The sequence below is a fragment of the Serinus canaria genome, chromosome 2 (genome assembly GCF_022539315.1).
Source record: "Serinus canaria isolate serCan28SL12 chromosome 2, serCan2020, whole genome shotgun sequence".
Lineage (NCBI taxonomy): Eukaryota > Metazoa > Chordata > Aves > Passeriformes > Fringillidae > Serinus > Serinus canaria.
In genome coordinates, this window is record NC_066315.1 from 104,594,909 (window position 1) to 104,718,483 (window position 123,575).

At 40.1% G+C, this 123,575-nt stretch overlaps 1 protein-coding gene across 4 annotated transcripts; it reads left to right on the plus strand.

Moving 5' to 3' along the window:
* The first annotated feature begins 2,923 nt into the window (after positions 1-2,923).
* Positions 2,924-80,889, plus strand: MIB1 (MIB E3 ubiquitin protein ligase 1). 4 transcript variants are annotated; one of them, XR_007776804.1, is made up of 21 exons: positions 2,924-3,425; positions 12,837-13,008; positions 15,649-15,778; positions 17,569-17,673; positions 24,867-24,933; positions 25,725-25,929; positions 27,371-27,554; positions 27,900-28,044; positions 29,181-29,314; positions 30,288-30,395; positions 34,156-34,353; positions 36,773-36,924; positions 54,941-55,073; positions 55,453-55,539; positions 58,038-58,199; positions 62,908-63,089; positions 64,309-64,501; positions 66,739-66,817; positions 68,441-68,554; positions 68,717-68,903; positions 69,671-69,771. XR_007776804.1 is itself a non-coding variant. In XM_009102477.4 (21 exons), exons 1-21 carry the CDS (start codon positions 3,197-3,199, stop codon positions 74,528-74,530), a joined length of 3,021 nt encoding a protein of 1,006 aa, XP_009100725.1. In that variant the 5' UTR covers positions 2,924-3,196; the 3' UTR covers positions 74,531-80,889. The 4 variants fall into 4 exon arrangements, 3 of the variants coding, with proteins under 3 accessions (XP_009100725.1, XP_018764841.1, XP_018764845.1); XM_009102477.4 differs by lacking the exon at positions 68,717-68,903 and adding an exon at positions 74,390-80,889; XM_018909296.3 differs by lacking the exon at positions 68,717-68,903 and adding an exon at positions 74,390-80,889 and having other exon boundaries at positions 68,441-68,527.
* The last annotated feature ends 42,686 nt before the right edge of the window (positions 80,890-123,575 follow it).

A 123,575-nucleotide genomic window follows, 5' to 3' on the forward strand; every position in this document is an offset into this window, starting at 1 on the left:
AATATGTTAATTGGACCCAACTTCCTAGGGAATTTCTATCTTGTGTATACTTTTGCTTGTTTTATTTCTTATCTTAGTTCAGCTTCTTTTCAAAACTTGAATCTCTCTTCTTCCTCTTGCTATTACATTCTGATTCTTCTATCTACACTCTTCTGTGAGTCTCCAATAGTCTTCTCAGAATTAGAATCTTACTCAGAATTAGATTCTCTTGCTTATTATTCTAGCACTAATGCTGCTGTATATTCTTGTGGCTGATACCAGAAAAATATCAAGATAGGACCACTAACTGTCCAACACAACTTGAAAATCTTTACCCAAAACTATATCCTTTTTCTATGCCCTGATGTCACTTTTTAAATCTCCATCTGAAAACAGTATTTACTGCTTATTTTGAAGGCTAATTGAAATGAAGTATTTAAGAGCTAAACATATTTTTTTTCTTTACTAGTTGGTGAAACAGGTTCTCAGAATATGGAATATAAAATTTGATTCAAAGAGATAATACAATAAAATATTTGGGACTCTGGAGAACCGAATCATGTAGCCAAAGACAATTTTGCACCTTTTACAATTTTGTGGCCATATAGGAGTAGAAATGACAGGAGATTAGAGTACAAAAATTAGTCATGTACTCAGTGGCACGTGAATGCATCAGCCAGTCTATCCAGCCTTTTTTTTCTATCACTCAAACAAAAGTAGTACAAGGCTCTGCATTTTGAGCTGGGAAAGAACTCCCTGTCAGCTATTAAGGGAGCAGTCTCATTCAGTCCAATAGATACTGGGTTCCAGTTGTTACTTATGTTCTTTTGTGTCTAAGACACCTCTGAAATGATCCAGGCATCCTTAGGGATTCTGGTTTTTGCAAGTAAATCATCTGGTAGAAAAAGCAGGTGAGTAGGAGGAAAGGCACGGGTTATTGTGATAGACAGAGGATGAGTCGTCAGAAGGATACTTGGGAGAGAAGAAGCTCCTGGATAATATCTACCCACATGCATTGCTGCTGAACTGCAGCAGCAGCAGATTCTCTTAAGGTCTGTAATTTAGAATATAGCCTTTGGGGAAAAAATAATGTAAGGGATGAGCTTCTCAGATTCTCTCCAGGAGAACTAATTCTGATCTCAGACTTTATTAGTTATTTCTGGCATACCTTTCCTGATTACAAAAAGCCTTTTTAATCTAACTGTACCAGAGAGTAATAGAAAAACATGCTCTGAGTTATCCTTAGGCATATGTGAAATTTATACTTACAAATACATTTATATTTTTCCACAACTATCAAAGCACGAAAAAGTAGAATGAGGCAGATGGGCAAATTTTTTGCAAAAGAGCCCAGCTAGATCCTTTGATACATCAAAAAACCTCCAGAATTTCTGAGAAATCCTGCCATGTACCAATGTAATAAGCTAGTACAAGCTGTGGGTAGCTTTTGTTCAAGGAGAAGCATCTGCCATAAAACCCACACTGCCTGGCAACTGTGTGGTATCTGCTGGACTTCAAGTTTTCCACTGCAGGAGCAGAAATCAGACACTGCTTGGGATTACCTATTGTCAGGACACATCATCATGTTTGAGGTAACATTCTTTAGCCTTAGCAGGGGTTGAGAAGGAACAAATTATGTGAGGAATGTGGTGGCCTGGTGGTTACATGTTCATATTATTCTGCTGTGTTACACTTTTTGTAAAAAACTACACAAAAGAAGTCAAGAGATGACCTCATAGACTCTTCTAACTGTATTAAGAACCACAAAGGTGGAAAAAGAACAGAAGCAGTAAAAATATCCACAACATAAGGGAGTTGGGCTGCCTTTTTTCAGCCATATCCCATTTGACTAAGAAATAGTTTTCTTTTGTCTGTTTCAGACTTGTCTGTCCTTTAGGATAGATGCTTTTAAAAAGACGACATAAGAAAAAGGAGAGACGAAAGCAATGGAGGACCATTTTTGAAATGAAGAATCATATTCTATAAAACATTAGCAAGGTTGTGTGGAGTTAAAGGAAATCCTCGAGTGTCATGAGAGTGCTTACAAAGAGGGTCGTTTATGAAGAATTGCATTGCAGGTATTGGCTCAAAGTTTGAGCCGGTACATCCCCTGTGAAGAATCCTCCGAGGTGGAAAGGTAGAGGTACTGATTCCTCCCTTTGGCAGACTGGAGCACCTGAACACCAGCTTAAAATGCTCCTGGGTACAAAAGTCTGGCCCCACCAACCTCACCTCGGTAGTACACAAGCCTCACATCCACAGTTTGAAAAGAAAATGGGACGTGAGGACACAAAAGTAAATCTGAAATGAGAAAACCAGTACACAGGTTTAGAATCATAGAATTGTAGATTCATAAAATGCCCCATCCTTGGAAGGTTTCAAAGTTGCGTTGTATGGGGATTGGTTTGAGCAACCTGGTGTAATGGAAGGTGCCCCTGCCCATGGCAGGGGGTTGGAACCAGATGATCATCAAAGACCTTTCCAACCCAAAACATTCAATAATTCTATGGTTTACCTAAGGTAGATCGCTCATGACTTAGTTGATACAATTGAATTGATAATCCCTCTGCCACTGAAGCATAGGCGATAGGAGCACCTTGTGGATGAAGGAGGCGGGCGGTTCGGTCACCGCATCATCACCTCAGGGCCGGGCGGGGCGGCGCCACAGCCCTCAGGGGCAGGACGCCGCGATTCCAGAAGGAATGGCCGGGCTGGGGACCTGGCGAAGCCCGGGAAGAACAGCTCCGGCTGGCTCCTCTGCTCCCGGCCCTTCCCTCGGGCACAGCGCCGGGGCCGGGCCGCGGCAGGGCAGGGCAGGGCGAGCGCGGCAGTGCCTGCCGCGGCTCCGCAGGGGGCGCTCGAGCGACGCGCCCGCCGCGGCTGCGGCGCATGCGCACCGCGGCGGGGCGAGGGCGGGCGCGCCTGTCTCCCTGGAGCCGGCGCAGTCGCGGCCGCAGGTCCCGGATGTAGCGGCGGGAGCGGGGCTGGCCGTGGCAGCGGGCGGGGGACGCCGCTGGGGCCGGGGAATGGGCGCGTAGGGAGTGAGGAAGGAAGGGAGCGAGGGAACGAGCGAGCGAGCGAGCAAGCAAGCAAGCAAGGAGAAGAGCCGGACGGAGATTCCCGCCCGGCGCCCGAGGTAGCCGCCCCCATCGGGGTCCCCCTCCGCCGCCTGCGGGCTGCGCGCCCCTTCCATCCGCCCCAGGGCTCCGCCGCCGGGATGAGCAGCTCGCGGAACAACCGGGTGATGGTGGAAGGAGTCGGGGCCAGGGTGGTCCGCGGCCCTGACTGGAAGTGGGGGAAGCAGGATGGCGGCGAGGGCCATGTGGGCACCGTGCGCAGCTTCGAGAGCCCCGAGGAGGTGGTCGTGGTGTGGGACAACGGTACCGCCGCCAACTACCGCTGCTCCGGGGCCTACGACCTCCGCATCCTCGACAGCGCGCCCACCGGTGAGCGGGGAGGGAATAGAGGCACCTCCACCCCCACGGTGCTGGGTCCGGGGGGCAGCACCCCGGGGTGCTGGGGGTCCCGTCCTGGGGAGCGGATCACGCCCGTCCTTCCCCTTTTAGAGGTGCGCCTTTGCCTTGGATTTGGGTGGGGGGAGCCGGGCACCCTCCTCCTCCCACTCCCTGGGCGTGGGTGTCTGTCTGTGCGCGTCCGTGTGTCTCTGTGTGTATGTGTGTGTGTGTGTACACGCAAACTTGGGCCAAATCTACAGCGCGGGGCCGCGGGGACAGAAGTTGTCCCAGGTGAAAAATGCATATTTTATGATTGGCTTTTCGCAAATATTAAAACGAATTTTATATGTGTTGAGTTAGAAAGTAATGCTGTATTCATTCTCTTAAGTAGTGTGTTAAATATAGTTTTAGGCTATAAAAAAAAAGTTAAAATAGGAACTATGCTTTGTAGGATACTTTTTTTTTAAAGAAAGGACTTGCAGCGAGATAGCAGCCACAGGACACTTAAATCTTTCAGAGAAAAAGAATTTATTGCCCTCTTATCAGAAAAAACGAACTTCTTCCCGCCTCGAAGGCGCTTTAGGATTCAGAAGAAGAAGTTGACGATGACCAGACAGAATCCTGTATTTGAATGAAGTTTATGCATCATGTATGAAGTGTATGAATATGCAACGGGCTATTGTTTTTAGAGTTAATGCTTTGTGGAGGGGTGTCCCTTTTCGGGCTTGTGCTGCACAGAAAAGGGTACCCGGACGTCTGTAACTCTTTGTTTCTATTGTCTCATATTGTCCTAATTCAAATTGTCCAAATTATGGTTCCTTTAATTGTATTACTATTTTTATAGCCATTTTATTACTATTAAATTTTTTAAATTTTAAAAACAAGTGATTAGCGTTTTTCGCATCTCGGGACCGCTAAATTGGCGTAGACAAAGCAAAAGTGATCTACCACAGACAACAGGCTCCTGTTGTGCTGGGGAGAGGGTGGTACATCAAGGTATAGGTTTGCTTTCACGCCCCGATCCCCACTTCTTGAATTTATATTTCGGAGCAGTTTTGTAAAATACTGGCAGTCATCCTTGAATCAAGCATAGGGATAATTGCTGAAGAGATGTGTACTACCTTTTTTGTAAATGTTATACTAAGTGGTTGAAATACTGTTTTTTTGTGCCTGTAATCTGCACATTGCTTTTTATCTGTATTGCCAGGGCTGCTGTAAAATAGTAAAGGTAGTGGGAGGAAAAGAAGTGCATGAGTTCATTCTTTTAATTACTTAGCCGCTTGATATTTATGCTTTAAATCCTGTCATTTTGGACAATGGAATTTGATCTGCACTGACATTATGCGGCAGTGTTAGTGTTGCAAACACTGCAGGGAAATGTTCATTTTAGCACCTGTTTTTACAGTGAAAACTCACGGAGAAAAATATAGATATGTTAAGTTTGATCAGAAATATCGTGAGATGACTTTTGGGCCAGTCAGGATTGCCTCAGTAATGAGGTGTTTGCACTGATTTGTTGAGGCGCTTGAGCTGTATTCTTTTGTTATATGTCTTTCATTTAGAATGTGATGGAGAGACCATCTTTGTGCCAGCTATGTGTAGTGTGACAGCAAGGAAAATTATAGCAGTACTTAAAGCTAAAAGAGTTTTGAGGAGACAGAATCATGGAATTCACTCTAACTATTTACGAAAAACTTTGCTAAGGAAAGAACCCCAAATATTGCATGGTTACCTTTTGAGATGGATTTAATTTTTCAGTGACTTGGTATCTTCCTCTCAGCTAGCATGATGATGATGATGGTTTTTTTGAAAATCCTTTTGCAATGGACTTCGAAACAAGAAAGAGGAGTCTTTCAAGTTGCCAGTCCTTGTCTTGCAGATGTTTATGCTTAGAAACTTTTACCTGTGTTTGATGTCCTGTAGAAACCAGTAGGACTGCTTCTGCTTAGAAGTGAAGCATATGCATAAATGTTGCATATGAGCCTCGAATGCTCATTGTTCAAGCCCTGCCTGACATATTTGCAAGCAGATGGTGTCCTCTTAACTGTATCTGGAAGCCTAGACTCAATGTTCAGTTTTAAAACTGTCATATTTTTATTTCCGTTTCTTGTTTTATTCCTTCTGATTTTAATTTCTGTTTATACTTTTGTATTAGAATTTTAAGTTGTTTCAGATAAAACTGTGTATGTTGTGTCACACACGTTGCTGTTGTCAGGCTTAGCAAAAAGGTATTTCTCTTCCTGAGGTTTCTGGCGAACATCATCCTCATCTTCATGGAACTATTGTGTGGAAGTACCCAGGATTGCTTTTTGCTAGAGGGAATTACTTTTGAGGTCTTTATTCCCTGGAGCTAGGAAGAGTAGAATTTTGTAAAGTAGTTGTAACGAAAGGACAAAGTTAATAGATTTAAGGTGCGTGCTGTCAGTTTGGACTGAAGTCCTCCGTTTACTGCTGATTCACTTTGTAGTCTTGTCTAAGTCACTTCCCTTCTTCACCTTTTGGTAATGATTTGTTTTATCTCCATGGTGGTGACTGTCCATTGTTTAAAGTGACTGACTTTGGATGATAGTTTGATACTTCTCTAGGGACATTAATGTAATTTGGATTAGGTAACAGAAATTTCTTGTGGTAGTATTAATGATGATGTTGAGCAAGGAAATGTTATAAAGCATGGGGTGGCTTTTTGTTTGGTGATACTTAGTGGAGTGTGTGTGTCATGGCTCTTAAGAGTTTAAAATGAAAAAAAAATCTCTAGTTCATGAATTTACAGTCACAGTATAAGTCTATAGGGAAAATAAATATAAAAGTAAAATAGTAAAAATAAAAATTGGTTATTGCTGGGAGTTCTTTTTATTATGTATTCAAAACTAGTCTTGGTTGTAAGTTCTTAGAAGTGGTGCTTGCAGCCGGAGTTGCTGCTTTAGGTTTGAGGCCTGTGCAGCCAGGAACAGTAGTGGTGCATCAGGAACTTAAAGTGTTATAAAAGTAATGTTTGGAGGTCATTCTAAAAAAGGCAAGTTGAGTTTGATTAATTTATGTGCGTATATATGTGTGCGCCAGAACTATGCTTCATAGATGTAAAAGATAAACTGTTCTTGTCTTTCAGTGGTTGTAGGCTATTACCAGGATTGTGACACTATGTTAACATCTTAGAAAACTTTCATAGCCTTAGTGCTAAGATACTAGGATAGTCTTCTTAAAATAAAAACTCATTTACGTGAAGAATGTCTTATAAATTCTTTGCTCCAGATATAGTCATCTGGGTCATGAGGGACTTGTGATACGAAGTTTGGGGTTGTTTTGGTTATGTCTACCTGGCTTGCCATATTAGCTGCCCTGTCCTGTGGTCATATTTACATTGCCCACATTGCTTTACGTGGGTCAGAGCACTTGAGAGGGATTGGTAAACCAAGGATTTGGAAAGAATCAAAATTTCACATGGAAGTAAAACTTCAGGTAGGTCCTGCTGCTGGCTCCTCAATTGAGAAAGTGGTCAGATGTGAAACGTCAGCAGTGCAGTGTGGTTGTTCAGTTACTTGCAGATAAATCCTGTTTTTTCTATGAAGTAGACTTTTGCCAGGATCTACAAGTCTTGAGTGTCCCTCTTTTGTTAGTGGTCTGGAAAAGAATCTGGAGTTGTTTTCTGAGTTGCTGAAGAGAGGCAAGAAAGTTATAAATCCAAGCTTTTTATTTAGAAAGTAAGGCAGTCTTTTACCTGAGCTAAAGGCCAGACAAGTAGCACGTTTCTAGAAAGCACATCTGGCTATGTTCACATAATAGCCATGAGCAATACAGAAACTTTTTCTGTTTATTCTCTTAATGAAGATTTGCTTTCTATAGAGCAGAATTCATTTGTCATTCATTTACTTTTTTTATACAGTTGGTTCAAAGTAACAATATTATTTTCCTGCTGAAAGAATTTACCAGATTGTGTTTGAATAAAGGGAGGTGGCGGAGGGGCTGGAGTCAGGAAATGGAAATCTTGATACAGAATTATCCCCCAGCTGGAGTGTGCGTCAGTGCAGTGTGAAAAGCATAATGTGCTGTCATCTGGTAATACTGAAAATCTGAGTGCTATCTGCAGGAGATGAGTGGCTTTCTGTATTGTATTCATAGGTTTTTGTACCTGAAAAGGGGCATAATTGATCACGAAGTCAAACATGTCAAAACATTTTAAAAGACAGAGCACCCATGATTTATCCTGCATATTTGTTTATTTGTTTTTGCTTTTAGGATATCAAATGTAATTTTCAGCAAGTTGTCTTTGTCAAGATTTTTTTAGTGACTACTTGTAAATATCTACAGGAGCCCCCAAAAATTAAAAAAAATAATAGCTTTCTGAGTAGTGGTACTTGGGAGGCCTGTTTTTTTAAATAAACGTGTTCTTTGTTCTCCCTGCCCTTCCCCCATGTCTCCTACACGATAATCCTCTCCCTTCCTGTGTATCTTGTGATTCCCTTACAAGATAGGACACATGGTTTAGCAAGTCTGGCATTTTGTATCTGTAATATATTGGTCAGCTGGCTACTTCCAGATGGTGTATTTAGTAGAAGAGTTATTTTTGTGGGAACACTCATTGGAGTTTTCATGCAGTTTTTCAGAGTCTAACTGGTTATCTCTAAGAATTTTTTGTTTTCAATTTACCTGAAGTCTGGCTGTAATGTAAAAATGGTCTGGGGTGAAGGAATAGGAAAAACAAAACATTGTTACTGCTTTTTATATTGGGCTGTATATAAATCAAATTTTTAAGTTGTTTATGGTATCCCTTACCTGATGGTAGTATTGTCATTATGGTATGAAGGGATTTTAGTTCATTACAGTTCTGTAGAGAGTAAAGACTCTATTGGAAACCAGATTTTGTTTGTTCTGAGAAGTGGAATCACTACTGGTGTCTTCTGTTTAACAGTGAGTGAATGTGGATGCCCCTTGTACATCTGATTTTACTGTTAAAATCCTTTTATTGGACGGCTGTATATTGCCATCTAATTATTTTCAGTACAAAAAACCAATTTGTAACAAATTCAAATAGCAATTTGAGCAACACCACTTTTGTTTCTTTTCACAGCTGTAAGAGTGAGCATGGGTTTCAAAAACTTGTGAAGGGCTGTAAAATTGATGTATAAATGAGTGGTGACAGAGGAATGGAGGGCTAGGTAATCCTGGGAGGATTTGGGAAGAGATGAAAAAAGTGAAAATAAGGTGTGGCATTAAGGTAGAAAACTAATATGAAAGTAGAATAGTAAAAAGCATTAATGACAAGTGGACACCAGAAATATTGGATTTTATGGTGTACCTAAGGTGAAGGGACATAGGGAAAAGTGGTTATTTGAAGGTAACTAGGTATGGTAAAAGAAACCCTTCTCATTTCCTGGTTTGTTTTGGTTTTTAAAGTATATACGACACAAAACCTGTTTCACTTTGAAATAACCTTGTTCTAGAAAATTTTGAAGAATATTTAGAAGTTTAATTTTTTCATTATCTCTTTTTAGAGAGCCAGAGTGCCCTTTTGGTGCACAGCTCGTCAGCTGTTGGCTGCTGTTTGAATTTTGAAGTTTTTATGGCACTTCATTTTATTCCAGTAGTTTAATGAAGGCTTTCTTTCCTAATATAAACTTTGTAACATTTGTGTTTCTCAAGCTTTCTTAAACAGCCTTGAAGAGGGGAAGAGTTTATGTGGCAGATTTTGCTTTTGGATTTTAGTCAGGATTTTACTTTTGCTCCAGAGCCTACGCTTGATGTAGTCTCCTGGTTGTTCTTACGTTCTGTGCTTTGTTTTACATCACGGATGGCTTGGGAGTGCATGAACTGCTTTTGCTTTTTGAAATACGTTATCCCAGTGCTGATGAGCCTTCAGTCCTCTGGGGTAGAACCAGGCTATTCAGAAACTCTGGACATAATGTCTCCTTCCTGCCCCCTGAGTATCTGTAGTGCCACTGTCAGGTAGGTCCTCAGTGCTGAGTTTTGGTGTGTGGATGGTTAACCAGCAGATGGACACCTCAGTGATGCAGGTTGTCCTCGTGCCACCCATGGAGGGCCACAGTGGAGCAGGGTCCCTCAATGCAGCACATGCTCAAAGAGTGCATCCCTGAAGGAATAAAGCTTGTGGAGAGGACCCATGATGAGGCAAGAAAAAAGTTGTTATGGACTGACCCTGTGTTCCCCATTTGTTCCAAAAGGGTTGGCAAGCACTGGAACAGGCTGCCCAGAGGAGTCGTTGAATAACCATCTCTGCAAGTATGTAGAAGATGTGTAGGCATGGTGTTTACGGATGGGGTTTAGTGGTGATCTTGGTGGTATTAATGGCTGGACTCGATGGTCTTCAGGGCTTTTTCCAACCAAAAAGATAATGTGAGTTTAATCTACCCTGGGAAGAAGCTGGGAGATAGGAGTTTGGAATGAAGGAATGCAGTTGTCTCTGCAAAGACAGTGAAGTAGAGGGAGAAGGTGTTTTAGTTTTTGTTTTCCTCACCTTCTTCTTTTTTTTTAAGTTAGCTATAAATTTTCCCCAAGTCAAATCTCTGTTTTGCCTGTGATGGCGATTGGTAAATAATTTCACTTTTAGCTTCATCTAAGCTGTTTCATTTTGTTTTCACTCTTTGTCCTGTTAAGGAGGTAGAGTGAGAGACTGGTTGGGTGGACACCTGACAGCCAGGCAAAATCAGCCTACTACCCTTGTGTACCTACCTATAATACCTAGTTGAACTTAAATTTTTTAAATCTTCTTTAACGCATATTATTGATCTAAATAATTTTGTTTGTATTATGACCATGAATAAGAGTTCAGTATCACATTATATGATCAGTAGTAGTTCCTTGTTTTACCTTTTTTTTTAGCAGATAAAGTTCAAGGTCTCTTAGTCCACTGTCACCAGAAGCATACAAATCTGCTTCTTCCTCCAGATCTCTGGTGCAGTGGTTAGACATTCTGTAACAGGATTACTTGCCTTCTCCTGCCCTGCAGTTCTTTGTTTCTTATGGCAGTAGTGTTGTGCAGCACCTCAAGAATGGGATTGGGAAACCAGTTCAGCTGAATATTTTTCCTCCTGGCTGTTTTCCAGCCTGGTATGTTTCTTGATGCAGTTTGCATCCCAGCTCTGCAAAAACCTTTTGCTCACGTAATGGAAAGAATGGAGCTGCATGGTCAGGTGAGGAATGCACCAAAGTGAGTGTTGCTGCTGGAACCATATGTCAGGGAATGGATGAAGAAAGGCAATATCTATCTATGGTGTTTAAGGATCTTTGAGATACAGAAATGTCCCTTTAGATTAGACACTTCAAGAACAGACATGCACTGTTCTTTTTTTAAGTCCCAGACACTGTGGTCAGTAAAATTACTTGAGTCAAATATCTTTGTACAGTTTTTTTCTTGATCTTTCCTAAAGAAGTTTTGCTGAGTTTTGCATAGCTATTTTTGCCTCACTGTCAAGAAGTTTAGTTTTTATTTAAGTTTACAGTGAGATGACCTATTCTGTATCACATGATTCCTGATTATACCTCTCTTTTGCCATTTTCCCTGCTGTTTGGTCATGCTGAAGAATCCTACAGCACCCAATTCCTTAGTCCTTTCACATCAAGAATAAATGTATTTCTTGGCCAAATGCCTTCCCAAAAGTTCAGCAGGCATTAAAAAAGAATATAATCAAGAGATGCGTAACTTCTGTTTCTATGTGAAATACAAATGTAGCAATCAGTTAGAAATAACACCAAAACAAATCTACCTCTCAACCCCAAGCACTGTAACTAGTTAGTCTTTTTAAACAAGGTGATAAAAACACTAACAAGATATCTCGGTGCTTTTAGTGCATCCTCTCTCGAAGACTTCAGCTTTGAAACCAAAAGAATAGTGAAATGCTTCAGTACAATCCCTAGAGCAAGTGGGACATTCAAGTGAAGGGCTGCAAATGTGTTTCAAAGAGTCTTAAGAGTGTCTGGTACAGGACGAGAATGAGGGATCTGATGATGCTTAGTCCGGAGAAGAGAAGGCTCAGGGAGATCTTAAGAGTGTATATAAATACCTGATGAATGTTGTTAAGACGATGGAGCCAGGCTCTTTGCAGTGGTGTCACTTGACAAGGCAAGAGACAATGGGCACAAATTGAAATACAGGAATTTGCACTGAAACAGAAGAAACATGTTTTTCTAGGGATGGTTGCATATGCTGCGTTGTGGAGTCTGTTCTTGGTGGTGCTCAAAACCTTGACTGGATATGGTCCCGGGCAGCCAGCTCTAGTTTGCTTTGCTTTGAGCAGTGGTTGTTGGAAGAGACAATTTTCAAATGTTACTTCCAACCTCAGCTATTACATGTTTCTGTGAAATGATCAAACAAGAAGGCATTTCCTTCAGCTTTGCCTTTCCAACTGTTGATTTTTCTTTGCTACAGATGGCTCAGCTGTTGGGTGTAAATGACTAATAGCTTTATAGTGAATTTGGCATTCATTTCTGAAAGCATCTCTTCTGGAGGGGACAAAATCCATTCTTTTTCCTCAATTTCAAATTGATCTGGGATTTTTTTAAGGGGAAGTGATTGGGAAATTTCTGTGTTACTCTAGCTTCTTAATGCTCATTTCTGTCTAGTGCTACAGATTGAATGCTAGTGCTTCTCTCTTCTCTTGCTCAATTTTTTCCAAATGGCAGAATTTTTATTTTTTTAATAAACTTGTGGCTGTTCACTGTATTTAGAATGGGTGGATGGAAACTCTGTGACGGATCATTTTCACGCTGCTGTAGCTTGGCAGGGCTGTAAAGGCTAAAGTCTTGGCAGAGCTCATGCTGGTGGGTTATATCTGGTCTGTCTCTGGCACATTCTTTTAAGAAACAAAACCAGAATAACAGTAAAATGCTTCAAAAATGGTAACAGATTTTCATGAAGCTGTTGGCATCTATCCAAGAGAGTTTAATTTTTTTTCCTGTATAAAAAAGAATAGAGACAAGTGCTTAAACTTTCCAGTGTACAAAGTGTGTAAGTCAAAGCAATAATTTTTAGGCTGCCACACACAGTAGCCTTTGTGATATGACGTGTGTTGATAGCTGTACTCCAGACATAAAATTATAGATTGCCCTGTGTATTTTGATAAACCCATTTCTGACTCTTTAACTTGTAGTTAAAAGTTTTCTCATTCTCTTTGTCTCCTTTGTATAGATGGAAGGAAGCAGACATAGCCTTCTCAGCTTTTTAAGCAGAGAGAAGATAGGATATTTCAGGAACAGACTGCCAAACGGAGATACGAGGCAAAGTCCACTATCTTTTCCCCTCAGTGATACAGGCTGATAGGGTACAAGCAGCAGCCTTTCTTTATTGTTAAATTTCTGGTATATGGTTTCAAGTTATAATGATGTGCAACAGAAGTCTGTGTAGTGATGGAGCAAAGTTTTTAGTTTTTTTCTTTTGTTTTCCTGCCACAGGTATCAAACATGATGGGACTATGTGTGATACTTGTCGACAGCAGCCTATCATTGGCATCCGATGGAAATGTGCTGAATGCACAAATTATGACTTGTGCACAGTTTGTTATCATGGGGACAAGCATCACTTGAGGCATCGTTTTTACAGAATTACCACACCGGGAAGTGAAAGGTAAAACTTGTGAAATGAAGTAGAAACAGGTATTTGTGGTTAACTTTGAAACTGAACGTTTGGTTACTGAAATTTGGATTAGGTAAGAGAGTGGCTTGAGGTTCGATTCTGTTTCTGGGAGACAGATAGCTAGGATAAGTCTTTGGATCTTGGAAAACATGGAAATTTTAGAAAGAACAGAGTACAGAAAAAAGTTAGAATATGATTATTCAGTTTTGTTCAATCTCTGTGAGGCTTTCCTAGCTTTTGTGTCTTATATAGCAGCTTTAAAACAAAGGCAATTACCATTATACTGTGTGTAATCACAAAAAGATTGATCAATGAATTCTGAATGTGAAGGTTTAATTAGGTTCGGTAATGGTGCGGACAGACTGAGGGAAAATACCCTCCTTGAAGGTTATGGAAAACAGAATGATCTGGGAATAAATCCTTGGACTCCAGCTGCTTAAACTGCTCACTACAGGAAGCAGAGAAAAGATGCTGTGAAGGGTTGTTCTACTCTTGCCTCGCTTTTCATGTTCTTAAGCATCTATTATCATCTCTCAGTGGAGAACTCTGAACAAAATTGCATTTAGTGTGTCCTTGTTTAGGTGTTCTTGACTTTAAATAACTTGTCTCAGTCCAAAGCCCCTCTTTGTCATGATTTATCTACCAGTTAAGTGAGAACAGTGATATTTGCCTGCTGCTAAATACTTGGAGAGCTATGGAAAAACACTGTGTAAAGGCTACACACTGGTGTCACCTCTGTGATATTTTCTGAATGGTCTTTCATTAAATCATGAAAAGCTTTTTTTTTTTAGATATGGTACTCATTTGAATGTGACATGTATAAGACAACATTTATATCTTCTTCTTGGAGAAGTTAGATTTACAAGTATGCTGTAAATTAGTGATGTGCTTTAATCAGATATTTTACAGTTAAGGGAAGTGGCTGGAGCACATAGCCTGAGGTCTCAAATTATGTCTTACAGGGTCTGTGTTTACATTCTCAAGTATGCTTAAAGGTTTTAACTGTGGCTCAGATACCTAAGTCAGTGGCTTAATCAAAACATAAGAACTTTTTGTTAGTTGCTTTTTTGTTTGTTTTTAGAGACTCACACCAGTAGTTTTAGATACCAAATGGGTGTCATAAACTTACTCTTAATTGCAATGTTGAGTGCAGAACAAGACTTAAAAGTTGGACTTCGAGATGCTGTCTTAATGTAGTTAAAGGGGAATGGGTGACAAAATACATCTGTTTTCTATTTTTTGAAGTCTTGTTGCTTTTGAGAATGCTTGCCAGACTTTTTTTCTTTCTTAAGGTGAGGTTTCCTTTGTAGTTTTAAGAGGTTGGTTATGGTGAATACAGTACAAGTTTTAGTTATAGTTTTGAAGATAGATTGTACACTGTGTAAAATATTGCTGGATTTTTTTTTCATCTTGTCACTTTCTTCCTTTCTTTGTTTATTTTCACTGAGCTCTTATCTAGAAAGAAGCTTCTTCTGCCAAGGAGCTGTTTCTATTGGATCAAGCTTAGCTGAGGAAAAAATTATGGAAGTTAACTATTTTAGGGAGGAGAAAAGGGCAAAAGAGTGCTATTGAATTTGAGGGATGTCTCACTGGAAAAATGGCAAGAGACATGTAAGAACGTTTGATGAAGGGAAGCATAAGCTCTTACTATTTTATTTTCAGGTCTGGGATATTGTATGGGTGGAATAATAAAGTAATGTATGTAGGTTTTTGTCTGTTTTGTAGGGTCCAGAACTTCTTAAGAAGCTTCTCTAAACAAGATTACTTTGTGTTTTTGATAACTTTTATTTTTCTTAGGAAAAAAAAGGCCAATATTTTCACGCGGTCTTTGCATTGGTTGTAACAGTTGAACTTTTTCCTTGTGTGCCATCTGCTGGATGTTAAAAATTAGCAGGATGCTGAGGAATTTCCTGAAGTGGTCAGGAAACATTCCAAATGTCAGCTGAAAAATTCTTTTGTCTGGCAACATGTCCCTGGCATGAAGTAAGAAGCCTTGTTACAAGAAAATTGGTAGCTTTTGAGATTATTATTTCTATTATTTTTAGTTAAATAATTGTGAACCTTTCTGTTAAGGCTTATCTACTTCAGTCCTGTTGAAGTCAGAAGGAAAAGAAGAGGTTTGCCTTAAAAAAACTGCATAATATGACTCAAAAAATGGATGCTACTATATTGACTTAAATTTGCTAAGAGATGCTATAAAAAATGTAGAAAAATTGAGAGAGGAGGGAAAAGAGATGCTCTTAATAGCATAAATCTGAATAAAAGTGACTGAGCAGTTGTGGGACAGAAGTATTGGCTTAGAGTGCATCTAAGAGAAACAAAAATGGGTTTATATGGCTCTGCTTGTCCTTTAATGATTTTAATACTATAAGTACAGATCTATATGCAAGCATTTACAAGATGAATGCTGGTAGTAGGAAGTCTGGAGAAAAATTGTTAGAATTAAAAACTGATTATAAACATTCTATAAATCAAATTTTGGAAGTTTATGGGTTTTTGTGATTCATGCACTGAAATCTGCACTTCTGGGTTATTTTTGTTTTCAGCTGCTCTCCTTCCCATCCCCAAAGATTTGTTTTGGACTTTGTTTATTATGTTGACATTTGTGGGTTCTTCTTTTAATAACTTCAGGGTATTGTTGGAGTCTCGACGTAAATCAAAGAAAATTACAGCAAGAGGAATCTTTGCAGGTGCCAGGGTGGTGCGAGGAGTTGACTGGCAATGGGAAGATCAAGATGGTGGCAATGGGCGTAGAGGAAAGGTAAAAATAAAACTAGTTTAAATAAGAAGCTGCGCCTCTTTTTGCTCATGTAATGGCCTCCGTGGCCTTTTTAATTGTAGAGCAAAAATATAATCATGAAAGCTCGTATTTTAGTTGTCTGGGCACTTTTTAATCTTGTTTTGTAATACTTAAACATTTTAAAAGAGGAGAGTGTGAACAGCATAGCCAGTTCTTTTACATTTTAATTTGCAGTTTTTACAATATCAGCACAGAAATTTTTTAATTCTTAATTTTTTGTCATTGTTGTCTGTTTAAGATTGATTTGTAGCAACATTAAGATCTTGAGCATAAATCAGCATGACTAGAGAGCTGGTATAAAAACAGCTGTCAAGAGTAGCCCTTTCTAGTCATCAGTGCATTCTGTAATCTTACTGCTGGTGGGCAAGCACATTTGTGTATCTCTTGCTCTTTGTTTTCAGTGCTGGCACCCTAGGGTTTTGTTTTTCACATAATGATTATGGGGATTTCTCCGCTTTAAAAAGCTTAGCAAGTTTTGGGTGGGGGTATTATGTTACTGGCTTAGGACAGTTTAGGATTGCTTTTTATGCAGTGCTATAGTAAAAATATTTGTATTTATTGAAAATTGTATGGAATAATAAGTTACTAATCATAACATTAGTATATTTTACTTTTACAACTTCCATTTACCTTGAGAACTGATGAAGGTTTGTTTTACGTATGAACTTACAACAGGCAGTGTAAAATACACTATGACTTTTATCACCAAATTTGAGAATTGGATGCCCTTCTATCTTGGCGACCTGGTGGTTTTTATTGAATTTATTTTTAATACACATTTAAAGGAAACAGCATTTAAAGGAAAGTGAAAAGCTCCTGACTATGATATTTAGCCTATTTTATATTCTTGTTTAGCTTATTTTATATCCTAGGCATTTATTGAAGCCTTAGGACTTTTGGGGATTTAATTTTGAATTTTACTGAAAGGAAATAGTGAGTCTAAATGTCTTAAAACAAGAGATATTTAAGTGCAGCTTTTTTTCATGTCAATTATTTACCCCTTCCCATGTCAAAATACATTGAAATCTCTGAAACTTTGCAAAGTAGGAGTCTTACCCTGCACAGTCTGCTTTTTGTACTAAATTTGTATTAGATTGTTTACCTGTACATCTGAAAATATATATAAATGCATATAAATGTTTTTAAATGTGGAAAGGTAGGTCGTAGCTAGCAGAAACATTGTTTAAATAAATATAAGAGTGAAATCTGTAAACTGGTTTTTTTTTCCTGTTTTTTAAATAATGGAAGTGTTTTCAGAATTTGGTGCATGGCCTCCTGATTTCAGGAATGTCAGGGAAAGACATTTTCACTCTCCTTTTGTACTGTTGTTAAACATACTGGCACTTGAAATAAAACTGTCTCTTAACATAATGCACAGCCACCAGGCTAATGCAAGTTAAACCAGACATATTGAAGCAATTAGAATAGTTTTCATCCTGTTTCTCTTAAATGCTGCTTCTGGTAAGAACACACCAAGGCAGTTCAGATTTTGTTCTCTGCTTGTGTAGTTAGATAATCTCCAAATATACAAAAGAAAAATAGGCCTACAAAGTATACATTCAGACTGCTGTCTTAACACACCCAGGGAACACTTGCATCAAGCAGAAAACAGCTTCAGAACAAATTTTATCAGGTTTGGTAAAACTACAATATCAGTAATTATTTTGAAGAGATGAGTAAATTTTCAAGTTCAAATTGTGCTTCTGAGTCTTTGCTCTAGAAACCATTTTCTTATTTTCACAACTGAATAGGTGACTGAAATCCAAGATTGGAGCGCGTCAAGTCCACATAGCGCAGCATATGTTCTTTGGGACAATGGTGCTAAAAACCTTTACAGAGTTGGATTTGAGGGCATGGTAAGTATAAAGGAACACAAAGGGTAAAATGCATGGTGGGGGAAGGGCAGTAAGAATAACTTGTGCTTTATGGTCCTGCTTTTGTAATATGCTTTGTCAGTTTGCATGCTGGTAGTCAGGTCACTGTGAATCCAGCTGTAAGGGTCATGCATATGTATTAGTAAGGAAGTCTGTTCTGGGAATTTATTAAATGTGGATAACTACAAGTTAAGAACTGCTTTCTGCCACGGTAAATATTTGTATCACACACATTTGTCTTTCTGTGCTACTGTTGTGTTTAGATTAAAATTCAGAAAAGAACGGCAAGCATAGTTAATAACTTTTTTTAAAACCCTGTTTTTCAACTCCTGAACTCTTCAGTTGACTTCAAACTTTGGTGTGATCACTGCAAGATTTGCAATTTTTAAGTTACTGTCAATACTTGGAATGCTTTTGAGAGCAATTTTAGTTTTACAAATGGAAAGGTGTTGAATTAAATTACAACCTTAATTTGCTTTAGCGCTAAATTTTTCTTTTTCCTTTTGAAGCTTCTCCAGCCATGTTTTAAGCTTTAGAGAGAAAATGGGTCAGACTCTAGCCTAAGTGCCTTCTGTTGCTGGGTTTTCTTATCCTAATGTGGGTCAAGGAAAGGTTACTTTGATTATCAGCTGCTTAAAACATCTTAATTAGCATTTTCTCTGCATGATTTTTGTTTGATTGTGAAGGGGAAAACCATGTTAATTTAACATTGAAGTGTCATCTTGTCAGATGTGTAACAGTAATAAAATGTTAAACAATTACCAGTTACTTTTTGAATGTAAACTATTTGACCTTACAGCCTCAATTACAGCTAATTTTTATACTTAAAATGAAAACAAATACCACTTTTGCGGTAAATGTATATTTTAGTGTTATATTTAAAAAGAGTAAAGTAATTTAGTGTAGGTCAGCTCTTCTGATGCATTAAGATTCTAGGGGTAAAATATGAGTCAATATTAAATTACGTGCTTCATGGTGTCCCCCAGTTCTAAAGAAAATTCTTTATATACTGGCAAAAATGAATGTATGTTGTATTTTGTAGTATAACATTAAATCAATGTTTGGTGTCTTCTCTCTTGTGATATGTGGAAAGGTAATGGTTACAAAATCTAGATCGAATGAGATACAGATCAACTGATTTTTTTGTTGTTGTAGTTGTTATGACTTCAGTTGCTATGTTAAAATTTTTGGACTACATAATAAAAGTGCTGTGGAATCATTGAGGATTCCTTCTGGTCTCATGAAAAAATTACGTTTGAGATAAGTTACATTCTGCTTTGAAATAGTTATTCCCTTAGTAAAAAAAAAGTTATTGTTTTTAAATCAACTACACTGTTTCCCAACTCTTGCCACCTTTGAAAATGTTAAATATTTCTAGAAAACTCCATTAAGTACTACTGCAGCTGTAAATTTGGAGGGGTGACAGTGGCCCTTCACACAAGTTTTGTAGAAATAGAATTATTTGGTTAATTAAAAAAAAAAAAAGCCTGTTAAACTGTGTGTGAGACTATTATGTAGATGTTGTTTTTAGGATAATAGAGAAAAAAATACGTACATGTGGATGTACAGAAAGAATAATTGGAGGCTGTATAAGTAGTGCTTACCTGATTGTAATCCATTCCTACGCTACTTTTATCTTTGGCGTTTTCAAAAAATGCAATTTTCACTTCAGACAGAATGGATTCTTGAATATCTATGAGAGTCATTTGAATGTAATGCTTAATTTTATAACTGATTAATAATTTGTTAAGTGTACAATTCATTATTATTGTTTACTACTATTTATGTGCCGTTATGTAAAGCTGAGACTGTCAGAAAGTTCACATAAAGTTGGGGCAAACTTGTTTTGGTACTTGGAAATTGGTTTAAAACGTCCAGAGAATGTGGAATCAACAATACTCAAGAGTGTGTAGCCATGTAAATACAGCTGGGAAGAGACCCTGACTTGCAAATGGGTAACACTTGACTCATGCTAATGGAGCTGATTGAAGAAACACAGCTCATTATTGTAAGTCAGTGTTCTTGTTTGATAGCTTATAGGCTGCATCTGGTCCTCAAAATTAATCTATCTGGCCTGCCAGCTTTGGAGAGATGAAGTTTGGCTGGTGGGGCAGCAGGTGCTGACTGAAAACATGCATTTATTTCTGGTCAGATACTTGGAGGTTTTATTTGTGTTTGCTGTGTTTAAATATGAAGTGGCTGAGAAGTGCATCTTGCCTCTGGTTGTTTTTTTTTGGTTTTTTTTTTTGTAAAGTCTGACGTTTGAGTCTGGGAGTTTCTGTTGCCACAGGTCACAAATTCCCAAATTGAAGTTTGTATTTATGATGCTGTTAGGTCAGATAAAATGTTTGCTACATCCTCTGTAAGAATGAACTTATATGGTTCATTATGTTACTCACATTTCTTACCTATATGTATTCAGAGTCCTGAGGCAGACTGAGCTGTCAACCAAAAAACCTGCTTTGGGCAGTTTTTAATTTCTAAAAATGTGTGAACACATCCTTTTGCAAGAAAGAGACGTCATATGGAATTAAAAACTTAATGGGAAGATTGTGATTTTGTTTCTGGGACTTGTGGCTAGATTTTATTTCTTCATATCACGTGAGCTGAGGATGTAAAGCTGGTGTCTTCCCTTGGTTTTCAGTGGAAAATAGTTCCAGCTACAGGAGTGTCCTAAATCAATTTCATCATTTAGGAATCTGTTTCTTTCAGAATTTCTTTTCTCTGTACCACTTGCCTTTTTTTGCTGCAATTAGCCTCTCCTAGTTTCTTGTTTTGGAGGATTAAGCTTTCATCTGTGTAGCCTCTGAAAGAAGTATCTGTAGTTATCATCCATCATTGTCACAGTGATATGTCAGCCATCTCTGTTGGTGTGCTTTTTTCCACAAATTCCAAATAGTGAATGCACAAGGGAAGTTGAGATTGCCTGCCTCTAGGTGATTGATAATTAATGTCTGTTCATCTACTTTTATTTGGATTACCCATGAAGTTATTAATTGAAAATGCTCTAGAGGATTTTAAGAATTTCTTGTTACGGCTTCCTTTTTTTAAAATAAAAGCAAGGTAAATATCTTGGTATACTATTAGGCATTGTATGTGAGTGTCATAAAACATATGCCTTCCACTGTAGTTAAAACTGTCAGATCTGTAATGTCAGTCAAATCTCCAGTTCTCTGGTCATTTATCTTGTGCATTTATTTGCATTTGTCAGCAGACTTTGTTTTGCTTCTTTTTGATGTGGTCACATTTCTCCTGTAGTCTCAACCAAGTCAAGATTTTCATTTTTCTATGTTGCAAGGAAAAATATTTCCATTAAAGAGAAACGTATTTACTAATCATTTTCCAATTTTATTTATAGTATTAACTGACAAGGAAGACTGTCTTCCTTAAAAACAAAAAAAAAAAAAGTTGCACATGCAAAGCTTCTGTAAGTACCTATAATAAATAGTAAGGTTACTAACTATTTACCCAGTATTTGCCTGAGGTCTGGTTTCCTCTTTAAGAAACAGTTATTCCTTCTGTCTTCGCAGCTTTTTGTCATTTCAGTCACTTTCTCTACCATCTTCTACCTTCTCCATTTATTGCTCCACTTTTCCCAGCTTCTTGAAACTGAGAAGGATTTGAGTTCATGAAATTTGAAATACGGCATTTCTTATAAACCTTTAGCTAAAACATACGGATTGATCCAGTCTCTTGTTGCTTAATCTGATGACAAAGCAGCATGCACTGAACTTTTTCATTTGCCTCCAAAGGGCTGATTTAATTGTCAAAAGCTGTTGTGGGTTTAAAGACTTAAAGTGACCTTGACTGTGTGCATTCAGTGCTACCTTGAACAACTGCAGTTATGGCACTATTTCTGCCGGTCTATCTGTAAGATCAGTATTAATTTCTCCCCTGATATTTGCTGCTGATGTTAGATGCTGCATCAGTGCATCTGGATCAAACATTCCTCTTTTTCTCAGCAGCACAGCTTGTTTTCTTAGCAAGTCTGTAGATCCTTCCTCCCTGGTATTGATGGCATTCCATATTGATTGGAATAACTCAAAAGTTATTTTTCTAGTCAGCTGCTCCTTCGGCTTTGTTTTCCTCCTCAAGGTCGGGGATAATGGTGCTTTTACACCATCTGGCAGCACTGCTGACTTTGCTCTACATTTTCTCCTTCTCTGAAGGAGATGAAGATGAAATTGCTGCTGTTTATTTCCATTGGTATAATTGGATGTTATGTCAAAGTACATTTACTATGTTTCCTATTTGACTGGGCAAGTCATGATCTCTGTATAATGGAATCACATACTGCTGGAATGCAGATTTTTAGGAAGTTAAAATGTGGGTGTTTGAAGACCAAAGTTCTCTGTTGTAGGCAAAGACCATTATTACCCATTGCTCACATGCATCAACTGACCTGCAAGTTGTGCAGTGCAATGTCTGATTTGCATGCTTTTCCTTGAGTTCTGATTGATTGCCTGCTTAACTGGGCTTTCTATACCTAATTGTACACAAGTTCTACAGGATCTTTAGCTTATTTTTCTATTTCCTGAAAGAATCCTACTTGGGGTTTATCAAATGATTTCTCCATCAAGTAATTGTTGAAAAGCTGGTTTGTTCATCTCCACCATGTATTTACATTACACCCAGCCTCACAGTTGTTACTTCTTGTTCTGGTGATGTCACTGTGAGTCTAAAACTTGTATTCTAACATCCCTTGTTTTAGTACTTTACATTTTACACTTGCACACGTCTCCAAACAGTCTGCTATTTTGATTGATTTTGAAGTCTCAGGGTGACTCATAACTTTTAGAAGTCCCAGTGGGGTTCTCTGTAGTCCAAAGCTTGGTGCATACAGGCTCCATCCATGTGTGGTTTTGCTCCATGTGCACTAGGGGGGCCTCTTGCCATGCAGTCCTCAGAGCAGCGTGACCAGGAGCTTACCATCATTCCTGATTTTTTACTTAGGTTACTTGAGCAGGAGAAAGCTTGTTTTCCTTCTCTGAGAAGTATAACAGCCAAGTGCTAGAAGGAAAATTGTAGTTGCTTACCCAGCTTTTGTGGCACTGAAATACAACTAACTACAGTTTTCTGCCTTAAAACTCCAGAATCTTGTTTGGGCTTGTTTATATTTGAAGTCATTTGCATGCCTTTATCATGTTGATAAAGTACTTTTCTTAGTAGTGCTGTTTGCCACATTGCCAAAGGCACTCTGCTTATATACAGTATCTGAGTTTGTTTTGTTCTACCTTAATATCTATCAGTGTCTTATCTTTCTGTGTGTTTTGAGTCCTCCATTATTTTGTTGAAGGCTTCTGGGAAAGAAGAAAAAAAAAAGCCACATTCCCTTGCTTTTCTGCTATAGTTAGATCAGACTCTTGTTTTATTCTTTAGCAATATAACATTGACTACATCATGTAAGAGAAAGGAAGACAGTTGTGAAGCTGAGATTGGACACCAATCTACCACTTAGTCTTTCAACCAAGTGTATCATTATATTCCATGAATAAACTGTGCAGGTCACAGTGCAGGCAGGGTAAAATACAAGTGCAGGTTTCTGAGTTTTGGTTTTTTGTTTTTTTTTTTCTATAAAATTTAGGGTACTGTAACAGGCTTCCTAGTAATGTCAGCTGCAAAATAGTAATTAGCCTTTTAATGAACGTTTTGTTTCTTCTGCTAGGTTTTAGCCGTCAGTCTGCTCAGTGCATTTACACTTGCTGTAACACAAACAGTCTTTCACCCTGATTTTGCCTGGCAGGGAGGAGAGCCTTTGGACTCTCCTGTGCTCTATTCTTAGTGTTCTGAAGAATGTGACAGGAGCTCTTGCATGTGTACCCCTCCTTGTCTCCTTCACAGACAGCTGGTTGTTGCCTGACACGGAGGGCTTGTATTCAGTGGGTGAGACGCAGTGCTCCCGGGCGCAGTCAGTCTCCCTCGTTCCGGGGAATGAATGAGTTTGCCATCTGGGATGGGCCGGCGGAGCCCCTTTGTCTGCGGCCGAGCTTAACCCAGCACCTGCCCACCGGGTGGCAGCATCCTGCCGCAGGCCTGCTGCTGCTGTGCTGAGCAGGCTTACTCTGCTTTCTCAGGGGATTTGAAGATCGGCTAAAATCTCATTGTTTTCCTCTGGCTGTCTTCATCATTTTTCCAAAGTGATGGTACATTCTTCGTAGATCAGGACATACACTGAATTTTGTATTGTTTCTGCTTACCAGTAACCAAGGGTGTTATTGTGCTCATCAGAGCCTTGATGATTTGGAAGAGTTCAGAGTTTTTGTTTTAATCCTTTTGCAGGAGGACAGTCTTGTCAGTAAATCCCAGGCAGGGGTAAAAGAATTGTTCAAGTATGTTTAGTTATGGTTAATTGTATCATTACCACCACCTGTCTCCTACTTCCTCCCCCATGCCATAGAATATTCTGACACATTTTGCAGTTTCTGATCTCCTTCCCAACTTATTTTGCACACAAAAGTGCCCTGTGTTTAGCGAGAATTGTTTCATAAGGAACAATGGCAGATGATAGCTGTTTGGAATTAAGTATTACACATAAAGAAAGGAGAATTATAGAAAATCCGATGGCTTTATGAGTAGGAGTTGGTTACCACACTTGAAGCTTCTCTTTCTCATAATATAAAACAGTTTTATGAAGGCTGAGCTTTAAAACTTTTCTCTTTAAAAAGAACGTGTTTAGCTCAGTGTAGTATTTTGTGGGCTTTTTTGAAGTAGTAGCCTTCTGCATATTCTTAATTAAGAAGTTTTCATTTTATAGAATCTGAGTGGCAAGTTTTCTTCCAAGTTAAACATGGATCTGTCAAAAAGTGTTGGGAAGAGTGGGCAGCACTGGCAGACCTTAAATGATGTTTCCTTGCTTGTGTTCACAGAATTATTTTTTAAAAGGAAAAATAACTAAATAGAACAATGCAAAGGTGCTTTGTGTTCATTCCTGTCTTTGAACTAAAAGTTTCTCATCCTTTATAGCCTCTTGTATTTATAAAGGTTATCAAAGTCTTGTTAATGTATCAGCCTTAACAATGTCAAGATTGGAAAGTATTTGACATGATGTGCATCGTGGGACATGTTTTTTGTATGCATAATTTTCAGCCTTTCTCAATTAAATATTTCAGTTCTAGTTTCACTGTCCTGGAGACTTGGGCACTGAGGACTAAAGTTTTCTCAATCTCTCTCCGTAGTCCGACCTGAAATGTGTTCAAGATGCAAAAGGAGGCTCTTTCTACAGAGACCATTGTCCTGTGTTAGGTAAGCTCAAGTAAATTCATGTTGATTTATGTTAGTTATACTCACTCTGGATTTCCCTTTCCTTTCTGAATGTCATCCAGAAGTACTGTCCTTACTAGTGAAATGTAAATAGTAACATTTCTATGTACTAATGATAAATTGTCATGCTTTTTTAAATTGTATTTGGTATCAGTGTGCCAGGAGGATGGCAAGGGAGCTTTTAAGTGTTAAGTTATAAATTGTGTTGTGTATCTTGCGCACTGTATTTCTAAAAAGCCAAACATAGGTGTTCATTCTTAGAGAACTGGCTTAAATACTAAGAGATATACTAAATCTAACTCCTTGCACAAAAGCACTGTTGTTTTATTGACACCAGAGCTTTTATGTGTCCAGATGTCTAACGCCATGTGATAGCTTGTAAGATCCTAGTTAGAGCCCATAGTGGAACTTGTCACAAGTATTTAGCATTTGCCAGTGTCACTGCTATTTGCCTTGAAAATTCAACAAGAAACACACAGTTCTGTTGCCAGAGGTTCCAAAGCTTTTTTTTACCTGTTGGCCACTATGGTTGCAGAGACATTGGTGTGGAGTCACCATCCCTGGAAATGTGGAAAACATGTTGATAGGGTACTCGGAACAGGGTTCAGTGGTAAACATGGTGGTGGTGCTTGGTTGGTGGTTGGACTTAAATCTCAAAGGTCTTTTCCAACCTTAACAATTCTACAAGTCTCAGAAATTAACTTCTCTTCTTTAAATTGCTTGGAAAATTAGTATGCTGATGTAAACCTTTTTTTTTTCTTACTCCCTTTCAGGTGAGCAAAATGGTAACAGAAACCCTGGTGGGCTGCAAATAGGTGACCTTGTAAACATTGACCTTGACTTGGAAATTGTGCAGTCTTTGCAGCATGGTCATGGAGGATGGACTGATGGCATGTTTGAAACTTTAACAACAACCGGAACGGTTTGTGGCATCGATGAGGACCATGACATTGTAGTACAATATCCAAGTGGCAACAGGTTTGTTCTATAGCCTTCATCACTGCTTCTCACAAACTTCCCTTGCCTTCAGTGATTGTGATTACTTGGTGCCAGAAGCTTTCTCTTCTCCTTTTGTGTCTGTTCAGATTTCCTTCTAGCTGAGTAATGAGGACTTCACTTTGAGGATGCTTTAGTGGGAAAAGGAATTTCGCTGTGCCTCTCACTTGTGAAAATTCATGTTCAAAATGAGAAATTACGTTCTAGACTATCTTATTTGTAAAATGCAGTGATTTAAGCAGTAGCTTCCTTTTTAATTAAAAACTGTCTATCCCATGGTTTCAAGAGGCAAGGTAGTAGCAATTCATTGTGGGTTTTCAGGAAAGTAGTTTAAGAGGACAGGTGACAAACTTCAGGGGGTATCTTGTCTTAACTAGAGACACCTTGGTGTGATCCATATCTAGCCTTTTATTATTCAAAGGAATGTTAGTTTATGTAAATACAGACCAAGAATAGGGGGTATTGGGGAAGCCAAAACTACTCCCTACAAGCAATTTAGGTTTGAACTTTGCCTAACTCCATCTATGTTAACAAGACTCAAACACAGCTGTACAGTGGGGTTTGAATCTAATATGGCCACATGGTTTTCTGTTCTCTTGCTCTCAAGTATTGGGCTTGTCTTTAAAAAGTCGCAGGTGAATGGAATATCATTTCAGTTGTATGTGGAGTTTAACCTGTTCAGTTTGTCCAGAAAGAATTAAGTGTACTGTTCATTTGAGATATCCCTCAAGATTCTGTTTGCTAATATTGCAAAGTAATGCAGAACAAAGCTGTTTTCCCAACTAAAGGGATGCACATGGCTTTTCTTCTGGCAATCATGTCAGCAGAGTCAGTGACAGGAGCTGCTCTGTCTTGTAGTCTCCTTCCTGATGAAACAGTGTAGTGCCTCTAAATCAGTAAAATTTAGACTACCAATAGGATAGTTTGATTGAAAATTGAGTATATCTGGGTTAATTGAAAAGTATTGTTATAACTTAATGTTGCATCTTTTGATCTAGGGGGGAAGGGCCAAAATTCTGTGTTCTTCTTATGTTGTTTCCTGACATTTCAATCCCTGTGAGACAACTTGGATCTGCTGCTTTTCAGTTATTTCCTATCCCTGTAAAGATAAAGTAACAGTATAGCTACTTTCAGGACTTCTATATTGCTGTCAGCTTGCTTCCCTTAGGCAGGATATTCCTTAATTGCCTTTACAAATGTATATCTCTGAAGCTTATGTTTGAAATTAATTAATGAGCCCCAATTAATGAATTAGTGAGGCAAGTTTATGAACAAAAAATGGATAACAGCAAATATAGTATCTATAGTATCCAGTTGCAGAAAGTTTGTAGGCATACAAGCAGAAAATTACCCAACAGATGATTTTTAAACATATGTTTCTCTTTGTGTGTTTAATATCTTCTTTAAATGGTTCATTGTTTAGGTGGACATTTAATCCAGCTGTTCTCACCAAGGCCAACGTTGTACGAAGTGGAGATGCTGCTCAAGGTGCAGAAGGAGGAACCTCTCAATTCCAAGTGGGAGACCTTGTTCAAGTATGTTACGACCTGGAGCGAATCAAGCTTCTCCAGAGAGGTCATGGAGAGTGGGCTGAGGCAATGCTTCCAGTGAGTAGCTGTGTGTTTGCATTCACAGAATGGTCAAGCTTGTGCAGTATTTCTAGTTACCTGTGCATTATTGGTATGTACCTGTATTATTGTATTGTACCTGTACAGTATTGGTAATGTTCCTGGAGGCTGCAGCAGTCCAAAAGGGATTTTCTTTTAAGTTTCTGTCAAACTCAGTGTAATACTTGGTCAGGTGCAGCAGTCTGCTTACCACATGAAGCCTATATAAAAGTAGTAGTGATTGTGCTGTTAAACAATGGACTTCATAAATTTTATGTAATATCAAAAATAAAATATTCAGAAATCTGAATGTTTCATTTGCATTTGATGTTTTCCTTAATTCAGACTTTAGGTAAAGTTGGTCGGGTTCAGCAGATCTATTCAGACAGTGACTTAAAGGTAGAGGTTTGTGGGACATCTTGGACCTATAATCCAGCAGCTGTCTCGAAGGTGGCATCAGCAGGATCTGCCATAAGTAATGCATCTGGTGGTAAGTTTGAAGAATAACTAGTAATATTGCCATATGTATGGCAAGTAATTGTGTTAATTAAAAAATTGTTATTACGTATTAATACATTGTTTGTATGCAAGGTTAATAATAGCCTTGGAGTTTGGGTAATTGAAGTTTTATGTGAGAAAGATAGGAAAAAAGCTTGCAGTCAATATGGAGATGTTATATTGACCAGGTGCTTCTGTTTGGTCACAGTGCAGGTGTGTCTTTGGAGATCCACTCTAAAGACTTCAAAATGGTTGGAAGGGACATCAGTTTGAAATGGGGACTCTGAGGCATGCAGAGAGTGTCACTGGCAGTAATAAGCAGCCTTCTTGTTTAATAGGTGGTTTAAGATAGCAGGCACAGGCAAGGGATCTGTTGCAGGTGGTTATTTATTATAACTCAGGATATTTATTTCTTTAAAATTTCTGTCTTAAAATTTAGTCAGATATCCTGTGACTAATTACAGTGGGATTTTTTGGTGTCTATGTAATCACACTTCAGTTTTGTTGAACATGCTGTCATTTATATAATAACAAGGCAGAAAGACTGTCCAGCATGTTTTGCGTTCTGTTGGCACTTTTCAATTGAAACTAGAATTTTTCCTTTTTTTAGTCACAGCTAGTTATTCTTTCCTCTTCACATATTTGCTTTAATGCCAAGAAAGCTTTCTACATAGTTTTCTAGATTTTTTCCTAAGGAGGCATAGATGCCATGAGTTTTCTCAATATAGAACCGAGTACAGTGGCCACAAAACTATCTAGAAGAGTAATACAACTTAGTGTTTCAAATCACAGAAGACAGGTTATACCTGATGTTAGAAAGTCTGTAATAGCAATACGTAAGTTCATGTTTTTACCTTGTCCCACCCTTTTGTATTTTGCAGAAGAAAAGCGATTTATGGTTCAACCATCTTTGTTTTGAAGTGTCTAATGTAGTAGTCTCCACTGTCTAAAGGGTACTAGGGTGCAGCTCTTATTTCAAACTCAGTCATTTTACAGCTGCTATTTTATGGTAGTTTGTGTATTACTATGTACATGGCCTTAGAAACAAAACAAATGTAGCTGGGTTTTTTTTCTGTTCTTGTGTAATTAGAAATGTAATCTTAGTTGTCCTTTGGTTAACAATTACAGAGAGATTGTCCCAGCTATTGAAAAAATTATTTGAAACCCAAGAGTCTGGAGATCTCAACGAAGAATTGGTTAAAGCTGCTGCCAATGGAGATGTTGCTAAAGTGGAAGACTTGCTAAAGAGGCCAGACGTAGATGTGAGTATTCTGTTTTGGGAGCATCTCTTTTGGGGGGCCTCTAGTACTGAAGGAAGTGCAGCTGTTCTGAATACTCCTTGCCAGTAGGTAGTGTGTCTTCTTAGTAAGACGGCTAGTTCCAGTATCTCTTCTTCCATTTGTTGTCCTGTGAAATTGTGTGGGCTGTGTGAACACAGAGCTTACATACTTTCTTGCTGGACAGATTTTGTAGTCTTTTGTCTGCCATGAATTAAGATACTTTTCAGCCTCTGGCTGCCAGGGTTGGTGCAGAGAACCAAATGTTCACAATTACTGAAGGGTCTTCAAATTCTTCTTCTTTCAAGGGGGATGGAAGGAGGGTAGATTTTTCAGGATGTTTTTGCTGTTGTTGTGAGTTTGTTTTGTTTTATTAAAACTCACAAGGTAGATCATCTAATCTGTTCTCTGTCAGATTTCTTTTACCAACTTGTCTACTACAGAAAAGTCTAAAAGAAAATACTTAGTAATTATAGGATTCCATTTATAGAACATATTTTAAAGTTACAGTCCTTCTCAGTACAGCAGTAGTAATGAACTTCTTTGGTTCTGAGCACTGATTTTTAACATAAGATTTTACAAAACATGGGTTTCTGTTCAGACTCTCTCCTGTTGTTGCCATAAATTTGGCAAGGAAGTTGTAGCATTGAGCAGAGGGCAGGTATCAATTTGAGACTTGTTCTCAAAAATCTTGCCTTTACAGGAGTCACCCAAAGATGAATGTTTTTAATTCAAGTATCAATAATGTTTGTTATAAATTTATTTCTTCTTCTTTCCTTCAGTCTAGCTAATATAGAAATTAAATACAGAAGCCCTAGGCGATCTATGTACGCTAAGAAGGCATCTTAAAATTGTTCATTTGATTCAGTGCTGTTGCTCTAAGTTTTCTACTGCTTAACAGCCTCACAGGTGTGTATGTGTATGTCTTGAAACTCACCTGCAAGTGTTGGCATTTCAGGTGAACGGGCAATGTGCTGGGCACACAGCTATGCAAGCTGCAAGCCAGAACGGCCATGTCGACATTTTGAAGTTGCTTCTGAAACAGAACGTGGATGTAGAAGCAGAGGTAACCTAAAAATTTCAAAATGTGCTTTGTGTGTCCTTAAACTTTGTTACATGCATAACAATACTTGCCTTCTTTTTAAATACTAGAATGTAAAACTGCTTTTATTACTGTGATTGTGATTCATACTCCTACTAAATTAGACTCCTACTAACAGTATTATAAAGGGTCAATATCTAATTCTTTAACGCTTCTTATTAAATGAAATATAACAACTAACATGATAGAGCTATGTAAGCCAGCATGCGATGAAGCCCCTTCTTTCTTTCCTTTGCTTTCATTTCAACAGTAGAATGCAATGGGAACTCTGCCTGTGGCATTGAGGGGAAAAAGATGTTTATAGATACTGCATCTCCAACTTCAGATGCTTGCCGTGCTTCTTATCTATACAAAGTACAGTTAGGAGAAATCTTTCAATTCTTAACTAAAACACGTTTAAGCAGAAGGTAATAGCAGTATCTTTGGGTAGAAACTGTCAACTCTGTGTCCAGTTTTTCAGTGCCTTTTTTTTTAAAACTCACTAAAAATGGAAGTTTAGGTTTAAACCTCTTGTTTAGGTTTTTTTAGAATAATTGTTCATGAGAATTATCAGCATACTGTGATATTTGCATTTTTAATTGATTTTTACTCAATTATTTGCACAGAATGCACTCTGATATTGCAACCATTTCTCGTTTTGCACAAGGCAAGAGGCATGAGAAGGATCTGTCAAATTTGATTTATTAAGAATAAAAACTGAAGACTGGTGGAATGCTGAGAAATTAATTGTGCATGAGGTTGTTTGCATAACAGAAAAATAATTTCACATGCTTGGGCATCTAGCATTATATTGTGTTTGATATACAGAAGTTAAAGAATATTAAAACATTAATGGGGCAGTGTAGTTCTTGGAATTAAAATTATTTTATATTTACAGACACACCATTAATTTATAAAGCTTTCATGCTGGTTTAGATTGATGCAATACATACTTGCTGTAGTCTGATTTCTGTGAAATAGCTTTACATTAGAAGAAGTACTTTCACTGCAGTACAAAGTAAATACTGGTCAAATTAGGCTACACTGCTTTTCATCTGTACTGTGATGTTCAGAGCTGCCATGTTAATCAAGTGGTGGACTGAAGGGAGGGTTAGAAGCATTAAAGAGGTAGGTAGAAGCACTACTTAAACAGTTTGAAGACAATACACCTGGTAATCTGCTAGCACAAGTATTGTGAAGAGTTTGATGTATGCTCAGGCTACAGAAGCACCATTGCACTAGCATAAAAAAATTGTCAGGGATTTTACTTGACTTTTAAAGCCATCTTCACATAAATTTGTTGCTGAAGTGAGGATGGTTTTCCCGCTTGATTATAATTGCCTTGGTTATTATAATATTAATACTTTTCATAATATTATTAGATTTATAGTTATATAGTCAAACTTTTTAAAGTACGCTGTTTATCAATATTTATATATATAATGTTTATAAACATAATTGTTTATAAAATGCAAAGGTCAGCAGAGCCATCCCATTAAGCTGAGAGCTAAAATAGTAGTAGTCCATTTACTTCACTGTTGTGGTCTGAGGCATGGAAGCAATGGATAAAAATCCTTACTTTCCCTGCTTTATAGCTAAGTTGGGTATTTTTACACTTAAAGTCATTACTTCAGACTATATACTTTCATGATGACATTTTCTGGGAATATTCTGATTGTTGTCTCCTTTGTTTTTCTCTGATGTCTTAATGTAGATAAAGTGGCCTCTGTTTAGTCAAGAACAGTTGGTTATTGGCATAACCAACTGTCAGAGAACAGTTGGTTATTGGCATAGCTCATAAACCCTGATGTAGATATTGCATAGTAAGAATCTGTAACCTTCTAGGCTGAAGGCATTAATGGTTGTCAGTTATTATATTAACAGTATTATATTATACTGTTGGCGTGTATAGAAATGTAGTGCTTTTTATATTTAGATTTATATCTAAATGTAAATGTAAGTCTTAAGGACAGATGATTTACTAGCTGCTAGCTTTTTTTTTAGATTAATTATTGCTATTGCGTAGGATTTAGTTTCTGAGATGATTTGTTTTGATGTTGAGCTAAAAAAAGGCCTGCATGATGCTGGACCTCTGCTCATTGAAGTAGGAATTCTGTACGTTAAGACTTAATAAAATCAGGCGTTGTGTCTCAGAATTGAAATATGGTAAAACTAAAACATTCAGTAATTATATGGGGTTTCATCCATAAATATCTTGGTGTACTTTTCAGAATGCTAATATGAAAAGACAAATTACCATGCCTCTGTGCTCTGTAAATACAAGTCTTGAGAGGTTTAGGACTACTGGCACACTCTTGCTAAAGTTTGCCTCATAATGATCCCTATAACCAGATGAAAAAAATAGAGAAGGTCCCCTTTCTGATCCTTTCCCCTTCCAACTGGCAAACTTAGGCTTGTTTTGACTGTTGGTTCATGTTAGATGAGCCTGAGAAGGAATCCTGGAATCTGAGAAGGCAATTTGGTAACGTGAGTTGATTTGGAAGGAATAAAAGTATCTTTTCAAAAAGCTGTTGAAGCTGCTATGTAGTGCCCTGACTATTTTGAAAACCATATCCATATTTTCAAAAAGATACATTTGATAATTAGGGGATAAGTCTTCTTCCACCTTTTTAAATGCTGTAACTAGTCTCATTGTGCAAGTACAGTTTGTGCTAAGAGCTATTAATTTTTGCATAGGTTTAAAATATTTTAGAAATGTGCAGTATATAATAAAAAATACTTAGAAGATGTTGCTGAAGAAGCAAATTGATGAGAAACCTAAGCTCACTCAGGAGAGGTAGTGAGCCCTTGATCAGTCATGATTTTATTTTACAATTTTCAGTGTTTCTCTGTTTATAAAATTGAAACATACAAATGTATGGTTACATTCAACTATGCAGAAATACTCAGCTAGAAACTAGCTTATGGAAGTTATTTCATCCTGTAAACTTCCATTTTACTTCTGTCTTTTGTATACTCTCATTAATGCTGAAATCACTTGATTGATATTTTAAAATGTTTCATGGTGTACAGTCAGCTTCTATGAATGTTAAAATAGCCTAAACTGACAAATTTGACTTTCACATTTTAATTCTCGATTTGTGTGAAACTGAAACAAACTGAATCAGAGTTTTAACGCTGTGAATCATCAACACAGAATCAGAACTTCTAGTTAATGTCAGCATCAGTCACAAATTTCTTTTAGGAAAGGTTTATTAAGTGAAAACCAAGACAGATAATAAATCCTAATAAATACTAACCTAATTACATGAAGAAGAAAATACTCATGTCTTGCACTATGATTTGGAATCCGTAACACTTCCCAGGTTACAGGAAGAACTACCCTGGAATATTAAGTGTAATACTGTTTGGGCATTGGATTTCATCTGTGAGGTTTTTGGTTCTTTTGTTTTGGATATTTTCTTGACAGTGGTTGTTTTGTAGTAGGAACCCAAATAAAGCCATTTGAGTTTGATGAACAAACCACAGAAATATTCAGGGCAATAGTTAAATATGCTGTAGAATATCATATGTTTTAGGGCATGTGTGTTTATATATGAAGTGATTCTTCATCCTCTGTTGCTGCAGTTTGAGCAATTTTTTAATTGGGTATTTTAATGGTGTCATGGTAGTCTCATTTTTCTCATGACATCAAATATGGACAGTTGTTACTTGCAGTAATGTTCTTGTTTAAATGCAAAGGAAATGTGAAACATACCAGGTAAAATGAATGTTTCCACTTTAGGACAAGGATGGAGACAGGGCTGTCCATCACGCAGCCTTCGGTGACGAGGGTGCTGTGATTGAGGTTTTGCACCGAGGCAGCGCGGATTTGAATGCTCGCAACAAGCGCAGGCAGACTCCGCTCCATATTGCTGTCAACAAAGGTCATCTGCAAGTTGTCAAGACTTTACTGGACTTTGGCTGCCATCCCAGTCTCCAGGTAAAGTAAATCTTAATAGAGAGTCACTTTTCAGCTACTGAATTGTGTGATTTGCTGCATGTAGGTGATAGAAAAATTATGGTAAATGGGATTGAAAGGAACAGAGATTGTAAAGTTCTCTGTCTCAACGTTTACCCCCACCATGTGATCAGCTGTAACAAAAATGCTGTTCAGTCTGTTTGTTTTCTTGATAGCTAGATTGGCACCTGGTTTATTCTATAGTTGATGCTAATTGGTATTTTCACAGTCTGTAGTTATTTCTAATTGTTAATTTTCCTTCCTGATTAATTATTCCTGTATCGAACCCACAACTCTGCTGCTTCTGCAAGCTACAGTTTAACAGGCCGACGAGACTGTGGAATGTTCTGTTAAAAGAAGCCTTTTATTTTTTCCCCAAAATAGATTTATCATTGATAGAACTATTTATTCCGATTGACTTTCAAATATTCAGCTTTTTATCTAGAAAGCGCTCATGTGTAGGATCTCAAGTACCATAATTTCATAGGGAATTTCATCTGAAATGAAGGTGATGGAAGCAGTAGCATGAGTGCAGTGTCCTGTTCAGAAGGTAGAGTGGAAATGTGCTATCACATAAGCAGGTATCCCACTGCTGAATGCAGCTGCATGAACTGCATTAGTAAAACAAATGAGAATGGGTAAGTTTGAAGAGATTGGCATCAGAAAAAGCTGTAGTGGCCTGGGCAAATCAAGATATGCAGTAACAAGACATTGCTTCCTTGCTTTGTCATGTCAATGATCGGATTTTTTTGGGGCTGTATATCCACATAAAAGAAGATGGGCAAAAACTTTTTTGAAATTAATGAGCATTGTGATTGTTTATCTCCTTCTACGTGACTCTTAAGGTACTGTCTTGATCTAGCTGAGGTTGAGCTGTTATATCCATCCAGATCCTGATTAGTGTTTGTTGAACAGTAGGTATAATAAGGAGTCTGATGTGCTGAGACCAGTGAAGGGTGATTGTGAGTCACATAGGAACTATGAGTAGCCAAAGTGGATTTGCCTGAGTCTAAATTACAGAATTTTGTTTCAGTTGAAAGAGTCAGTAGAATGGTGCAAGGATGCTCCATCTGGAAAATGTAATTGGCTATTGAAAAATATGAACTTTCAGATTCAGCATATGTGCTGAGGAACAGCAATGTGCAAATGCAAGTAGGTGATTGATTTTGTCAATGAAAGCGCAGGGGAGTTAAACTGAGGCATGACTGGAATTTAACTGGCCAGCACTCTACTACTGTGGCCACTTCACTCTGTAAACAGAAACATATCTTAGTTTGTAAATGGGAAATATGATCATTTAAACCAAATAAAAGCTACATTATTTAGTTCTGGCAAATTGGTTCACTCTGGTTCAAGTGCCATATTCTGGCACTTTTTGTTTGGCAGGTTTTGATTCTCACTGTAGAGATCTGTTTCCCTACTAGTGTATTGCTAAAATGTTCAGTTTCTCTGTTAGCTTGCAGTTGAGTCAGTGTTGGTGACAAGAGACTTCCTGACTTAGATGGTGCAAGAATTTTACTGGAAGCATAAATCTGGAGATTTTGCCAATGTAGCTGCAAATAAGCTTAAATGGATGTGTGTTTTCTTGCTGTTAGTCTAGGGCATTTCTCTTCAATCCAACCATTTGAGTCCTTGAATGAGTAATGTACAAAATGCTTCTAGGAGTAAAAAGTATTTTTTCCTTATTTGGGATACTTGAAAAATAAAACATTAGGCTAAAAGTATAAATTTTTTGCCTGTTCAATTGTGCTGTCAAATATTATCATGTACCTTGTGTAATATAGTCTTGTATTAGCCATAACAAGTTAAAAGCTTTATGGCATTGGCTTTTGCTTCATGGAAAATTATATGCTTTGGTTGAAACAACAGATATGCCTACTTTTAGTACCTGGACTGCATTTTATTTTGATTTGACTGTGCTTTAATTTCACACTGTCATCTTGGTATTGTCTTCTACATGGTTAATTGCTGGCTTAACTTAGCATTTATTACTCAAAATTCCATGCCTCCTTCCGCCTGTCTAGTCTTCCCTCTGTCACATTATTCTTTGTTGCTGTCCTCTTATTCATAAATTGCAATTTGGGCATCCAACTCCCTCTGGATGGGCAGCATAGAGACGTCATTATGTACCCCAGTGTCTTCAGTACTATGGGAGAACGAAGCATAGTTCTGGCAGTAGTGTGTCTGTACAATGGTGGAGCTCAGGACGGGGCTTGCCACTGAAGCATTTGCAAAACTGGAGCAAGATGAGAAGTAGCTTGCTCTGAACTCTGCAATATAGCAGCACTCAGGTCTGGAAGAGCTGTTTTGTGTTTATGCAGTCAGTTTTCCTAGTGATATTTTAACATCTTTTTTAATGTGGATGCATGCAAAAATTGATGTAAACTGTTTCTGGTTTTAGGATTCTGAAGGAGACACTCCACTTCACGATGCAATAAGTAAAAAGCGTGATGATATCCTTGCTGTACTCTTAGAAGCTGGAGCAGATGTTACTATCACCAACAACAATGGGTTTAATGCTCTTCATCATGCTGCACTAAGAGGAAACCCTAGGTACAGATTTCTTTTTAAAAAGATCATTTTTTATTGTATGTAAAAGGAAAGCAAGTACACGTGAGGGTAGAACTATGGTATTCTTTCAGAAGATCCTTAAATCTGCATGTAGTCGTATTTCTTAAATGTTGATGTTGCTTAGCTGTGCATCTTTCTAATGTTTGGAAGCCTTTACCTAGGGGTCTGCTCAGTTTAATGCTGGTATCCAGATAACTCCAAATTCCTGAGAAATTTCCTGTCATGGCTATAAAATTTTGCCAATAAAAGTATTGACAAATAAGTTAGTAAGATCTTGAAGATGAAATCATGACATAGGATAAAAATAGTAAATACTGCTATGTTTCCCTACTTGAGTATTGGAATTGTTAAAGAAATTTGAGGTTTTTAGAAATACTTATTTGTGGATAATTAATTATTAAGTAAGCCATAGAGTTCTAAAGCACTCAGGATTATTGCATTAGATTATATTTGTCAGTATTTGAAACAGTTAATTATATTTTCATAGAAGTATATCAAGAAGGAATTTTGTGTTTCAGCTTTTATATAGCATCTCAACTGAAAAAATTAATTTTAAAACATAGTTTGTTTTATACTAACTGCATTCTATATGTGTTCATTCAATTTTCAGTTAAGGTAGGTCTTGAAAAATCCGTCATAGATAGAACTTTAAAGAAAAGTTGTGTTGCTGATTCCGCATTACATTGTGGATAAATGGTATTTTTTGAAGCTGTCATGCCAACAAGACTTCAATAATACTTTATCCTGGAGTAGAGTATTTAGTATAGTTTACACAAAAGAAGAAATGTGCATGTTTCCTTGTTTACTACTAAATTCAGCTTTTCATTTGAGAGAAGTTGGAGAAATAAGGCTGTAAATTTGTATAAATTCCACCCATTATTAATATATGGGATTAAAATCTAGGTTAGTCTCTTAGAACATAGCTATCAAGGTTGATGGTTAAAAAGTAAACATAATTAATTTACTATGTTTGTGGAATCAAATAATTTCATGAGGTAATAGTTGTGGCTGCAAGTGTTGATAGGACAAATAAATGTTTACCATTTTCTACAGTACTCATAAAAGGTCTTTATGAGAACATGTCAAGGACCAAGTGAAGGGAGCTAATTTTTGGCATTCAGAAGGCAATTCTTCCAAGTCTTATTTGATAACTTCTTCCTCTAAAGTGAATTCTTCCTACTTATATCACAGCATTAGCCTGGAGCACTCTTTCCTGTCTCAGATACCCTGGTGGGGTATTTTTTATTTTTTTTTCTGCAATGCTTTTCCTCAGCTCTTGTGGTAGCTGGTTTGTGTGACCATAATCTTCAAGATGAGATGTAAGGAAAGTAAATGGGGGAAAAAAATGTTTTTCATAGGCATGTGCTGGAGATTTTTTCTGTGAGTGAATATTTTAGAAGTGACAGACCATTCATTTGATGGATGGATCCAAGCTGAAGTTCAGACTGGATCAGTTTGATGGTTGGTAGAATGTGAAGTGTAGTGCAGTTTTAACCAGAATCCTTCCTTCCTTACAGAAGTTTTTATTGGAAGTATTGGAAAATGTTTTCAGTATTAGTGATTTGAATGCTGTGTGGGTTCCTTCCATACAAGGGGTTTCACTAGTATCTAAAACAGATATTAAATATTCTTTTTTGGTTGCAGTTCCATTTGAGCACTGCTCAAGCATGCGGAAAAGGAATTTTGTCTCTATTGCAGGAGGAGTAGTTTCATCTAAAATATCTAATGCTAACAGCATTAGGTATTTTACCCATCAGCCTGGGAAGAAATAATTGAAAATGAAACCAAAAGAAATCTATTTTGATTTCTCCCCCTGGCCGAAAATTGTCATAATAGTTTCATTCATCTAGGAGTTGAGTTTTATATTCCTCAAGACTTCAGTGATGCTCCTTTGTTTCATTGCTGATTTTGTAATTCTGCCACTTGCCTGTTTCTGAATGAAACCAAAGTTTTTGTATTTACCACTTTCTTTTTCTAATCTGATACAGAACAACGGCTATTACTGATCTGTTTATTGCACTAAGCACAAGCTATTTAAAACACTGTTAAAAATAACCCCCTCATCTTTAGCTTGTTACTACTGTGGGTCACAGACAGTATGTAATAAGTTCTGCTGGAAACCTTACTTTAAGACCTATCTTTCTTCATCTAAGCTTCCCTGCTCCACCTAAACTGGAGTTTTTGTGGCTTCAGGAGGTGGTGCCTTATATTGATACAATGCATTAAATCCTCCTTATATTCAAATATATCTATATATTATATAATTTCTATATTATTTTATAAAAGTAAATGTATTCTTATGTGTATATAAAAGTGTATGCATTTGTGTGCATAGCTATAATTCTAAAAATTAAAAATGTGCGATGTATGTGAGAATTAATGAAGTTCACATGCACCATCCTTAGGATAATAAAATAAATGCATGTGTTAAGTGCATGAGTACCACAATAAATGGAGGTGGATTTCTGTAGTATTTTTTCTAGTTGATGTCAAATAGGTATTTGGAACCAATTTCATTTTCAGAGCAAAACTTCTTGTTTCATGAGCTCTGACCTTTATAAATAATAGGGAGATAAATGTCCCAAGAGGAAACCTACAGATAACATTCATAATCTGTAGGTTTCTGCTGAGAAAAACATTCCAAAGTTTTTCATTTTTTATATGAAAACAAATACATTCTATTATAAATGTTTGAATATTGGATAAATAATATAAGAAAGATAGCGATTTATGTCAAATACTGCTGAAATTTTCTCAGCACTTTATCTTCCATGGCAGTTTGGCTGTGTTTTCCACAAGTCAAGGTACAGTGTGTTTCAGAGAGCATCCTATTCTTAGTAGAATATTTCTCCTTTTCATGTTTTGCTTCTCTTTGTACCTTGTGAATAGGTACAGAAAGAACTTTTGGATTTTGTGCTGATGTATAATATTGAAATGTAGAATGAATGTTAGTTTATGCTGTAGGTAGCTTTAAACTTGTGCATGGGAGATAGAGCTAAAAAGAAATTTCAAATTAAGTATGAGGAAGTTAAACTTTTATTTAATACATGGTTTCTTGTTCGTGATTTTTAACTGAGTCAGTCATATTAAAAGTGCATTTATTTTGGACTTTTTTCAAAGTACTGTGCGCCTCAAAGCTTGGCAGACTTGGCCTCTTCCAGTGTTAATGAGATTTTTTTCAGACAGAAAAAAGGAGAGTAAAATTTGAAAATACTGTACAGATTGGTTATTTTTGCCATGTTATCATCTCTTGCTTATGTTTGATCTATTCGCATACCTGTGACTTCAGATTTTGAGCTGAAGACATGACTGTGAAGTGTAGGCGTATTTTATATCCGTTGCCCCAGTTAGTTTTAGATTTGCATTGTATCTTGTGAAGAGAGCTTTATTCACTCTGCAGCTAGCATCTTAAATAGAGGCTGCTCTTGGAGCTGACCTGACTTCACACACGTGTATGATTAGTTCTTTGGAGCAATAAATTCTGCTGGACTTCAAATCAAAAAATTAAAGTCCTGGAGTAAGAAACAGATTTTAGGTATTGCTCTCCAATAGCAAGAAGTATGTCATCTTTATGTTCCTAAACTGGCAAGCAGGAGATTGTGGTTTAAAATAGAATTGTAATTTTTCCCCATGGTTTTCTTATTATTTAGGAGATCTCAATTTTTTTTTTTTTTTTAGATTTGCAGATGGTTTGAACAGGTTGGCAGTGAAATTTCTAACTGTAGCAATTTAATTGAAAGGTGGGGTTTCGCACTTCTATGTAGGGTTAATGAGTGTCTTCAGGAAGTGTCTGCAGGACTCACGGGCTGTGTTGTCATGGTGGTCTCAGAGAGACAAGTTCTGGGGAAATTAGAGTGGTACAATTATTTTCTAAACCAGTCAAAGTGGTTTTTTGCTTTTATATTTGCAGTTCTGACAGTAAATGTAGGTTAAGCTTAGTTGAAGCTGAGTGCAAAGAGAGTCTGTTTTTAAAACCTCTTATTAAAGTATTATGTCAGAAAATGCTTTGGAAGAATACTTTTGTTCAAGTTGGTTCGGAGGATGAGTATAATCTCCATGAGCAGACCTATTATTAGGTGGCAGATTAGCCTGTAGCTGTTGAGGTCAGTAACAAATTTATTATCTTTAGGTAGTAAATAAAGTGCCCGACAGATACAAAATGGCAAATACAGTTCCTGCCCTGTGGAGTTTCCTTCCTTGTACAACATGAAAAAGGGGAGAGAGGTGCCCAGAAAGTAACCTGCCCTGTTCATGATTGTTTCTTTTTGGGTTTTAGGGTTTTTTTTGATAAGTTCTGCTAGAAATTGCACCAGCCTTGAGGAAGAATACAAGAGACAATAAATCATTGGGAAGTGTTTATTTCACTGCTTACCTATCTTCTTTATAAATGTTGTAAGAGATGATTTTTACTGCATGTGGACAAAATGTTAAACACCAGTAGCTATTTATTTACAAATACAAACTTGAAATTTTGGAATACAGAATTTGTTACACTCCTGGTTACCTTCCATCTTCAGGCTGCCTAGAAGTTGAGCTGGACTGAAGAGAGGACTACATAATTGCTCTGAGCAGGTTTCATGTCCAGTTTTAATAACTTGAGAAATCCTGTAGTGATCAATGCATAGCTACAGCTGGTTGAAGGGGACCAAATCCATTGAAGAGGTGATTTGGTTCCATTTTACCAGCTTTAGCAAAGCATTGGAGTGCAGGAAGCTTATAATTCAGTAACACATTTTAAAGCACGTGAGCAGTGCACAAAGAACACGCCGCTTTCTTCTGTGTTACACAATTTGTTTCTTGTCAATGCAAATTTTTAACTCTTTCCTAATTTGGAGATGGCACAATTAAAAGCTGTATACCAGAAAGGCCTGTACAGATTTGTTCTGTCCTTGAGTATTTCCTTGAAGATCTTTGGATGAGTCTCAAATCAAATCATAGTTACAGTTTAAACTTTTTCCTGTCTAGTGTAATCAAATTTTAGAATAGGTTAGAAACTGTAGTCTTAAAGTTTCCATCAGAAATAGATAGAGCTCCCTTACTCCTTTATGTTAAACTTTACTGGGGAAGAACGTTTCAGTTTCTTGTCACCCTCCTCCCCCCCTTCCCCTCATTCATTTTCTGGCAGGTTCCCTTTTGCAGCTGCTTTTATGCTGTAGTTGGTTAGCACAAATATAAATGCCAAGTGCTTTCAATTCCATTGCTATATCTCTGGTTAGTATTAACTTTTTAGGAATGATTATATAATATAGCAGAATAAATTTAATTTTTTACCTTGATAGCATATGTAAAAACATTTAATGCCAGAAAAAACAGCTTTTAAAGATTTATCTGGGGTTGCATCTGATTTCTTCTCAACTAAAGTCCTTAATACAAAATTGTGCGAGCTCACAAAGCTTTTTTTATGTCATACTGAATTCTTTCTGAGCTTTGACTGCAGTGGAAATTAGGGGACAACCTTAGTTCAAACCATTCCCTAGAAATGAGTATGTCAAGGATAGTCGATGTGTGTTTGTTGCATAGTCTGATGATGATGAGAAGATTTATGTAAATATATTTCCCAACACTATGTATCCTAATAGAAATGTAGCAGGTGTGTCACTTGGACTTAAGCATCAAGATGGCTATAAAATGAGTTTCTATTTTTACCAGTTATAGAGGAACTGTTTTACAGATACAGCTGCTCAAGTGCGCTTTTGGATGGCAATACAGTTTCATGTACTGGCCATATCGGGACAAAAAACGGCTGTGGAAAAAAAGCCGTGTAGCATTTGATAATGTCAGCATCTGCTATCCCTGTCAGTCACACAGTTGAAATGTTTGAGTTACAACTGTGTCAGCAGATGCCCAAAGTTCAACGTGTGCTCGGTTAAAATTGAACAGCTGATCTAAGTGATGGATGTGACATTTTAGAGTGACTGGGTATGTATTCTTAGAGATATGCTAACATGAACTAGCAGGAAGCTATGTCAACATATAATTTTAACTTTTGTATCACTCTGAACTGTCATTTTGTGTCAGAATAATATTGCAATGTTATACAAGGGAGAACACAGTATGATAAATTGTTACCAAAAACCTCTCGGATAAATTAAAGCTGTTAAAAAAATCTGTCCCATTTTATAGAAGAAGCTAAATCAATTGGTGCTGAACACAGGAACTCATCAGGAAAAGAAGAAAATGCTTAGCAATTAACCCCTCAGTGAAACTGCTAGTTATGCCAAATTGCTTCTGTGAGCATGATTGAGTTTAGTAGTCTTGCTTTATTCAGAAAAGCTACTGCAATTTGATTTGTTTCCCACTAAAAACCAGTTTTTAATTTAGATGTTAAAATACTGTAGCCTTCGTGTCAAAATATCTGCTTGTAAGAGAGCTTTAAAAAAAGTATTGAAACTTTGCTTTCTTAAGCAGGTAAGGTAATATTTCTGCTTGTATATATTTATTAATATGTAGTCTCAGGTGTTAATATCAGGCTGTGTATATTATTAGCTGTTTGAGAATTATGTGAGTATTTAAAAATAAGTTCTCCATCTAAAAATCGGATGTTGCCTTTGTTTATTTTCTTGTTTGTTTTGGTTAGCATTTTTTTCCTCACAGACATTTTAGTAAGCAAAGGGCTACAGTTAGAATCTTTGATCTGGGGCAAATGTGCCTATTTATCATGGATATATCCTATTTAATAACTGCTTTTAGAAGGCTGCTATCATGAATAAAATGGCTGGATTGATGAGTGGGGAGTTCTTTCCTCACGTTTTTCCCTTGTTCCTGGATTTGCTGTTGAATATCTTTACTTAGGGATGGTATGCATCAATGTATTTTATTAATATCAATTTTAGGACTTGAAACTGTTGCAGGACTATTTCTCATGTAGTTCTTCAAAAAAATTTTTTATGGCAATTTTTCTTAAATTTGGATTTAAAATAAATTCAGCTAATTTGAAAATACTATTTAAGATAATGTACCTTTTAGGCTGCAGTTGTAATTTGTGTTTTCATTTAGGAATCTGTCAATAGCTTTAATCCGCTGACTAGCGACTCTGGCCTAGAAATCTCTGTATTGTTACTTTCTGTGCATAAACCTGACACTGCACTTTGTATCGAAGAGCTCAGTGAGCATAATAAGTGCTGATTTGGAAAAAACTCTAACTTAAGTCTTATTAAATTGCAGAAGTTATACTCAATTATTTTGGCTGTCATTTTTTGTAGATCACACTATAATTTCTTAGCTGTTAATACTTGTCTCAGTTGCAACCTGTGGATTAAATGTTCTATGGTAGATGCAAATTTAAGTACTACCATCTGAAGTACACAGAACAGGCTGTGATTACTAGAACAGTGGCTTGTTTTTATGAGATGCATTTTGATAACTAGGCTTTTAAGTTTAGTTTAAGATCTGTGAAATGAGGAGTACGGGTAATGATGAATTTTGCAGCTATGCTGCATTCTTAATTGGTGCATTTCAAGGTTTCATTTCCAGCCTTGCTTTGAATTCTGTTTGCAACTAATATTCTGCTTATCAGCTGTTAACAATTCTTCCTACCCACTTTTATAGTCACTTAATTTAATGTTTTGTGATTTGTTACTAACAAGTATGAGTTATTTTGGCAATACCAGCTGACCCTTAGCAAGCCAATTTGTCACATGAATGTCATTCAAACAAGAGGGAAACCTGTTTCTTCCAGCAGCTGTTTAGTTTCCTCTTACTGGTCGTTCCTTGCCTGCCAAAAATACATACTTCTTTACATTCCATAGCATTGTATGTTCATATGGGTACATAAAGAAGTATGTGCTCTGAGCAGGTATACACAGAGTTGCTTGACTGCCTGTCAGATGAACCTAAGAAGTATTTTGCTGCTTTTTCTTGCTGTCATTAGGTAAAACTGGCTGACAGTTCTCTGGAAGGACAACAGTTCTGATAAACTGATGGTAGAAAATAAACTTACTATGCTAACTGAACTTTGCAATGCAATTTACCTGCACAGTGTCTTAAAGCTGGGCATAGTTCATTGGTTTGGGATGGCACTGATGTTAGAAGTGCTTTTCCATATTTTTGCCGCCTCTTGCTCTTCTAAGTGACCGTGTTTAAGTAGAGAGTCGAATTGCTGGTAGGTTTGTAATGTCTTTTCTTAGAATATGTAGTTGTAGTCCACTGTAAAAACTTCAGCTTCCTCCCAGGTCTTCTAGCAGATTTTCATGCTGGGGTACAGTTTGCATCTAGTGTCCTGAAGGGAAGCATAGACTGATATAAAATAGCAGTTATAAACTTATTTTTTCACCCCAAATCCCACTTCTATGCTTTTTGCATCCCATCCATTATTCTGCAAACTCTTTGCACGTTTATACTTATTTACACTGTATTTCAAAGTGATTTAAAAAACAAAACAAAACAAAAAATAAAGCAAAACAAACAAAAAACCCCCCAAAAATAGCCCAACCCAAACACAAAAGCACATGTCACCAGTGATCCTGCTTATCCTAAAGATGATGACATTGAATTAAGAAAACAACCTCTAACTGCTGTGACAGGATTTGGATTGTTAGGCCGAAGGTCACATGTGAAAGCTAATACCTATTCAACACTTCTGCAAGCAGCTTTTCTTGTTTTTTAAAACTGGCACTCACCTGCTTCAGTCAAAGTTTGTCCACCCTTGAAACATTTATGACAGCTAAAATAATTAACTAAAAAAATTAATCTAAACCAAATAAAAAACCTCATAGAATCAAAGCCCAAGTTTAACCCTGTTTTGTAAGATTTTTGTGCGACTTGGTTTGGAACAGTGGTTAAATATTTGATGTGCAGTACAGCTTTGACTTCTGAAGGACTGTCAGATATAGATTATGGTTGCTTATTATGTATTTCAGGAGTTGGTTTGGGTTCCAGTAAAGAGTAAGTTTTGTCTGTATAGCATTAAAATGTAAATTTGAAATAAGCTGAACAATTAGTAACTGTTATAGTTGTAAGGAAAGCTGAGAGCAGAGGAAGTAAGAATTTCTGCAGCTCATGACAAAAACCTAGTGCAGCTGATAGAGAGCAAATCAGAGTGTAGCAGTAGCTAGCACAGTAGTACAAGGAGAATCAGCAATGCAGCATTAGAATCACAGCAGTCACATTCTAGTTTTTAAGTAGGCTGTTTTCATGTACGTCTGATATAAAGCACCTTGAAAATTTTGCTGAGACCTATTTGAGAACTCAGCATTACACTACCACACTGTTTATTAGATTTTCTTTTTCAAGTTTGTGCATTTTTAGTTGTGCATAGGAAGATAAGAATATATTTCACTGAAATGAACAACCAGTTAATGGCATTGCAATTTACTAGTTTATCTTCTTTAAAAAGAATTCTGCCTACTAAGCAAGTTGGGATTTGGTTTTTTTGGTTTCTTCCTTTTTTTTTTTGCTATGAAATTTGGACTAACAGTTGTTTTCTTTCAACCTGCTCTTTACACTACAAATGCTTGGTACTTTAGCACACTCAAAATTAAGCTGTTCCCAGAGTAGAGGGATTAATACAACAATTAAAAAAACAGTCTAGTAAATAAGATATACATGCAGAAAGTCATAGGCATCCTTTAAACGTGCAGGTCTCCTGATGTTCTGTTACCTGTAAGCTTAGTATCATGCAGCATTTGCAGTTGGAAGAGAGGTAATGACCTAGAGACACATCAGCAGCAGCCATCTCATCCTGAGTGCTCTCACTCTATTCGCTGAATCAGCTCTTCGTTACATGGGAGGGGGAGGCAAGGGGGGGCGAATGTCGGTGCATACAGTACCTCACCACCTTAAATAGATAAAACTTAAAAGAAAAAAAAAAAAGGCATGAAGATGGATGCCTAATTGGCACCTTCTTCCTTTCTTTTGAATGCTAAAATATGGATGATGTTGTATAGAAATTATACCTTATGTCTGCTGGACTGAGAGTTAAGACTCCAAGGATAGATGCTAGGAAGCCAAGGGAAGGTGAACTTAGCCCACTGTCAGATGAAGATAATCACAGGCACAAAGAAAAATAAAAACCCAACAAAAGACCAAAACCAAGCCCCCAAAAGTTGGAGTTGCTTCCAAAAAAAAAAAAATTAGAAAAAAGCACCAAAAAAATAGCGATCGTCTCCCCCCTCCCCCGGCAAATATTGGTTTCTTCTAGTTCCTTAGATATTGCACTGCATCTTTTCTTGCTTGAGGTTATGTTTCCAGGCTTAACTGTAGGCAGGTCTGTGTTGAAGCTACTTTCCATCTTCAGAGGTCAAGTCTGCTCGCGAGGTCAGGGCTCCCGCACACACACTACAGAAGTCACCAACCGTATTTCCCACTTAGAGGGCACGAGCAAAACTGTTACGGCTTTATAGGCAGCTAAGCATTTGAAACATGCACTCCCAGGCAAACAGGCTCTCTTGTGCCTCTCTCTTCCCTGACCATATTTAGTCAACCATTGCAAAAAATAGTCTCTCAGCTGTCGATTGTCGATCCGGCAGCGAAGGGAGCCTCTATCCGGCTCTCTGCCTATTGATTGTGCAGCCTGCACTTCCACCGCCGCTTAGCCATTTGTCCCCAGGTTTTTTTAGCACTGCCAAATAAAGCTCTCTCTCATGTTTCCAGTTAGATTTCCCAGGTTTTCACTGAGCTTGCGCTGCTACTAGTAAACCCTGATGAGGTTGTCACTATACTTAGAAACGTTTGGGGCGGGGGGTGGGGGGGGGGGAGGAGTGGGAGAGGGAAAAAAAAAGGCAGCCCTGCTAGTAACAAGGCAGGGACTTCACGCAGATATAGAACAATAAATATCCTGCGCTGCCATGGCAGGTTGTGTAACCTGGTTTCTTGATCACTGAAAAATGCCGTGACTAACATGTCGATTAACCCAAGGTCTGAGCAGCCTCAGTGGAAGTTTTCAATTGCAAATCATACAGTTAGTTCATAAATAAGAAGTCAGTGCCCATTTGTAGCCCTGCATTTCCATATTCAAATCAAGTTAGAAATTATTTGAAAAAACTTTTATTAATAAATTAATATAATTCCATATATAATTCCATACAATTACATTTAATAATGCCATAGTATTTTGTTTGTAATGCTTATCCATAGAATTGCATCTAAAGAAAATAAATGCACATGTAATTAGGTGGTACTGTTCTTTAAAAAAACTGAATTATTTTGGAGGAAAAGAAAAAAGAAATCGAGGGAACAGCTCGTTGCATTAATCTTTCGTGTTTACAAAATTGTCTCATGGCAAGACTAATAACTGCACATTCAAAATATGAAGCGGGATTTTCATATTCACGGGGAGTATATGCAATTTTTTTTCTTTAAAAAAGAATAACTGAAATTTAGTATTCAAATACAACAGTCAGGAACCCAAATACTTCAAGACTTTCTCTGTATTTTGCAGACAAAATCTTTGCTTGGGAGCAAGAAGGATGAAAAAGGTGAAAATACCTCAATCTAAAATGAAACAAACTTGTTAAATCAAAATACCATTCAATTAATATAGATGTAATTAGTAGTTACAAAATTCAGTATGGTAGGGTAGAAAGTGAATTACAAAGTCCTGAGCAGACCAGTATCTTGGATTTATACTTCCTTTGCTGCTTCCTTTTGTGTTGATTTTATCCTGTGCTTGGTAACTGCTTACCCTGTAACTTCTGTTGCTTTCTGGCTAAAGTCACATTTATTCTTTTCTCTTTGTTTTCATAATTATTCACTGAAGACAAAGTGTTGGGCAATGCATTCTTGTGAATTCCATTTAAATGATCGTACCTCATTGTTTCTTTGGTTACATGTATAATGAAATTGATTTTTCAAAAGCAAGAGATGGTTGAAGATCTGAGAAGCAAAAAACAGACTGCCTACTTAAACTTTTACGAACTAGACCATTGGTCAGATACAAATTCTATCTGCAACTCTAAATTCAAGTGTACAGTGTGCTCAGTAGTACCAGTCTAAGGTAATAATCTCTTCCTGTTGCTTGTTCCTGAGAGACAGACTTCCTTCTTCATTCTTCCAGTGGTTCTCTCTGTACTGCACAGTGAGTATGCTGTGAATCAGATCAGGGAGCTGATTTGGCTTGAAGTTGTGTGCTGACGTGCACTTACGATCTTATGGTTGCCAAAAATAGCGCTGTCCTGCTCCTGTGTTACTTCTTGCACTATGTTGGTACAAATGTTTCTTTGGCTTCACAGTGAGCAGGCTTGGAGTACTATTCCATATGAGAAATAATCCAGCAGAAGAGGATGACCTTTCAGATGCTGTGTTGGGACCACTTTTTGTGGGAGCTTTTTTTGAGAAGAGGTGGTAGTCAACAGGATAAGAAAGGGATTTAGTAAAATGTGGTTTTTTCTTCTGTTATGTTGTAAAATGCATGTTGGACTACACAGTCTTGCAAGAAAACTTTGCCATGGAAGCTATCTTTAAATCTGAATTGTTCCTTCAACTATTTGAGGCTCTAACAGGAGGCAGGTGAATGGGTTTAGCTGAGCCAGGGTTAGGAGTCTGGAGAGGAATATGTGGAGGTGGAGGTGGTGTGTGTGTATGTGGAGAATACTTCAAGCCAGGATTACTGTAAAATACATTATGAAACCATGTCACACTGAGACAGTGGAAACTTGATTTGAGGGAGGAGAATGGCATGAAAGTAGAAAAACCTGTAATAGAAAGTGCAGTGAATCATTACAACCTCTGGTGATATGATTGCTGAGAAGTTTATGCTGATCTAAGACTTTGCTTCTGGAAAGGGCGGTCTGCCCTCCCTGCAGCTCTGGCTTTGTCATTCCCTTACTCCTATTGCTTCTAGTGTTCATGAAGTTGCGGGGTAGGTTGGATTATCTCATTGATCTGTCTGGAAGCAAACTTGCCAAATCAGGAGTCTGGCAGGTTGTTTCACTCGCTAGAAAATGATGTGTCTGTACAGCCAACATAATGCAGGAACTGAAGTGAAGGGAAAAAAGTGGGATTATGTCTTTCAGTAGCAATTTAAGTTAAATCTGCTTATGCAGATTGTGAAATAGCCTTTCTAATTTTTTCTGCCTAAGTATTTGTTTCTATAAAACCTTAACAAATGAACACTAAAAGGCCAAACAAATAAACCCACCCCACCACTATCCCACAAACCCTGAACCTTCTTCATTTACCTCATTCTGCAGTCAAATTGCAGTTGGTAGCAGTGAATCTTCTCTAGTTTTTGTTCATGTTTTTTTTTTTAAACAGGAATGTTTTTGCAGTTAAGACTGCTAAATCTGGAATTGTTTTTATACAATGATGTGTTGGCTTCATCTTGTTTACAAGTACTTTTGTCTTGTAGATTTTTCAAATAAATCTGTTATTGTATGTTGCATTCTCAAATAGTACTGATGAGCATCTGTAAAAATTCTATGAGCAAAGTACTGCGTAAAACCCAACATTTTATATGTAGGTTGATAATGAATAATACACCATATGCTAACTTTTTATCATAAGAATAATTTTATTTTGTATGCCTAATGTTGGCAACTGGTGTTGAAACAAGTGCTCTAGGTGGCTGAAAGTAAATTAGTGTATTGTTCAGATCTCTGACATATCTTATGTTGCAAGTACCCAGTTCATGCTGCTGAATTTCCATGGCAAGGGTTGGAATGAGATGATCTGTAAGGTCTCTTCTAACCCAAATGATTCTATGGTCCTATATATGTTAAGCTGTCGTTTCAGACTCTCTAAAAACCTGAATTAAAAAGAAAAAAAAGAAAGTATTACTTATGTAGCAAGATCAAATAAAGATGCATGCAACAGCAGCATTTGCTGCTACTCTTATACATCTCAAATTAAATGTAGCACCATATTAATGGATATTCCTTTGACCAAATCACTTGTAACCATTAGAGTCTGGGCTGTCATTTTATGGGGATGAGTTACTCTGGGCAGTATAAGGCAGTGTACCCCCAGCAGCTGTGTCTGGGGAAGCAGCAGACACCTCCACCTCAGCCCCCTATGCACACGTGAGCTTTCTCAGTCCTTTTTGACTGAGCACCTGTTTAGCTCCTAAAAAAGAAGCAGTAGTTTACTTATCCCTATTAAAGCTTTACAGATAACTCCCTCAACAATTCTCACTGGAGTTTTTATCTTCCTGTTCCATTAGAAATTTTGAGAAGTTGCAAATGGGCATCTGGGTAAAAAAGGCCCAAAATCTTTTTATGAGCTTTCTGCTAAGCTGAAAATACTGCAGACCAACAAATACCAAAGCTTGCCTGTTACAAATTTTTTTATTGGTGATGTTTTAGTAATAATGTACAAATAGCATAGTAATGACATAAGTTCAGTGTTTCAATTAATTTCATCAGTAATCTTTGCAGCTCCTCAGACAGCTATGTAATCTGTTACAGCTGAATACCCTGAAGATGATAGTTTGGAAAGTTTTCTTTAGATGTTTCATGATCAGGGTTACTAATAGATTTGCTGATTTCTTTATCTATGCAGTACAACTACAGTCAAAGCAATCTGTAGTTTGTTTAATGTATACAAGATAAAAACAAGTTTTCACATCTATGTTGTGGTCTTCAAAACAGAGCAATACAACCCAGCTTCTTCTGTAATACTTCGTGGGGAAGAGTGAATCATGAATTACTGTGTAATTGGCAACATTAATTCTCTAATGTGACTTTTTATGATGTATGCCTGTTTCAGTGAGTGCTGCTCTGAATGGTAGCCACTTAGCTGTCAAAATTTTGGCAGTAGCTCTAGAAAATCCTGTAAAAAATGAAAGAAACTACCTCTCATTTAATGTTAGGAGGAGGAGGCAGCCACTGAGCTGAATTTACCATTGTAGCATATTAATATCTTGCAGAATTTTAAGGTGTCATTCCATGAAACAGTCCTTCTAGCTGCTGTCCCATAATACAGGATGGTCTGAAAGAGAGATATAGTCTTTTGCTGAATAAAAAGAAACAACTGAGTAGTGGTTCCAGAGCCTTTGATGATTTGCTGTGAACATTAAGATAAAAATCTATTCCATACAGATGCCATTTGTTTGTTTTGGTGGTCCTTCTGTTTTTCCAGTAAGACCAATGCATCTCAAACACATTCAGAAATGTAGCAGGCATTTCATTTCTCTGAAAGCAGGATACCTCCAAATATTTTTCATTCAAACTTCAGATAAAAAATTTTTCTGCTGTAAGACAGCAAACTAACGATTTGAAAGAGAATCTGGTAAGGATAACACTCACACAAATATTAAGATGAGTGATTTTTCTTCACAGCATACAAAATGCTGAGTCAGTTGGTTTCTTTTTTTTGTTTCAAAGATGAGGTGTATTAAAGAAATGTGAGTTGTATTTCTGAAGTACGTTTACGTATTGAGGAATCTGCTGAAGTGTGTCAATGTACTTTACATTTTATTTATCTGTAGAATTGACAATTTTCTTATTCCTTACTGAAGGAAAGGTTATAAATATCATTGAGTTGGTTAGGACAGTTTCTTGTTTAGTGATGAGAGCTACTTTGGAGACATGATGGCTGTCATTAGTGTTGGTGCTCTTCCACAGCGTTCCTCAAGTTCTAGTTTCAGTTTTAAGAAAAATTTCTTGTTGGTTTTTTTTTGTTTGTTTGTTTTGTTAGGTTATTGTTGCCCCGCCTTTTCCTGATTGCTCACAGTCTGAGTGCTTCTGTCAGTCATAGGGAATTTCCAGGATTTTTTATTGTGTTTTTTAGACTATCCACGCCTGGCAGGTGAAGATAAAGAGCTTACATGACATGATGCCCTGTGGGAAGCCACTATAGAAGGCTTGTTGTGTTGTTGGTACTGTGTGCTTTGTATCAGCCCAGCATTCTGAAGAGCTGGTGTGATGGTGTGGCCAGATACTAAGCAAACCATAGTGCTCTAGATGTGTTCCCCTAAAGCAGCTAAACACAGTTCTGATGGTGCCAAGATTTGAAGATACGGCATCATTGCATTACAAAATAGACTGTGTTTATCAGGGCCACTGATACTGGTTAATTTTGCCTCATTTCATAAAGCTTTGGTAACTTGAGTTTTACTAAATTATATCATTAATTTTGAAAAATCCTGCATAAGTGAATCTCTCAAAGAATTAATGTTGCCATTGTTTGGTTTTTTTCTGAAGTATTTTAGTCTTTTCTTCCTAGCACGTGAGAGAGCTGTAGAAGGTGTTATGAATAGAAACTGAGCAATGGCTCACAATGAGCAATGTACAGTCTGTTAAGTGTTGTTGTCTTATATTGCTGTGTTATAAGTGATTTGGACTGTGAGGAAGTGAGAAGCAATCTGCCAGGAAAGTAAAAAATCCTAAGAGGCTGAGAATGGCTTCTGTCCACTCTAAGGGGGACAAACATCCAGAGCAGCCTGGCTACGGATGCTCCACATAGCAATTGGCTTCCTGTGGGTTTGTATGACCTTGAGGCTTGAAAATGCTGTTGGTTAGTTTAGACACACTGATTCTGGGGACAAAGAAGTGCCCCTTAATACGCCATTCTGGCAGCTGCAGCGTGAGTGTGAAACCAGAGGTTTGTGTTGTGCACTCAGTAGTAGGAGAACATGGAGATGCTTATTAAGCAGAATCTTTTATGGGAGCATCTGAGCAGAGTGTAGGAAGGAGTGCACTTCCTTACCAGTACAGTAGTCTACCTCACAGACTGCTCTGCTTTCAAGGAGGGCTTATTAGGGTGAGCTGTGCCCAGACACAACTTTTAGGGGTTTTAATAGGAAACTCATTGGTTTGTTCTAAAAGAAAGCTTAGGAGTGAATACCACTTCACCTTAGTATGGATGTTCAAGGCAGCCTATGATTGGAATGAAATGGGAGCTCAGTTATTACTTGACAGGGCAGTCATTCATACCTTATGAGGGTATTTTTAAGTAAAAGCTGAGAGATACAATTTATGAGGCTTTTTCTGTGGATTATTGAGATCCCACATTTTTGATACCAGAACTCTTGAAGAACTCTTTAATTTAGATACATTATCTGCCTTGCAAGGCACTGTGTGACTGAGTGGTTCCACTTGCATTAGCAAGGATTACTTGGATTTTAAAAGTTTGAGTTTTGTGGAGAAGCCCTGTTTCTCCTGTAGATATCATGTTCCTTCAACAGTAGGGAAACATCAGATGACAGAAGAGGTTTCTTGGCACAGGATTGTAGCAGTTTCTGGTTTTGTGTTGTCTTTAAGGAACTGTCATAAGGGAGCTACATATGCTGTTTATAAAGATAAGACAATAAGTGGTTTAAGTTTGGTAACTTATGTATTCCAAAAGCTAAGTGAAGACATGTAAGCTTAAGAAAACCGTATTTCTCAGAGAATACAAGACTGAGCAATCTGTTTATCTAGTGTTGTGTTGTTAATACCATTAACTGAAGGTTAACTTTGGACTTCATGGATTTTAGTGTGCTTTAATACTTATAGCAATCAAGTTGCTTTTTCCCACCCTACTCCCTGACTACCAGACACTGCCATGGTATGTTATAGTCAACCATTATATGTTAAGAAAATATCCCACTAGTTCTCATTTAACACTTTCAGCATGTATTTTGTCTGTGCTTAAGAGATCTTCCTCCATTTTCTTTCTCAGAAATTGAGTTTTAACTGTTACATGGTATCAGTTTATAAAGTGATGATTTTAAAGAAATCTAATGTAGTGGAACTTGGTCATTAAATACTTAAATACTTAAGTAATGGACGCTATAAAGATTTTGAGGGAGAAAATTCTTTTGTCTACACTTCAGAGTTTGTTTGAATGCTTCTTTAATGCAATTTTTACTGCTAGATAGCATTCTTCTAAAAAACACACCTGATCCTCACACTGTTCCGGGCATTGTATGGTTTGTTTGTGTGCTCTAATGAGAAGGAAGTGAACATGAAATTATTCTGCTTTGGAACTGTTGGTATAGCTTTTCACCCACTCTCTCTGTTTGAAAAAAGATTAAAATTATTTTAGCCACTACTACTTAGTTCTGAGAATTAATGTTGTTCTACTGTTGTCGTTCAGCATACGTTGGAGGGGTGTTTATGCCATCTCCACTTATTTTTTTCAGCGCAATGCGCGTGTTGTTGTCCAAGTTACCACGACCGTGGATTGTTGATGAGAAAAAAGATGATGGTTACACAGCCTTACATCTGGCAGCTCTTAATAATCATGTGGAAGTGGCTGAACTTTTGGTGCATCAGGTAGGACTTTTCTCAGGAGGATTTAAATGTCATGCTTTGGTTAACCATCTGATGTGAAAATAGTTGGCTGCTTTATGCCTGCAGTCGCAATGCAGAAGCAGTGGAGGAGGGAAGGACGTGTTGAGCTCTAAAGGTCAAATTTGCCTTTGAGATTGTTACAATAGCCTAATGGTGCAGAGGGACTGAAAAATTGGATACCTAGTTTCATTCAACAGATCAACATCTGTACAGTGAATAATTGAAGTATTTAATAATTTCTGTTCTCAAATCTCCTAACTAGGAATTGTATTCAGGGTCATAGTCAGTGTCCTAATGGACTGCCTTGCCTGTAGATGAGTTGCTGGGGTGTTAATGTTCTAATGTTTTGAATATCTTGCAGGGCAATGCTAACTTAGATATCCAGAATGTTAACCAGCAAACTGCTCTTCATCTTGCTGTTGAACGACAGCATACACAAATTGTTAGGGTAAGTATCTTATTTGCAGTAAGCCATATGGTTAATGGCATTTGACTAAAGCTGATGGTAGCTGTTAAAATATGAATACTTCATGAACATTCAAAAAATTATTTGACAACATATAGTCACTGCATGTTTGTTTGATTGGATTTTGTTTCATTCAGAAGCCTGCCAACTTGCACAGAAGGTCAGTCAGCAATATGAACTCCACTTGAAGCATGCTAAATTTTTGTACATGTGCATTATGGTTTCCTCTGTGTGGTTGCCAATTCCAGCATCCCTTCTTGTTTAGTAAGGAAGAATGTGTTCAGCTGTTACTTGTCTGAATCTTGTGGTGCTGTAACGGAATCTTCAAATAGCATTTCTCATGTCTCCTGCTGTATGAGTAATTGTTCTTGCTCATAGCTTTTGCAAATTGTAAGACAAAACATCTTTTATGACCATAACTCCTTTTCAGTCTCTTGACATTCCCTGCTCTTAGCTTGAGAGACCTATAAGCAGTGAACAGTAGTACCTTACTGGTGAAAGAATGCTATTCTGGTTTTCTGGCCTGTGTGCACTGTCATACAGCACCTTTGTGACTGTTTGCCTTGCTACTGTGGGCTTTTGAGGCTCAGAGAGAGCGCTCACTGCTCTCAGAGTGAATGCATCAATCTGGCCTTGGCCTTTGATGTAATTTTTTTCTTTATAGAGTCATCTTGTCCGGAAAACTGTCTCTAATTCAGGCCTTCACAGAATTGTTCCCCCTATGCAGACCTGCATTCTGTTAAGTGTTATTTAACCATAAGGTTTCTCCCTCTCTGAGGGCTGATGGGTGTGATCCCGTTACAGTGAAACATGTGATATGGCCCTATATCTGGAACTGCTTGCTACCAGAAGAATGGTTTCCTAGAGTCAGTGCCACTTGCATCCTGCAAGCTATTTGGCAGCTGTGTTTGGTGAACTCTTGTGCCCTTCTGGAATTCACAGAGTTACCTGAGAATACAATATTAATGTAGCAGATGAGCAGGAAGGTAGGCATGTGGAAGAACTAGCATGTGTGTTTCACTGACATGCTTATATCTGAGAATGTTTAAGTGAATGACCCTGTAGAGTATCCGTTTTTCAGAACTGGATTAACTTTAAGAAGTCCTAAAATAGCTCATGTAGCCATGCAAAGAACATGTTGGCTCCATATTCCAAAACTAATTCCTATTGGATACTTTCCAGGGCTGGGTTTGTACCCTTAGGCATTTGTGGAATAGTGGTCAAAGGTAGCATGGTTCTTTTAAAAGTCCTACTGACATGACAAAGGGCAGTGGTTTGTTTTGGGTTTTTTTAAATTATTTTTTTTAAACTTCTGCAAAGACTCTGAAATTCTGTGGTAGTCAAGGATTCCAGGAGAAACTCAAAGGAGTAAAGAGCTAGTGGCAGACACAAGATATGAACATGAGAAAAGAAATTGGTCCAGAGTAAATCCATTTAGAGTGTAAGAAGTTGAGACTAGACTATGTCAAGTATTAGCTGGTTTTCTTGGTTTCACTTGTGGAAGAGAAGGTTGGGTAAAATGATAAGCTGCAAATAATTGTAGGCAGATACTTTCTTGAAAATTAGGCTTTGAATTCCTTTTAGCCTGTTCTGAAGTTTGAGATTCTTTGGTTCTGAGAAACTGAAACTTCTTGCAAGCATGTGGGTTCCAAAGAGGGAGATCCCTCTTTGTATATTCCTGATTTTGGATTATGCCTTTTGTCTCTTCTGCTAATCCAAATTTTGCAGAGTAGCAGAAAAAACTCAAAAACTGAAGTTAAAACCTCGGCTGCTGCCTACAAGCTTCTGAATGGCAACAGTGATGGGGTTTAATTTTTAGGGGCAGTTGGTATTTTTTTGTCAGGATGTGTTGCTTTGTTTTGTTCAACAGTGTATTTAAGAAAGTTCTAGTGGGTTGAATTGTGGAAGGGCCGTATGCAAAGGCCATAGGAATAGGAGGGCCTGTGCAGCCTTGTGCTTGTTTTGTGTCATGTGAATAGGAACGGGTGTCTAAAATTAGCCTTAGAGACAAGTCTTACAGTTCATTGCTTTCCAAAGTGTTCTGAGAGAGTTTTTAATAGTGTCATTGGCTTTTATGTCTTCTCCTGAATTAGGGTTAACCAAAGTACATGCTTAACTACTTTGCTAATGCGAGGACACTGTAAATTAAGTTGTAAAGTTTAGTATGGTGTGAAAGTGATGATTTTTGAGGTCATTGAAACCTAATAGTAAAGAATATATACCTATCTCAAGTATTGTACATATTGCTGTAATAAATTACATTGTTTGTTGGCTGTCTTATAAGATTTAAAGTCTAAGGAAGTAGAAAGGATCCTCTTAAATTATGTCTTTTGTAGCATTCAGAGCACAGGCAAGCATTAGCCTTCTGCTGAAATAAGCTTGTTTTTTGAGACAGATAAATGCTTTGGTTGAGGGCTGAGCTCCAGGTAAGGAAAATAAATTTAAATTATTTCAATAATTTGCGTTCTCTCTCTTTTCAGCTCTTAGTCCGTGCAGGTGCTAAATTGGATATTCAGGATAAAGATGGGGATACTCCCTTGCATGAAGCCCTGAGACACCACACCCTGTCACAGCTCCGCCAACTCCAAGACATGCAAGATGTGGGCAAGGTAGATACTGCTTGGGAGCCATCAAAGAACACAGTAAATAAAACACATTTATTTATTCTTTTTTTCCCCTGTATATTTGTCGCTTTGTCTACTTCTGTACTGTTGGGCTGGGTTTTGGCAGCATAAATTTATGTAGACATTCTGCATTAAACTGCAGTGTAGGCAGAAATCATATTGTTCTGTGTGGCTTTCCACATGAAGTCATTACCTTTTTTGAAGAAAGAGGGTTATGTAGCTCAAAAATATTTATATGAATCTATCTTCTGTAGTGAACATGTATGGCTGCTAAAAAATCTAAGTAGCTTTTTTGGAAAGAGAATTCAACAGTACTACAGTACAGAATAAGACTGAAATAGTTTTCTGTGATGCAGTGTCTTGCATGTCTTTATAACTTTAGTTGCTTAGTTGCTTCTCTAACTTTCTGAAACTATGTGCTGTTAGAACAAGGCAATCTTAATTTTGTATGTTTATTGCAATGTATATTTTTGACAGAGTTCACTTCAGAAATTGTGCTGTAGTAAGGCATTAGTCAAAAAGCCTCCAGGTAATAAAAGTCAAAATGTTTTACTGAAAATATAAGCTCTCACACCCAAAAAGCTGTGTGAACCCCATACATAGTGGTGAAGTTTGTAGTTTACCTGAGAGACAAAGGAGAAATAAAATTATGGAGCAATTCAGATTGAGAAAAAGAAACAGTTTTTTTCCTTCAGATATTAAAGATGCAAAACATAATGGTGTATCAGAGCTGCTGAATCATTAGTTATTAGTAAAATGTTTTTTCTGATTTTAGCTCAGGGTTAAAATTAGAAATTTTTTTATTGTTGCTTGTGCATTTCTTTAAGAAAAAACAGATACATCAACTTTATGAAAAGTGTTTGTTCAAAACAATAATTCCACTGTACAAATTTTTTTTTCAAATTGGTTACTGAATCTCACTGATAAACACTGGAATAAGCCTTGAAAGAGATTTGAAATATGACTAACACGTGTAAGAAAATGTGTGTGTCCTTTTAAGTGAGACAAGAAGAGTGGTGACAGCTCAGTTGTTTCTGTGATCTGAAATGGACTTTATGAGAGCTGTCTAGAATACTTTGTGTTCATGTGTTTAACTGTGAAATGAATGAAAGGGAATTTTTTAAATCAGATTTGGCATTTCATAAATTGGTTTCTCTGCCCAGTCTTATTAATGACTTCCAGAATGAAACTGGAGTTGTGCATTGACTTGACTTTTGAGGATTTTAATAGAAGTGGGGTTTTTTCCCATCACCTTTTAAACTTCTCTTGGGGGGGGGGGGATTTTATATAATTCTTGGTTTAAAACAAAAGTGTAATTTTTTTACATTTCTATTGAAGTAATAAGACAAAGAGCAGGCAAAAGATATGAGAAACAAAAAAAAAATCCATCTTCATTGTGTCTCCAATCACTTAAAAATGTTTTAAAGTTTTAAAAAAATCATGATCAGCCAATACCTCCTCTCCTTTATTAGCGTGATCAAAGTACTGGTCATTTCTTTGCACTTTGTTCAGCTGCAGAGAAAATTTTTGCCAAAGTAACAAATTTGAGAGGTTTCAGTGGTGTGGAGAAGATAAGTTCTGGCAGAGAAGAGATGAAAACTTGCTTGTTTTTATTTTTTGTGAAATGTAAGAGATGAAATAAATATATCTGAAAACGCTTTAAGATGATCAGCAAATCAAATTATCTGAAAACGTTTTGTGAAAAACAGGAAATGAGAACGATACCTGTACCTATCTACCTTTATTTAAATGACAGTAAGGTAAAAATTCTATTAACTAGATTTACCATTAAACAGTTTTAAATATTAAGCTGCCCTTGGCCCAAAATTGAGTATCAACAAAGACAGAATTGAAGCAGTGAAAATATGTGCAGGCATCTGGACCTTTAAAGCTATCCAAGGACACATTGGTAATTTGTCTTGTGTGCAATTGCAAATACAGGTGGTGGATAATAGATGATAAATAGGATTAATAATTTTGCCTGGGAATCAGTAGGGTTTTCTTTTTGTAAGTGTGATGACTTAAATTGAGGGTTTGTTTTGAGAGATTTTTTTATTCTTCTTCATTAATTCCTTTAAAGGTTGGAAAACATGTCAGATTTCATTATGCTATGTGATAGCAACATATCTCTGCAAATATTTCGTTTTTAGAGCTTATTTTTGCTTGGCTAAATTTTAATTAATTTTGTACTGCTGTCTTGGAGATTCCAACCTACTGAGGCCTGTAGGGTGCCTCTTTGTAGCACATACATACATAATAGAAATAATTATTTCTATTTTTGTTTCAGTTGAATAAACTGAAAAGAAAAATCTCACTTGCAAGATTTTAGGGTATTTCATCCTTGATCAAGTTGGTTAGACAGCAACTCATTGAAATTATATGATTTGTTACTTTTTACTTTGACCACTTTTTAAAATATGAAACAATCTTTTTACTGATTATCATTCACTTAATTCATAAATGGAACTAAATTGAATGAATTCTTTGACATTTTTTTTTAGTAGTTCCTTCTGAATGCCAGTATTATGCCTGTTGGAGCAGGCTCCCCAGGGAAGTGGTCACAGCACCAAGCCTGCCAGAGTTCAAGAAGCTTTTGGATCTCAGGGGCCTGGTGTGAATCTTGGGGCTGTCCTGTGCAGGGACAGGAGCTTGATGATCCTTGTGAATTCCTTCCAACTCAGGATATTTTATGTTATACATAAAACAATTTTTATCAGATTTCTTCAGCTGATTTTTTGATAGACTGTTTAAAATACATGTAGTGAGCAATCTTGATAGTACACAAAACCCTACTTATTTTAGGTACCCTTCTGAAAAACATTTCTGTGCTCAAGTGCTATGAGCAGCAAACCCCATTTCTTTAAATAATTTTTGAGTTTTCCATCCAGCATATTGTGACTGTGCAGCTGGGAGGAGGAGAAATTTTCTGAAGTATAGTCTCCACCGCCACAAAAAAGTAATTTGAATTGCTTTATTACAAATGCACTGTTCTGGCCTAGAGTACTTTTTATCCTAAATAACTGTATTATTCCCAGGGTCATTTTGTGTAATTTATTTTAATATACAAGTGTCTTTAAGGTGTATTTCTGACTCTTAAAATGCTTTTAAGTGGTGCCACTGCCTAAATCCTAACTTATAAGAAAGAAACTAATGCAAAGTGTTTACTGCTTCAAAGTTACAATTACTTAGATGATACTTATACAGTTTTTGTGGATTGCACTGAGACTTTTCCCTCACTGGTGAATTGGCTGGGTGCATTTCAGGGCTAGCCCCCTCCAGAGGTATGCTGCAGCCTTTCTGGGCATTGAGATACAACGGAGAGTATTTTGTGCATGGGTTGTTTTGTGGTGTTCTCATTCTTTGTGCCTGAAAAGTTGGAGGCTTCCTGAGAAATGTCATAGGATGCAACATTGTTCTGGTGTTTTCAACTTGTACAGCATGCAGAGGCATTTTAGGACCTAGGCTTTTTGTGACTAATGTAGATGACTGGTCCACAATGACTCTGCCAATCTTGGAGCAAATCAGTTTCACTGGGTGTTGTGCTGCCTTGGCTGGATTACTAATACGGTCCAACATACCAGGACTGAAGCTGGGTCACATCTCTGCTTTGCTTCAGCCAGTGCTGCAATTGAAGTGTAGAAAAATGGTCTCGATTGATAAATGAAAATTTTCTATTATCTGAACACCACAAAACAATTTGTTTCCATTACTTACTGATTTTCCTGGTATAAAGCCTTTGGAGCTGTACTGTTCTTACCTAATCACAAGAAAGAAGCAGAAGGAGTATCTGAATTTATAAACCAACCTTTAAGAGTCTTGTAGCCTCAGTGACATATATTGATATAAGAACTTCTAATTAAAAAAAAAATATAGACTGAGGTTTAAAAAAATTCTTCCCTAAGCCACTGGGTTTCCTTGAGTTGGAGCTGCCCTAGCTTTGCCAAAGCTCTTCCTTTGAATACAGTGTAGTGTAGTTTGCTAAGGGATTCTTAGTGATGCCAGCAGTTCTGTAGTCTGTGTTATACTTAATGCATTTCATCTGATTGAGCTTTGATACAAAAAGATGTTGGGAGCCCAGAATGCTTTGGGGAATCCACTCCTTGCTGGGCTGTGGTAGTGAACCTTCTTAGTGTTTCTAGCTGACCCTGTGAAGCAGTTGCACAAGGATACAGTAACAGCTGTAAAAGGGCAGAGTAGCATTATGTGATTAGATAGGGACAGCGTGTGGGCTTTAATCCACCCAGGCTGAGAAAGACTGAAATTCAATTACTTTCTTAGGCAGGTACTTTTCTTACTGGACTAAAAGTAGATGTGCATTCATTTCTCTGCTCAACTGTGATTTCAGTCCAAGTGCAGTGGTAGCATTTTGTCTGAAGTGAGCAATTTGAGTATATACTGAAGTGTGTTCTGAATATACCCACTGGAACTTTGCCCTTTACAGTGCTTACATAGAAGGACAGCCACTTCACACGTGAGTATAGGTGTACAGGAGATGGAGTGCTTCAGTAGAACTATTCCTTGCTGAATTTTAGTTCCTTAAAGGAAAGCTGAATATAGCTGACTCAGAATGAAGCAATTGTTTTGATTTTAGTTCTAGAGATGCTTCCTTTGGCTTACACATTTACGTATCTATGTGTATGTGTGCATGTCAAGTAGCTTTCCTTTAGCCAGACGATTCTTAACTGTTTAGACAGTCTTTCTTGCTTACATATTTGTTTTCTTTCAGTTAATAATGGGACTTGGCACTCAAGGAGCAGAGAAGAAGAGTGCTGCATCTATTGCCTGCTTCCTGGCAGCCAACGGGGCTGACCTCGGCATTCGTAACAAGAAGGGTCAGTCCCCTCTTGATCTCTGCCCTGATCCAAGTCTCTGCAAAGCACTGGCTAAATGTCACAAAGAAAAAGTCAGGTTTGTATATTCATAAAATACTTAGTTTCCAAATGTCTGCTTTCCACAGATTAACTGACTTTTTTGAAATGTTGAACCTTTAATTAAAATATACAAATTTAGGGGTTTGGTGGGGTTTTTTGTGTGTGGGTTTTTGTTGGTTTTTTTTTTTTTTTTACTAATTTAGGTTTTTATGGTACACTGAATGCTATTCACAAATACATTAATTGAAACTTATCCAAGTCTTAGAGGACTTTCATGCATATTAGTATGGGAAAGGGGAGAATAGGAAGTTGACAATCTTCAGGAGGGGTATTGGTGGAACTTCACAAGGCAGTCGGGGGGGGAATTCCCTGGAAGAATAACTAAGCATTGCAAACAGGTTGGCCTGGAAAGTTGTGAAATCTCTGTCCATACAACTTTTAATCACTGAAATGGGCAAAGCCTGGTATAAACTGATACGAATTCACTGTTGTTGCTGCTTTGAGAAGGTCACCTGCTGAGTACCTGTTAATCTGAACAACTGTATGATTCTGTGAAAAGAGAACGAGGGAGTAGGTCTGATGTCTTTAGGAATCACAGTTTCAGTGAAATACCACGTTATCAGGTCCATGCAGTATCAGAGGATTCACCTTGTCCTAGTTACATTCCACCCGTTGCCGCAAATGATTCTCATCTTTAGTTCCTGTATGGAAATCAAAACTGAACTCTTAAAATGTGACCAAAAAAGGCTGTTTTTATTGATGTTGCCCTGGTAAAGAGTAAGGTGCTTATTTCCTTTCGGAGTCTGTGTGTGTCCGTCCGTGCGTCCCGGCCCCATCCCGTGGCGGGAGTTGGGCACGCGCGCCCTCTGCGGGCCAGCGCAGCGCGGAGCTCCAGCCCCGGGTCCGGCCCTGCCGGCCGTGGGGATGGATGGGCGAGGCCCGGGGTCTGCGTCTGCCCACCACAGGGCACGTCTCTGTTAGTAAAGCAAGCTCTTAAGACGAGAGGAAGGGACTTTTTACGTTCACAATACGATATCCTCACTTGTGTGTCCTGTTTCAGTACAATGTCTTATCCGAGTGTGTAACCTCGCACTGCAGTGTCAGCTGTACTTTTTGGAAAAGGCAGTTCAGATCACTGTGTGATTGTGCATTGATGCCTGAGTGCATAGGCCTATATAAGCAGCCAGTTGATGTACATTTTAAATTGAGTGGGTTTTTTTAATTATTAAAAGTTTGACTGCCAGGTTTCTTTGTAGTGGCCAGGTTGGTTCCCGAAGTCCGTCTATGATCAACAATGATTCTGAAACCTTAGAGGAATGCATGGTGTGTTCAGACATGAAGAGAGACACTCTGTTTGGCCCGTGTGGCCATATTGCCACGTGTTCTTTGTGCTCACCACGGGTGAAAAAATGCCTCATCTGTAAAGAGCAAGTTCAGTCTAGGACAAAGGTAAAAACCTCTGAAATGTACTGGTTCTCTTTTTTTTATAATGGAAAAGTAAAAAAAAAAAAGGTAAAAAAGAGGTCAAAGAAATATACATCTTCTTTTATGTGGTATTATGCCTTAACCACGCCTCACTGGATGGAATCAATTTTGCATCATAATGATATCTTGCTCTTTTCTGTTTGCCTGTCATACCTACCTCTCCCTGCCTTGCAATGTCTTCATTGTTCAGGTGCTAATAAAGTCACCTGAGAATGCTTTATTGAAATAGACTATTTCTTCCCTGTTATGCTATCTTTTTTTCATGTTAAGATAAATTGCTGCTTTTTCTGAAGTATAATTTCCCTCAGTAATATTGAGTTCTTCTATTCCTTAGGGCTGCTTGAAAGATGATTTGCCTGTAAACTGAGTTAATATGTGCTTTTTTCTGTAGTTAATAATTACTTTCAGCTTTCACCTTCTTTTTCTTTGGAAGCATGAGTTTCATTACACTTTTTCCTTCAGAGAATCAACCAGTCATGCCCTATTTTGGAGACCAAGGTTTCTCAAATGGTTACTCACAAGTAGTTTTGACTGTATGGGTACCTCCTCATTGCTTTTCTGTTTGAGTATTCTTTTATTCCTTGTAATCACCAAGTGTTGTCCTGGTTTTTTTTTAGCTGTTAAAAAAAGAAGTAATGTTCTGCACTTGGATTTATGTTTGGTTTTGGATTGGCTTTAGGGTTTTTTTGTTTGGTTGGTTTCTTTTTGGAAACCCAACTGGTTTTTTTTTTTGGTTTTTCTCTTTTACTTTTTCCAAACATATTTGATTAGTCTGCTTCTGTAGTATGTTGTTTTTTCCTCCATCTCAGAGTAAGTAAAAGAATTGTAAATACAAAGTTGCACTGTTTTTACTTCTCACTCTCTTATTCTTCTTATACTATTTGCTGTTCTGCATTGTGTATGTTCAAAAGCCAAATGTTAACATATTGGGAGCTCCTTTTCTCTAGATTTTCTTTGCAGTCAGTGAAAGGGTCTGCCACTGAGTGATATGGAGTAGCAGAGTGAGGGTTCTGCCCCTACTCATCCATCTAAAGAAGGTAGTCTGTGGAAATCAGCTTTCCCAGGTGAAAGCTAAGCTTTATGGATAGCCTTCCTTTGATTTCTTTTGCTGAATTAGTTTGAGAGATTGGAATATCTGGTCAATACTTCTCTTACACTTTTCTGTATAAAAACTTAGAGTAGTATCTGCAAGGCTAGGACATGAATGAATCAGGACAACAGTTCTATGAACTGCAACAGATGGTCCAGGCCAGTATGAATGGAATTGTATGTGATGTCTATGATCATACTGTATATACCCCATCCCTGGCAGTGTTCAAGGCCAGGTTAGATGGGGCCCTGAGTAACCTCATCTAGTGGAAGGTGTCCCTGCCCATGGCAGGGGTTAGAACTGCAGGATCTCTAAGGTCCTTTCCAACCCAAACCATTTGATGATTCCATTATATACACAGCTCTCATATAAAAGGACTTGAGAAACTCTAACCCAGAATATGAAAACATTTCTGTAAAAGTACCTTTCAAGTTAAATTTCATAGGATCATAGAATGTTGGAAGGGGCCTTTAAAATCAGTAATGTGACTGACATCTGATACTGTGCAATGAGCTGGGACATCTTCAACAAGATCAGGTTGCTCAGAGCCCTGTCCAGCTTGACCTTGAATGTTTCCAGGGATGGATCATCTACCACCACTCTGGGTAGCCTGTTCCAGTGTTTCATGACCCTTATCATAAAAAATTTCTTTCTTATACCAAATTGGCTTTCTTTTAGTATAAAACTATTACCCTCTCTACTACTGCAACAGGCCCAGCAAAAAAGTTTGTTCCCATCTTTCTTATAAGCTCCATTTGAGTACAGAAAGGCTGTAATAACATCTTCCTGGACACATTCTTCTCCAGCCTGATCAACCCTGATTTAAGTATCCTCAGTGGAATAAAGAAGGAGAAAAGAAAAAAGAAAAAGAAATACATGGTGTTCTAAATGCTTCTCTGTGCCTGTCGTTGTACTGAATGTGTAAATATTGCCAGCAAATACCTGTTCTTAGAAGTTACCTGTGTGATAACTCATTTAAAGTGCATTTTGAGATGCTCAATGAGTTCAAAACCCTACTAGATGGAGATTCTTGAGGCCCATGTGCCTTGCAAATTAATGTAGAGAGCAGGAGATGCACTTTGCTCACCTTTGTGTGTGTTGTTCTTTACAGATTGAAGAATGCGTAGTATGTTCAGACAAAAAGGCAGCAGTGCTCTTCCAGCCTTGTGGTCATATGTGTGCCTGTGAGAGTAAGTAACTTTACAAAACCTCTTTTGGAAGTAATTGTGAAACAGAATATTTTTAATCAGAGTGCTAAAAGCATTAGCAAGTGGGTGTTTGTGTGTGTGTGTGTGTGTGTGTTGAGTGTCTGACTCAACAGTGACAATTAGTAATCTGATTCCAGGTTCAATTTATTTGGTAGTCTGGTGTGATCATCAGAATTTTGACATTATTTGTCATGCTGGTAATAATTGGAGAACAGAGTGGAGATTTTCAAATATTTAGAAAGCATGTGCTCTTTCATCTGAAGTATTTACCTGTGAGTAGGCTTTCTCACATTATGGAAGCCTACTGTATATCATTAACACTTTGGTAGTAATTAGAATGAATTTTGTTGTTTTGTTACAGTTTTTGAAGGCATTCAGATATGCAAATTGTGTTTTAAAAAAATATTGTCAATAAATACTTAGTATGCTTCATTACTAATCTACAGATTTTCACAAGGGCTGTGTTTTGCCCCAGAATTCACATCATTTATCTTTGCAAAGAGCACCATTTATGGTTCATTTTGATTTATCTTGTGTAATGGTAAAATAGGTAGGCGAGCTCTGGAAATTTTTTGGTTTTGAGTAGAAGTGTATGAGAATACAGCTATCACCTTGTCTCCAGACATTTCAGGGTTTTGTTGAAGGGTCATTTCCCTAGAGAAGAACAGTCCTTATTGATGAGGATCTACACAAGAGGGAAGGTAATCGTTCCCATGAGTAAGTGCTTACTTGGACTTGCTAAAGAAGTCTGGTTTCTTCCTCTGTTCTGGCTGAGGCAGCTGACATCACACCACTGACTATAGTTAGCCTGATCTGGCTTCTTTCACTGTCCGCAGTTGAAAGATGATGAGAGAAGTTTTTTTGAATCGCTTCCCAGTAAAGAAGACAACAAAAAGATTGATTACTGTGGTGAAGGATTTCAGCAGCACAGTACACGTCACCAAGTCTAAGCTGTAACAAGGACAGCAGAAGGTTTAACAGTTGTAGATTATTTCTTTCCAGATTTTTTTCTGGCCATCTTGTTCAAGCAGGATGAGAGAGTCTTCAAGTTTGTGTATTTTGTAGGACCCACTCTCTTGATTAACAGCAACATTTTAGCATTTATGGGACAATAACTTGCCTTTAGTAGAAAAATTACAGCCCCCTTTCTAGGATTATATCAAAAGATGTAGGTTTACTCTTAAGGAGAAAGAGCTGCATCTCTTTGCCCCTGGAGCATTAGGACAGTGAGATAATTTGTTCTAAAGAAAAAGAGAGCCAGCTAGCCAGGACATTCTTGGAAGTTCTGGTCTCAAAAGTGTGATTTACCTATTAACTTCTGAAATTCTTGGATGGACTAGACATCCATCTGGAGAAAGAGGAACCTGTTCATTTGAAATATCTTAAAAGGAGATAGAGAATAGTTTTACTTTGAGCACCAAACAGGTCATTATTTAGGTGTGATTTGCATAAAATTATGTGAAGATAGACTCAAGTAGTTCTTCGTATTATAACATCTGTTAAGTCATTGCTGTATAGTTACTCTGAATAAACAAACTCATGGATAGGAAAAAAGAAAAACTAAGTGGAAAGATTCAGAGTTGATTTATTTCTCTGTTCCCTCAGATTGTGCAAGCTTGATGAAGAAATGTGTACAGTGTCGGGCAGTGGTTGAGCGAAGAGTGCCTTTCATAACGTGCTGCGGAGGGAAAGGTACAGAAGATACCAGTGATGATATTTGTGAGTGACTCCAGAGCCCATACTCTTTCACGTTCCTCCACCAACCTATTCTCATTCTCTTAAATGATCTAAATATTTCTCTCCTTTCTGAAGAAAAGTTTAATGAAAACAGTGCTAACCTAGGTATCCCTTTGCTGTTTGCACTACTTTCTGCATCGGTAGCAGCAAATGTGGTAACACCACCACCAGTCATTACACTGGAGAGTTGCTTCTGGCATTCGAAGTAGAATCCAAAACATGTGATGACTTGGCCACTTACTAATGCCCTAAGAAGTAAAAGCTGAAGATTTATTGTGATTGTGCAAGTGAGCAAATAATTTTTTTTTACCTCTGGTACTCTGAAGTAATGGTAAGTATTTTGTATCTAGGTACAAGCAACTTTCCTGGGAGAATAGTTTTACGTCTTCTCCTTTGACTAGTTTTTAAACTTCTTGTGACTTATTTGAGTAATTTCTGTGAGTTATTTGTATTTGCTCTGTGTGTGTATATTTCGTACACAGTATTTCAGTTGAGTTTATGAGAATTAGAATATTAGTTCATTCTTGTCATAATGTTTTGAAATAGATAAATATAAGAATAGTCATTAAAATTAGGTTTTCAGTACCCACACTGGAAATTCAAGACTTGACAATTTTTCTTTGATATAGTAATATTGCCTCCCAGATCAGTCAAATAGGGGAATATTAATCTGAGCTTGTTCAAATTTTGAACAAACTGCTTCTAAGACGCTTGGGCAATTTTGAACACCAAATAGAATCATCTCTGTAGATAAAAAAGTCATTTCAGTGTGAAGGAATTTGGCTTTTTTTTTTTTTAACATATGCAAAAAATATTTATGTCAGGAACTTCACTGACAAATAAAAATTCTGAGAACATTGAGGGACTACAAGCGTCATTATTATGGAAGTACTTGTCAAAGGAGTGTTGCTGCTAAACTCAAAGAAATTCTTTGTTGAGCTGCAATGAGGATGTAGTGAATTTAATTAGATTATCAAAGATGGTTTACTAACATTTTTTTCAGATATTTGAAAAATTTATGTGACACTAGAAATAATTATTCCTGGTTCATTAGATTGCTTCGTAATCACGTATTTTTATTTTCTTTTAATGTTACAGCAAGTGGAAACATTCCAGTTTTGCAGAAGGACAAAGACAACACTAATGTTAATGCAGATGTACAGAAGCTGCAGCAACAGTTGCAAGACATCAAGGAACAGGTAAAAGTGCTGGATAAAAGTTGTAAGAACCATTAAGTGCTGGAACCACTTGATTGAAAAAGGCAATGCATCCTTTATTATTTAAAGCAAAATGACATATTGAAGTGTCTCGGGTCTTAAACTGTAGATGGAAGACCAATATTTTTTGTGGGGTGTGACTTGTATATCCTCCATGTATGGGGTTAAAATAAAAAATTGAGTGGCCATGTTTGATAATTCATCCATTAGAGCACGTGTGTTGATGTGACTGAAAAAGGATGCTCTTCCCAGTCAGTACATTCTTTGACTGTTAAGCTGACCTGAATGTGTAGGTACAGCAGAAACTGTTTTCACAGAACAGTGATAAAAGTAGATCATCTTCATCATTCTGTATCCACCTTAATCTTGACTTGTCTGTTCATTAACTGCCTTGAAACAATAGCTGACAGTTATCTGTCTTATGAAGGGTATAGTGAACACACTCTTCAAAAAACTGTGTGGCTGCAAGGTTGAAACTTTGGAAATATTATACATGTAATTCAAATGTTAAGGTTTATTTTTGTAATTAGGTATAGTGTTTGCAGATCTTTCAGCAGTAAGGGATCTGGAGCATCTGACTACTGAATGAGGTTACTCTCTTAGAACCCTGATAATGTGACTTTTTGTTTCCGTGTGTATAACACAATTGGAAGAAACTTTCCACGGATACAGGAAACTGAGGTGTTCTAGCTTGCCTTTTCCTATAGTAGGCTTACAGCATTCCGTAATACTTCAGTGATGCAGCATCACATCTAGTCCTGGTAGTTGTTGGATTCAGCTGTTTATTTGCATGAAAGCCTGGGCTAGAACCTTTAGATTGCCAGTTTTAGGGCCTGTGTTTCAAAATGCCTTAAATTTGAGAGCTGAAATGCTCAGCTGAATGTCTGTGAGGAGCTTTTCCTTTCATATGGTGACTGGGCCAGCACTCCAGGAATAGAAGTTCAAAAGAGTAGTTTTTATCTGTAAAGAACATTCAGGATTGAAAATGGTAATTTGAAAATGCATGTCTGTCTTACCTGGAAACTTCAGATGTTACTGTCATCTCTGATGGCTTGCATCCACTATATAGCTTCTGCTTTACTTCTTAGCATTGAATGGAAAGAATAAGGTTATTCTTTTGGCTTTTGAAATAATAAATGCACAAGATGCTGGATGCATGCTTAAATCCAAGTAATGTGATACATTTTTTCAGGGTACTTTAGGAGTTATAGAAGATCAGAGTTCTGTTTAGGTATGCTGATATTCTTATGTATAGGCATGTGAAAAGAAAACTACTTTGTTACAGTTTTTCTTCTTGATTAGGTGTGATCTCAGGGTTTTTTGGTCAGTTTTCCTTAGGTGGTGTTTTATTCTCTCTGATTTTATCTAACCTTTGGGATTTTGCTAGCCAGCAGCTAGAATTGTTCAGTGCCTCTGACTAGAAGGAGATGGTTCTGGTTATTCTTTCTGTGTCTCTAGGCGTTAGACTCTTGTGTTTTCTTCAGTGTCTTTTGTGCTTACTTTTGATAGGGTGAGTTTTATCATACTTGTGAGTAGCAAGTCAGATTTGATTGAAATGGATCATCTCATCTTAAAATTTGTGCTTGAAGTTATGCACAGCATTCCAGTGTAATTGTGTATTCTTTTGATTCTTGCTGTAATAGTTCAGTCTTCGTGTTCAATTGATATTTTTCTACTTAAAATTAATTTGTTCTCTTTCAGCAGGTATAAGCCTTTGTTTCAAGTCATACCTTCAATGATAATCTAATATGTTAGTGCAGCAAGCTTTTAAAACAATTTCTGGTGCCAAGCAGAAGTGATGCTGATGTCAACAGAATCTCCCACATCTGATGACCACACCATTCTTCAGGGATTCCCTGAATGTGAACCCTTTTGACTGTAATTTCAATGCCTTCACTCCATTTCATACATAATCATCATCATCCATCTAATATCTTATGTATGTTCCTTCACCATACTTACATCACTTTTTTCTTCCTTAAAAAATAAATTTATTTTGTCACTGTGCACCTGTATATTGTTGTAAAAACTGGTTTTAGTAGTGAGGAATTTATACTTCAAGCGGTTTAAAACACCTTGTTAGTGAAAGAAAAATTATTTGAGTTGCAAACCCAGTTATACTTAAGGTGCACTGGGCACTTTCCCAGAGTACTTACCTGAAGAAGTAATTATCATATAAAACAGGCATTGTGCCTTTTTATACTATTTGTTTTCCTTCAAAAGATGGGAGTCAAATGTTGCTGGCAGATAAAAAATGGGATTTAATGCAGAGGATGTTCTAAAAAATAGTACAATAGTTACAGGTACTTACATTTCACTCCTTATTTTCTGCTGCCCAAAAGGGGCATAAGGCTTGCAGTGAACTTTCACTGTACAAGTATGTGTAAGATGGTGGTTAAATAAGGAGTTCTCCTTCAGAGTTGGATAAAACTCCGTTATCTGGGCTTATATCCCACTGGGAAACTGCTGAACTAATTGAGAAAAGCCTGTCAGAAGAGAATTGTGTAGCAAACAGGAAGCTTATTATTCTGCTAGCTGAGTCCTACTGTGTGAAGTAACTTAAGTGTTAAGATAGTATCATGTTAAGAAATTAAACGTATTTTATACACTGTGCTTCTGTTCTAAGCAGGAGAAATAGGGCAATCTTCTAATACTGCATATCTGTAAAATGAAAATGTTGGGATTTCTGTCCTTTACTGAATGAAAGAGTTCAAAGTAATGGTGTTTCAACAGATCTGATTTTTTTATTATTTCTGTGTCACATAATGGATGTTTTCATTTTTAAATGAAGATGTAGCATTTGAAGAGAAAGAGACCCTTGTAACTTCAGTAATTCTGATATTATATTTAGACACAAAAGCAAATAATTAGCCAAAACATACAATAAAGGCTACACACTAGGGATTTTCCCAAAGATAAGATGAGTGTTTGCTTTTTCAGTCCTTTGTGAAAGATCATCACACTAGCTCTGCCAAGTTACAGATGCTTGTCACACAGCTGTGTATTCATTGCATTGGAAAAAGCTGTTTCACTGATAAAAAGCTGTTTCACTTTCCTTAGGTCTGTGAGTTACTGCAGGAAGAATACTCTAAAGGTCCCGTTGATGTGTAGGATGCAAAGGTGATGACTTCGTGTGAATGGAAAAATGAGCAGGACTGATTGACAGACAATCTTCTGTAAATTTTTAGTTTGAGAATGTTTTGTTTCCACAGTACTGTGGAAATTCTGGCAAAGCTGGAGCACATTCCCCTTCAGTGATTGTTTAAAGTATAAAATGGCTTAAGGTTTCACCTGGAAGTTTTATTTTCTTGCTAGCCCATTATACTAGTATACCGAAGATTAAAATAGTGATTTGGCCAGATTCCATGCCAATTTAAACTCTTAAGCAAAATTTTGGCGAATTTTTTTGGTCTTCGGTTAATCTATCTACCCTAGGAAGTAATACCTCTTGATTTCATAGAAAATATGCTTTAGGGTTTTTCTGAATAAGTACGTTGGTATGGATTCTCTCTTATGCAATGAACAAATTCAAGTGAAGCCCAATGATGAATACAGAAGCAAGTCACAGGTGCAAGATGGTGATAAAATGAATTTGTATTTGAAATACAAGTCTTGTCAGTATTTCATGTTATGTATGAGATCAATATTTATAATTGTTAAATATTTGTAGTATGTCGAAGATAAGAGGACATCTTAGATTTGATTTGTTCTATAGAATGGTCTTAACAATTTTCATCTGTTGTAACATCTATTCATTTACTAACATTTGATAAACTGTTTTAAATGAATCCTAATATGGCTGCAGTATATTTATGGTGAAGGAACATGCCTTATGAAAACATTTCTGCACATGACACAAGGTGAAGGACATTGTTCCTTGATGGCTTGGTGCAAAATGAATTTTGCTGCTGAAGAACTTTGGGCATTGACCATCACTTCATGTTCAGCAATTAAAACTGATTTTAAAAGTTTGCTGTGCTGCTGTTATGAGTGAAGGTTACAGATTTACAAAACTGTTCTTCATTTGAAACTTGAGGTGTTCTTTTGGTTGAAAATCCAGATAACTTCCACAAAGTACTAAATTTTAGATATCGATTATGCAACATTTTTATTCCTTCTGCAAGTGTTGAGTGCTTGTGTTTACGGGTAAGTTTATGAACAGCTAGCTGGCCTGAGAAGAAATTTGTGAGTCATTTCCCAAGCATTGCATACATCAAGCTGTTTATGTTTTGTTCCCTGGAAGATTTCATGATATAAAGGAGAATCTTTCTGACGAGCGTTTTAATGTTGCAAAACTGCAACGTTTTATTGAAAATATGATGTCAGCCTACTACTTTTGCCTTAACTAAAGAAATGTATTTAGAATAAATCTACATAGTTGTTTGTGTCGTGATAGAGTAGAAAAAGCCCATCTATTGTAAGTCCATGCGGAATAAAAATGGGATTTAAAAAAACCCCACAATTTAGCTTAGTGGCTATGACAATTATCTGCTACTTAGGGTGACATATTGGTTTTTGAATTTCAGCAATTGAGATGTTGCACATTCAGTACTGTGTAACTACTACCACTGACTACGTGACCTGTCCAAATCTTTTGCAGACGATGTGTCCTGTGTGTTTGGACCGCCTGAAGAACATGATCTTTCTGTGTGGCCATGGGACATGCCAGCTCTGCGGAGACCGAATGAGCGAGTGCCCCATATGCCGCAAGGCCATTGAACGGAGGATCCTTTTGTACTAAACAGGGGCCAGGTCTTTTTTACTAGCTTGTAAAAGAGTAAGGACATGTTGATGGTATTAAACCTCTGTTAGTTTGAAATGTAGTAAAGGGTTCTGATGAAAACATTTCTAATACTGTAGCACAGGTTTGTTACATAGTAATTGTTTAAAGACTGTGAACGCACCAAATAAAAGCAGCAGTATTTGAACAGTCAGCTTGTAGCTTTACTCTTAAAAAACATCTAAGCCTAATGCTAATTTAAAGCAGTCTTTTTTCCATTTTGTTTCTGTCGTCTTCTTCCCCTTAAAGTTTAAAGGGACAATCTTATTTTGATTTTGTTCATGTGTGTCATGTATGTATCAGATGTCAAGTGATGTAAGGGAATTTTTTTTTTTTATATTGTCAGGTACTACCAAACATAAATATTTAGGATTTTTTCTTTTTGCTTTGTGCTTTTCTGGAGAGTGTCGACATTTCCTGTGACAGTTCTGATTCACAATTAATTTCTGTCTTGAAATACACAGTCATGAAAAATCAATACAAAATATATACACAGTAATAATAGATATACTGTTCCCATAAGGTCATGCCTCAGAATGCAATGGTAGGGTGATTCTGACTTCATCACGCCCTTAGTTCCTGAGGATGGGTTGTGTAGGAAACAATAAAAAGAAAAATCTGTTTTAGAAGCATTATGTTTACAAAACCGCACTTAGAGCTAACAGGTTCAAGCTAAGTAACTTAAATAGTGAGCTTCATAATTCTGTTAATTACTTGACTGTGTATTGAATTGCTTTTAGCTTGAGTGGAAAGGAGAACATTTGAGCAGCCGGTCAGTTATCCCTTTTAGATGAATGAATATGATCTGTTGTGTAGAAACACATACATGCAGAGCCATTTAATAATTGTGGGTCTGTGAATTCGGAAAAAAGAGATTTTGCAAAATTTCCTTTCTTTTTAAGTGAGTTTTATTGTCTCCAGGCAAACAGTGTCAACAGCAAAAGCGAATATTTAATATTGATAATTCATCTGAGTGGGGTGTTAACACCAGAACTTATCTGTGAACATTACTGAATAATACTGCAAATGAAGATACTTCTGACAGAACAGTGAATTTTGTTAACTGTGCCTAGTTGAGCTGAATTTTGCTGAAGGAGTTTGTTGTCCCTGATGTGATAAAGAGCTGTTCCTCCTGACCCCCAAAATGCTACTGTTAGGGACTGCAAACTATTAACATTTTTAAAACAAGTGTATCCTTTTTGGTGGTAGAAAATGCGCTGATTTAAGGATCTCTTGTAACTAAAAGGAATCTGTGCTTGCTCCTAAGTGATTTGACCGTTTTCTGAGTGCATAGTTCAGGTAGCCCATTGCCATTGTACAGACTTCATTTGGACATGCTCTTGCAGAACATTAAAGAAATCCATGCTGGAGTCATTTAGGTGCCTTACTTGCAGCTAAGGTGAATTTATCATTAAATTCTCATTGCATATGTCTAAAACGTGGATAAAAGGATAGTTCAGGGAAAGCTCCAAGCAAGGATAATGTTGTAATTGTGGTCGTTGCAGATAAATCAATCTGTCTTCTGAAACTTATGTTGATATGCCTGAACTGTGCAAATGTTGGCAAATGTCTCAGAAGACTGTTAGTAATAAACTGTAAAGATAGACAAACCTTTAAGCAATAAGATTTAAACACTGAATCAAGTTTTCCAGGAAACAAGTAGAGTGATATATTGGAAAAGTGTATGTAGAGGGGCTTTTAACACCATGAAGTGGTGTAATATGCAGCCTTACAATAGCCGTCTTTAATCCTCATCCAGCATTCCAAATGTTCCTTATTATTTTCAGTGTTCTTTCATTGGACACAATCACAGTCTGGAGTCACTGTAGTAGTCTGGTTTATTTTGTATACTAGTTCTCATCTGTTCTCAGATAATCTGTATTCTTGACCAAATGAAGCAGGCTTCCCTTTTTTAGCTTCCTGATTCCAATTCAAAAATACCAAAATTTCAAGGAGTTTTGGAAAGTTTTTGATGTAAAGCCTTTTTTCAGTTCAGCATTTTGGGTATCTCCACTTGAACTATGCGTGCATCTGTGTGTTCATTGCAATTTTCATTTGGACAATATGCATGTTACTAAGGTTTTTGGTTGTTTTGTTTTTGTTTTTTTGGGTTTTTTTTTTGTTTTGTTTTGTTTTGGGGGGGGTTGTTGTTGTTGTTTTTTGTTGGTTTTTTTGTTTGGTTTGGTTTTTTTTCGTTTTTTTTTTTTTTTGTGTGTGTGGCATGTTTTACAGCTGAACTTGGTATGGTAGGCTTCAGTTTCTTGTCAGGCTTCCCCTGGAAATACTTCTATAATAGGATGTGCCATTTGATGATCCATTCTGAGTTTTAGCCTGTTGTGCATCAGATTTGTACCTTGATTTCCTCTGTCTTGGCAGACGTATTTTGTCCTCTTAATTCTTTAAGGGAACCTCTGCAAACTTGGCTGTGCAGATGCAGGGTGGATCTCTTTTTGATAACACAACTCAAAACTGAAACCTCAGTATAGCAGTTCACATTTTCCTGATTCTTTGTTGCTGGAACAAGCCAGAATTACTTGAAAGTATTCCAGCTTAGCATCAGCTGAATAATTGAGCTGAGTTAGAACAGATCTGAGGCATCCTGGGTAGGAAACTGGATGTGAGATGTAAGTTACTGTTTAACACCATCAGTGTTTGAATACCATCACAGTCCTATGGAAATGGAGACAATGACTGAAGGTATTGCTGTAGGAGCAGCTTTAGTGTTCTGTACTGCACTCACAGCAGATGTATGCAGCTGCATAGGAGTTTGTGGTTGGACTCATTCAGCAGTGTTGTGTGCCAGTTGAGACTGAGCTGTGTCAGCATGATGGTGACACAGAAAAACAACTATTTTTGTGCCAAGAAAAACAACTGAATTAGAAAAACTAGGAAAGCTAACCAAGATGCTTGAATTATTTTTATAGGTCTCTTATTAACAGGAGGAAGAGCTGTATCTTGTCTGGAGATGGTGATACAGTTTGCCTTTCAAAAAACTTAATGAAAAAAATGCTTGCAAATCTGGTATCATTTATGGAAATAAATATTTATATTCAGACCCTCTCTTTTCATTCAGGTATAGAAGGTGAGCTAGTGTTGTTGAGGATCCCAGTAAGCTCATTCACTTTATTTTGTGGTTACCTGTGCACAGAGTGTGAATGTTTAATTGGATAGCACATATTTGAAGGATGAGAAGTTCACTTGAAAGCCAAAGGGGATCATAACAAGTAGTAGGGTTAAGGAAATATCACTGTGCATCTGTCTTCAGCAAAACATTAAAGTCTAAATTTCACCTGAGCAAAGTGAAAATTAGAAAAATCAGTTAGTTTATATCTTAATTTATTGTAAAGTCATAGAATGTAAGGGTTGTAAGGTTTGTTTCATCTATTCCCCAGCATTTAATAGCAATTTTGAAATTAAATGGAATGAAATATCTCCATTTGTTTCTTGAAACAAGTAACAACACACCTAAAAATATGTATTGTTCAGTGTGAGGTATGCTCAGATGTTTAAGTAAAATACTTTCTTTTCCATTCATTAAGGGACATAACAGTCATATCACTATGCAGTGATTTAAAGTGTAAAGACAACCTAAGAGGTTAAGAGAATAAACTTAATAGTTGTAGATTGTTAACTTTTGCATAACTACCTTTGACTTTTTTTCCCCTCAAAACTTATATCATTACTTATTGTGGCCCAGGCTTATATGGCACTTCTCAAAATCTGGGCTGCTACTGCCTACTTTCCATTTGTTGGGTTACTGTGTATTTGTACATTGGGGTTTGGAGAAATCCCTTTTTCCTGAAGTGGATAATAAAAACTAGACTGGTGAGATAGCAAACAAGTTGCTTTGTAAATGTGAAAGTTTGATTAGAAGGTGGTGTTCCTAACTTGGACTGGGTGAGAATATAGCAGATTTGCACAAGTACTTGTGCCTTGTTAGCATAATCTTATAATTGGTATTTTAGCTTCTTTTAAAGACGTGAAATGGTCTTTTAAAAATAATTAAGTACTTATTGTGTAGATATTTTCTAGAGATGAAGGTTTATGTACCTGTAATTATCTTTAGCAGTATTAATTGCGGTTAGTGTAAACACTAAATTGTTTGAAGAAGCTGCTTTCAGCTAGTGATCTGAGCTTCCTCTACAAAACTAATTGTCAGAAATTTAATTTTACTCTTCCAGTAGCAGCTGGTGAACCGAAGAGCCTATCCTGTTCTTTGTGCTGCATGGGTCAAGTTTTCACTTAAAAAACCAAACCCCAACAACATTACAGTCTAACCTTTAGCAGTGCTACCTCCTTTCTGTCAAAGTGCTGAATTCTTCTCTAGCTGTTTGAAAATGCTGTTTGTTGTCTTTGAAAAGGGGTGGGGAACGCATCAGTTTTCTTTTGCTTCATCAGTTTTGATGTCTGAATACATTGCAGAGGTTTTTTGCTTTAGAAAATTACTGTGTAAATGGCGTACAATAGCAGTGTGTGATTTGCCACAGAGTACATTGTATCCCTGTGCATAAGTTGCTGGAATTCATACTGTTGTCTTTCTGTGCATTTCATACTTTGTGTTGACAAAGCTAAACTGTTGTCTGCAGAAGCTTTAGTGTGTGCCATTTTTATAGCTAAGCCTGTGGTAAATACGCAAGTTCTGACTCAGGGCTTTTTAACAACTTAAACACATTCACAATATTCTTCAGCACATCTTGGAGAATATAGAGAGTTAATGACTGTACAGTGCCTTGATAGAACTATTGAATGGGCAGCAGCCATAGGGTCTTCACAAGAATGCAAGTATCTTTTCAATCCAGTTAGTGAATTGATGTTAATATAGTTGTAATGCCCTTGCCATGGATTTATAAACTTATAAACTTTATAAACTTATTGCATATTTTCTGTAAAGGAAAATAGGCAAATTTAGGTATTGTTAAGCTTTCTGAAAGCTGTTTAATTGTTGCACTGGTCATGAGGATCTGAAGGGCATAATACTCAAATTTAAAGAAGCAGCTTTTTTGTCAAAGACAGCTTAGAAAATTTTCTGTATGTGACATTTTTAGTGTGAGGAAGAGGTCATTGTATAATATGTAAAAGTACCTGCTTTATTCTGATCTGGTAAATCTTCTGTAAGTGAGAGAGAAAAACCAACAGCAAATCAGTATGTTTGCATGCCATTTCATAGTTAGAAAACTTTGTGTCATTTTGAGCTTCTAGGAAGTACTTAATTTTTCCCAGCCTTAGTGTCTTTATGAATGCAAACTATTCATGTTAGAAAACAGGTTTTACTGAATCACAACAAACATTTTTGCTTTTGTTAAAACTAATGTGTATTTTCTGTAAACTGTAGATTTTGACATGACTGTTTATTGGAGAAATTTAAGGTTGCCTGTGTGAATGTAGTGTATTTCTGTATGCAGATAGCATTATATAATTGCTTACGTTAAAACTGCTTAGCAAGGTCTAAGCTTTTCAAAGGAAATGCTGATGTACTGTATGGTTAGTAAAACTTGTCATATAAGATGTATACTGACTTTTTGAAGAGCTCTGATTTAAAAGTATAGTTGGACTGAATTAATACTGATTTTTTGCACACAACATTGGAAAAGGGTTGGTGGCTCATTTGTCTTCCTCCTTCTGAGTTGTAATGATGTTGGATGTCAGCATGGAATTTGAAAATTGGATACCTGAAAAAGTATTTGCAAACTGGGTTACTTGTTGGCATACAATGTTTAAAAGAGCGCCAGACTTTACTGAGAAATTTTGCAGTCTAAAGTTCTTAAAAAAACTGGTTCTTTTATAATATGTTCCTGAAGAATGAGTTTGTGGAAGCATCAGAAGTGCTATGTGCCTTTGAATCTCCAAGGTACTCAAACATTGTTAAAGCAGCACAGTAGAAGTTTGAAGGGTGGATTATATTGTAACAACAGAAAGGTTGAATTAAAATTGTCTCTGGATTATGTGCAAATTTTTCTGTAAATATGCAGTTCATAATTCTGTTCTACTGACCCGAGTTGCTGTTAAGTGTTTGTTAGACTCTGTGTTTACTTGTAATTGAATGGCCTTTACAGATCTGGCTACGTGAATGTGGCCGTTTAAACATCTCCTGCCAGATACAGTAACTTCCATATTCTGAGACAACAGATGCTGCATCATGGTTTGTACTTTTAGGATTCAATTTAATGGATGCATTTGTACAAAAAAAAAAAAAAAAAAAAAAAAGGCTATGTAATCAAAGGCAACAAAACCAACCAGACTTATATGGCTTAGTGTTTTTATTTGTCCTAGTGTACAGGTGAAAAAAGGAACTGACAGAATAAAAAGTTTGTTGCTCTCTTTCTCAGTTTCTTTTCATTTTTCAAGTTTCTTCAGCCTTGGTTTATATGACAGGTCTGTATGAAAACAGTGTTTTCAAATACTTTTGAAAAAACTTTATTTTAAAATAATTTATGCAAATTGTTAAAATACATTTGAAGTAGCCTCTTGTTCTTTGCTTTGGGTTTTACGAGCTGTTCACATATTTCTCCTTATGTGTTCATTGAACATGATGGGAGCAGTGCTGGCATTGGTTGAAGACTTCATTTCTGTGGTCCCAAGGGTTTCAGCCCCTGCTGTTGATTGCAGTGTAAGCTGCAGGTTTTGCTAGTGTTTGGTATTGATGGGTTTAGATTTTGAGAAGGCTGTTTCCTATTGTTCAATATAAGTAACTATAATAATTTTATATTGTAAGTACTGTGTAATAGAGATAATTTCTGTATAGTGCACTTGGCTGTTCTAAGTCATTCCAGCTACATCCCATATACAGTCATCTGTTTTTGATGGGAGTGGTGAAAGTGCATGGACATTTCCTTTGGATATGGCATGAATCAAATGCAGATTTCTTCATAGGTGTACTCTGTTTCATTTAGAGAGTAAAGATTAGTGGTAGTATTGGAATAAAAAAGCACTAGCCTTCCTTTTCATACTTGGTTTTCCACCATAAGGAAAGGAAATACAAGTTGTTAGACATAAAATTGTTGAAGTTCTTGTGCTTTGTGCAGCCCTGCTCATAATGGTGACAAGCATTGGAAAACTTTTGCTTTCAAGAATGAATCATACCAACTTTTCTTGATACTTAAAAGAAGGTTTTGGCTAAAAACCACTTCAGAGTTTTAAATGGTTTTGTTCCCTTTTCAGCAAAGTAGTATGTCTTTGCTTTCCAGGCGATAGTAAGGTAGGGGTTTTTTGCAGTCTTTAGAAGTGATGCTATGATGGATTAAAATAATTTATATTAAAAACTGAGAACTGTGCCAACTGGCAATGTATAAATTTTAGTCAACAGTGCAAGACTTTAAGTTATGGGAAAGTCATTGCAGTATCTACTGCAATTGGGATTTATTGACGTTTGTGTGACTGCCCTAGAGAAGATAATAAACTTAATTTCTAATTTTTTTTAAATACACTTTATTGAGACTGTAGTGACCTTTTGCAAAACTAACGCTGTTTCAGTGAATTTTCCTTAGAAATAAATCTGTGGGAGGTAAGAAACTTAATTCTGAGCCAATTTCCCCATTGACATGTCTGCATCCTAAAATGTGTGAGTATTTCTCCCACAAGGGGTCAGTAGCACCCTCCATTTGGCACCAGTTTTTATTACAATATAAGCAGAAAGCAAACAAGGGATAAGGATAATGATGATTGCATTAATATGTGGGTGGACCAAACCTAACTTGTCTCCTTCTTCAAGCAGGCTAAGTATAATTAGGTTATTTGCTGACTTCAGTAAGCACCATATTCTATCCTCTGACTCTCATGTGACATGAACATTGATTAGGGCAAAGTTCCAGTGGAGTGTTTGCCTTTAGCTCTAGTTGAAAGTATTCATTTAGTCAAGCTTTTTTTTCAAAAGCATGCAGTTGGAGCAGATAAACTATATGAAAGAGCTTGTCCAGCAGGCAGGGGAAAAGAATTCTTGTAAGAGTGTCCCACATATTCTTAATGATAACCACAGTCTCCCTAGATGGCTAGAGCTGATTAATATTTTCCACTCTATAGTAACACAACTTACACTTAAATATGCTTTGAACCCTATCAGGCTCCTCAGTGGAAGGAATGTCCAGCTTCTCAAGGCTTCTCTGAGTATGCAAGTTACTTGAAGGCCAGAAGTTTGAAGTTGAAGTAACTCATAATCTTTCTCTCAAGAGGCTGAACAGACCAGAGAGCTGTTCCTTCAACAAAAATATCCATCTCCTGTAGCAAAGTCATGTTTCCCAAATAGGAATCTTGGGATGCTCAATGTGATTCAGGCACAGGTTCTTGCATGCATTGAATTTAACAAGGGGCCTTCCTTACCTCCGTGTTTGCAGCTCTTGTTATTCTCTCTGTCACATCTGTTGTGGGGCTTGTATTTCATGTCCTCAGTGTTTCTGTGCCCTCTACTGAAATCCTCCATTTCAATTTTTTCTTTGTCTGTATTTTTGATACCAGAACCATGTCCCTTCCTTCTTGGTATGTCCCTTCTGAATTTTACACTGTTTTCTTTTACACTTGAGGTTGGCATATGCACAGTGAAGCCTTGTCCTTGTGTCCCTAACTCCACTGTGAATTTCTGTACTGACAGGAGGAATTCCCGAATTTGGTCTTGGTATAATTTTGCATTAATTTATTGACATCCCTTATTTCTCTCCATTGGTGCCGTAAGAAAAAGATTTTGTCTACCACCTGAGGAAAGGATAGGGCCACTTCTGATCTCAACCATATGAGGAAATTCAGAAACAAGTAAATGTTTCAAGGCTGTTTGGCTTGGGTGTTGTCTTTTTGTCCTATAGGCCCCTGGTGAATTTCATTCTAATTGTATCCTGGATTCGCTTTTTGGTGGCAGCCTGTTATTTTCCAGAGAAAGTCACAAGCAACTAGAAGAGGGAAGTTTCCATCTAGTGGAAACAAGTGGAGTGTCTTGTCCACTTATGTTGCCTGGAGGAAGTTCAGTAGGATTGCTTGCAAAGAGAAGGGGTCTGGTTTTGGACTTCTTGCTGCCTCCATAAAGAATTAGGAAAATAATTCCATCTCTTTGAATAAAGTAAGTCTTTATAACCCTTACTGTGTATATACTCTACAGTTCTAGGGTATCATGATGTTCTGTATGAAAGCTATATAAACTAAATAGCAATTATATAGCATTCATTTCCAATGGCCATACATTGTTGGCTTTGAAATACAATACGGTTCTTCTTCATTTTTTCTTCTGTGATGAGACATATAAAATAAAGATCACTTCAAGTCTATCCAGATAAGGTGGCTTTTCCTAACACGGAGCCCTAGTCAAGCTGTTTGTGGTACAGCCATACAACATATCCAAGTTTTTTGTCTGTTTTTCTGATTTATAGCACATGGCACTTAAAGCACCTAATTTATATTGATATTGGGTTTTGGTCAGGTGATACTGATTCTGTGTAAGGCTGAGGAAGTCTTGATATTGTTGTCCTCTGACCCTGCATTCTCCCACCATTTCATGTAGAGGACATAGAGTCTGGAAGCACCATTCTTTTTCTTTGAGATAGAAAAGTGGGCTATAGTAAGGGTATGGGGAAACTTAAAGCTAAAATACAGTCATAGACCTAGTTCTTCTGGTGTTTATGAGGTGAGAAACTCAGATGGCAAATTTGACAGAGAGAAGAGTAGTCTGCTAAAATTGAGCTTTAAATTCCTCTGTACCCTCTCCGGAGAGCTTGTAACATGGATACACTGAGTCCCGCTGGAACCCTGCCATGTCCTGCATGTCCCACCACCCTGGATAGGTTCCTCCACCCCAAATCTCCCTGGAGGAATATGTCTTATAATTATACTGAAACTATTCCACCCTTGGAGAAGGAAGGTATGAGAATTACAAGCCAGTCCCTGGTGCAAAAGTTGTGGTTTTACTGTTTTATTTAACACAACTTTCTTCCCGTGGCACACACTGAGGATGTAAAGAAGTGATCTTGACTTGGATTTTCTCTGTGCTGTGGCTGTCTGCACCCAGGCAGCAGGATAAAGGAGCTGCTGCAAATCAACTGCTCTGTAATGAGCTGCGTGAGGTGCTTGCCCTGCAGTACGCAGAAGTTGGGAGCACTTAAGCTTTTAAAGTGCTGCAGCCAAGTAGGGTTGAGTGGGCGAAGCCCTCTGGGCATCTACTTATCCTGAGCTGACATTACTTTATTGGTAAGTGGCATGGAAATGAAATAGATTTGAAAAGCATATCTTCATTAACAAGATTGGGATACCAGACATTTAATTTTAGGCTTTATCTGCTGTGCTGAATCAAAAGGTAACACCAAGATTTGGCAAGCAGTTGTTGAGCACTCCAGGAAAGGTTAGTCATGGGCTTTTGTAGGAGTTTCTCAACTTTGAGGACGTAGTCAAACAGTCCTCAGGAAAGAAAAAAACCAACTTGCTAGCAAGAGTGTTTCAGAAGAAAGTTTTGGGGTTTTTTGGTTGGTTAGCTTTTGGTTTGTTTTGGTTTTTTTTTGTTCTCACCCTCTACTGGATATATACTGTGCAACTGTGCCTGGTATTTCATTTCTCTTGCCAATTTTCATTTAGCCAAAAATGGTGCCATAACTGCTAGTTGACATCTGGATTTGCCAAAATCAAACATATATCTTATATGTCTGTTCCAGCTATTCTTGACCGTCATACTACCTCTCCCCAGAACATCCTTCCAAGGGTATGAGTGTGTGCTTGTGGGGTTATAGGAGAGCTAGTGTTAACCTCTGTAGCTTTCCAGGACAAGGAAAGGAATTTCATGTTGATTTTGTCTGATCTTTTTCTTTCTGATCATCTTCAATTATCAAATGTTGAGATGCCCTTTTTTTTCACGTGGCATTTTGAGAGGAAGTCAATGGGCGCATCATTGCTGTGCCTGGAGTTCTTGGGTTTGGCCTGTTCCTTCCTACAAAAATTAGGCCTGTTTGCCCAAGGTTGTTTTATGAGGTACAGGTATTTAAACACTAAGCTAGCCAGCACTGCTCATAGGAATATTAATATAGATGGCCTGGAGCTGGCAGGTTTTTCTAGGGAAGATAAGGAAGGGCTTAGCACATCCTAGGTTAAGCTCCTCCCTGTCACAGCTGAATGCTGAATGCTGTGTGACGTGCAGTGTCTGAAGGGTAGATAGAGATTAAGGCATCTTCATGGCACAGTGCTCTGTCCATAGGAGCTAGCAGTGAGGGAAGTGCACTGCATCCATGATAACATAGTATTTTTCATGGGTTGGTACATCTGGCTTTTCTGGAAGGGTAGGTAGCCTGAGATGAGGTCACTAGGTACCCTAGGGAACTTGGAGATAGAGCATTGAGCGGTGCTTGGTAGTTGTAGCCCAAAACTCTAGAGCAAGTTTGCTCATGTATCTGTGGATTGGCTGTCAGTGAATTAGAAACAAGAGAATCTATAAGGCACCAGCTTTCCCTGTTTGCATGAAAAGTGTCCTTCCCTGTGCTTTATTAATTTGCTTCCTCCTGGTATGGAAAGAACGCAGGAAGCTAACTAGCCTAGCTTGTTTTGCTGTGAACTGTGTATATGCAGCATTGAACATCTCCTTAGATAGCTTTGAATGTGGACAGGCAAAGGAAAAAAAAAGGGAGAGGGGGAGGACAGAGAGGTCTTTAATGATGTGTTACATTATTGATGGAATTTCTAACCCAGAGAACTGCCTGCCTGGGAGCTGTGGGCAGTGTAACCCACAGTTACTGCTTGCTTGTGCATAGTTCATTTTTGTTTTATTGTTCAGGGAAGATAAAGTGGTGTCTCTGCTAAGCGTGGTGACTGGCTGGGAAGAGCAGCCTGGTTCTGCTGAGCACAGCTGCCAAAACTGGAGCAAGCCAAGGGAGCGCGGTTCTTTTGTCAGGGACAGAAATGTGGTTGGACACAGCTTTCTTATCAAAGGGAAGGATTTTTCACTTCAGGAGGAAGTTTGGCTGGGAAGGCATTGGATAACTTTTTTTTTTTTTTTTTTCAGCTCTGCGGGAAGTCCTGTATAAATGTGTTTTCCATGAATGTAATAGTTCTGCTTCTGACTCTCTGGAGAGAGCATTAGTGCCATGTATGCGGGAAATAACACTAGGGTGACTAAAATATTTTTAATCTGAGTAAGTCAGCAAACATACCTTGTGTGCTCACAGCCAGGAGCCATTTGCTCTTGGCTTATACCATGGAGCAGGCAAAAAGTAGGTCTCTTTTTTTCCTAATTTTTTATTCTAAGTATTTCTGAAATTTCCCTTGATCTGTTCCAAGCCATCATGTTGTAGTTAAATTAAAACTCAGCCTTTTCTTCTGGTAAATACCTTGTGTAACAGGAGTGATTTGTTTGTGTTTCAGCTTAAACTTGGATAATTTTGTTTAAACATTAAGAGTGTATGTGTATATAATATAGAGAAGTTTCTCTAATATAGTTGAAGAAACAAGTTATCCTCTAACTGAGGCCATTAGATTGTGATTTGTTAGGTTTGGTTTCCGTGGTTTTCCTGTGAGTCTTTACACGAGTCACTAGTTGTGCGTTTCCTTTATTTCTTAAGTGTGAAATGAGAAATTTCTGCTTGGGGGTATGAAAAGAAATCTGCTGGTGTATGCAGGGAGTCCTGCAACAGCCATAATGAGTTCCTGAGTAGATAAGATGCCTTCCCTGCCAGCCAGTCTCACTGTGGTGTACCAGCTCAGTTCGGTGTTTTCCTGATGAAGAACTGAAACCAGGTACTAGTGCTACTTCAATCTTGCCACAGAGCAAATAGGTGTAAAATGAACTAATACCTTCCACCACCCAAGCCATGGAAGTTATTAATTAACTAGTAATTATATACCAATGTGTATTTTATTATACTTAACAAGTAACTGTTGATCATTATTTCCTTATTAAATCTGTTAATGAGAAAGAGCTGTATTCATTCAGTACAGGTACTGAGTTATGACTAAGCCACCTGACAAAATGCCAGCTTTTGGGTGGCAACATTTCTCTGAGGTTCTGTCTCTGTGATCTTGTCAGTGCACTGAAGCATTTTAAGAAGTGCTCTATGGAACTCCACCTCCCACAGCCAGCGGGTGTCACTGCAAGCATTGCAGTGAGGGAAGAACGATTTTTGGGGAGAAAGAATGAAAGTTCAAGTATGTGTTGTATTTTTTTTAGTTAGAAATAATTGCAGAAGAAAAATTAAATCCGAAGTTACTAACCTAGCAATTTGAATAGATGTTTCTTGGAGATGCTTAAAGGTTTGAAATACTTATTAAAAAAGAAAAAAAAATAAGAATCCTAGATGGCCAAGGCCAATCTTCTGATAGAAGTCATGTCACCGGCCCCTTCCATAGCCATGCTGGCCCCAAATGCCGACTTGCTTCCTGGTGCTGAATGCTGTGTGCCACAGAGATGATGGTGGTTTAAAATAATCCCAACAGCAAAACAGCCAAAAACAAGCACCAAAGTACCCCCAAAAGCCTTTCCTTGACTTCTTTAAAGCCACTTTTATGGAATTCTTGCTGTTTGCAGATTGGAGTGCTAAAGGTCACTCTACTCATAGCCCCCGTCTTCCTTGGAGAACTGGCCATCCCCAGAGCCAGACAAGCTGACTCAGATGCTCTTCCAAGCCACTGCTGGGAGAAGACATGGTGGTACCATGCCAGGCAGCCCCCAGCCCTCTGCCCCCAGTGCGGCACAGTCCAGGCAGCCGTGCAGGCTGGGGGCTGCTCACAGCACAGACCTTGCCCAGCAGTGGGAAGGGGCCCTTCGGGAGGGGCCTCCCCAGCACAGGTCGTTGCTAAGGCCCGCGTTGTCTCTGCCTGTGTTATCGTGAGGATGACAGTTTAAACAGGCCTTATCACTGTGTATTCAATCAAGGTTTATGAGGGCTGATAAAGATGTCACCTAGTTGCTTTGTGTGTTCATTAAAACCCTATTCCCCAGTAGGACTTTGCTGTGTTATGTTTTTCTTTTTTTTCTCTCTTCACTGAATTTTAGGTGTCATCAGAATAGAGGTGTGTGTTGGAAGGAAAGGCGTAATGCTTACTTGAATACCCCTAATATTTCTGTGAGAAAGCCTAAAGCCCAAATTTAGCTTGGTTGACACTACTCTATCTGTATTTAATATCCTATATTGTCATAATTGCTTATTTAATAGTTCAGTAAAGTTTCCTAAATGTAGCCTGTGCAGGGCAGTAAAGTGACTTGTGTGCACTTCCCTGCTCTGTTGTGTTGGTGCTGAGGATTGCTTGGGAGGGGCTTGGTGTTACCCAGTTATGATGCAGGATGTTGTAGGTTGAGTTCCCATTGAGACTTTTTCTGGTGGATGGAGACTGCATATTTCCAATGCAGAAATGTAAACCTTGTTCACTTACTGCTATGGTTGTATGTCTAAGCTGAAGAAATGGTTGTCATCAATAGGTAGTCAGATAAAATGCATCCATAATTTTCAAGTCATCTGTCTGTGAACAGTAATAGAAAGTAGGCAAAGATTAAGTCTGTCTTGTCCTGTAAACTTCTTCATTTCAAGGTGGTTTTTTTCCTTCAACCCATGTCCTCCTTGCTAAAATTTAAAACAAATACATTGTCTTAATTGTATCTGATGTCATGTCCAATTCTGCCAGTCTTCAGAAAAATTTCTACAGAAAGAAGTTGCTCAGTTGCATTTTTGTTGGTTAAGTAAAATTTGTTTTAAAACAAAACATATACAAAACCATAATGAAATATGATTAGTTGCAGCTGCTTGCTGTGTTATAAAAGAGAAAAATGTTAGGGGAGTCTATTGGCTAAAAAGATTTGAAAATATGTAACAGACTCAAGACCTTAGTTCAGGCACAAATCAATTGAGATGAGGCATGTGTGTTCAGGCTCTTTTAAAAAATGGGAAGAAACTGAATACTCAATTTATTCCATAGATCCCCAGGTCATAGTAAATTCCTGTTATTTACACTTTAGCATATTGGCTCTCTGCATCCACCAAACTTTGTGAATACTAATGGCTGTTGGCATTTCAGAAATGATTCTTTCACTTTGTTTACAGTTTTGCTGCTGCTGGCAAGCACTGGACTATCAAAGGCTTTAATGCTGTGCATGTGCATTTCATAATAGAATGTTATTCTATGAGGATAATAACACTTACAAGAGATCAGTAATAAAATGAAAAACAGCCTCTCCAGCATCACTTGTTAACACTTCTAATGATTGTTTGCCTATTAACACTAATTGGTTATATGCTTCCATTTTAGCCCTGTGCAGGCTGGCATAAGCATGAGGCACTCGTGTATGTACAGTACTTATGAATAGCTGTGCTGGCCTACTGATCTCTGCAATAAAAGTTACTGTACCATGATCTGAGTCTGCTTTTTTAAAAAATGTTTTATATCAGAACCACTTGTTGACCTCTGCCTTATCAATTCACTCTATCTGTTTGCCTTTAAACAGTAGTATTCTCTAGAATATTTGCCTGGTACAGTGGTGTCCATTTAGCCTTGACCGTGGAATACTCTGTGGTCATCCAGTAGTAGAGTATTTTTTGAAGCTTGCATTAAAACTAGAATGTGTTGTTAAACTTTTGTTTGACTTCAAGAAGTTGACTGTGGGCAGTCTAAAATCATAACTGATTTGCCTTCTGATGTTCCTGGAGCTAAGACAGAAAGTGCTGTGGTTGCAGCCAGTCACTGGGTTCAGGAAACCACCTTCACTCGGTGAGCACTTTTGGCAGGGTGCAGAAGGGGAATCTGAAGCATGGCAACGAAAGGTACCTTTGGAAGCTGAAGTCTCACTCCAGACACGTGTGCTAACATGCTAAATTGCCAGAACATGGTTGCCATCAAAAAGCTTGTCTGGCTTCAAATGTATGTTGATTTCTGTTTCCTCATTTAAATCCAGAAAGTTCATGACAACTGAATATTAGGCTGAAAATCTGGGGATAATTTGGTACAGAAAAATGAAGTGGTTCAAATATTAACAATACCGAGAGATCCCTGGCCTGTTTCTAGCCAGCTGAATGGGAAAGCACTCTCAGTGCAGAGTAATGGGCTTTTCCCTTCAATTCTTGTTTGGATGAGGCCATACATTCAGTTGTATCCACACAGGGGTCATTTCAGCCATGCCTCGTGGCAGCTCACCTGTGTTCTCCAACCTTAACCTTAACCTAACCAACACTGAGCTGAACAAAAACTGCACTTCAGTACAGATCTTGGTATCAGCAGTTTTCTTCACAGATCTTAGGCTGCTATCATCAGCCTTTGGAGTAGTGTCAAGAAGTATCAGAGAAGTATCTGCTTCCATACTGAAAGGGGAATCGTGGTAGATCAGGAACAGGAGAGCGCCCTGCTATGGGAAGAGCCATGAATAATTGTGTTTGCCAGTGCCACCCCTTCCCAAAGCACGCTGCTGCCTTGTGAAGGGAGGCAGAGCGCGCGGCGCCAATAAAGGGCGGCGATGGTGCCAGTAGTGCCATGGCTTTGCTGCGGTGTCCTGTGCCGTAGCCGTGGCACCTGGTGAGTGATGAATGTCTGTGGGCTGGTGCTCTGCTGAGGTATGATTAGATATTTATTGCTAACAGCCACGCTAGTCTAGTCTAAGAGATGACTTGAGGCCTTTGCAGGTCTGTTGAGAAGACTTGCTCTCGAGGTGAGGCATCTGTATGTAGGTCAGTGTTTACAGACACCCAAGTGCTCACCAGCAGTCAGCCTGGTTAATCCAGCTCCTATGGAGAGGTCAGTAGCTCCATGTACTGGGAGATTGCCAGCCCCTGTCCATGAGGATGTGGTAAGTGATTTTCTCAGTTGAGTAAAAAGAGCAAGAAATCCTCTCCATGTGTCATCCTGGAGCAATTGCTTACAATATCACCTGATTTGTTCTGTGCCCATCAGCATTACTTGGGGACATAGAGTGGATGTAAGTTTAGGAAATAGGCTTGTTTCTTCTTGAGGTACATTTCATTTATCTTCAAAGCAGACCTCAAAGGCTAATGATTTAAAACCATTTCTCCAGAGAGTAGAATGGCTAAATCCAATCAAAGAGTGTATCCCACAGGTATTTGTGTACCTCCCTCAAATCAGTCAATAGGACTGATTTATTAACTACAAACTTCATTTTTTCTAATTAGTGAAATTACAGTGCAGGCCAGCCACAAAGTTTTGTTGTTGTAACCCTCACCCACCTTCCCTGCAATGTTGCTTCTTCTTGTGCTAATCTAAATGTAAATTGTAAGCCCTGTGGAACAGGGTCTGTCCCTTACATTCTCTCCCTTCCTTTTCTGTGTATTTAATTTAATTTACTTTTATTTTATGTTTGCACATGATCCTCTGGGTAGAGTAGGTGTTGCTTGCCTTACGTGCTCCTTGGTGATTCCTAAATTCATGTCTTTAATCATGGCCTCTCTTTTCCACCATGAATCAGAGTATCTGCAATAAGCCAGCAGCACACAGCGTATTTTAAGATCTTAACAGCTCCCACTGGAGCCTCCTCACTTTACCCATGACCAGGAAAAATGAATTGCCTGTGTGAGATGCTTGATCAATGAACTAGAATTGTTTGGGGAAAAAAAGAAATGGATGTGAGGAAGGAGTTACAGAAAGCCAGAGAATACCCTGTGGTTTCTTCTTCCTCTCTCACAGATGGGGATCCTGCTCCTGCACAGCTGTGGTGGTGGAGCCCGGGCTGGGAGAAGGCTTTGGGATGTGTAGGCCCCAGCCACAGAAGGGGTTTATGGGTCAAAATCAATACCTGTATGTTAGTCCATATAAATAAATCATACGCCTGTAAAATACATGCTGTAGTTTGCTGCTGGGTCCTGCGGGAGCAGGAAAATAATTTAGCACAGCTGGATGCTTGTTCGTCTTCCAAACTGTTTTTATGGTCTAAAAGAACAGCTTCCTAAATCGCCGTCTCATGGAAAAGCAGAGTGTGGGGCTGCAGCAGAGTGCAAAGGCGCTGGTGTCATTTTAATTAAAAAATCTGCTCTCTCACTTACCTTCCAGAGCACCCCTGTTCCCTCCGACCAAGGAATTTTTACCTAATCCCAGCAAGCAGCTGCTGCCTGCCCAACGGCCAGCCCGTGCTGCTGGCGGAGCTGGCTGGGTGAGCAGCGTTCCTGCTCTGTGTGAAACCTCTTCCCTCCGCTTGAACTCCAGCGAGGAGTCCCTGCGGCACGTGGAGACTGAAGCAGCCCCTGCAGCAATAAAGGCTCCCAAAGACTCTGTAAGCGCCCAACACCGCTGAAGTTGAGGGCCCATTGGAGATGCTGGGATGCCAAGAAATGATGTTTGATGCTAACCTCCGTGCTTAATGGACCGAGTAATTTCTTCACTGCCCTTGCCAGTGGAAAACCAGGCTTTTGTGAGCCCAGTGGAAGCTATAGGAATTATTGGAGGAGCTTTGAAGACCTCAAGTGTGCAATCAGTGCTAACTACAGAGGTGCTTCATTGCTTTGGTGCCTGCAATCCTTGTGAGGGAAGAACCTGGCTTAGGTTTCCATGTCCTTAGAAACTGTGGTGAATGAGCTGTAAATATCTTTGCATTCAGCTCAGGTCTCTGAGGAAGAGTGGGAAGCCAGTTCTGGTGTTTGATCTGCATGGCTGGCAGCACCCAGCAGTTGCTCTCAGATGAAAGATGGAGGAATGCCTGCTGGCCCAACAAAATGCTGTGTGAGCAGCAGCACTGCCAAAGTTTTGGGTTCTTCTCGATTTCTGGTCTACAAAATGCTCTGGTAAGTTCTGTAATGGGGAGCTGGGAGGAAATGGTGTGGCCCGAGGTACATGGAGAACTGGGCCCTCATCAGATATATGCCCCCTTTTAAAAATGCAAATTGATAAATAAACACTGAAACAATAGGGCTGTGCTAATCCTTTTACAAAGGGTAAATTGCTAATCTAACTCCCCAGCCAGGATGGCTGCTTCACCTTAACAATAGCTGCATTTATACCTTATGTTTTACTTGTAAACCGACATGTAGTGAATTGGAAAGGGTTTCAGCTCACCTGCTTGCTGGGGGAGGGCGGCTAATCCTTTCATGCCCTTCACACTCGGTGAGCAATGCTGCCATTTGATCACGCTGAAGCAAAAATGCCAGCCAAATTTTCAGCCAGTTTAGACTCGGTTGTGCTTGTGCTCTAACAATGCTGCCAGTGTCTCCAGTGAGGGCAGAGAGAAAGGTTTATTCATGTCTTCCCATAGCGAGTACCCGAGGGCCTGATCTTCAAAGGCACTGGGCACCCCCAAGAAAGGATGCTGAGCTCGCTGACATTCAGTGACCCCAGTTTTCCTCACTTTTCAAGCATGTTGAGTCCTTATTAATGGATATTGGCAGCAGGGAGTGTGTGTGCCCGTCTTCAGTGGCCTGTTCCTGGCTGATGAGGCTATCATGGAAAACCAGTGGGAAGAGAGAAGGATCTGAGCACCTGGTCCCTCACATTGCTGTGATAGGGGACTGGGAGCTTGAAACAGGTGTGGTGGGTTATCAGGGAGGGGGAGTGCTGCCAATGAGTTGATTGTGAAGTTGTGTGTGTCTTTGCCTTGCCTGGCATTGAGGCAGATTTTATAAGTTTGACAGAATTGCTTGTGGTCATGTTGGGTAAGTCCTGCCTTGGACTTTTGTCCTCAGCTGCTGCAGCTTCTTGTCCTCTCCTACCACTTGGGTTTTTGTTTGGTTTTTTCTCCCTTTTCTTCTATATTAGTCTCCAGCATAAGATCTGATCCAAAGAGATGGAAATAAGATTTTTCTTGCTGTATTTATTCACTAAGGTGTCTACAAACCCATGAGCCTTTTTGGGAATGAAGGAAACATGGATATTTCATAGCTGTAGAGTCACAAATTCAGGGCAATTTGATTCAGAATGAGTATTGAATGAAGTATTTTGGTAGATGAGACCTATGGTGTTCTATCTTTCATGTACCCAGATTTATATCAGCACAGAAGAGGAAACTCAGGATGAATTCTATTTTTTTATCCCTGGAGGAAATATAATCTCCCAATGTCATGTGAGATTAACATCAACGTGCATTTTTCCTGAGAGAAATCGTATCAGACATCTGGCAAAGCAATTCATGTCACTTGTATTTAAGGGATTCTTTAGAGAGGGAGGCAGAAGCAGTCGTGGACCAAACATGCCAGAAAAGTTCTGTGGAAGACTTGGAGAATCATGCTTTGATTTTGCTGGCCTGAGGTCTTCCTACTGCCAGGAGAGGAGTGTTAATGCAACATCAGCTCTGAGGAGAATCTAGCCAAGTAAGGGATGCTGCAGCAGATTAAAGACTGTGGGAAATGGATAATTAGAACTTGAAACCCACTAGCTCGTAAAGACCTAAAAGTTTCATTATTTTTTAATATGAATTTTAACCACACTTAGCTTGAATTAAGAGTGCTCATTCTTTTTGCTTTGGTTAACAAAGGCAGAGCTAGCCCAAGTAACACCAATGGAGGAGTTACAGGAAAAAACTCTTTCATCTCCATTTCAGTCTCACAAAGCTAAGAGAAAATCACCTGTTAAATTATTGGTCATGATTTTTATTTGAACTCTGACTCAAACTGTTGGCATTAGGACAACAAATTTAAGTGATTTACCTGTTAAAAAGATATAATAGATTTGAGGGAGTTTTCTTGGCAGAGTTTCATAAAATTAAATTTGACTACTAAGTTGCAATAATATTTTCACCAAGTGTCAGTGTAGGAGTATGCTGATGACCTGGAGTTGGGAAGCATTTTACATAAAGAGCGGAATTTAGATCTCCACAAGGAGAACGGAATAATCACATAGCAGAAGAGGTGTGAAATTTAATGCTGCAGGAGATAAGATCTCATAGTATTTAGGGAAAAATAATAAACATTTTGGCAATGAACTGGAGCTGGAGGGTTCAGAGAAGGTGAAAACCAGGGTGCTGTAGTGAGTCACAGGAAGTGTAAGTTGGATGCAGTGTCAGTGCAAGTCTTTCCAGGGAAGAGGGGAGCATTGTACCCGTACTGCTGATCCAGGTGCTGAGGAGAGACCTCATGTGAAATGCTGTCTATGGCTCTGGGCAGCTGCACTGTAGGAAGAACTGGCAAAAAGAAACAGACCATGCTAGAAGTATTGGGCTAGCAGAACAACCAGGAGGCTGGAAACCTTTGTCTTGTGGGAGGGCAAACCAGCTTCACTCACAAGCTACAGAATGGGAGACGTGCAAAGAAGAGGAACTGGAACTGAAGGACAGTGGCTATAAAGAATATACATGAGTAAAAAATAGTAGAGAGAACAGTGAAATGTAGATTTAAGAATATAGGCTGCAGGTTTAAGAGGCAATTCCCACAGTTTGAGCTATGAGATTCTGGATGAGCCTTCCAAGATAAGCAGTTAAAAAAACCTGGTGAGTGTGTAAGTGTTCAGTATGTGCATTGTTAGATTGGCAAAGACAGATGATCAAGCCAGCAGCAGGGAGAGCAACATTCATTAAAATTCTGGCCTAGTGTGCGAGATCTGTAGGAGAGAAGGGCAGGGACAGACCTCAGCCAAGCACACCGTGCTGGAAAGACAGAAAGGTTGCAGAGGCTTTATATCAAATGACACTGTCCTAGGTCTTGTCTTCTCTGCCAATACAATGGTATTAGGCATCTCAGAATAAATGTATTTGATTTTGGTAGATGGTAACTGCTTAACCTGGTGGTGGAGCAGAGACTCATTCTGGTGGATGTGGGAAGGGATGAAGGAGGACAATGGATTTTCTTTTTGTATTCTTTCTGTATTATTTTATACACACACATGTGCACAGATATATATGTAGTTTTCATGAAAAGCCTTGAAGGAAGGTATTCCTGCTTCAGTATGCTGCCTTAAATTTCTTGCAGCCATCCTTGCTTGTGGTAGGTAGGGGCGGGAATGGGCTCCTTGAGTTAATGAGAGCAGCAGCCCCTGAACAGTCTGTTGGGAGGTGTAAATCTCTGTGTGGAGTAAGGTGACCAAGCAGTGTTTGAGCCTGAGCCTCCAGCTCTGAGACTTCCAATCTGCCCAGCTAGGTCCCCTTTCAGACTGGAAGCACAACTGTGTTGAAACCTGCTGGGAGACCCTCAAGACTTGTTTAAAAAGCAACTGGACAAAGGTCAAACCCAGAAAGGGAGTAAAAAAATCCCCAAAACAAGAAACGAAAACCTGTGGGAATAATCATGGAAGGAGAGGAAGGAAGAATGTTTCCTGGAAAATATAGAACCTCGCTGAACTTTAAATCTAGCCCAGACACCCAGAGTTGACCCAGTTATGTTGGAAAAGCTTAGTCCAGCAGAACAGGGAAGGAAAAGAAGTTAAAATGCTGGAGAAGTGAATGGTAACTAGTTGCCCTTGTGTCATGATCCTTCACAAGCTGGCTGTACTGCAGACCACAGAGGGATGTTTTGTGCATCCCTGTGCTCAGGCTGCTTTGTTACTAGATAGAAGAGAGAGGGGAGAGAGGGTGCAGGGGGAGAGTGTCATGTTCTGGATCATCCAGAAGAGGAGGAATGTCACTCTGGACATGCAGCTCAAACCAGCCTACAAAACGCTGCACAGAAGAACACCCACTCTGCGGCCCTAAGCACACGCTGCGCAACAGTTCAAAGCAATCACAAGAGAATTTTAATGCTATATTAAATGTTGATTCATGTGTGGCTGGAGCCACAGTGACCTGGAGGGCTGGTGCTTGATCCAGCTCCGAAGTGATAAATTGATCTGTAATTGATGCCAGTTTCCATGCTTGGCAAAAGTCATCTGATAGGGACCAGTGGTGAAGGGTGTGACTTGGAGCTGGAGCCAAGAGCTGTGTCCTCCTGGAGTGGGTGTGCACCTGGCAGGCTGAGTCAACAACTGCCTTTGGGAACAGCCCTCTGCACAGGAATGTTAGCATCACCTCCCCTGCCGAAGCAGAGCCCAGCAGCATCACTGGTCCCTCACTGCCCAGATGCAGGTGCACCGTGTTCAGTCTCTTCCACTTGAGAAAGGAGCAGCTGAAGGGTTTTAGCAAGGAGTTGCTCCCAATCTGGTCCACACCAATGGTAAACAGCTTTTCCCCTGATCACAAATGGCATCCAAAAAGACTACCCTATTGCCTTTTTTTACTGTTATCGTTTGGTTTTGATCACTCAAAACAAAAAAGGAATATTTTTTTAGGAAATATATGGAATTTCAAATATATATCAGATGTTTAGGCCAGATGCTTATTAAGTCAATGAATCATTCACAATTGAGAAATATTTGCTGTCTCCACATGTTACTGACATGAGGAGTGCTTTTTTTACAGAGCATATGGAGGAACAAGTCTCTCTCTGATTAAGGGAGTGAACTGAATCAGATTTTCATCAGCTTTCACTGGAGCAGATTCTCTGAGCTCCGGCTATGAACTATGCTGTTTTCTCTGGGTCTCGCTCTCTCTCCCCTTCCCTCCCACTTGTTCTTCCCTTTTATGCAGTTGTCTATTTTTCTCAGGCTTTGTTGAAGTTCAGTTTGTGAAATTTGGTTTGCCCAAAGTTTGGTTCCATAGGATGCTGAGCTAAATGCAAACTGGTTTAAATCTGACAGCCGATTTGTAATCACTTAGACAAATAAAGGGAATTGCCTTGAAGTGTGTGAACACCGATGAAAATTGGGACATCTGTGTCAGCTTCTCACCAGCAACAGTTCTTGTGAGTATTCAATAATCATTGTCTGCCTTGTTTTCCCATAACTCTGAATCAAAGGGAGCATCTACAGAAACTGCAAGCTGTATTATAAAATACCTTCAGGCAGAAGTTATACTTCATGGGTGTGTTATTATTGTCCAAACCAGGGCTGCAGAGAAAAAGAACAATTTTGGAAAGTTACAGACAGTGGTATTTGTCACAAATTAATGTTGGCTATTAAAAAGGTAAAAAGTCTTAAAGTAGCCCTTGTGGAGATTAATGGGCTATCCACATAGGTTTGAAATGCCCTCATTCCTGTGAGAAGCAAATAGACTTATGTGCTGCGTCCTGAATGAAATATCATTATACTTCTTTTTTTCTAATTAACCTGTTGATTGGTATTGTGTGTGTGTGTATATATATATGGTGTATAGGTGTATATTTTATATATATGGTTGTATATTAATGGACTTTGCAAGTCACTAGGCCCTGATCTGTTGTGTCACCTACCTAACTGATATTAGCTATAAAGTTTTGGCCAAAATATGTGTTTGGATTATCAAGAATCCAACAGCCTTTAGGACTCTGGCAGGGAAGAGAGCAACAGGCATCACATTTATCTAACCTTGCTTATTTATTTCTGTGCATAGTTTTTGGAGCTATTTGGGCAGTAGGTCATATAACTGTTGCCCTAGAGCTATCTGTCCAACAGGAAACCATGAAAGCATTAGGCATGTGCCAGCTGAAAATCCCCTTGCTGAAGCACTGTAGGTTTTGCTGTATTTCTGCAGTAGGTACTTTTTCTCTGAGCTCATGCATGAGCAAACCTCCCAGACTGGAGCTGAACCAGAAAGGAGAAGCTAGACAATGTGGCAAAGTTGACGTTTTGAAACTATTTCCACTTATTTAAACAAATCTATTACCTGCTTGAATACCTGGAAGTACTCCAGGACTTCACAGTTTATAATTTTCTCTTGTCTAGTTCCCCTGGTTTATTTTCCCAGGCCTAGTAGCTGCTGTCTCGAAATGTTCTCACTAAGGAGGCAGAGAGGTCCCTGTTTTCACACCGTCTTCGTCCCTGCAGTTGCAGGGCTTGGTATTACTGTGCTGCTGCATTTAGCCTCCATCCCAAAAGCTTAATAATGTTCAGGATTCAGATCTTCAGTCTAGTAACAAGGGCTCTGGGCTGGCAGTGAGCAGTAGTAATGTGCCTTGCCTCGAGGAAAGGCTTTCAGATCTGACTACGGTGGGTGGCTATCAGCACAAAGGACTGCAGGAGCCTGGCTGCCTTTCCTGGCACATGGGAATAAGGAGCTGTTGGAGGGGTCTCACTCCTGGCTTTCAGAATGGATAAAACCCAAGGTTTTCTTAAGCAGTGCCTGGGCAGACTAAGGTTTTGGTCACAGGGGGAAATTGCCAAGGCCTGTGGTGTTAGAAGGATTTAAAAGCAGCTCGATCTAAACACAGAAGTGCTCTGTGGCATAAGCAGCAGTACTGGTCTAATGTGTTAAAAAAATAACAAACCACTGTAGAGTTGACAGTTCTCCTTCCTTCAGGCTATAAACCAATTTCTTATTGTACTTTTAATTCCTCTTCTCTCTCAATAAAAAGTGACCTTCTTGGCCAGGTGCAGTGTCAGAAAGTAGTCCCTGTCAAGCAAAGGCATTGGCCAGTTTCTTTGGGACTTTAAATAATGGAGTACCACAGCAAAATATGACAGAAGTCCAGCATTCCTGACCGCAAATAAATAAAACACCAGTCTTTGACCATGGGGAAAAACTCAACTTATTTTGCACACAAATCTCTGGCCCTTGAAGAGGCTGGGGGAAGGGAAATTCAGTTCCTTTCATAATTTTAACCAGACCTGCTTCCTAGTCAGACCTGAGCTTGCCATTTTCTCTGTTTGGAGCGTTTTTCCTGAAAGTGGGAAGTGGGAATCCAGCTGCATGGGTCTAATTTGCAATGGAGCAGGTCAGGAAACACTTTCCTTTCACTCTTCAGTATATAAGGTTTGTTCAGTTTTCCCATTTGCTCATTTGCTGCCTATACTTGCCATACCTTCAGAGCAAAGCTCAGCATCAGAATCCTGCACCCTATCTTTCCTAGTCTGTCTGGATTAATAAAATTACTTTTGACAGTCTTTCATGCTCAAGTCACTTTTCTAGTAATGTCTCTCGTATCTTCTGCCAGATGAGAATGGCTTTGTCACTTTTAGTTTTCTTGGCTTTTTAGGATTTTTTTTGTTTTCAAAGAAGGAATCGTGTGTGTGTGTGGGCAGATGTTTCCAAAGAAGCCAGTGGAGTGGTGTAGATCTTTACTGAGAGACCAGGGCAGGCATTTTGCAACAGATTATTCAGGTGCATACATGGTGGGGGCAGAGGTGCTTCAATGGGCTCTAGTGAAATTAAGAACCTGAATCACCACCTACTTTTGAATGAAGACTGTAGGAGAATGGCTGAATTATACTGTTGGAAGTCCTAATTCCCACTCTGCCTTCGCCTCCATCTCAGACTGATTTCTGGTGATTTTTTGCAGCTACATAGGTTCTATAATTTATGTTTGTGAGTTTGCACCTTGCAGTGACAGAGGAAGACCGATATGTGCCTCGGGGACACTTTCCTGTTGTGTCTTAGCTTGTCATTCCTTATCTCAGCATGCTCTTTCATCCAGTTTCTGTGTATGAAGAGACACATTTTTGCAGAGGAACATCTTCCTCTGCAGATTGAACCATGCCTGCGAGAAGGACACCCGTCACCCATCACTCAGCTTGAACACAGCCCCATTCAGGTGATGTTGGCAGACCAATACAGCTATTTTCTTTTCATTGATCATAGCTGGATCCCACACTATGATGATCCCAATCTCATTCTTGCTTCTGATGTGCTTGCCTGTCCCACTTTGCTAGTCCCTGACTTCACAATCCTTGAAGAATGGCAGTCACCATTTGTCACTGTAAATGTAGCCACCGTGGATCCGTGTTCCTTGATGTCCATCTGTATTCTTGCTCTTTATTTAGAATAAAAAGTGCTTTATCATATGCCCTTACCCACATCAGAGGCTTGATGCATGAGATGTGTGAAAGGAGTTAACTGTTTGTAAAATACGTGGAGATCTGCCAGCATAAGCAAAAAATAGTTATTGGCAATCAGAGTTTGATTTTCTTGCTTAGAACTCCATTCCCTTTCCTTCCTAAGCCACTTGGCTATGGCTCTTGATCTTCCCGTCCTGACCAGTCACTGTAGAACTCATAAAGGTTTGTAGAGGCCACTCTGGAGAAGAAATCGTGTTCTGTTTAAAAACCCCATTTATTTGCATTTTCTTTTGAATGGTATGTAGAAAATTGGTCAGTCATGAGTGAGCAGAAAAGCTGACATCCCTGGTAACCCAGCAGTTGAATGCTCTGTATACCTAGACAGGCAGGCTGCAGAAGCTGCAATTAACCACCTCTGACTGCACGGTAACTTCTCATTTTCAGCTTTGCTGGCCACTCGTTGGTGTTTGCAGAGCATTCCTATGGCATATGGTAACCTTTAGCCCCACACAGACCTTTGGGAGTAAGTGCAAAACTTCTGTCATTCCTGTATGGGGCTTATGGGTAATATTAGGGAATGGCTTAGCTCTTGTTGGTCTGTTTGTTTTTGCTTTGAGTACATCTGAGTCCATCAGCTCCCATTCAGTATCACCTCTAGGGCTGCTTGGAAGACTACATCAATGCTAAAATACAAAGCATCTCGTTTGCAAGACAGTCATAGAGAGGCACTTAGCAATCCCGAGGTGATTCGAGTGACATGACACAGCTGACAACAGATGAGACCAGGAACAGGACCCAGAAGTCCTCAGCTGTGTTGCCTCTCTCACCCACTATGTTCCCAGGGCAGATTGTTATTTTACAGATGTTTGTGAAACATCTGCATGCATAAAAGAACAAATCACAAACCAGTTGTAGTTCTCTGCTTTTCTTTTCTGTCAGAAACATTGTTTTAGAACCAAGGAAGAGAGACAGAAAGATTTGTTAAGCAACATCCCACAAGAAATATAAATCTCTGGAGAAAATAATGCAGCTTCTTCATTCTATCTGATTTCTGAAAGGCTTTCTTCCCTTGTAGGGCACTATACTCTTAGTGTCCCAACAAATTCCCGAGGAGAAATGCTGTGCTGGGCAGGCAGTGGAGCCCAGCTGGGATTCTGGCAGAGCATGAGAGGGGGGGTGAAGAACAGTGGGTGTCCTAGCTGGCTTTCTAGAGTTTGGACACTGTCACTTCTTTTCCTGCAGCTTAAAAGAGAAAAGAGCAGCTGTAGGAGAAGTTAAGGTTCTCTCTCACGTCCTTAGCCTTGAATGGATGTGTTGCCGTAGCTGCGCCTCCCCATTTAAATTGTTGGCAAGCAGCAGAGATGGCAGAGATGGCCGGTGGTGTCTGCCCCACCCATCTCACCCTGGGGCAGAGACAGGGCTGTATCTCAATCAAAGCAGTTCACAACTTGTTGTATTGGAGCAGCCTCCTTTTGTCAGCAGCTGGAGCCATCGGGGATGTTCTGGGTTGGGAGAGCTCCTGTTCTGCTGCCGCTCTCCTGCTGCAGGAACCCAGCAGTCTCTGGGACAGGGGAGGTGCAGCAACAGATGATTGTGCTCTGAAATGCAATTTATCTGCTCAGATACTCGGACAGGACCTTCTGTCTGCAGGTCTCTCAGATCCTTGGGAGCACTCGTGACCTAATGCCCGTGGAATTCCCACAGACCTGACACAAGTGGGAGCTCTGGGCACCTCAGACAGCCGAAGCCACACGCTTTCAAAATTACGTTCCCAAATGGCGAACGACCCAGGTTTAAAAGCCTCTTTTCAAAAATCTCAATTCTAACAACACCCCCCACAGTTAGAGTGAACCAGTGGGACAGTCACCCTGCTCAGGTGGTTGCATGAGCAGAGGAAAAGTCAATCCCTTCAATCCACGATAACTTAAGCATTGAAAAATTGGCTGTTTTTGAAAATACATGTCCAAAAATGTTTAATGAAGGGATGCCAGCTCTTTGAGTGCAGATTGAAGAACTGTTGGGAGAGGAACTACAAAACTCAGGCCATCTTCTTTCCTTCTCCTCCCCTCCAGCATCTGTTTAGGTAAGGGTAAAAGCTCAGTCCACATTACCTTTTCTGGGACATTTTTCTGTGAAGACACCGATATGAGAGAGGGGTAAATGAAAAGTACATCATCTGAGAGATTGCTGAAAGGGCTGAGGTGTGGGGATGTGAAGGAAGACAAACTGTCACTGACTGATGAATTTTTTGTAATTTCTAAGTCATGGGGAACACAAAGGTTTTCCTGATTGTGACTGCACTAATTGAAAACATTAAAATGAATGGTTAAAAAATTGCAAACTAAACCCCTTCAAATCCATACTTAAGCATTTAAGTAGAGAGGTTTCTGGATTCTGTGGCAGAAGAGCCCTTTGCTGCAGTGCATTTAGTGGAATTTTGCTGGACTTTCGCAAAAGCTCTGAACATCCAGCAGCTACTGCTGAAGTCCCACATAAAATATATTTCCATTTCCTTAAAGTGCTGAATTATGGACTTAAAACCCCAACTCTAGGCACCATTTTTCTCTGTGTGAATGATCTGGTTACAAATATAATATAATAAATTGTAATAAAATAGATTTATGGCCTTTTTTTTCCTTTTTTGCTAGTGAATAGATGGAAAAAATCAGAATTTTTTTTTTTTAAGGTTTCTCAGTCAGTAGGGACTGTACTGGGAATTGTGCTAGGAGTTTTTTGCTCCCAAGCTATTCTCTAAACAAGACTGTTTTGCCTCAACTGGCTGAGCTGGTGGGCCCACTCAAGCATGGGCACTTCTGGCTCTGAGCATGCATCCGGGCTGGGCAGGAGCCTGGTGCTCTGTGCCAGCAGGAAGTGGTACTGAGCCACCCCAGCCCTCTGAGATGATGGACAAGTTGAAATCTCCCTCCTCACATCCTCTTCTTTTCAGTTTCCAATGTTTCCCGCCTGAATTGTGCCTGGAGTGCCTCAGCTTTGCCCGCAATGAATACCACTTGAGAAGGAAAAAAAAAAGACAAAATGCAGAAAAAAATAAATCCCATGGCCATGGCAGATCTGTGAAATCTTAAGGCAAGTTGTCTGACTGCAAAACTTCTGCAACTTCGGCAAAGGGCTCTGGTCTCTCTGGCTGGAGAGCCACGTTTTCTATTTCTAATTAATAGCAAGTCGAGGGGCGAGTCACCCGGTAGGTACCGAAGTGCTGCTTCTCCCGACGCATCCCCCCACTCCCCGCTTTCTCCCGCCTGCCACTTTGTCCCACCTTTTGTCACCATCTGCACATGGTTAGCTGGAGAATGTTTATTATATAATTTAGTTAACTTTTGAGCTGCGAGTCTGCCCGTTTGATGTGCCCTCCTGTTAATGCAAAGCACACCATTACTAGTTAATGATCATGAACTGTCATCGCAGTCACTTTGAAAAGGTGACAGTGATGAATGGAGCCGGTGGCTCCCAGGGAGGTTGATCACTGAATGGACAGTAAAGTTTATTTAAGCCCCGGCCTGATAATGGCTCTGCATATTTCAGATGGGTTGTTTCCACTCAGTTCTGGGATAGCAGACATTCCCGAAATGATGCGTGCCGCTGCCGCCCCTGCCCCCTGCATTCTGCTCTCTTATGGGAAGAGAAAATCTTCCCCTGCCTTTGCATCTGCTGCCCTAACTCCTTCCCGGCCCACACTGCAGTTCTCTAGCCAAAAGAGAGGAAACCCTTGGGCAAAATTTCCTCCAAGTTTTGATGAAAGGAAGAGCCCCTCTTGGAGCTGTTTCCTGAGTGCATGCCCACAGCTGCTCCACAGGCCGGGGAAGGGGCTCACACTGCCGTTTGACTCGCCAGGGCTTTTCTAGCACGATAGCGGCCACTTGCCTGGCGTGAGGCTGGGGGGGATGGGATTAAAAATAAAATCCGCCTCTCACCGGGCCATTCTAATGGGGGCTGGCAGCCAGCACTGGCAGGCCTTGGAGCTGGGAGTCAGCCCGGTGCTTTCAGGTTGGGAGGTTCGAGGTCCCAAGATAAACAAATCTTCTGGTGAGAGTGACCAGCGTTAGGTCAGGCTAAGGGTCGCCCGAGGGTCACGCCGCCCCGCGGCTTGGATATTTTGGTTGTGTATTTACCTTCCCAAAATGCATGTGCGCTGGAAGGCTGCCGCTCCGGGCCCTGGAGCTGGGATCAATCTGCCAGTCTGTCCCGGGAGGGGACATCCCTGGGATGAGCAGGGGCCTGGTGGTGTGATGGAGAGAGGGCCTCTGGAGGGCCGCGGGGCTTGGGGTAGGAGAAGTCTCTATGAGCAGGCAGAAGGTGCACGGGGTGATTTATAGCACAGCCTCTTGGCTTTCATTTGAACATATGCTGTGTGGGAATCACTGGTGGTAAAAACTAGACACTGTTTTGTCAAGCTGTGTAAAACCTGGATCTTCATCACCTGGCAGGCTGGCAGATTGCACTGCCAGAGACTCACACATGCAACAATCAGGTCTGGCTTAAGGAGCTGGAGACTCTTGTAAGCCTGAAGAGACAGAGAAAAACCCAAGACACTCTTCATTTTTTCTCTTTCTGGCTTGAATCTTTGGAAGACCTGTCTGTCAAGGTTTGCTGTGCAGCCAGGAAAGCTAGAAATGCTTTTTTTTTTTTTTTTTTTTTTTTTTTCCAAGGCAAGAAAGTAGTGATATTTGTTTAAAAGACTCTGTTAAGTTCCAGGGAATTTCACAATTCAGGACCTTTTCCTTGTCAGAAGGATGGGAAGGAACCTGCCATCGAACAGTAGCTTCTAGATGACCTGCTGCTACATAGGATTTCTATGGCATTATCAAAACCAGGGGGTGTCTCAGTTGCACGAGAAAATCATATCAATTTACATAAGTAATGGTTTGTCTACAGTTCAAACCCTATCAAGCTCGACTGTCAAAGCAAAATAAGGGCACTGCCACAAGGGAGCCACTTGATCAGCCTGTTTATAAACTGACATGGCTTTTCCTGGTAGACAAGTCTATAAGCCATTTGCTGGTATCTCAAATGGCAAGTTATGATGCACATTTAGGGGGTAACAATGGGCTTTTAGGAAAAATAAATCACTGGGTGGAATTAATAATCGCTTTCATTGTCGAAATAAATGTTTTACGTGAGCCGCAGAAAGGGAGGCAAATTCTTCTCACGAAGTTCTGAGGTTTGGGGGCACTGCCAGGGAGCTGCTGGTGGCAGGGGGCTGTCGAGCAGAATTGCGGAGCGCAGCCACGTCCTTGGGAGAAAGAGCTCCCCGTCGGGGCAGGTCGTGGGGAAGGCGGGAGGCCGAGCATCAGCAGGAGCGCCGAGTTCCCTGCCTGGAGACGCCTTTCCCGGCCCTCCCAGCACAGGGCAGGCATGAAGGAAAGCCACCCTCGTCTCCCCGCTGCCTCTCCCGCCCCACGCACCGCGGGGAGGTGGCTGTCCTCATAAATTTGGGTTGAGACATTTTACCCGAGCGTCTGCAAACATTTAGACACAGAGCTGCTGCTGCTGACTGCCAGCCCATTGTCTGCCGGTGACACTTTTCTCTGAAAGTCACTTACCCGGGGGCGAATGTTGATTGAGCAAATGAGCACAAAGCGCTGAAGCCGCTGGCTGCGAATTGTGCTGCTGTTAGTTTAAACAACTGGAACAGAAATGCCATTATCCGGGTGAGCTGAGGGAGCCGGGTGGAATATTCACAGCGAGAAAATTTGCCGGCAGTGACTTGCACAGCGAGATGGATGGAGTGCTTGGCCTTGATTGACATGTCACCCTGGGTCCAGCTCATTGTACCCACACTCCGCTCCTTCCAGAGGGATGGAATCCGAGGCTTCTCCCTCATTCTCTCCCTCCACAACTGAACCTGTGCTCCCCGGTACTGGCACAGCCCAGCCAAACCACGCACAGCCAGCAGATCTGCTCCAGTCCCAGCCCGTACATTCCCAGCCCTCCATGTTCTGCCTGTTAATTCCCCTCTCTGTTCTGTGGGTTGGTTCGTACCTTCCGTGGTTGGTGTGCAGGCCAGCACAGCTGCCTGGTCAGAGGAGCTTGCTGAGCTCTTGTGGAGCTGGAACTCCAGTTCAAATGTGGCTCGGGGGAGGGCATTGCCTTACTGGTGTGTTAACACCAAAAAAAATTGCCTCTACAATCTGGGGATCAAAGGGTCTCTCCTCCAAGCAGAGCACTCAGTGAATCTCTCTGGCTGATGGAAGGAATGCCACAGCTTGGGAATGCCACAGCTTGGCCTCTGGCATGGCACAGGGGACAGGTGAGAGGAGTAAGAGAAGTCTCCGAGGTCTGACTCACAATGCCATTAGCATCACACACGCCACGTAAGTGCAGCTCCACCTTGGGTGTGTTTGCCACATCCTTTTCCCAAGGCCTTTTCCAGCCTCTCCCACCACCCTCACTGACATGTGTGCAACAACATCCTTGGGCGCAGAAATCTGTCCCCACGAGGGGTACAGACATGACTCAGAGAGAATGGCTGTGCCTGGATTGTAACAGCTCTGTGGCTGACAAAGTGGAAGGGAGGAATGAGAACATTCCAGAGGGTGGGAAAACAGTGAACCAAATGAAAGATGTGGATGTTGTCTGATCCAACAACAGAGAAATGAGCATTTAAGAGAGATGAAACACCTGATAAATTAATGTTTGTGTTAAATGGGATCTGGTCTGATTACCAGGGCTGGGTAATCTCTGAGTGTGAGGAGTCACAGCTGTAGACTGAGGTGAGTAGGACACGTTATTCACATTATTTTCTCACTTGAATTTGCTCAGGAGACGGGAGATCTTCCTGCTTTGCAGCCTCATGGGAGCAGCAGGTCAGGTGTCTGGTGTCCGAGTTTCACAGGGAGCAGGATATTTGATTACTAGAGGCAGAGAGTGGTAGCTGATGGTATTAATGCTCTTCTCCCAAGCTGGTGTGAATGCAGTAAAGCAAATACAGTCTAAAAGTGAAAGTCTTCAGTGCATCTCAGCTGGAGGGCACATCAGCTGGGCTTGCTGTGAGAGGAATGTACCATCCCACCGTTTGTAGCTCCATACCAGCAGTAACAGGAGCTGCTGGGCTTCTTGTGGAGGCAATTGGACCTCATGTCCAGTGAATTGGACCTCATGCAAAGTAAGGTCTAGCCACCAAGACCCTCAAGCCCTGGTTTAATTAATTTCTCCCACCACACTCTTTGCTCTGCCATCCGCAGACCCACACCAAAGCCAGATTTTCAGTGAGCAATCAGAGTACTGGTGTAAAGGAGCCAGAGATATCTTTGTCTTCCTCTTCATGGTGCTGTTGTGCAGCCCCAACCTCCATGCAGAGCAGGTTTGCTCACCAGGTGGGGTGGGGAGAAGAAATTCTCCATTCTGGGATAACAGATGTCACCAGGGACACCTCGTAAGTCCCCTGGGGCGCTCAGGGGACTGCCATTTGTTCCAGCAGCACAGCTTATGCACAGGGCACAGCCTGTTGAGGCTTCATGTGAGCCCAGGTAAAATACTGCTGCCTCGTAACACCTCCCTGCCAAGTGCCAGGGCCAGCCCTGGAACCAGGGGATTGCCATTCTTCAAGGGTGTGTGCTGCCCCTCTGCTTGCTCCGAGCCCAATTCCTCCCACAGCATGGTCCCAATGCCCAGCTGATGGGAGGGACTCTGACCCTCTGCCTTGCTCCAAAGCAGTTTGCCAGACTAAGCTGATCTTTCCAGCACCTTGTCTCCTATGGCTGCTGCAATGAGGGATCAGGGCAGCAGAGCCTGTGTGAGTGGGAGTGAAGGTCTGTCTGCTTTGGCTGGTGACTCTGGACATAGAAAGCATCAGTACAGGGCAGCCCAGGGCGCCTCCAGTCTGGGCTGTTGCCCACACACAAAGAATCATAAGGGAAAGAAGATTCCATGTCATGGGCCACACCTATGTCAATGAATTAAATTAGGCCAGGATGTAGCTGTTCTGTATCACTGAATTGTTAGCACAAGTACCTGCATGAGCTTGGCCCGTGCCAGTTACTGCCACCCTGAGATTTGGTTGCTAAGCCACTCTCCATCATCCTTGAAAAATCATGGGAGGTGCCCAGTGATTAGAGAAAAGCCAGAGTTACTCCCGTCTTCAAAGAGGGCAAGAAGGATGTGTGAAACTACTGGACAGTCAGCTTCTCATCCTTCCCTGGAAAGGTGACAGAACAGATCATTCTGGAGGTCATCACCAAGCATGTAGAAGTAAAGTTAATCAGGAGTAATCAGCATGGAATTATGAAGGGGAAGTCATGCTTGATCAATCTGAGGATTCATCATCCCGACTATGATGGTGTGTCAGGGTGGGACAATAAGAGGAGAGCAGTAGATGTCTACCTCAACTTCAGCAAGGCTTTTGACATATCTCCCAGAACATCCTTGTAGTAAGCTCAGGAAATGCGGGTTAGATGGATGCACAGGGAGGTGGATCCAGAACTGGCTGAATGGCAGAGCACAGTGGGCTGTGATCAGTGGAGCTGAAGCTGGAGGCCTGTAGTCAGTGCTATTCCTGGGCTATCAAGACCCTGTCTTATTCAGCTTGTTAATTACTTGTTTATAATTATTTACCTGGATGAAAGTAAATAATTATGGACTGGATTGTACCCTCAGCAAGGTTGGTAATGACACAAAACTGGGGGCAGTGGCTGATACACCTGAAGGTTCTGCTGACACTCAGGGGAACCTTGATAGGCTGGAGGGTTGGGTGGAAAGAAACCTGATGGGGTTCAACAAGGGCAAGGGCAGGGTCCTGCACCTGGGGAAGAATAACCCCAAGTACCAGCACAGGCTGGGGACTGACCTGCTGGAGAGCAGATCTGAAGAGAGGGACCTGGGAATCTCAGTGGATGACAAGATGACATGAGCTGGCAGCGCCTTGTGCCCAGAAGAGCCAGTGATATCCTGAGGTGCTTTGGAAAGAGTGTGGCCAGCCCTAATAATGCTGTGATTCTGTGGTTGGAGTGTTTCAGGTGTTTGCAGCAGCTGTGACTACCGAGCACATTAATTGTGACAAGTCTGTTTTTAGATGCATGTTAACGGGCCACATGTGTGTGAGCTGCACTGGGCTAGCAGGCTTTGAGACCAGGGGACATCCCTGCACGATTTTATTCTCTTAGGAAGATGTAACTACACTTCCCTGCTGCAATTTGCATTTGGCAATTGCACAGCTTGGTCCCTGGGGTGATCCTGCAGCAGGTAGGCTGGAAGAGAGCCCTGGCTTCAGGAAAACTCTTTTGGGCTTCACACCCTTTGGATTTGCACCATGCTGTGCATTGCCTCTTTTCCCAGAGCAGTCCTTCCCTCTCTGCATAGCTCTATGCTGCCCACACTCTGGAAGCTGGTGCTCAACCCTTCCAGTGCCTGTGCTCCCCTCTCCTGCATCCCACACTTCATCCTTCTCCCGACTGACTGTCCACACCTACTCTTGTATCACCTCTTTATGAAAACACATCCCCTGCACTTCTTTTCTGCTCACGAGAGCCACACAAGGAGTCATGTCTTCGCTTTGCATTGGCTGGCACCACCACGCTGACTTCTGGGGCAGGGGACACACACTGTCATGGAGGTGTCACCCTTCACCTCCCACACTGGCACAATGCAAGACAGAGATGGACAATGCAAAGTGAACCTAATGCTGCTTTCGTAGCAAGGTCTTCATTTACACCTCAACCCGTATAAATGACGCCAGATTTCAGCAGTCAATTTAATCCTTTTACTTCTGGTGTGAAAGAATGCGTGCTGGACGGCTGGGACTGCCCCACACAGACCCATCCTCAGTCCTCAGCCTCCTCCTTTTCCCCCGGTGGTAAAAAGTTCAGTTGGACCCTGTGTTGAAAGGTTTTCAGCGTAGCCAGCTCTCCAGGGAAGCGATCAACGAGCGGCAGAGCATCCTTGGGCACCGGGATGCGAGCGCGTCTGCCCCGGGCTGGGCGGGCACGGGCTATACATAGCTCAGCTCCGGGGCCGGCAGACAAAGGGAGCCTGTAAGGCTGCTGGGATTTGCGGTTATCAGCGGCCAGGGCAGGAAATGTCCCACACCACAATAACCTCAGCTCCACCTTATGTCAGCAAGCCCTACAAACAGAGGGACCCAGCCGCGGGCTCTGGCTCAGGCTGGTACTGTACACCGGAGCTGGCTTCCACGGGGAACGGACGGAAAAACAACACGACTGGGCTGTTCTGATGGCAGGCAGATAAACCCTCTCTCCGCTCAGACGGGTATTGTTTCCTTGCCACAGGCCTCCTTGCTGCCACCGCCGAGCACACGATAAAGCCCTGGCTTTTTATAGGGCTTCTGTTTGAGTTTGTGCCGATTTCAATGCAGTCATTCAAAGTGAACACGCTTGGTGAATTGTTAATTCAAGTGTCCTGGAACACAGCAGTTAGGAAAATATGGAAGGATTATTATTAACCAGTTAATTCTGGACAAATTCCCTACCTCTACTTGCAATAGAGTTAGAGCTTCTTCAGCTTTACATAGCAGTTGACTTTGGAGCCAGGGCTGGCAAGGAAGGGAAGAAATTTATGCATATGTCTGTAAGAGCTGTGCCACAATTTCGGTCAAACTCTGCCAATATTGCTGTTTCCCTGTCTGCCACCTGAGGTGACTGGAGTCATTGCCTGTATTCCAGCAGAAATAAAACCAGACTTCATATAGGCTCTGTCAGGTGCTACATCCCAGCACACCCACACATGGCTGGGGACAGGAAAGACCTGTGGGGCCTTTTAGACCTGCATCCTCATGTTTCTTGTTCTGGAAAGTACTGACCATGAATTCAGATATTCTGTCGGATACTTGATGAATTACAGCAGCACCTTGGGGTCCCTGTCCTGGGCCACCTGCTGGTATCCTTTCCCTGTGCTGCAGCACCTGGCTGACAGCCAGGCACCCAGGCAGGAAGGGAAGGTGGGAAAACACCCAGGGTGCTTGGGCAGAAGTTTAGGTTTTTAAAGGGATGGTTTAACACAACAATGTCTGGGAGAAAACCTAGTGGAGGTACTCCAGCTGCTGACAGCCCATCTCCTGACACTGCAGGAGTGTGGGCATTTGCCTCAGTCGGTGCTTCCTACACTATTTTAAGGCTGAATGCTCTTTCAGGAAAAATAAATGGATAACAGGCCCTTTGCAACACAAGCATGTATTATTAAATGCTCCTCTCACATGTGCAGCTCATCCACAGCCATTTCCCTTGCTATGTCCTCCACGCCCTTGCCCCTCACACACTGAAAAACACTGTCTTCATTTAAATATTTCATGAGAAGATTGACTTCTATCTCTGCCATGGGAAGTGGTACTTGCCAGCCACTACCAACTGGCTGTATGCACCTAGAAGGATGTGACTCTCTAATCCTTCAAACTGGTTTGGGTTTTCTTCTTTCATGTGCTGCACAGGCTGTTTTATCTTTTTTTTCCAGCTCAGGTGGCTCTCTGCAGCTGGCCCATGTTTTCGGGGCTTTATTTTTTGTATTGGATTATCTGCAGCAGTTTTTTGTTTCCTCTGTGAATTGATTTGTTTCTTCTCTAGTCCTCCTTGCCACATCCACCACACTCCCTGGAATCCTACCTGCACTGAACCTTCATCTCCCATGAAGAGGTTAATTTTACTTGACTGAAATATGCAATGGGACCATGGGAGAATCTCCCATATCCTTGCAAGTCATGTGTTTCTCCTCTTTTCCAAAGCCAAACAATACAGCACAATTGGAAAAGGCTCACCAGCCTGGGCTCTGATGAGGTACAAAGACTTTGGTTGCTGCTGCTGCTCCTGCTGCCACTACTTGGAGTGGGGGAAACAAACTGACAACTTAACTGCGCTGGGAATATGCAAAACCCCAGGGAGAAGCAGTCCCTGGCCTGAGAAACTCGCAGTCCTGTTAGACAAGACAGATAGTGGCAGGGAGAGGAGGCACAGGGAGATGGGTGCTGGAACAAGGAGCAATTAAGCCAGGCTCCTGCTCAGGAAGGGTTCTTCAGGGCTCTAAGTCACCCACTGAATTTTACAGCCCCTTTTACTTGGCCAGTGAATATTCTGATCTTTATGACTTTTATATCCTTCTGTGTGTTTCTGGTAAATTGGGGATTTTTGTTTGGGTTTTGATATTTGTTTCTTTTTCATTTCCTTTTTTATTTATTTTTTTTTATTTTACCTGGAACACTAACTCAACAAGCAGGTAATTTCAAGCTGATCTGATGTCTCCTGCTGTAAGGTCGTTCTTTAGACACACAGAGGATCCTCTGATCCTCCAGAGGAATGGCTTTTGCCTGGTGTCATCTGCAGCTCTCAGGCTGGCATATGCAGCTTGTGAAAGATGCTTACAATCTTTTCCTTAAGAAACTAATAAAATTAAACACTGTGGCAATTTCTGTGGTCAGGGCAACATCTGCTTCCTCTGACATATCACAAGTATGGAACATACCAGGCCAGAAGGGACAGAACTGGGAGAGAAAAGCATCTTGAAAAATTAAAAAGAAAATACCCTTCAGCAGCTACAGAGCATCAGTGCTATGTCCTGGCACTGAGGCTGGCCCGGTGTGACATGTCTGTGCTCCAGGAATGCCATCCTGGCTGGCACTGAGCCTCCCAGGAGCCACATGTGGTCCTTGTGGACCCAGCTACTGCCTTGTGTCCTTCCTGCTCCCTTTGCAGGGTCTCCCCAGGCTGGTGGGGCAGGAGAAACCCTGGCCAAAGAGAGGATCCTTGTCCCTCAGGTCCTCCACTGTCACATGAACCTCATGGGTGTGTGTGGCAGGACCTGAAGCACAGGGCTGTGTAAACCCCTGGGATTATGCTTGTTATGGCCATATGGACAAATAAATACAATAAAAGTGCATGCTGGCTCCAGTCTCTGGTTGGATTAACTCCTTACAGTAAGGTTGTGCCCTCTGGATATTTCTGTGTCTCTTGCACTTTTGTTCCCTGCCACAGGAGGCACACAGTGATTCCAATCCTCTGCATCTCCAATCCTTCCCCATGCCACAGGAAAGAAAAGTTTGGAAAGGTTTTCAGTCAGATCCTCCTCCTCGTTAAATTTAGCACAAGCCTGTAAAGCTCCACCAGGAACAGCAATTAGGGAGCTTCACATTTTGGTTCATGGTTATCTGCAAGGTCGGAGAGAAGCACAGCCTGTGTTACTGAAGGTTTGTCAGTTCTCACACAGTTTAAACACAGAGGTAAATGTTAAAAAAATGAGGAAAAGCAAAATGGGTTAGTCAGTCCTGACTCTCAAAAACCTAAGCCCCTTCCTTACTGCTCCACCCTACAACTGCTCCTTCCATTTGCAATATTGATAAAACACAATCAGCTGTATTTAATGAAAGCCAGCTTTGTTGGAGGCCAGGAAAGTCAATGAACTACTGATCACTGTGCAGGACTCCCAAAATAGGGATCTGCCCAATGATCTTCTAGCTAATGGCATCCCGCTTTGTAGAGAATGAGGCCAGAGGATCTTCATGCTAAGAGTGCTTTACCATCCCTTGTTCTTTTAACTCTTTTTAATTTTTATCTTTTCCTCCCCTTTTCTCCTGTCACCCACCCAGCATCACCTACCCTTTGCTTTTAGTCCTTCCCCACGCTCTCTACCCACTGCTCAACCAACTGTTTTCTTTCCTTTCCCTCCTTTTCCACACCAGACTGCCTTCATCCCCCCTGTCTAGGCTCCCTTTGTTCTCTTGGGCTCCCTCCTGCCCTCCCACCCTGGTCCCTCTCCCCCTTGTGCCAGGTCCCTGCCTATTCTGAGCACTGCTGGGGGACATCCCAGTGGGTGCTCCCTCTTTTCCTGCCATGCTGGTGGCATCACAGGAAGCACGACAAGGACAAACATTTTCTGCTGTGGGATGGGACACCAGTGATGTCACTCAGCACCCCCAGGGACAACCAATTCCTCCTTCAGGCTCAGCCTGGCTTTAACCTGCTGTGGGCAGCGCTCCAGCCTTCGTGCCACCTCATTCTCCCCGTCTCCCCTTCCCTTTCTCTCTTCCCCTGTCTCATTCCACGTCATTTCCATTGCAACCAGAATACCCTCGCTCTTTCTTTTCTCCAAGGAGCCCGGTCTGAAATGTGTCTCAGGGGTATTTTTAGTGAAAGCTTGGCAGCCTGGCAGTCCTGGGCGTTTTGCCACCTTGAGCAAAAAATGTGCCTCAGGCCGATAAGGATTACAATGGTGAGCTGGGGGCTGCGGGCGGGGCCAGCCTGGTGGCTGCCTACCTGCTCCGTGGGGCTGTCCCCAGCCCAGCCTGGTGGCTGCCTACCTGCTCCGTGGGGCTGTCCCCAGCCCAGCCTGGTGGCTGCCTACCTGCTCCGTGGGAGTGTCCCCAGCCCAGCCTGGTGGCTGCCCACCTGCTCCGTGGGGCTGTCCCCAGCCCAGCCTGGTGGCTGCCCACCTGCTCCGTGGGGCTGTCCCCAGCCCAGCCTGGTGGCTGCCTACCTGCTCCGTGGGGCTGTCCCCAGCCCAGCCTGGTGGCTGCCCACCTGCTCCGTGGGGCTGCCCCCAGCCCAGCCTGCACCCTGCCTGCGCCCCACACTGCTCTCTGAAATGTGTTCAGAGGGATAAAAGGGGGGGTTGCTGGGAAAGCTATGGGAGTTAAGTGGAAGAAAGCCATTGTATGGCTGGAATTTTGTATTTTCCGGCCGCTGTGCTTCTGCAGGTGTTGTGCGCACAGCATCTTGTCCCAAAAAATTTGCCTTGAGAATGTAGCTGCCACAAAATGATGGGCACAGGCACAGCTCCCAACATCATAGCTTTAGGGTTGCTGTTTTTCTTCTGCTTTGTCCTTTTGGGAGTGCCAGGGCTCAGGGCGAGGTGTTGGCCCCCTCACAGGCACAGGGTGAGTTCTGGGAGCAGGCACTGTTTGTCCCAGGGCTGCGGCTGGCACAGCTTGCTTGGAGCTGTTGTTCCCTGACGTGTCAGGCTAAGTATTTGCAAGTGGGAATGGCCTGCAGGGTTGACTTCCAGCTGCAATCAATAAAGAACTGTGCTGTGGGGTTTTAATTTGAAAAATAAATATAATGTCCAGCTAATATTTTTTTAATATCTAGTTTCCCCCTCACAGTTCAAGGGTCTAGATCTTACATAGAGAAATGATGACAATGTGATTAAATGTCTTCTGTAATATATGCAAAAATGCCACTTTTTGCAAGCAGGATATTTTGGGGAATCGGGAGATCACATAAGCCAATGCACCGAGTTTGCTTATCTAGCTTCCTGATCATCTTAGCTACCTCTATAGTTGAGGAGGGGAGAGAAGTTCCCTGAGGAAGTATTTCCAGGAGTAACACAGATGCTCTAAATGCTCTTCAAACAGGCCTATCTTTCCTGTGACGCCCCAGGGAAGAGGTGGCTGGCCAGTCAGGGACCCTCAGCTGTGACAAACTCTTCCAATCCACACCACTCTGGCCACACCTGCACGGAATGGCCAAGGCAAGGGTGATCTCTGACTCCAGACAAATGGCTCCACTTCTGTGCCAAGTGGAATAATTTCAAAGGGAAATGCGCCTCAAGGTTAGTGATGAGGATGTTTATTTGGTGCTGGATATTTATGGATGACTGCCTACCTGCAAGTGAGGGATCCCATGCCTGGAGCACAGAAATGGATGGAGGGATTGGAAGGGGTCTCCAAAAGTGTGTCTCTGCCCAAGAAGAGACCAACTATACATGCACCGTGTTGTGAAAGGTGTTCTTACATCATTCTTAAGGGTCTGCCTCACCATTAGAAAGGTTCTTCTCCCTGTTCACTAAGAACAGGGGATAAGACATTTCCCTTCTTCATCTCTGAGCTGTTTCATGTAGCTGAGGATTATTACTGCATCCCCCTCAGCTTTGTTTTTGTTTGTTTTCGACCTAAGCCATCCAGCTCTTTCATCTCTCCTCTGTAGGATGTGTTTCCCAGACTTCTGGTGCTCCTGGATTCTCCCCAAAAGACCAGCATCTTTCCTGAAATGCATTGCACAGAACTGGCCACCCTATGAGAGCAGTAGCACAGCTCATCCACGCTGAACAAAAGGGCTATTTCTTTGCACACCAGTACTGCTTGTTATTCTTTCCAACATGACATTTGCTTTATTGGTTTTGGTTTTTGGTTTTGGTATTGTGTGATTTAGAGTGTTTTCCACAGAACTGTTTCTTAACCAGCCATTTCTGCCTGGTTATTTCTGCCTGACTGTAGTTCCTTGCTCTCCGCTCTGCTGAGTTTTGTCACGCGCTTTCTCTAAATTGTCAAAACAATGTCTCTTTTCCCCATTTTTCCTCTTTTTAAGATTTTAAATTCTGATCCTCTCTGCCAGGTTTGCCAACACAGTCTGTGTTCCCTTGTGCTCTGCCAGATGATGCCAGGCAGAGCTGGGTACAAGCCTCCTCTACCCACCCCTCTGTGTCTCTCCCCTTTTTGACAACAATACCACCAGCTGCTTCTTGGGCTGCATTATCCGACCAGTTCTGTATTGAAGCTGTGTTTTCCTAATTTACCTGAAGGCACAGCACCAGTCCTGTGCCCAGAGAGTGCTCAGAAGAGAAGATGCTGCTGGCAAGACAGCTGGGAGGACACCCTGGCACAAACACCTATGGCACTTAAACTATGGGGTTTAGGTGTTTTGCCACTTAGCTTGGCCATGTTTTAAGAAGCCAGGTAAATCCCAAATGTCTGAAGGCACTTGAGCAGAGAAGTTTAGGACAAAACCTTTGTACTCAGGTGCCTCTGAGGCCATTGAGGTTTGGTTTAGGCACCTCTGCCTGTTTGCTGGCTCCAGCTCTCACAGTGCAGCTCCCTGCAGGCAGAAGGGCACAAACACACGTCAAACTGAAATGTTTCACTCAGTCCTGGTCACGTGTTTGGGGATGGTGTTCTGTCTGAAAAAGACTCCCAGTGTTCATTAACTGGTACTTTTCTTTTTGAAAATTTTCTGTCTGGGAAAATACTGGATCCTAAGAACTTCTGTCCCAACTTACTAAGGAGAAGAAATCTCCAGGTGCTGGAGAGAGCTACAGCCTACAAGACCACAGCTCACAAGCAGCTGCTGGGTTTTGGTTGTCACTAGTGCCTTGTACTAAAAGCCAGGAGTTGCTCCACGAACCAGGGGTTTGAGGTACAGTGAAACCTTCATTCTGCCTTCCCCTCACCCCTTCCTGGCATTAAAACCTTGAAGGGCTGCAGCACACACAACAAAGGAGAAAGCAATAGGAGAGCAGCAAGGTCACACATCTGCTGCTTTCCACACTTACTTATCTCTGACATCACGGGCCTCAAGGTCTTTCTTCTCATTAAAACAGCTGAATAATTGCAAACTGTACACAAACTGACTAAACCTGTGGCCTTCTGCCTTAGTCACAATATGGGATGTCTGGCAAGGGAGGATGTTTCTTGGCGAGGGAGGGTGAAGGGACTGAAGAAATGAGCAGCTCTGTGCAGACGCAGCGGGAAGCTGCTGCCGCTGCCCCCTGGGCTGACAAGCTGCAGGACATGCAGCCAGGTGAGTCTGGTGTTATCGATGGTGCTACTGAAAGCACCGGGCTGTGACCCCACCCCACCCTCAGGAAATGCAGGGCCAGCACCAAATTGCACTGTGGAGGGCTGATTTGCAGTGATCCCACCAGTGCTGCCTCTGCTTGAGGTTTACTTTGTTAGCAGAGGAGGGAGAAATAACAGGCCAGGGGTGGGAAGGGGAACTAACTATGGACTGAAAGAACTGTGGAAAATCAAAGGATAAGACATGTTGTGGATGCAGAGGCATTAAAAAGTGCTGCTAGGAAAGGCAAAAAAAGAACCTAAATCATCAAGTCTTTCATACAGCCAGGATTTGTTCAAGCAATACCATCCTAAGCTGACCTCAGCCCCCTCTGTCTCTTGCATCTCTTCACATCTCCGTGCTTTCGACAGTCACTTCTCAGGTCTGACCATTGCATGCACTCCTGCTGATGCCTCTGGGGCTGCTGCACCTCAAACAGCCACCACTGGGATCTCTGAAAACCACACCTGCATCCCCCACCCTGCTAGTCCCGATGAAATTCATTAATGGCAAGTCATTTGTCATGACCCAACGTGGGATGTAAAAGATCTACTCCTGGTGATTGCAAACACCTCCCTGCTTGGTCATTAGTGTTTAGCATCTGGGAGTGCAACGATCTGGGAAAGCTAAGGCATTAGCAAGTGGACGGGGGTGGTCTGCTCTGGGAAAAATTATATGTGTACTGAAGTAAGTGGATAAAGATGCTTTCGAGGTTCCAAACATTTTCCTACAGGAATAGAGATGATTGTGAAGGATGAAAATCAGGAAAAATTGTGTAGCAGGTGGCTACTGACATCAGCAGCTAAACACAAGTGTTAGTGGTTTTAGTCCTTCCAGTGTAATTTGTGAAGGTTCGAAGGTGCCAGAACACAGCTCTCCTGCATAATGCTGGCCACACAGCTCCTCCCTGCATTTTGTCCCCCTGGTGAGCCCAGCAGCTTGCTGGCATTCTGCTCATGTTTCATGTAGTTGTAAGTTCTCACATCAGTTTTTGGTTTTGGTTTGTTTGGTTTTTTTTTTAATCTGGCTTCAAATTCCACTTCTTTGAATTGTGTCTTTCCCTACCAAAAGTAAGTGGGGTGTGCTGTGTGACACAGTTTCCTTCTGAATGGATTTGTACCACCAGCAAAAAAAAGCTAGACACTGACTGAGAGATGATGCCTCTGATCTGTATTTTCCTGCACCTTCTCCACTTTTTTGATGGTTTTGGAAGTCTTGATCCCAGAACATGAGCTATAGTCCACTAGTGCTGTCTTCACTTCCCTGAGACTTGGTGATCCCCCATTACAACCTTCTCATCCTACAAAAGCAGTAGGGGCAGAGGCAGAGATCTCTCCTGTAACAAGAATGCACAATTCTACAGGTGCATTATGGGTTTATTTTTGCAATCTTTTTTTTCTTTAAAGACTGGGTCTTGACTGCTGCTGGAAGGAAAGTTTCAAACAGATCAAGTTTTCCTGGGAAATGAGCTGTCTAGTAAATTTTCTCTTTGTGACAAGTTCTTAGATCAACATGCTGCTTATCTGATAAAACTCTTATCAGAGACAATTTGTGGCATGGTGCCCCAGTACCATGACACAGTCCTTTTAACTTTACTCAACTGCATGAAGACAATAGAAGATGACACTGCAAATAGTAAAGAGCAAATGCTCCCTGTGTCTTGGTATCTTCAGACTATCATTCCATGGTTTGAACAAACAGTCAAATATCTACAGACAAACAAGCAAAAGTTGGCAGGAATTAATGGTCCTCTGGAATAACAATGTGCTGTGGGAGTACTGTTGAGCATCCTGAGTTGGACAACTGTGGCAAAATTTATGATTTCTCCTACAAGAAATAGTTTGTTCATGGATTACTGACTCTTTTAAATTATCTTCCTCTGGGCCCTGCCTCTTGGCTAACGCTCACAGGCAAAGTACAAAGAGAATAAAAAGTATGCAAACTAGCAAAAGTGATGTTTGGTATAACTGCAGGGTATATTAAAGCCTGAGTAGAACAGTTACTCCTTTTGAAATTTCTAAACATTTCATATGAAAAGAATTCCAGTTCTGATGGGACCAAATATATTGAAACAAGTCACTAAGTCTTCTGCATTTCATGTAGAGGATGAAATTAAGATCTGTTATTTCAACAGTCTACTCTAAGTAAATGATTCAACTAATGAATCATCATCTTTGGCAAAGTTTCCTGGAATTATCCCAACAAAGCCCTCCTGAATATCAATTTTGTAATTCAAAATTAGGTAGCAATTCAGGCTAATACTTTGATGTCGAAATGGCAAAAAAATTTGAAATGGCAAAAAAAAAAATTGAAATGGCAAAATAATCTGCAGAATAGAAATTATCATTCCTAACCACTACTAATGAGAAAGAAAAATAATTCAAGTCTATGAGCTGTTGCACACAGAATATCCTTTAGATAGCCCTATGGCTAATGTATATCTGCTGATATGGGTACAGACACATCTGTCTTACATATGTATAACTTCAAACCCATGGAGGAAAAGCCACTCAAGAGCTAGAAGAATACAGCCAGATCAAGCATGGCTTGATCTGTCAGGGATAAATAACATTGGGAAGTACAAACTTACCGGTAGGTCTTCCCTGATGATCAAGGCGGGACTTCCAAAAAATTTTGAAAGGTATCCCCATGCTCAGGCCATTCATGTTTGACAGCATTTCCTCAGCATCTGGCCTGAAGCACTCAGCCCGAATGCACTGCCCTCCCACCCCCAGACACTTGTTCTCCACTAACAAAAAATGCTCAGCATTTATTACAATGTTGTCCATAATGGATTTCAGCTGCTGGTGTCCCAGGGAAGCAGGGCTCCATGGTCCCTCTCTCCTCCCCTTGTCAGGATCATTCATGCTGCTGCCATACCTTGGGATCTGGGGATCTGTTGGTCTTGCTGTTGCACACACACACACACACACATGCACACACACAAAAGAAGGCAACATCATGACCACTAAGATACTTATCTAAGTATTATCTAAGTAGATACCAGAGCACAGAGGCAAGTGAGCTCCTGTGAAGTCCACGTGGCAAGTAGGATGTAGAGGTGAGCCATGGAACCAGAGTTTGTGCTATCCCATGCCAGTGCTCTGGGTCACTGGGCCCAGCATTCCCATCCTTAGTGACTTCCTAACGCCCTTCCTCCATATGTGCCCAGTGTGATCTGGAACAGCAGGCATCACTCCTGGGAGACCTGATTGCTTGGTTGCTTCCTCCTCTGGAAGTGGCATTCAGATCTTCCCCTCTTAGCATTGCCTGAGACATTTGTAACTGGGCTCACCTTTCAGGCGGCATCAAACACTGGCTGAAACAGATATCGTGTCCACCTCTGCCCCAGGGTCAGCCCTTCTCATCTCTCCCTCAACAGTGTGTGCAACTTTTCAACAACAGTCACTAAAAAGGGGCCCAGTGCAAAAGGAGCTGGGGGTGCTGATGGGCAGCCAGCTGTGCAAGAGCCAGGTGTGCCCAGGTGGCCAAGGAACCAATGGCATCCTGCCTGTATCATCCATAGTGTGGCCAGCAGGACCAGGGCAGTGACTGTCCCCCTGTGCTCAGCACTGGTGAGGCCACACCTCCAGTGCTGTGTCCAATTCCAGGCCCCTCAGTTCAGGAAGGACACTGAGGTGCTGGAGTGTGTTCAGAGAAGAGGAATGGAGCTGGGAAAGGGTTAGAGGGTAAATCCCATGAGATGCAGCTGAAGGAGCTAAGGTTGTTTGTCCTTGAGAAAAGGAGGCTAATGGGTGACCTTATCACTTTCTATAACCCCCTGATATCCAGCGGGGATTGATCCCTTCTCCCAGGCAGCAAGGGGCAGGATAAGAGGGCATGGCCTCAAGCTGCACCTGGGGAGGTTCAGGTTGGACATGAGGACGAATTTCCCCACAGAAAGGGTTGGTAAACATTGAAACAGGCTGCCAGGGAGGTGGTGGAGTCACCATACCTAGAGGCATTCAGGAAATGGCTGGATGTGGCACTTGGTGCCATGGTCTAGCTGACAAAATGGTGTTTAGTCAAAGGTTAGACTCGATGATCTCAGAGGTCTTTCCCAAACTACTTGAATTTGCAATTTTGTGATACATTCCTGAACCCAGAGCTCATCTATGGGTCTCAGGATATCAACTGGTGCAGTATTTACATTCTTCCAAAGAGAACTGGACCCTAAACTGGAACTCTAAACAGCTGTGACTTGGTTCCAATTTAACTGCAGCAGTTTCTACTAACCTTATGCTGCATTTTTTACTGATTTAAACTGGGAAAGTAGCTCTGAATACATCTGGACCGTGCTACTAACCCAGTCCAGGGCTAGACATCTTTAGCAGGGGTTGTCACCTTGGACCCAAGGCGGCTTGAACTCCTCCTGCAGTCAAGTGGTTCATGTCAATCAGCTGTGGAATTTCTGCTCTGCAGTCTCCTGGGCTTTGGATCTAAGTCTGGATGTTTCTACATCTGGGATGTAAAATCACCTGTGTCTAAGAAGTTTAAATACAGGCTATGTGGAGGCCTTTCTATGCAAGAGAGTTTTTCACAGCAAAATATTCCTGATGAACTCATCAGCTTCCAGAACAGAAGGTCCTTTGATAAATCAATGTAATCTGCTTTAGAGCTGACCCAGAGGTTTCCTGCATACAGTGCCTCATCTTCAAGAATGACCACAGAGGAGCCTTAATTAGGTGTGTCTTTAATTATTTATTTATTCAGAGCACACATTCATTCACATTGTATTCACCAAGCTTTGGTCAAATCCCAAGTCATTGTCTGCCTGCACCCAAGTATTTACCCAAAGGTATGGGTTTAAACTGATTAACTCACACTGGAGCAAACGCCTGTGTAGGCACTGATATTGGCTGAATACCTCACTCAGAAGTGCTCTGAAGTTGGCTGAGGTCTTGTACAGATCCTCTTCTTTGAGA

Excerpts from the sequence above, each read along its gene's own strand:
- MIB1 (XM_009102477.4), top strand. The coding sequence starts at position 3,197 with ATGAGCAGCTCGCGGAACAACCGGGTGATGGTGGAAGGAGTCGGGGCC. Across the intron at positions 29,315-30,287 it reads TAAAGAGGCCAGACGTAGAT|GTGAACGGGCAATGTGCTGG; the intron begins GTGAGTATTCTG and ends TTGGCATTTCAG. Across the intron at positions 34,354-36,772 it reads GCTGCCATCCCAGTCTCCAG|GATTCTGAAGGAGACACTCC; the intron begins GTAAAGTAAATC and ends TTCTGGTTTTAG.